The following is a 104,848-nucleotide window of genomic DNA, read 5'->3' on the forward strand; positions in this document are numbered from 1 at the left end:
TGTACATTTGATGTAAATAGAACAAAATCGAACATTCTAGGTTGTCTGAATGCTTTCAGTGCATAAATATTTCTTATTCAAGTTATGTAATCTGTTTTCTAATCATATACAAAATCGATTTAGTCGAATGAATACTGCAAGGATCACATAAGTACAGATCTTTGACCTTTACTTTTGACTACAGACAGAACGGTCCAACGTATGAGTTTATGAATAATTCAAATCCACCTTTCCATTTCTAACAAAGTTGAAAGGAAACCAAAAAAGTGATTCATTGCACATCCATCACATTATTGAACACAAAACTCTGTGAAATAGCATGATAAGTTCTGCCCACTTATTAGCGATAACATACAAATATAAACTTATTTCAAATGTAACGCATGAAAATAATCATCTGTTCAACAATCAATTTTTTAAAAAAACGTACATAGCTCATAACGCTAAGACATAACTATAAGGTTTACTACGTAAGTCAGATTTTTAGAGCGTAGGAATCCATAATCAAGATTTTTTTATAAATCATTAAATCTAAGTTTAGTAGCTCTACAAGACATTCGAACTAATATACTTTGAATACGTTTGTTTTTTAATCACTAGAAGCTTTTAAAGGAGTAATTTTTGTGTGAAACTAAGCACAATGGGCTATCTGTGCTCTGCTCGCCAGCGGTTTTAGCTGTCAGAGTCCGCAGACACTCCGCTGTGCCACTGGGTCTCTTTTAAATGAGAAGTGTGTGTATATGTGTGTGTAATATATATATACACACAAAACATGTTTGATTCATATGTATGCTGTGACTGCTGTTTTAACTATTTACCCTTAAAGAAAATCTCCAGAAGTGCTCGCGTTATCATGTGTCCTTTCTCTGCTTTTAAATACACTGATGCAATTTTAATTTTATATATGTAGATTGACGTGCATATTTAATTCGTTTTTATTTCTATGTTCAAAGTTTTTGGTTAAACCTAGTGTGAATTTTCTTTAGTCTTATTGACGTATTATTTCAGAAGACTGACCAAAGAAGACATGAAACCGATAAAAGCGAGTTAGTATCTTTGCTCTGGATATTCGTGTAAAGTCGCATGAGGATTATTTTCACTAAGCGTTCCTAATTTTGAAATGATGGACGAGAAGAAAGGCAGCTAGACAAAGGAATTCACCGCCAACTCTTGGGCTACTCTTATCAGACAGAGTTACCTGGGCATAAACATCACTTACAATATATTCACTGTCCTAAAAAGCGAAACATGATTTTTCAAGAGTTGGACCCGAACCAGGGATTTTTGGAATAATAGATTATCATTTAAACCAATAGGATTTACCCTACCCAACTAAAAGAAAGAAATTAAAGTTATGAGAAGCAATAATATATGTGTATGCGTGCGTTCGTGTGTATGTATCACCTTTCGTTTCAATTTTTCCGTAAGCATTATTCGAGGCCTACTATGGTCTGAATGTTTAGCGCTCATAATTTGTAAGGAAAGGGATCGAATATTGACACAGAATATCTTCGTCTTTTCAGCTAAGGAGCATTATAATATTATAATGGTGAATCCCACTATTTGTTGAGAAAGAACAGTCCAACAGTTGGCAACAGGTGTTACAAGTCGGTTACCTTTCTGTTGTTTGTTTGTTTTTTTAAATTCGCGCAAAGCTACACGAGGGCTATCTGTGCTAGCTGTCCCTAAGTTAGCAATGTAAGACTAAAGGAAAGTCAGCTAGTAATCACCACCTACCGTCAACTCTTGGACTACTCTTTTACCAACTAATAGTGGGATTGACCATCACTTTATAACGCCCCCGCAGCTGAAAGGGCGAGCATGTTTGGTGTGACGGGGATTCGTACTCGAGACCCTCGGATTACGAGTCGAGTACGTTAACCAACGGGCCATGCCGGGTCCCTTTTCTGTTGTCGACAGCTCAAAATTATAAACTGCAATAAGTTGCTATAACAACTTTGTTATAAACACAAATTAATGTTCTTCCGTTAAATGCTATTAATTTATAAAATTTACCAGTGACTCAGCCCTTTGTCTGCAGACATATAATGATAAAAAACAGACTTTAATACTCGTGGGGAGCGTAGCAAAGATAGTCTGTTCGGTAGCCTTAGGTTTAAATGCAAAAAAAAATAAATCATTTTAAAAGTTAGAATATGATTCCATGAAATATACTTACTGCATTAGTATTTTTTCAACTGAAGTAAAAGCTTAAAAATCTAAACACGAACTGATTTAAATTCAATAATTTCCATAATTAATATTAACAAAGAGATTAAAAGTTTGGTTTTGGATAAAATTGGTTTAAACAAAATGCATTTGTCCCCAAAGATGCAAATGTTAACATTTTTGGTACATCGACCATCTGGTTTAATTTTAACTAAATTCATTTTTCTTTATTTACTTGAATTAAACATAGAGTTAAATATGTTATAGCAAAAAGATTTTGGATATGTATATTAGCAATTCACGTGACAACAAAGTAGATATAAAGTAACAGTGTAACGGCATGCACAAGAACTACATTTTAACACTAATTTGTCGTCTCGTACACTCAGAACACAAAAATGTTCACATGTCCGAGATTTAAACTTTCCCAAACAGAAGTATCCGTTACACTTAGTGTCTTTGGAAAATAAAGGAATATGGATGAAGATGGGGCTCCAAGATCATCCAGAAAGTGACCTACAACAAGTCTCTCGGCACCGATAACTAAGTGTGACGTTTTATAACAGATGAGTATCCATGAACAAAGAATCCAGTGGCAGAAACCTTTCACTTGCCCCAGGCAACGGTACACAACATAATCAAGAAGGGTCTTTCTGTGAAAAAGCAATATAAGTCACGTCTGCGTAAACTGCTTTCAGGATATTCATCCGCTCTGCATACCACAAGATGCTGGAGAATGAATAGGTGATCATGATTTTCCGTATGGATGATGTGCTTTAGACATAACAGCTGTACGATGGTATATTTTGAAATGGAAACCAAACTTCATGGATATTGTCAACGTAAGTGATCGTTAGATAGAGTGTGACAAACATAACAGTGATTATATCTACATTAACATCAAAACTACTAATTAAAGTTTCCATTATAACTACAAATATGGTAATAAATTGTAAATACCAAACAAAAGATTGTATTACATCTATAATCAAATTTTAATAATAATTTTGTATTTACCAACAAATGCTTTGATGAGTTTATTAATAACACTCGCACCCCACCCCCCGATTCCATAACTCTATGTCTGCGGACTTCCAATAATAGAAGCCAGCTTTTGATATCGGTGGCGGGTACCTAACTGTAAACAAATTAATAATAAAAAATTAATTTGAAATGTTGTTATTGAATTTAAAAAGTATAATAGTAGAACACTATGAATACCCAATTTATTCTTATCTTATCTAAGTCTTATAAATAACCACATGAAATTATATTTTAGTATAATACATTTAAAACTAAGTACATTAGCCCATTCTAGCGCTTTGTTTGTTTGGGAATTTCGCACAAAGCTACTCGAGGGCTATCTGTGCTAGCCGTCCCTAATTTAGCAGTGTAAGACTAAAGGGAAGGCAGCTAGTCATCACCACCCACCGCCAACTCTTGGGCTACTCTTTTACCAACGAATAGTGGGATTGACCGTCACATATTACACCCCCACGGCTGGAAGGGCGAGCATGTTTAGCGCGACGCGGGCACGAACCCGCGACCCTCGGATTACGAGTCGCACGCCTTACGCGCTAGGCCATGCCGGGTCCCACCATTCTAGCGCACAAGATTCAATAATAAATTTCATCTTAAAACTCTAAATGTCATAATTAAGTTGCATAAACTTGTTTCAGATATTTATGAATGCACAAATATTTAAGTTTGGTTACTGCTGTTATTTACCTTAGGTTTCATATCCCGGAATAACATTTAAATCCATAATTTTCAAGAATGATTGTTTAATTGTGGTTCGTATCAAATATGTGTACGTTTTAACAAAGTTCTCCCGCTAGTACAGCGATAAGTCTACAAATTTACAACACTAAAATCAGCGGTTCGATTCCCCTCGGAGGACTTGACAGATAGCGAGATGTGGCTTTGCTATATATATATATATATACAGAAACACGTTTTAAAGAGTATTAAAAATAATTAAAAAGTCCCATCTTTCATGAGTTAAAGTGGGGAATTTCATCACTGTGAGCAGCTTGAGGAAGGGTATTTTAACAAGAGGTGAATCGAAAGAGGATATTATATTCATTTTGAATATCTTAAACAGCTTGTCTACTGAATAATTCAAATTAATTAGTAGCATCAATGTATGTATTTTTAAAATCCTATATAAGACTATTTTACATCCTCACAAACATTATTTGGATTGCATTGTTCTAATGATTTCTGTTATTGGATGGCAGTTTTGGGAGATTATTTGGCAAAAGCAAAATACAAGATTCAGGTCACTTAACACTTGCTAAGATGTTTTATTTCCTGATGTTTTCTCAAGCTTTACTACTATTTGATCCCAGATCAAAGGTCGCAGCAGACGACACCATAACACCTTTACTTTCTAACTTCCCTGTATTTGTCGTCAAAACATGAGTTTAACATTCAACGTTTAAAGTTCATGTTCGGTTCTGTTCTTCACATTTTCGCAGTTGAAGACCGTCTTGGTAAGAACTGTTTATAGACCTGGTACCACGTGGTTAGGGCGCTTGACTCGTAATCTGAAGGCCGTAGGTTTGAATCTTCGTCAGGCCAAACATGCTTGCCTCTAAAGCGTCAATCAATTTGTTAGTAAAAGAGGAGACCAAGGGTTAGCGGTGGGTGGTGATGACTAGCTTTCTTTCTTCCTGTCTTACACTACTAAACTATGGACAGTTAGCGTGGTGGTGACTAGATTTCTTTCCTCTAGTCTTACACTACTAAACTATGGACAGTTAGCGTAAATAGTGCTAAAATGATGGACTAGAGATCCCTAGAATTCAGATATAACAATCCCTAGTTTTAAGCTACTGAGTAGTGGGCAGACTAAGGACTTTGTATGGTCATTTTAATGGAATGACAGAACTGAGTGACATTTATAACCCACCCGAAACTGATAGAGTAGAACTTTTATATAATCATTAGCTCTCGATGTCTGTAACCCCAGTTTGTTTAATCTGCATCTAACTACTGGACCAAACCCAACCTAGAAAAGTAGAGCTAATGAACCTTTGTTCGCACTGTAAGCCACATCTCACTCAGAAAGCTGCGATTTATAGAGGAAGATAAGACCAAGTTGTGATAAAAATATTAGCAAACTTAGGATGCGCTCTTGCCATCAAATAAAACAGTATCTAAGCCATATCATATCATGTAATTTACAAATTAAATATACATTTTCTAAGTATTTCTAGCAGTTTAATTTTTAGTCGAAAACAATTAATTTCTATTTTTATTTTGATCACTATGGATATTAATAATGTTTATAACATGTATTTTTATTTTATAAAGAGAAAAACATAGCAACATAAAATCCCTGAGAATAAACAGAAAATCCTTATTTATTTAAAAACTTGATATCACATGATATATATTATGATATGTTTCTAGTGATTTTACTTGAAACTAGTTAAATTTATTTTAATTTTAGTTATTTCAAAACTGTACTCAAAGCAGTTTTAGAGTTTGAGGACCATTCTTTGCAATAATTTATATAAATCAAGGTATGTTCTACTATACGACTTAACTTTATAAACAGTAAGTCCAACCAGAAGTTATTCCATTAAAAATATTAGCAGTTTAGAAACTCTTACCATAACGTACCCCGCTGATACAGCGGTAAGTCTACAGATTTACAATGTTAAAAACAGGGGTTCAATTCCCCTCGGCAAACTCAGCTGATAGCCTGATGTAGCTTTGCTGTAAGAAAACACAACATACAACTACCAAAACTGTTTATTCTACATTAAACCTTTCTTTAGTCAAGTCCCTCTCCAGTGGCATAGCGGTTGTCTGCGGATTCAGACCGCTATGGACAGGTTTCGATACCCGTTGTGAGCAGTCCACAGATAACTTATTGTGTAGGTTTGTGCTTATTTACAAACAATCATATTCTTTAGTCTTCTACTGTCAGAAAGTGGCACAAACATTAAGACACGTTTAGAGTTTTGTGAAGACTAAACTGTGTAAATTAAAACAAAAAAAGTATGTTTAAATATCTTTTTTATAAATACACCACAGAAATAGGAAAATATGTAGACTCATCTATTGATATACTTGTTGAATAATTAAAAATGCATGCAAACGATGGAATTAATAACTATCTGAAAACTACATGTACAGGCACATCACTCAGACTAGTTCGTTTTATATTCAACACTGGATATCATTCGATTTTATCTCAGCCTTCAATATTAATGCGGATATAATTTGACCAGTAGCATGAATCAAGAAGTCTTTATTGCTGTAAGTTTAACGGCCAGCATGGGTTCCGTTCCCGCTGAGTATAATCTCTACACCGTATTGGACAATCGACAAACTTTATTAAGAATCACAACCAGGCTGGCTGGAAACAAGCCATCATTGAATCCCTGGGGAGATAGCTGTGGTCTGGTGGTAATAGCCTGTCAGGTGTGGTGACAAGCAGATATTCAACTTAATAATGGTATTGATCGTAAAGCAGAGTACACTATAACAGTTTGGCCAAGGAAAACCTTATGGGGTTTGACCTGGTCGTGGACTGTATTATGTAGCAACTTTGTCATAACAGTCTTCGGTTCCGAAAAATCTGCTAAGCCTTCTTTCTTTCTTTCAAGAAAATAATACCCACAGAAAGACTAGCATAACATCCAGTATATTATTATTAGAGGATTGGGGTTGTGTTTACAGACATATTTATTTGTCGCCTATTTTCAAGAAATATGTACAAGACACAAATATAGAAAATTAAAAGAAACAGTTTTAAAGTTCATGTATTTCTGAATAATTCTACACTGTGGAAGGAAGGGTCAAATATAAATAGGAAAATGTATAAATTAAGCGACTAAATAAAGGCAGTCAGTGTTTGTGCTATGTGTACATCACCAGAGTTTACTACTGCTTGGTGTATATTATACACATTTCCATATATATGATAAGACCCTATGTGTCTTAGTTTATTCATACTCAACAAAAAACACTCTCATTTGATCATTCAACTGTACATTTTGTTAATCAGCTCATCTTTGTCTTCAATATAAATTATCAGGATTATTTCAACTTTATTCATAATAATGAATCAAAAGTTAATTCCTCAGAAAAAGAAAGTAGCCTAACGAATCATCACTGTGATAGCTTTATACAAAGACCAACATGCGCCATTGCTCTATAAAAGTGTGTTAAATATTCATGTAGCCTTATTATAAATAGTTCCACGTTATGTCAAGGCACTCCAGAGCTCCCAAGAGCACCGACTTTTTCAGTTTGATAATCGTGTCTTCAATACACGTCTCTTTTAAATCGTATATATTTTGTCAAAGTGTCCTCTGGTTTCGGATATTATTTTATAATTTAACTTCCAAGCTTTTAAATAAAATCTTGCAGCGTTCCGATACACTTCTACATTCATTAAACAAGAACTACTGACACTTTATAAAATACAGAGTATGTGTAAGATAACATATAGCAAACACTTCAAATCATGCAAGTACATATTAAAAAGTACACTGTACTTTGCGTCTAACTGATGTTGTGACAATTCAAGCTCTAATCTTTTGAAAAATATTAACTTTTTTATACACGATTTATTATTTACGACAGCAGAAAATTACTTAAACATCTCTCATGAGGTATTAATATAACTCTTAATGTATAATATTTGGATTTACTCTATCTCCTGAACATGTTTTGCTCAAACTTATTCTGTATACATTATAGCTACCACTGCGTCGATACAATGCACATTTTGTGAAAGTGACAATGCTATACATTATGCGGTTTATATTAAAATGTTCTCTTCACTGAACATTTGTCCTGCTCGTAGTTTGTTGTTTATCTTAGTTATCAGCATAGCCCTAATGCACCAGGAAATCGATGGTGTTTCTGTATTGGCTTTGCTACAGATAGTGATAAGCCAATTGTCTTGAAACCCACTATGAGAAAAGTGATCAATAGTAACATTGGTACTGCCTGACATTACGTGAAGGACTAATCCTTGATTGAAATTTAATCCTTCAAAATGAAAATAGAACATATCAATGACAGACTATTCTGCCAATGTTACAATTGTATAATTAAGTATTTAAAATTTAATCTTGTATTATACACTCTGTTAGGTTGATTAAACTGGTATACCATTTTGGAATGGTTATTCACTGTTCCGTGAAAATTCAGAAGATTATTATATCTCATTCAATCGAACGAACCTAAGATTTTGATTCGGCGCAAACACAAAGCTACAGTGTCTAATAAACATCCCATTTCTTTAAAATTGTTTTCAAATTTTATACTTGTCTTAAATACGTTAAAATGCATAATAAGTTTGTAATAACATTTTAATATGTAAACATATGCTCTATAAATATTCTAAATAATTGTTTATTGTGACTTGCTTCAATACAAACTGAAAAAGTTTCTTTCATCCATAACACGAAACAGAAAAGATTAGAAACAGTAAGTATTTACGAATGCATTACCAGTTTAACGATATACGAAATAAGATGAAAATTATTTGATGAAAAACAAAAAATAATAAAATAAAAGTTTCATGTATTAATTCATGGAGAAACATGAAATTTTGGGTTGAGAAATGTGACCTTGAAAGGTATAGCATAATAAATGGAAAAGCTCGTGTCAATGATGAATTTTTGAGATAAAAAATCATTTCTGAGTCCAGTTTTTTATTTTCTTTAGCTACTTACCTGGTGTAATAGAAAATATAGATACGAACAGCCTTTAGATTATACATGATTAATTTCAAATTTTCTTATTTTTGACATTGTTACCAAATGAATAAATTACATGGTTTCGATTGGTTTATTCAAAATTAAAAAAACTTTCTCTCTGAAATTATTACGAAACGTGATTAAATGATGACGAAAGTTTTCAAATGGTTTACAATGAACGTTATACAATTTAACTACTAAACAAGGTAACAATATATGAAATGAAGTTGATCAAAGTTAAAATATATTTCAATTTTGGGAATCAGTACCAAATAGGTAACTAAATAGTGCTGTATTTAAATTTCATGAAATTATATTTTCTTCTGAAAATTATTACAAAATTGTTTAATTTATAGCCATTTTAGTTTGACCTAATTTATTTGAACAGTTACAGTAAGAGATGTTTGAAATGCTATAGATAACTATTTTTGATATCATTTTTTTTCTTTTAATATGACGTAAACCAACCAATGACGTATCAGATAATTTACTTCTTCGCGTGACACGTTCAGCCAACTGGCGTCTTTGTTTTATATGTACAATCTTGCGTTTATTTTTATTTACTTCTTTACAGTTCTTATGAAATAATGTCAAAAGGAACGAAAATGATAATAATGTTTGTAACTATTGAAACATGAATTATTAAATGTAAAATTTGAGACTGTATAGTCAATGAGCTGTTGTTAAATAAGTTTCGTGTCTCCTTACAATATTTAGCAGTAATTATCTGCAAGGTTTAAATTTCGTGTAGAATTTTAATGATAACCAGTAAATTATAGTATTTCCTCTCGGTGGACTCAACAGACAGCCCGATGTGGCTTTGCTAAAGGGAAAACACACACACACAAATTTTAGCAAAAGCTGAAGTAATAGAGCTGCTATCTAGTGACTGTTATGAGAAAGAAACTCATGTCCGACGTTTATACATATAAACAATTATAATCTACCGTTGGTAATCATTTAAGAACGAAACTTTCAGATGTTATCAGTAACTCATAAAGACTAAACAACAATCACCCATTGTAAGTATGTATCAAATATACATTATTTATAATAATATTTTATTAGAATTTTCGTTCATTCAATAAAAAAGTATGCAATTTCAGAGGTTACGTTAAATCTAGCCTATATTATCGAACATAAGCCGTGAGGTTAATAGTATATGGTAAAATGGGTCGACAAAATTACATTTAAATACTTTTTCAACCTCACTACGTCCTTACAGACTATGTCACCATAACCAGCCACGTTCTTTCTGTTCATCGTGCATTTCGATAATAGCCGTAAAGCGTAATTTTTATTACAATAACTCTTGTGCAAGGAAAAATATTATGTCCAAGAAACACCACTCTACTCGCTGGCTTGCTTTTATAAATACATCTAGTTTGTGAGGACGTACCAACAATCCGATTACACACAAATTTACAGGCGATTTAACTCGTATCTCTTCGTACTAAATAGCATGAATATTTATTTTGTTAAACAGTTACTTGACGTTTTCGACGGCTGTACAAGAACTGTGGGTAGGAAACTCATCTTGCTAAACCTGTACCCTATTGGATTCATTACCATGTAAAGCCTATATTTTGCTGTAGTACGAAAGATCCAGAACACTGGTTTGATAGTAAGGCCAATGTACCTTGACCTTTCTATTTATTTTTCTGTTCTCTAACTTCCTCTAGCACGGTACTCAGCAATGACCATGAATCCTTTCGAAAGGTATCGCGACATCAGGTGTACCACTCTTGGAATTGTTCTTGTTTCATGCCATTCTCCTCCAGCTGGATACTGCTCTTACGGCTCCGTTCAATTAGTATTACGGCCCGGCATGACCAAGTGATTAAGGCACTCGACTCGTAATTTGAGGGTCGTGGGTTCTAATCCCTGCCCCACCAAACATGCTCGCCCTCTCAGCTGTGGAAACGTTATAAAGTGAAGGTCAATCCCACTATTCGTTGGTAAAAGAGCAGCTCAAGAGTTGGCGGTGGGTGGTAATGATTAGCTGCCTTCCCTCTAGTCTTACACTGCTAAATTAGGGACGGCTAGCGTAGAGTAACTTTGCGCGATTCTCAAGACAAACCAATTAATTATAAGTATTCCTTTTCTGGCTATACTGTAAAAGCAACATATGAACAGGTAAAAAGTACTGTTTTTTTAAGAATAAGATATCACGTGATTATGATGATTTTCTTGGTCACATGGACTGTTTTTGTCACTGATATATATGTTCACGTATTCTTACCTGTTACAAAACGCTGAACTTTGCTTACCAAGGTTGAGTTAACAGATATATTGCATTATCTTTAATTACAAGTGATAATCCCCGTCCTAGAAAATTTAACTTCCAGATCTGAATAAGTCTATATACTCCAAGTGTATGAATATTTTGTGTCGGAAAGGGCTGCCACAGGTCCCTTTCAAACACAAATAATTTTTAATGGCGTAATACTACCTGTGCGACGATATTCAATGTCAAGATGTAATTCTAATACAATCAACTTCACCGTAGTATGTTGATTTGCATGTTCAAAACTGTTTTAACATAACATACTCAGCTATCAGTATTCAAAACAAATTACCAGGAAGTAAACACATACAGAAGTAATAAACACTTCATGACGTTTCAAATAACTTTTCTTTTCGAAAATATGCTCTTATAAAACACGTTGTTACAGTTAAATAGTAACTTAACACGTATTGATAAAACCGAACATTTATTTAAAATTATAGGAAAAGAATATTTGTTCCCGATGAAAGACTTACAATACTGAAATTTATTGTTCTATTCCGCGCAGTACACATAGCAACTATCCTTTTTTTTTTTCTATAATTTCGCGCAAAACTACCTGAGGGCTATCTACGCTAGCCGTCCCTAACTTAGCAGTGTAACATTATAACGCTCCCACGGCTGAAAGGGTGAGCATGTTTGATGTGACGGGAATTCGAACCCTCGACTCTCAGATTACGAGTCGAGTACCTTAAGCACGTGGCTATGTCGGCCCAGCGACTATTCTACCGAGGTTTTTGTATAAAAAGAAAAAAACATACATACAAACCTAACAGAATATTTTCCATCAAGACTAAATACACGACTTAAGACTGAATTTAGATGTTCCGTTTAAGTACGTAAATTCCCTTTTTTATCAACTACAATTTTATGTCTGCAAAAAAAAAAAAAAACTAAGGGAAGGAATGCAAAACATTTTATAACAGTAAGCTTATCTAATGGGTGGACAAAAGTCAAGACCACAAGTGTAATTATGGGCTGAATATTTCCTAACGAACTTCGGGAAAATATTGTATACAATCCGAAATTTAAATAATGATTTTTTAATAATGGATTATTTTAACCTTGAATGAAATATTTCACTATTGCTAATAGTACATACTCTCTTACGTCTATATATAATATTTAATGTCTTTGGCGCGCCATCTATTAACGTTTATGTAAACATATACGGTATTAAAAATTTATTAATGATAAATCAACTAATTTATAGATGACTGTTTAATTTAGACAAAAATGAGATAAATCTTATTTCAAAAATGACAGTTCTGCAAATAAATACTGCACTATTAATATTCACTGAAACAGAATAAGATCTTCGAAACAAAATAAGACAAGTAAATATATCAAATAGTTAATGAAGCCAGTCCTGTTAAACAAACAGACTAAAATAAGAAAACCATTAATAATTTAACAATGAATCATCATTCTCGGTGCAAACAATATTTTCAGTTGTAAATACATTAATGTGTTACGTGTGTTTGTTTGTCGGTAAACATTAATTAGTTTTAAATCTATACGCTAAGTTAACAACACAAAATAATTTTCATTCCTAATATATGTGTGAATGTGTGTCTCTCTCTGAAGGTCTGTTTCTTACGCACGGCCATATCTTTAAAGCTCCAAACGCGAGATACAGATACAAATTTGTGAGCGAAGTTATATAGGAAGGGCAATTATACTCAACTTGGTAATTTGTGATCAAGAGGGCTATTATTTACCTTTTATTCTCTGTGTGAGGACTTCTCTTATTCATTCTATCCATGATCAGTTATGTGATAAAATTACTTAAAGACTTGGTGCAGCCTTCATCTATTTCTCGGTTCTATCTCTTTTTACTCTCTCTCTCTCTCTGTTACTCTGGTCTTTCTTTCATTTCTCTTTCTTCCACACATTCTAAATCGCCTTAACTAAAAAGGTTAGTGCTTTCTCTTGAACATGTGTGCACACTCCCTCAACTAAATAACCTTGCTTCAGCCATATCGTTTGTATTTTATTTGCGTGTACTCGCAAGAATGAACTATGCGATGACTTTACGAAAACGTTTGGTTTCGGCAAATATTCATTTATATAGTGTTGCAACGAGAAGAAACTAAATCAATTTTTCATTAAGTCAAACGACAGAATGCATTGCAAATGACATTTGACAAGTAGCAGAAATCCTGACACCAAGGCTTAGAGGATTTTGTTTTGGAAATTTAAAATATCATGCAAAGTACAGGCAAAAAGCAAGAGAAATGAACCCTATTTTGCTTTAATTAAAATAGCTCTAGCAAATTTTTTTCCAAAATTGATTTTTATTCATTTTAATCAAAATAATTAGTTAGATAAATAAATCATTCTGATTTTCTTTGGCAAAAGAAATGATGATTGATATGATTAAGTTAATCAAAACAATTTAGGATGTTTAAAGACATTTTCATTCGAGCAACTCCGGGCAATCTGCTAGTCACGCGTAAAAGTAATTCAGAAAAAACAAATTAATTTCAAATATCGTAATAGATAACATTAAAATAAAATATTAAAAGAACGGTAGGTAGTTACTTGCAAAGTAAAAGTCCTTAGATCCATCCACACTGCTTTCCTACGTTTAACAAAATAATATGTTTTTAAGTATTCATGTACTTGAGGTAGTACATAATAAACAGCAACTGTTTGCTGGAAGTTACAGAAGAAAAGGGATGGACCTCCAGATAATGGAGAGACACCCATAAAAACCAGTTTCTTAACCCTAACTGTTAGTTGGACAGCAAAGATAAATTGATTCCATAACGAAATAAAGATTTTCAACCTTAACAGTCATATCATAGACTCATAAGTAGACTCCACTAATTTTAAACTAATTTTCAGAAAAAAAATAAAAGCTAGAGAACAGTTCTTGCTGCCACAAGAAAATCATCTGACACTTTGAACAGAACAACAGGATTTTCTGTAGGTGTCCACAGTTGAAAATGTGGATCATGTATCGCACTCTGACCCACACAGCTTCTAACACAAGTTATTGGTTAGAAATAGAGTTACTGGGCACGCAAAAGATTATTATTAGAAATGATTCGAATCTAGTTATGTTAACCACTGTCACTTTCTGAAACATGTAAGCAACTGAAACCTGGACATCATTTGGAAAATTATGGATAGCATTCCTGCTTACCAGATCTCTATTAAAATGTGTTCTTTCGAAGCCAAGATTCTACTAATATTTCATTCCCTCAGTGGTTGTGATGTGACTTTCTTCTTTATGAAAAGGAAAAGAAAAAATGGGTATAACATAAACTTAATGGTGCTCCTTTGGAGATTGCTTCAGTTCCAATGACAATCACAAATGTGATGATTGAACACTTTTTGATCAAACAAGACCCATATTAATATATATTAAAACATTAAGAAAAAAATTTTAAAAAAGAAGCTAATGACTAACATTCCTCCCAACAAAAGATCCTTCACAAAAACCCGTGTATTTAAAAGGCTGTATCTGGGGTTGTGAAAAATTTCATGACACGGAGAGGAATGTGTGAAAGCTGTTCTGTTCTTCACTGTCACAAATATAAAGAGCTCGTCAACTGTGACTGAAAAAAAACTCCTGCTGTAGTAACTGTATGTACAACAATGCACAGTATTATATTATTGTGAAGAGTATTGTTATTAAGCCAGACGAAATACAAGTTCATATAAAAGCAAGTTTCTTTTGAGTGAGTAGGGACTATAGTGTACTACACTTTTTGTTGTCCTGTTCAAAGTGCAAAATATTAATAAGACGCAATGTGAACCTTTTCATTTAATTCGTCGAAGTGTCTTTATGTAGATGTTTTGTAGTTTTACTACAAACTTGTGTCTTTCTTTGGTGTAAAATTTAATAGCGTCCAACGTGAATTTGTTAGTGTAGTCCCTCAAGATGCCTTAGTGTGCATTTTTTTGTGGTACCAGTAAATGTTGTGACTTTTTCTGACGTATTGCAACTAATCCAATTACTGTTTACAATTCTGTTCTCTTGAATGCTAGCATAATGTAACGATATAAATCTGAAACATTATTCATCAGTAGCGAAAGTACCCTGCTTCGTTTAGGTTATTAAATTGATTTATTGTAGATGACTATGTCAGTGTTTGTATTCCAAAACAATTTTAGCATAAAAGTATAACCTATATTTTTGTTGCTAAGCAACGTGACACAGAAGCCATTGTTGGATTGTATTGTTGGCAAAACGCACTTGATTTTCTATATATTAGAAGTTGTATAAAAAACACTTCTTTTCTACATGGTTTTTTACTACTTTGTCTCATTTAAACGACACACACTCACTGGATGAGATAAGTAATACTTAGATGCACACCCTCAAGATCCAATTAGTATGGGTGCAAAACTTCAGGTTTCTAGATTCTTTATTCTTGATGTCATGGCATTCACACTTCTTTTCTATGTATCTTTTCACTTCCTTGCTTCATTAAAAGGATGTACATACGCGCATGCACGTAGATAAGCTAAGTAATATTCAGGTGCACACCCTTAGAGTCCACTTAGTATTGATACAAAATTTCCTGTTTCTATGTTCTTTCCTCAGGGAAGTATGGCAATTACACACACACACACACACAAACTCACAATCACGATCTATTATAATTTTTGTTGCGAATAAAAGTTATTTTAAACTTATTTTCATTGATAAAAAAGTTGGTAAAGTATTAAAAGCTGGGTTAATACACGTAGAGAGTTATATCCTTGTCTTTAAAGTGACCTTATTATGACTTTTTCAGGGATATATGTAAACAATGTTTTACATGCTAATTAAATTTTGTTATTCTGAAGTAATACACGTTTTAATATAGGTGAGTGCAATACACATCTCTGACTTGCAAGCAAAATACAGAAAAGTCACCTATATAAAATTCTGCTATGGTAGATCCACTATAAAGTATATGGTTCTCACCTCAACACCTGTCTTGATTTATCATAGATATTTTGTACTGACTGTTCTGAGTGATCCATGATTAACTTTTGACCATTGAACATAAAATACAATTGATGAAGGTCAGTTATTGTAATATAACTTGCAGCTGTTACTTCGAGAGATATCATACAAAATTAAATTTTCTGTAACATATGGATACATTTTTACTGAGTCTGTCTTTTCTATATAAATGTTAAACATTTCTGTCGTCACCTGAGAATACAGACAATTTTAACTCCATTCCTTAAATATTGTTGTTATTTTTGTTTTTAAATCATTATTTCACATTTTGTTTAATCAGGGATTGCATTGAGTTCCATATAACATGATCTACGAGTATGTAAATCTGGTATAGTCTGTACACCTGAGATCTTCGTACTTTGGCTGTAAAGTGTTATAATTTTGGTGCACATGTCGTTCCATTGATTTCACTTACATTTAGGTACCTGACATTAGATATAATATGCACACATAACCTAAAATGTCCAAAAATTCATTTGCTTCACTTTATGCACTGACTGATCCGATGACTTTGTTTTAACTTTGTTGTGACTTTGTCATTATAACTTTCACCAGATCAGATGGAATGTTAGGCCTAGTCACCTGGATTCGTCGATTAAAATGTAAAATATTCTTTTACATTCTTCAATATTTACAGCAAAAAGGAATGAAAAGATTAAATTTGTTGCGTTTTAGCTTAAACTGGCAAAACAACAGTAAGCTAAACATGTATATACAGGGTGTTCGGAAAGTCACTGTGCACTTATATATTTATTAACAGGCATGTTTCAATATAGAATACAGGAGGTAAATATGAATGACAGTTATAAACAATGTTGAAAGTGACCCCAGTTGGCATCAATACAGGCTTGGATCCTTCTTATTTTGTTTCTAAACACCGCTATCAGTTGCTGGCTTGAAATAGACTGAATGAATGATGTTATCGCTGATTACAAAACTGCACAGTGACTTTTCGAACACCCTGTACAACAAAACTTAATAAAACAGTTGTAAAAATTACAATATCGTAAACCAACCTTAGGATCAACTTTTACATGAATGTTTACATTATATAAACTTTTGTCCTTACATATATATTGATATTCAGACAGTTCAATATTCCAGTTAAAACTTTTGACACACTAGACCAGACTAGGAAAATAGTCATTAAAAATTATAGAGCTGTATAGAGAATATACTAGCAGAGTGTATCGTGTGCAAGGTAATTCAAATAAACAAGCAATAAAAACACGACTTACTAATTGGTAGTAACAGCCTGGAAATATAAAACATAAACAGACAACTGATCAAGTTCATATTAACACAGTAAACAGTTTTCCTATTCTTACATCTTCTCACCCCTAATCTCATTTATTCATTCAAAAAACAAGAGGGATCATCGAAGCGAAAAATTTCACACACAACACGTACATCTGAGCACACCTTTTAATTCAAATTTAATACAATATAGAAATTACTGCTTTATTTTCAAATGAAATACTGAAACAGATTTCAATATTACGTGAAACTTGTCTGTTCACCGTAGAATTGACTGGTTTGGATTTGCGCAAACCTACGCGAGGGTTTTCTATAGCATTTGTCCCTAACATAGTAATGAAATAGTAGAAGAATGGAAGTTAGGTATCAACATTCACCGCCAACTACTGAGCTACTCTTTTACTAACGAATAGTGGAATTGACCTTCATATCATAACGCCCCACAGTTGAAATGGCGAGAATGTTTTGTGAACAGGCATTCGAATCAACAACCTTCAGATTGCGAGTCAAGCGCCCCAGCCATCTGGTCACCTTAAAGTTAATTTCTACCCTGTATGGTCTTCAGAGAAGTTTTTGGACATAAAGAAGTCTACATATGCATCATTGTTGAAGAATGGGTGATAACCACTCTTGGGACACCAAGAACTAAGTAATCTCATAATAAACATAGAGATTTTAAAACATTTTGAAGTAATATTGATAAATAAATGTATAAAGTCGTTCCATATTAGCCCCCCTCCACTTGTGCAGTCGTAAGTCTACCTATTTAAAACGATAAAATCAGAGGTTAGATTCCCCTTGGATGTGGCTTTGTTATAAGAAAAATACACACGTTCCATATTAAATTCTGAAAATGTATTTTGATGAATTCCTTCAGTCAGATATTTCCATTAGACCCCACTCTGATTACGGGGCTTATAATGTTAAAATTCTGATCCCCTCACTGATAGCCTGTTATGTATCTTTGCACAAAACAAACATATAAAACTCAGAGATGGAAACGCAAATAGTAAAGTATGTTGTGGAAAACGTTACAATAGTATCATGTAATGATCTAAAATTTACAATTTCGACGTTTTAAGGAGCTAGTTACAAAAACTATACTGAGAACGTTGACAAAATAGATATGATGTTCCTTTTGCCAGTGAAGCTTTATCAACTATGTTATTGTTTATTATCAAATACGACTTCGCCATAACTCAAATAGTGCATTTACTCTCTAACAATAACAATATTAACACCGTCAAAATAACTAACCGAACAAAAACATAAATTTTAATAGAGATGAAAATTAGACCTTATTTTCAGACAAAAGACAAAATGTGAAATCGTAACTTTGCATATATCTCCTCATGGACCCAACAAACCTTCATGCCAAATTTGATGAAGATCCATCAACACGGACTAAGTAACGGTAAAAAAAATCGGAAAAACACTAATAAACACCAAAAAATGCAAATTTGAAAATTTTTATGTATTTCCCTTTGGATCTAATGAATCTCTATACCAATTTGGTTGAGATCCATTCACACTCTGCGAAGTACTCATATGGACATGGCTTGGCATGGCCAGGTGGGTTAAGGCGTTCGACTCGTAATATGAAGGTTGCGGGTTCGAATCCCGGTCGCACCAAACATGCTCGCCCTTTCAGCCGTAGGGGCGTTATAAAGTTGCCGTCAATCTCACTATTCGTTGGTAAAAGAGTAGCCCAAGAGTTGGCGGTGGGTGGTGATGACTAGCTGCCTTCCCTCTAGTCTTACACTGCTAAATTAGGGACGGCTAGCACAGATAGCCCTCGAGTAGCTTCGTGCGAAATTCAAACACAAAAACAAAACAAAACATATGAACATAAAACAGACAGTACTATTATATTTATTTATATAATAGTGTATTAGACCCGCGTGTGAAGTATTCATGACGTGATATCTGCACTCTGAGAATGGAGAAAAATTAAAGTTTTCAGTGACAGGAAATGATGGCGAAATAGAAAAACTTATCTCGTATTGCAAATTTACATGCACACAAGATAAACATTTCGCGAAATTGGGGGTTGCACATCGCGTAATAAAACGTTTTTCCAGTATCATATAAGCAAGAGTTTTATTACAGTATCATTTCCATGTAGTTTTATAAACACTCAAGGCTACATTTAATCACTGTTAAGAATAGTGAAGACAAAAAATAAACAACGAGGTCCACTAAAAATTATACTTTAATCTCAAGATGAAACGTTGTTTATTTTAAAATATCTAAAGGAACAATTGTCATTTACTTATTAGAAGATTTATTTAACTGTTTTCAAACGGAACTGCGCTTAACTCCACAGCAACAAAACCTATAATACATAAAAAGTGCCGCATTCTAGTTATCACCATTGGTATTAATTTCATAATAGAATCTCTTTATTTTCTCTTTCGGCATTGTATACCTTGGTGATTAATACAAGTAACAAACGGTCAGCTACTTTGAACTTCTTCAAATTTGAAACGAACGTAAAAAAACCTCAAACCTTTGCAATGAAAATTGTAATCTCTTCCAAAACATCTCTTAGCTTGTCTTAATAAAGAACTAAGCAAGTAGTTTATTGGTTTAAGAAATGACAGATGACTTTCTGTCAATATTAGTGTACCAAGGCTCTTAACAGAAGCACATGGAAGGAAGCGCTACTAAGTTCCGTACAAGCAGACTCCCATTCATAGAACCTCGTGGGAGGAAGCACTAACTATGCTCCGTACAAGTAGACTCCCACTTCTAAAACGCTGCGTGCAAATGTTCCCTTCCAATAGGCCATATTAAAATTTCATGTTCAACTCCCGCTATGGACACAACACAGCTAGTTTTTCTATAACTTTACACTAGTAACAGAACAACCTCTCCTTACATATATATACATATCTAAACTTTCAATTAGCTTTTTTATAGGCTACAAAGAAAGAGAAAGAGACTGCCACTCTAAATGCATGTCTTCCGTTACAAGTATAGTCAAACGTGTTACCCCTCACCTTGCACCCAAAGCAGCTTTTCACCTTAAACTTAATGTACAATTTCCCCATTTTTTTCATTATTAAAAAGTTCCAAACCAGTCAAGAGAAATAAACAAATTATTTAATATTTTCATAAGCTCCGTCTTTCAATATCTAAAAATAATATACTTACAAAACACTACACACATATATATATAGAGAGAATTTACAAGTTAATCAGAAGACAATGCATTATTAAAGCATAGTTTCTCACTTATTATATCATCATATCATCTCCGTTTTAAACACAATAAATGGTTACTCAATTATATTATGGTAGACGTCTAGTAAAGCTAACGAGTTTACGCCATGATTTGGATTCTCTTAAAAATGATATTTAAATATATGCGTATTATATCTATATATTTAATGAGAAAATAATCGCACACGACCAATATCATTCGTAATTTAATCATACTTTTCCTAATTTACTTTTTTGTTTTGCTATTATGCACAAGGCTACACAAAGGGCTGTCTGTGCTTTGCCCACCACGAGTATCGAAGCTCACTTTTTAGCCATATGTCTGCCACTGGGGAGGGGTTTACTAATACTGATTGATCGTTAAAAATGTGCTTTTCAAGCATTTTTAAAGGCTATAGTTTTAACTTTCTAATAGATGTCACTACTATACCAGTTATCGCAGAAAATATATATTTTTACACACACACATACACCATACAGTAATAATGGAAACAAAAATAAACGTCTAATTAAAAAGTACCAATCGCAGTTAACTTGTTTGACTTACTTACTTCACTATTTTAGCATTAGCAAATAACAGACTTTTCCCTCTTCAAGTCCCATCAGAAAACATTTGTCAGTGTACAGTCCAGAAGTGTGGATGACAAATAAGTTTATTTCTCTAGTGACTATCGTGATATTAAATCGTAAAGTGCACTACCCCTTCTTACGTTTTGTAAATATAAGAATGAATTAACTGTGATAATTATAAAAGATTAATGTAATTTTACAAGAGATTAAACGGACGCTTTCAGAAAGCCGTTTCTTTGTCTTCCTTATATGTATTTATTTTCATCACATTTATACTAATGTATCAGTTACATATATACGTAAAACACTTTACCACAAGTCCAATTAAAATCACCCATTTTTTACAAAATTGAAACGAATGATCAGGTCTCATGTTTCATAAATGTGATTGAAATAATTTCTGAGATTCTGAAACTTAAACAGAGATTTTTAGACTAGAATACAATAATGTGAGTACAGAATACATATCACTATAGATGATAAAATCTGATACGGTTATTTTACTCCTCTCTCTTTTTGCCCCCCAGAGACACAGTGGTAGACCTGCAAAATTACAATGCTGGAAAGCTGATTTCGATACCCGCACATATAGCCCATTCTGTAGCTTTATCTTTACCAAATGGAAGATGGCGTGAAGTAACGTTTCGGGGAACCGGTTCACAGTTTGGAGGCGGAGGTTTAAATCCTCTCACAGAAAATACTTCACCTTTCATTTATTGAAGCTAAATATATTGTTGGTGTGAAAGTGTTTTATAGCCACCATGAGAAAAGGATGTACACTGGATATGTGAAATAAGGAAAAGTGTTATTGACCACTATTCAGTTCTTCACATTATATAACGACACAATAGCTAATATAACCTAGTATCATACGTTCATCAATGTGTAGATTAAACTAGACCTCTCGTGAACAATTAAACAGTTTTTGGACGACTGAGTTTGTTATCCGTGAAGGCGTTATAATGTTATGGTCACTCTCTTTATTTGTTGGTAAAGCGTAGTCCAAGGTTCGGTGTTGTGGGTGTTGTTAACTAGCTGCCTTAAATTCAAAATTAGAGACGGTTTGCACAGATAACGCTTGAGTATGTTATCTCATACTCTTTGTTTTAGCACAAAGCTGCACAATGTGTTCTGTCCATTGCCGGGAATTGAACCTCATATTTTAAGGTTGTAAGTAATTAAACTTACTAAGAATATCCTGAGGATTATGTATATATTGAATATAAGTATTGAAAGCTTAAGACATGCTTTATTTTGGGTATTTGCGTAAAGCTTCACAGAACTGTCTGTACTAGCCACCTATAGTTTTGAACTGACAGATTAGAGCAAAGGAATCTAGCCAACAGCGCCTACTGCCATTTCTTGGACACTACTGAAATCGAATAGTGAGATTTGATGGCATTTGCTCAATGTACCCTCTGTTCTAATGTAGAGAGCGTGAATTTTCTGCAAAGTGACACGAACAATGGCCCCCTCGAGACTACATTCAGGTACATTCGGTGTCCATTGGTTCTCTCTAAACCATCACAGAATTTTATCAATTGTGGTAATTAAAGAAAAACACTCACAATCGCCTGATATGTGCAAAGAAGAGATTAGTTGATCTAATATACAGAGAACAATGTTGTTGGAGACAAAGCACTACCGCAAAAGTCAGAGTAAAAAAAACTTTTTTTATTTACTGAATAATGTCTATAAGTGTCAGCTGATTGAGTATTGGTTAGACTATTGCAAATTAAGAAGGAAATGAGATAACAGAATAAGAAAAAAAATTGAACAATATCCAGTAAATACCATCAAACTATCAGCAACTGGTAATAAGAAGATGCAAAGACACAAGCCCTCCCTTGAATGACACAGTGATATGTCTGCGGACATAAACTGTGTTTTGATAATTGTAGTGAGCATAGCACAATTATCTCTTTTTGCAGTTTTGTGTAAAATACCAACCAAATAAGCAAAGATAGAACTACCACAGAAATCCTTTTCACTCTCAGACGAATTGAACTTCTCTATAGTCAGATCACATCTGAGTCTGAGAGCGTAAAATCTGCATATATGGCACAAATTCTCTTTGTAACTGACCAATCGGAAAATAGATAAAACGAGTTCTAAAATGCGGAAGTACCTCTTATGCTTAAGAAAGTCCTAACGTATGCCTAAAACACGAGGTCAAGCAAGATACAATGCATGTAGTACATGTAACATCAGATAAGCGTCTTGACTGAACAAGTTGCAAAATATGGTACCTCAGGCTGAATTTTATACACGATATTAACCGAGGTTAGTGTATTCCAAAAATATAATTTAAAAAATATATACATTTTGTAGATAAAAATAAATATAATTGGAGAGTCAAATAGGTAATATCTGTAACCCACGCCTGTACACAGTATTCCGAATTGGCGATAGGCGTGGTGTTACAGTTAGGTAATACTTTTCTGATGTCCCAGTATTGTTATTTACAAAGTACTGAATCGTTTAATAAAAAAAAATCACTTATTTATTAAATAAGTATATGAATCCAACAAAGCATTGTGATAACGCTTTATAGCACGATTCCCTCAAGTGCATAACACAGTGTAACACAAATTTTGTTCCTGGATAGTATGTGTTATTTCTTAATTGCTTATGTTGTAAAAGGACAGAAAATGGCCATTATTCCCTTCAAACCTTGCTTTTGTGACCCGGATAATAAAATCTAGAAATTAACCTATTTTCTATGTAGAAACGGGCAAATTGCACATTTTCATTTACATAAAGTCTGAATAAAACAACATATCAATCAAGATTTACATGTATTTATACTAACGTTATACAAATATGTTTAGAAGTGAGTAGTTTTTTCGAGATTTGCGACTGTAATGTAAATCACTTTCACGTATCACTCCCCAAGTATAGTCTCGGCATTCGACTTTGTTAGACCAATATTTCTGATCAAGTCATTGTGGTCTCTTTGGTTGAGGTAGTATGGGCTTCTCGCACCAGCTGCACCTGTGAAATTGTAACTTAAATATTCAACGTCTACCTCCTCTTCTGCTTTGCTGCTCTCTTCTGAGGATGGCTGCTTTCTCTCTGGCGGAGTGAGTACAAGGAGCTTAGAGCAGTGTGGCACTGGAGCGTTGGATGATGGAATGTCAGGATACATGATACCAGATATATTCTTGCTAGCCCAACGTTTGGAACGGTCCACCATACAGAAGTAGAATTTATTGAGTTGTCAGTGGGTTCATGCCAAATTATTGAAATAACGAACTTCCTGGATCTCTTTTTGCCCTCAGTACCACCCTGCGAAAGAGCAAAATAAATTTTTTATTATAAAGAATAAATTTATTTAATTCATAACTGATGTGTAAGAGGTTTATGCAAATTATTTCATATGTGATATTTTTTCTATACTATTGGAAATTAAAAAAATTAATTAAAAGATATTGAAGTTTTAAAAGGTCTAAAATTTTTATAATATAAAATCTTACTATTCAAGCAAGCAAAAATTGTCCGTCTTACCTTCTTGAGTGACCCGGTATGGCCAAGTGTGTTAAGGCGTTTGATTCGTAATGCGAGGGTCGCGGGTTCGAAGCCTGGTCGTACCATACATGCTCGCCCTTTTAGCCGGGGAGCGTTATAACGTTACGATCAATCCCACTATTCGTTGGTAAAAGAGTAGCCCAAGAGTTGGGGTTGGGTGGTAATGACTAGCTGCCTTCACTTTAGTCTTACACTGCTAAATTAGGAACGGCTAGCGCAGATAGCCCTCGAGTAGTTTTTCTCGAAATTTAAAACAAACACACAATACCTTCTAGAATGTTTTTGCAGTGCTCGCAGGTAAACTGAGGTGCCCATAGTTTGTCTGATCTCCGACAGGCATGCCGAAATATGCCTTGTAAGCTTCATACATTTTAGCAGATGATGTCACAGAGTACTTTTTCGTTCTTGTTTTGATAAATTGGCCACATACATCACAGGATGCGTCTGGAGAATGCTTACAGCTTCTTGACGCCGTCTTTGATAAAATCAGATAGGTCCTTGTGTTCACTTAGGCAGCTAGAGCTAAATTGAAGTGGTGAGTAGTGAACCCCTGCATATATATATGAAAAGTTCTACAACATTATAGAAAATTCTTGTATGTTCGAGAAAATTCTCTTTCAACTACTCAGCACTAAATCTATCTGGAATGTTCTGAAAAATTGGTAAATTTGAAAATTTCATTACCAGGTCACGAAAGCAAAGTTTGAAGAGAAAAACAGATGTTTTCCATTTGCTTTAGGCATAAGCAATTGGAAAATAACACATTATGCCCAGAAACAAAAAAGTAAAAATTTTGTAGCATAATGTAATTGTTACAAATATTCTATTCTGAGGTATCATATAAAAGCATATTTTCTACTATTAGTACAAGAATTCACCAAAACTGTAAAGATTGGATAGCTTACATTTCCAAAGTTTCTTATTTTATATTAAATTGTAAATTTTAAGACATATTTTTAATCCTGTATTATAGCTCTATTATTGTTTCAAATAATATATTGAAAACATATTTCAGTGTTCCCTCAAAAGGCAGTCTGCGGGCCTCATCAGGTCATCGAAATCTTGATTCGTGGCCCTCGCTATGCCAAGATACTGCTCAAAATATGCAAATTTGCACATGAGAAAATACGTATGACCCAAATATTCAGGCGTGGTCCTTTGGTTTTCTGGTTTGTTTTGAATATCGCACGAGGCTACATGAGGATTATCTGCACTAGACATCCCTAATTCAGCAGTGTACGAAGGAAAGGAAGGCACCCATCACCCACTCTTGAGCGACTTGTTTATCAGCGAATAGTTGGAGTGATCATCACTTTATAATTATCCCACGAGCATGTTTGGTGGGACGGGGATTCGAACCCACAACATTTAGATTGCGAGTCGATCGCCCTAACCACCCAGTCATCCACCGATTCCTTTGTTTCATGGTCATCTATTGCAGCGGTTCATGTGGAAAATAACTGGAATCACTGTCATTGTGAATAAAAATATGTACATGTTACTACACAGGTTAAGCATGCTACTACAAAAGTTGAACATGTTACTACAGAGGTTGAACATGTTACAACAATAATAACATTTTGGAGATTTATCATGTCATTAATGTCCATATCGCCACACCCAGTCATGCTCTATCCAACGACAGTGCAATAATTCTGCAGTATAATACTTATGTAATAAAAGGACTCGTAAAGCTGTCGTATCAAAAACGCGTTACCACTCCTCCCTTCATGCTTTCAATAATCCTTCTAGAGTACGAGGCCAATGGTTTTTTGCGCTGCGCCCAAAAACTTGACTAATATGTCTTCATATGGAACAGTATGAATATTTTTTTAATTCTCTAGCTGCTTGAGATATGCGATGGTTGAAATGATATTTAGAGGAAACATCTTGGCTTGTGTTGATGGCGATCATTCTTGGTCCCTTTTACATACTGTTGTTTGGGTACGCCCCGCTGACCTCTGTCTCAGATAAGGTCATCATGCGAAGAAATGGTTTTTGAGCATGATGTTTGTCTTAAGCACAGATCTAGCACTGGGTTATATGTGTTATGCCCACCACAGGTATCGAGACCTGGTGTTTAGTGTTGTAAGTACACAAAGTTACCTCTGAGTCAATTTAGCAGTGTAAGATTAGAGGGAAGGCAGCTAGTCATCACCACCCACCGCCAACTCATGGGCTACACTTTTACCAATGAATAGTGGAATTGACCGTCACATTATAACGCCCCCCGGCTGAAAGGATGAGCATGTTTGTGTGACGTAGATTCGAACCAGCGACCCTCAGATTACTGTTCAATATGAATATTGACTTTTCTTAACAACATACTTTTAGGCTTAAGCGAAACATCAAGCAAATCAAATTTCAGTTTAAAGATTATAAGATATGTAGGAAAATGTTAGTAAAATGTTTATATTTAATCTTTCCTTTTGGTCACGTTCTTTTTCACGTTTTTGCAAAATAAAATATACTAGAAATTTACTTCAACGCTTTTATTAATTTAAAACTAGAAACTGCATTAACAGACACCAAAGAAAAAGAAATCCATACAAAAGAATTTTCTAGCCTACCGCTGAACCACTAGTAGATGGCACAATAACTTGAATTTCCAAATAATACACGTTGATGTTTGCACAGCGTTGACTACCCTTCAGTTGGTGCCTCACTACCCTATTCCTTGAGAACCATATTTCTGATGGGTGCCTTGCAATAGCCACTAGTGTAATGCTGCTTTCATGCTCCTCATTCGTATATTAAATGTAAAATGTTTAAAGTGTACTAAACACATTTATTTTTTCTGTGAAATCTTGACCTACTCAATAGCGTCTTTATCACTTGTTAAACATCTGTTCATTAAGCTACTGCAAGAGTACACCAGTCTATATACAGACGATAATGGAGTAGGTACTGTACTCATGCCTTTCTCACTAGGTGTAAATAGTTTAACGTGTTGCAGAAAAAAAGTCAGTCTGGATTTCAAGAGTCTTTTTGTCACTTTTTTTTCGATTTATAAGTATTAGAAATTGAAATAAAGTACAACTGAATAATATTTCTGTGACAAGTACACGTTTGAGAGGAGTGCATTACAATATTTACGAAAAGTAAACTACACTTTAAAATTCATTATTTTTAATTATAAGTTATAAAGAAAAATATGTTAACTACTAAACCTTGAATCGCTAAACTCAATATAATATTTTCATTTGTTCTTATACTGAAAGTTACAGTTGACTTCAAAGTTTATAAGGGGTCAAGTAATGCCCCTAATGACAAAAAGTATATGTCCCCCAAGAGAGGAAAATTTGTAATTGGTTTTAACATCACCACCATAACTGTCTCTAATTAATCCTTCTAAATGTTTTGAAGACTAATGTCTCGCTTGGATCTGTAAAATGTCTATAAAAAGGTTACAAACAAACTTGAAGGATCAACTCACTAAATAAACTATTATCTTATAAATATATGATAACCATTAACTTGCAGCAGAAGGTGCTACTTTTAATGGCATATTAATTCAAACTTTATTTCTTTGTCATTAAAACAAGAAGGTTGCAACGTACTATGTCAACTGCAGAAACTAGACCATGTATTTCAGCATCATAGTCCTCAAGTTTACTGTTAGGCCAATGAGCTGATTGAGCAAAAATTATGTTCTTTTTTTGTTCTTTTTTCTAAGTCAACTTGCAACCAATAAGAATTAGAAGCCAAAATATAGAATAAAACTAATTATTAATTATTGAAGATGGATAATAAAAAAATAGTAATTAATTAACTATCCGGTTTAATTTACCATACAGGCTATTAACCATGTCAATTAGAAGGCTGTAAGGTTTCCATATTCCTTTTGGATGTCATCTTTATTGTCGGACCTTGACTAACACATGTATGAATATAATCTAAGTCCTTACGAGGAACCACTTTCGCTTTTCTTTATCTGTAGATTCTCTTCTTGTGTTTAATTATTTCTTCATTCTCCAGAAACACATTAAACAATAATTATTGTTGATTACTTCTTATCCCCTATCTAATATTCTACGTACAGCGAAAAATATATTGTTCTAAATTAATCTGCGTTATTCTTAATGTTTCTTTGAATTGACAGTCCATGCAATTATTTGAGTTATAATTCGTACTTACCGAACAATATAATACGACGTTATATTCGTTAAAATACAAAGATGGCAAGCAACACATAATATTTTACCCAAACATCTCAACTTGAAGAAGCTTTCTGAGTTTTTGTGGCCATCACGATTGCCTTATGACACACCCTTTCAAAAAAAAATGTTTTTGTTGTGAATAAACGTCTTTTAACAAACGTTCTAAGACATAAACCGACAGATAGATCCATGGATACCATGAAAGTCTGTTAACTACTTCTACATTCTTTCTTCAGCAGAGTGTTTTAGTTTTAGAACCAAAAGTTCCAATTCTTAAGACTCATTACAAAGTAGTGTTATACACTTCTCATGTGTCTAAGTCAAACAGCCAAGCTATGAACACTGATTACTAGAATTCTAGGTTAACCTTAAAGGTGAAGTCAAAAGTACCAGTTCGCTTGTATTATGACAGCTTTTTTATAATGTCACGGCGATACATCCTTGGTACTCTTATTTTGTGTGTGTGAAAAACTTCCAGGTTTGAAGCGTAGCAGCATCGTCGTGTGCAAAAGTAGCTCCAAACAACAAGGTTATTTGAGAATGTTTAGGCCATTACACGCCTGCCAACGAGCGATGAACTAGATGAATTTTCTAGTCGAATTTTAGGTAAATTTGTACAGGATTTTGCTAAGAATAAAAAACATGGAAAGGAACATCCTGTAAAATCCTATATAACCCATGAAACGAGGATGTTATTCTTGTAATTAAGTAGGTGGAAATCCACTACACTCATTTTTGCAGTTCTGATGTGTCAGTTGAATTTTTCCATATTCAATTATCAAACCTCAATATTAAACATTTAGATATCCAAATTGGAATTTTACTTTATCATACCAGATTAGCAGTTTAGCTGTATGTGAAATTCTCTTTCTATGTCGCAAAAAGATGATAATGTCATCCGAATTGGAAGCAGCTTACACTGAACTTTACTTCCAAATTTCATAACTCCTAAAGATAAAGTTTCTAAAAACATAGCCTTAGAAAGGACTTGAATATTGTCGAGTACACATTTCCCTGGCAGAATGTTTAAGGAGTGGGACATTAAACCTCGATCTTTCGATGTGGATACATGTATAAAGTGAATGAACATCTCAAAAAATGCTCTGTCTATACAGTTTATCTCCTTTGGGATCCAAACATTCATTCACTTGTTTACCATGCGTACCAATCCCTGAAGAGAAACTACGTGATCCTGAGAGGCACTGCAACTCACAAAAATAGCTTTGAATTTCTGTATACGGATGGAAGTGGGGGGTGGCCCCCTTAGGGTTAATTGACTGGTATTATGTGGCTAATCAACTGACTGTCCACACTAGACGTCCTCAATGGTTTTTGTAGACATTATGTTCGATATTGGTGTTTATATATAGTTTCCATGATATCCTATTGTAGCCACACTCTTTTAGTTTGATAGTATAGTGCATATCCCTGTAGAACTCCATAGTGAGGATGTGCTAAGTATTCTTTCATGAATAATCAAAATAAAATACTGGAAAATAGCCATAAATGCAAGACTCTGTTCCGCAGACACTATTTTAAACTGTCCCTGTACCTTACTTTTTTATAATACTTCGTTTGTTGGCTGACAGATATTTAGGATAGACGTTTCCTTTGTTCATTCATAAGTGATTATATATGCTTATTACCAATTTTAAGTTAGAAGCTGCTATCTGAGAACGTACTGATTGAAACATTTCAACAAGAAGATAATGAACTATTCTTAACATTGAAATCCATACTATTTTAAATTCCTTAAGAGGAGAGATCATTGAGAGAGACTTGATATCCTCGGATTGGAGATTCGAAATGGTTTGTTCACTCAAGTTGTTTCAGCTATCCAGCATATCACCACTTAGGAAAATGAAATAAAGTAGTATACAAACATTCTATTTTGACACTTACATTGTTACATCTATCTGCTACTATCGAGACGGGTTTTCTGAACTGTAAGGAACAGCGATGTATTCCTACCCCTTTCGAATGCTTCGAGTGACATCAATTTGGATACTCTAAAGCATCTCGTCATGATACTTTGACGTATACGTGTTGCGGTAGCAATAGTCTCAATAGCTATAGGTGTAAGTTGGACCCATATTGTGTTAACAGCAACAGTTTCCATTCCTCCTACTTTCATTCATGCTCTAAACAGGCTGAGGAGAAAGAAGCATAGCAGTTAAGTATTGTTAACAAAAGTTCTTATTCCAAGTATTGGAAGTTGTTCTCCCATCTTCCATCTTAAACATTAGCAGTTGCATTCCATTCCACTGTTACGACTGTAGAATAAACAAATCCTTCTTTAAATCCAACCGAATCCCTTCCTTCTCACATAAACGGTCTTCTATCTTCCATGAGTAAACTGGTAGTCAAGTCCATTTCTATTCCAATGCTTACCCCTACAGTAGAATCTATGGACCATAATGGCTCGAAACTTGTTTCAATGTAGTGTATTCAACCCCTGTACACTTCTCTGTAAGAAATTATTGTACCTGAGGCTGACACACTTACTGTTTGATATGTCATACATGACATCAAACGTATTCTTCTATGCCAATACTTCATACTTAAATTAAACATCCAGTTCCATGATACATTACGTAAATACAAAGGAACATTTTGTTTAACTTTAATGTTCAACGATTAATGAAAATAAGTGTAAAAATATTAATTGATCTTGTAATGTACACATTTACCACTATTTGGATGTACAACTGTGTGTATTGTAACTTTAATTCTTAAGTTTGAAGTATCATATCTACTTTCAAAGTAATAAATTAATACAGATGACAAATATTAATGTCTTTAAATTCTCATACTGGCAGTCAAAATAAGAACTAATTTTCAAACCAAACAATATATTCAAATAAAAATATTTTTTATTAGTGATTAACATTATTCCTGAAAAAATTAAATCCATGAACAAACGTTTATACGTCTGAACTCAAATTAAGTATCTGCTTCAAGTGTAGAAACTGTTAGCGTCTTTCTTTTAAGTAAAAACAGTAACTTCCTATAATAAGTAGTAAACATTATTTTTTAACCAGCATGTTTTAAGTAACTCGTGGTATTAGTATTGTATAAACATAGTATTTATATTTGACTTACAAGTTATATGACAAAAATCTGTAACTCATGAACTTTAAAAAAATACAACTGATAATTCCTTTTAAACAAACTTCAAGTTCCTATACATGAGACTGTTTTAGATAACGTATATAATTAACAGAGAGGTTACACTCTTTTTTTATGAGCATTTTTATATTATCGATAGTAAAGTTACCTCAAACACGTCTTTTCAGCAGTCATTTCTAATACAAAGATAAAGAAAAATAATTGATAGATTGTTTTCACGTAATTCAAATCGTAATGACGTTTCTTTTCAAATGTTGTTAAAAAACAGTAAACGCTGTTTTTAACCCAGTAAAAATGTGAATTTTTCAAAAGATTTGTATTGAAGTCAACGAATGTTTAATTTTTTTTTTCCTGTTTATAGAAACTTCTAAATTTAACACCTTGCTGAAAAATAATAAAATATCAAAATAATTCCCTTTTAAATGATAAGTAACAACGACAAATCCAACCCTTTCTTTCCTGTGGTGCACTTATCAAGGTGACACATTTGTTTCTTGTTGTTCCATGTACATTGTCTTATCATAACATGTAATGACTTCTTCAAAATCGGAATAGCCTCCCTTCAAATACCTGCAAATAGCAAAGAAGTGTAAAAGCCCTGCAGATACATTCACGTAACAACAAGTGAAGAACGTATACATCAGTTTAGTAACCTTTCAAGTACTTTCGAATAACAAACTTTACAGTAATTATATTTCATGTACCATTAAGTAATAAATAACAAATTATGTAATTAAGAAGTGACAATGTAGGAAAGATTTTTATTGTTTTAAACGTTTTATGAAGTCAAAAAATTACTATCTAAATTAATTTATGCAATGTAAATTCTAACGTTTTGGGGCGAAATCTCCATGATAATAAACTCGAAAAGTTCAGGGAGAAAATTTATAAACTGACCACAGAAAATTGTAGTACAGTCGGACAGCCAACACTGGTTGTTATGTTTTTTTATATCTCATTTTAATAGTTTAATAGGAAACAGACCCGTGTTTGTTATAATTTATAAACTGTTACTATATATTTTTTGTATATCTGTTGGAACAATGGCTGGGTACTGACTTGTGGTTAGTGTGCCGGAATTGTGTTTCTGATGATTCAATGGTTCATGTCCCATTACAATAAAATTAAGCTCCACACTTTGGGACAGTGAATGCATCATAGAAACAATAGTCAAATCCCCTTATTCTATTAAAGTAGCCCAAGTACTGATGGTGAATACCGTCCCCCGATTCTTTTAGAGTAGCACAAGAACTGGTGGTGGATGCTGTTGACCAGTGCATAATTAAGGATGATTAGAACAGACAGCCTTGTGAAGCTTTGCCTGGTTATCTAAAATCAAATTTTTAGAATAGATTGCTATTCCTTTTGCACTGCTTACCCAAGAACAGCAAAAAATTTCACTGATTGTTCTTTCTGCTGATTAGGCAAACTTCAAAAACGTTGTAAAGAGCTTAAGTAGAATTTAGAAAGGTTTGGGATTTTGAAAAGTTTATGGATATGGTATATGTTATGACAGAATTCTTACACATTTCGAGCAATGAATACAGTGCATCATTACCTAAGTAATTATAACATAAATAGGCCCTTATATTCTCCTTACCTATTATCAGAGAGTAAAATTCAAATAAACTAAATTAGACTCACACGAAGATTTTTTAACCTCTACCTCACCCCAGTGGCTAACGGTAAGTTTTTGGCTTACGACACTAAAAGTACAGTTTCAATACCTGTTGTGGGAAAAACACAGATATTTCATTGTGTACCTTTTTGCATAACAACAACTAAGTCATTAGTTCAATATTTTTTACATTAGAATGATATAGTTATATCCAAACATTCTTTGAGCTCTTGTAAGAAATAATAAATAAAACTCGCACATCTCTCAATCGTCCAGTTGAAGTTTTCTTTTCTTTTAAAGCCGAGCTAATTATGCTTTACATTAGTGATTGTAGGTTAAGGAGCTCGAGCCTTTGTGTGCAATATATCAGAATAGAATTCTTTACACACGGTGGATGTATCACCTTGAAATCCTGAAATTCTATTCATAGGTTTAATGGACCTATGATTGATTATTTGTAGCTGAATCGCTGATATCTGACATTAACACATCTCATTTTTCCATTTACTCTGAATTTCATCAATAGTGGATTAGGAATCAAGTAGGTGATTTGAAACGTCTTTATACAATAATAACAGCAGATATTTTCTTTACCATTCTAAATCTTATTTAGCAATGCAAATGGAATGCAACATCCGTAAGACAATCTCATTACAGAGATGTATTTGCAATATGTTATAATGTGATACAAGGATGAATGCTTAGGCCTTTTTGCTTCTTCTTTTACAGTTGACAGTGTTCTGTGTGTGTGAGTGTGTTTTCTTATAGCAAAGCCACATCGGGCTATCTGCTGAGCCCACCGAGGAAATCGAACCCCTGATTTTAGCGTTGTAAAGCGGAGGGCAGTGTTTTGTGTGATGAGCCACGGTATGAATACTATGAGTACAATTAGATTGCAAGAGAATTTTGCATGATACACTATTGTCAACACTTTCTACTCTCTTAACAAGCTTTCAAATTGAATGAACTGTTTGAGCAACCCAAAGGCTTATTAATCCATGGAAGTTATAAGTAAATGGTATAGCATGAATTTCTATAGGTAATTGCATCATGTACAGAATTAACATGTCGATATGGAAGTGTAACTGTGTGCTCTGTCTTGATAGAGACATACCTTACCTGCACACATTCTATACAAAAATAGTATTTTCTTGCGTTTGCAGGTATGCAGAATTGCCTTAGCATATTCCTTGAGTTTCATTGTAGCAAATTTATTTTTATAACTATCACCACAAAGCCCTTGAAAAATATTTTGGCACGTTTTCTACTCATATTTTCAATGTTTTATAGTCTGTAGGACAACACTACTTAGCTTGAATTTTTACAGCCTTGTTATGCTAGAGGGTATTCACACAGCTTTTGACAGCAGTTAATTTTCCAGTTTGAAATATGCTTTAGAAAAAGCTTGTGTATGTGATCTGAATCTCACTTTTGTAGATCTATATCCACATAGATAGTCTTGTTTACTGTACCAGAAGATGCTACCATTTCATATGCAATAGAAAGTTATAATACTGGGCTACTTTCAATAACAAACTGTTTAACTTTCTTCATTATGGTGCACCTAAAACCCTATCGATGAGTAACCTATTTTTCCTTGCTGGAATCACACCTTTCCTTCCTTTACTAATAAAATTCTATGCTAATGTTATTCCTTTCCTTCATTTTCAAAGAGTACCTTTCTTTCCTTGTGTATTTTATAATTGCAGAATAGGAGAATTTTGTGTCATAAAATTCTTTTAGGTAACAGTTTCACATGGTTCATTGAAAGTAGTTTATTGTGGTCAATATTTGGAGAAACATTTTGTAGACATCATGTTTTTCAGTGTCAAACTCAATGAAGTGACCTTCTTCAGTTCCTTTAAACTGTACAACAATATAATTCTTGCCACAACAAATGTTTAGCATAGAACGTTAATAACCGTCAACACTAGTTGAAAACGAATAGTCCTAATGCTTCATGTAACATCGCAAACAAAAAGATGAGTAGATTATATAAGTAGATGAGTGTGCTTGTGTGCATAAGTATGCAGTTACCCATCACCCTGTCATAGAAACAAATATAAAATATATTTGAAACTTAGTTAACTAAAATGTGAAGAGCAGTTAACTAAATCTTTCATATTTACAACTAAATACACAAAAGGTATTTTGCGTGTATGTGTTTTGAATATATAAAGTATTATACGTTTTATCTTTGCTTACTCAATTTTTAAATGCACGCGAGGTCAGGTGCATATTCAATTAGACATTAGGACAACATGAAATTTCTTCTTATCTGTATGTTATATCCATCTTACGTAAAATTCCAACCTAGCTTACCTGTCCACACGAGTGGCATCAAAAGCAGTTCTTCCATGTAACACTCTGTAGTTATTTAAGGCAACATAGTCTCCTTCCGTTAAGTAAAATCTTATCTGGGATTCTGGTTCTGCCATCTTCTTACAGAACAACCTGTTCGTAACAATATCATGAACAAAATTACAAAGAGAGTAACTTACTCTGGCTTTCTTCTTATTACGCTAATATTGTAGGATATCAGCTTGATACTAATGTAGTTTCATTTTCATACCTAAAGAGTATTTTACATAATCATTATATTATGTCTAGACGTTTGGAATATGAGAATAAAGAAAACAGGCTCAAGTGATTCATATGATTTTTTCTATATTTTTACCATATTATCAATTCATAAAAGGCTTAGAACATATCAAAATTCAATCCTAAAAACTCATCTCCACCAACTTAATATTAATGATTTGCAAACTAAATTCTACTGAATATGCGCTTTCTTGGTTGCACTTGAGATATGTTATTTTTGTATTGATTGTTAGTTGCTATATGATATTTTTATAATGTGTAGTTTAATTTTCATGACATAGTTGTAGATGGTCAGATTGTGACAACTGTTGAAATAATCAGTAAATTAAGATAAAAACCTAATGCCTGATGCACTTAAATAACCTACCCAATCATCTTCGTTTTCGGGCTTTCACCAGTTTTTGAATGGTACAGTTTTTCCTGGTGATAAACATGTTACCTTTTAATTAAAACTCTTGAAACTCTGAAAACAGATGAATTTTAATAGTAATTAAAATAAATGATACTTCTTGGTAATAACTACAAAAGGTTGCATAACATGTGCCCTTCTATAACAAGAATAAATATATTTATTAACGTATTTTTACTTTTTCATGTAGATGTATTGCTTTTAACTAATTTCTAATACACAGGATATAGATAGTCGTTAAATCGTTTATATCACTGCCTCATGCCAAGATTGCGTGCAACAACAGTAATACAGAAGAACTTCCTTGTTAATGTGTCAAACCCAATAAAAAGTTGTTGCACAGTGTGGAACCATAAAGGGCAAAGGAACACGAGTTATTTCATACAATGAACTAAATTTAATATGTTTCATAACTGCCATTAAGCAGAGTACGTGGTATCTTGTTACAAGCCAGTATAATAAAAGTAAACCACGAGCCTTCAAGGGTAGCAAAGCTCACTGACAACAACACTACAAAATTATGTCTAAAACCATTACGAGGTGCAACGACAACATTACATATCCTATCATTACAGTAGTAACAATGATACGTGATCTAGTGCACAGAATGATCTTATATAAAACTCAGTCTGAGGATGTTATATTAATCAGGATGCACGCCCCTCTCTTGATTTCATGACATTTTAGCGGAGAGACTGACATTAGGTGCTTGTACGCTGTATTCAGTGATAACACGAAATAAGGTAACATATTAGTGTTTAAAAAGATGGTAAACATGTGTAAGACATAGGAAGCTAAGTTTACCACTTGATTCAAAATTGATAACCTAAAAGGAATGGAGTTCACTACTTTCTGAGCTATAAAGTAGTATTTGGCATAGCCACTCGATTATTTTACACTTATAGTTAGTTCATTGAATATTTTACAAACTGAAGTGTATTTCAATCATTAATTTGTGAGGTATCAAGTAATTTTTATTTCAGAACTTTGGTTGACGTTTAGTCAGTCATATTCAAGTAAGTATTCTGAAATTACATGCACGTAATTACTTACATACACGTCGAGCATATAGTACAAAGTTGCAAACTTGTACCGACCCTTTTACTGCAAACGTTGTTCTTAAGCCTCAAGCTATGCTATTTTCTATGGACTTCTTGGAATTTAACCTAGTCGAAAAATAATGTAGAACCTGTACAGATTTATTTAATGCACCAACGCTTTACCTAAGTATAAAGGCGGAATATTCCCATGATTTTATAAAATGTTTTGATTTCTTATCTAGCTTTTGTTTTTGTCTTCGAGCACAGGAACTAGACAGTGTTCATATAGACTAAAAGCTGGTCAGTTCCATTACACAAAAAGATGTGAATGAAAAATATTTCATATTACATGCGTTTGCTTAGTTTTCCTTTGATGTTTCTTCCTATTCTGTTCATAAAAGATGGAAAATAATTCACTTTATAGAGTTTATTTTCCCATAATTTTAAACCGGAGTAGCAGAAGTCACAGGTGTCGAGTAGTGTGCCTGGTAGCGTGCCAGTTGGCATTTCTACTTGTACGGTAGTTTTCAGAGATAGGAGATAGAAATATTCTTGAAGATTTGGCATTACTTCTCATACGTTGGACATCATCATGACTTAACACCATTAAAGGCCACCGCTATTAGCGGTTTGAACCCATTTGTTATCTGTGTCTGTCACCAGAAGATAATGAAAAACGGATCTTGATTATTTCATTGCTTAACTACTATATTCTGTTGGTATTCTCAAGTAGTTCAGTACAGACATTCTGGTTATGTGGTGAGATATGCATATGAGAAAGGTAAATTCCGACTCAGTCTAACCTTACCCTTGTATTCCGAAACAGTCATCACCACGTGCCTGTCTTTTAGTGTGATTTATTTATCCGTCTGTTTGCCTAATTTTTCCATTTTTTCCTTAAAACATGGAAATAATCCACATGACAGTAAAGTTTTCCCAAAAGTTTGAACAGAAAAGGCAGAAACAAGTACATCCTGATTCGTGTGTCTGGTAGAATGCGAGTGAGCCTGTGAGAATCAGGATGAACCTTGGAGAATATGCTATAAATTCTTCAATCAAATATGTATAATTATTTTATAAAAAAACAACAACTAATTTCTGACATATTAGTTCGCATAATCAAAGGAGCATTAACATCTACCCTTCCCACAGTTTTAGAATTTATAGAACAGACGGTAAATGGGGCATATATTTATCCTCTTTCGATCTTGTGGCCCAATAGACATATAACGTTTAACATGCAGAGGATTAACAAAATTATCAGAGAATCATTGTTCTTACCAAGATAATTTGGTAATTTGTTTTCCTTAATTCTTGACCATTATAACACCATTTGAAAGAACCACTTTTAATTTTCTGCCTAGAAGATTATAACAGAAGCATATTACATTACAACAGATTTTCAGACCAGATAATAACCTGTATCTCTACCACTCCTGACTCAATCTCTGTTATACATATTCGTTTTAACCATACTTAGCAGGAGGAACTATTTCATCTTTTGTTTTATTTAGCTATTTCAATCAAATCAAATGTCCAAAAGAATTCTGCTATCTCCTATAATTATATACAGTTTAATTTGACTAGCTGTACTATAAAACCTTAGAGAGAGCATGATTTTTGCGAGCAGAGATTTATCATGGATTACGTTCATTAGAGACTCGAAATGTCTAACAAGGAAGCTTTACTTAAAAGGGAGTTTCTGGATGTTATATTTTTAACGTAGGAAAAGTGAAACACATTATAAGTAAATGTGGTATTTTAAAATACCTTATTGTTTAAACATTTTATGACTATTTACTAACTTTCATCAGAAGCCTTTTAGTAAATACATCTTTTTTCACCTGTACTGAACATTTGCTTTCATGTTCCTTCACACAGACCCTAAGCAAGTTTTTGTATTTTAGTTGTTACGCTATTTTTACATAATAACTATTTCCATCATGAAACAGTTTCCTCCACCAAATAATAATGCTGATATGTTGATGCCTTTCGGACTAGGCCTGGCATGGCCAAGCGCGTAAGGCGTGAGACTCGTAATCCGAGGGTCGCGGGTTTGCGCCCGCGTCGCGCTAAACATGCTCGCCCTCTTAGCCGTGGGGGCGTATGATGTGACGGTCAATCCCACTATTCGTTGGTAAAAGAGTAGCCCAAGAGTTGGCGGTGGGTGGTGATGACTAGCTGCCTTCCCTCTAGTCTTACACTGCTAAATTAGGGACGGCTAGCACAGATTGCCCTCGAGTAGCTTTGTGCGAAATTCCAAAATAAACAAACCTTTCGGACTTTCTATTCTTCATTGAAAAAGAGGTTTGTTGAGATAAGTTATCCCAAACTGTGAGGGAATTACTTTAAAATGGTTTCAATTTTCACCATCCAAATTATAAGTAATGATTTTTTGCATCCAATCCAAAACTCCATCTATAACGTGAAATTATTTATCGGATTCAAAAAATGAAATTAACAGGATTAATGTTTGCTGATATGCTTACTTTAATTCCTTATATAAGCCGATCTAGGGTTAACTTAATACCAAATGGATTCTCTCTTCCGTGTCCTTTATGATTGATAGGTGTTCTTTGCCGTGGATCTATCGTGCTCTAATCCATATAAACTGGACTACATTTCTATTTTCACCACGTGTTATCCAGTAAAGTTGCATAAACTTTCGTCTAGATACTAAAGCACTTCACACTTATCCGCTACAAAGTTTCTACTTATATTCTACACTGATTTATGTTTTCACTGTTAGGCTACATACAATCTTATTTGCAGCATATTGAAACCAACCAGTACTGCAGTCACAGTATAATTTATATAGATGTGTTAACATAATAAAAATCTCAGATTCACTCCCTGTATGACCAAATTCTCTTTTATGTCATTTCCATAAAATTCGTTTTAAGAATATTAAGAATACTTAGGAAGATACTTGAAGGATGTTGACAAAAGCCTTGAGATGAACAACGGACTAAAACGTTTTTCAGGTAAAGTCGTTTAGTAGGATGCATATTATCTTAGAATAAGTTGTTTAATAACATTGTGCATGTTTTTCATGTCCTATTAGACCTCAGTTGTATTTTACCAGAAATTAATATCTGTAAGAGTTGAGTGGCACTCATTTCACTGTTGCCCGCTGTCACTTTAACGTTCTACAGCAGGTGTTTTCAGACTTTCTTATCCAAGTAATGAACGTTTTGTACGACCAATCACGGCATTGTCATCCTGAAAGTGTTTTATAAATAGATCATTGGCCTGTATTCCCTGTTTTACAATTTAATTTGATTATCAATATAGTGATTTTATAAACACTAGTTTTTCGTTTATTGCTAGCACAATTTTTAACACAGTTGCTTTATAAACATTTTTATAAAAAAATATATTTTTATATAAACTATACATTCATATTTATTATGAAGTCCTTTTATTTTTACCAGTTAATGGTTTTATTACTTTTCGTATCTTAAGCATTTGTATTTTGTTAATGCTTATAATTCGACATTTCGTTTTCGTTTCCTATTAAAATATTTTAGATTCGTTGTTGAATATATTTGTCTCAGTCTTTAGTGCATATAGGTTTTGTCACCATGCACCAGCCAGCCGTAAATCCTAATTACAACTTTCACAATTCTGTTTATTCGAAACCTAAAGTACAAAATAAGCAGATACTGTAGCAAGATCCAAATTTAGTTGAATTTTATATTTACCAAACCGCATAAAGAAATTATCAAGACTGAAATGCCTAACTAGCAAAAGTCCCAATAAAATATTGTATAAAAAGTTGTTTGAAGGTACAGCAACTGTAACACAAAACTTGATATCACTGACCGATAAATTTGTCATAAGAGGACACAAAGTTGCTATAAACAACGAACCATAAATCTTTTTCCAAAAGTAACGAAACTGAGAGCATAAACAGGAGTTTTACAAAATCTTAAAAAAGACAATACTAGCACTGAAAACTTAAGAATTAAACATTGGTAATATTTGACACTCCTAATAAACAGTTCTAAAGACCTCTGTCAGATATATTAGCTCTATATGGTATATGCATATTTGATTTAGTTTTACTGTATGTAACCCTGAATATTAAAGGTTTATTAAGTTAATTATGAACAAAATCAGCGGTGTCAAATTTACTATTAGCGTGTTTTTTTGTTTCTTTTTTATATACTTAAGCTAATATACTTAGATATCAACTACGTTTTTCTGATATATCACGTACATATTACTGAACTCACTGATATGCTTCGTAAAACGTTGTAACTTTATCTCCGGGAATTTCTGGAGGTGACATTGAACGGTTGTTGACGTGGATTTTCTTGATATTTCTCTCGTGGTCTGTTTCAATCACTTTATCAATACTAGTATACCACCGCTGAAAAATTGGGAAAAAACAACAACTTATGTATCACAAATCACATTCAAGTTAAAAAATGAAAAATTCCATAAATAATAATATAAAAGGAAGCTTTAATACTTAGACTAAACTTCGATCATGTACATCTGTAGGTTTAATATTATTCTGTACTCCGATGGAACAGCTGTGGAGTTGTAATCTTACAACACTAAGATCTGGGGTACGATTTCCACCCTATAAACACAGCTGATACCCCAATGTGTGTTTCTCTAAAAAACACATTATCTTATAATATTGACAAGTAAACTGATGAAATAAGAATTACATTTATCAACTAGGTAACAAAGTAATATATTACTTTACTAGAATCAGACTGTGCCAAATTCTAACAAAATATAAATTATAATTTCAAAATTTTATTTATTGTTCTATGTGCAAGCACTCTTTTTGACTTTAATACACCGTTACAATGAGCGTACTACAATTTTTTTCACTGTAGTAAAGTTGAAACAAAGTAAATATTAATGACATCAAAAACTGTGAGTATGATATTCACATAACGTTAACATTTTAATGTGAATTATTATTATTTCATTAACAGAAAAAAGATAGCTCATTAATAGAACAGGCACTGTTAATTTACTAAAGAATAACATTAATTAATTAAACATTGTTCTCTTTATTAGGGTGATTACTAGGATTTGAAGGATTGAGCCCAAACCAAAACTATTATAACTTACTATGTCAGAGCCATATAAATTTCTTGATAATTCAAAAGGAAAAATTAATTATTTACCTCTAGAATAGTCAATTGTAGTTTCATGATGAACTTTATGTTCATAAGGAGAAAAATTAGGTGAAAAGACACCTTTCAGTAAAAGTAGTCACAAGTATGACCAGTAGCCAGCAAGATGTACTTTTTGTGTTATTATTATTCACGTGACCCCTTGTATAAATACAAAAGCAGCGGGACGCGAATGATGAAAACATGATTTCAATATCCAAGTAAAAGAAGCACAGTTTGAGTTGAATGATTTTTTACAAACAAAAGGTTTATTTACGATGAATAGCTCAGAGTAACACATGCACGTACAGACACCCACTGGTCCATTTTACTCTGAGCAAATGACATATTTTTACCAAAGACTTGAATTACAGTGTATGTTACTGCCAATACTAATACTAATGATATTTTGCACCATTGTTTTAGATGTCTGCTGGAAATATGTAATTGATTTACAGTAAGCGAATGCCTCTTATTTTAACTGTCAGTTACCAAGAGTTAGATAGCAGCCATTTAACTTTATCACAGAAATCCGTTACATCAAATCTCATAGGTAAGACGGTCGCTATCCACAAAAAACATGCATGTTTTCAGTATCTCAAAATGTTTTGTCACTTTTTAAGTTCTAAGTTCCTTTTATCATAAAACAGGATTTTTGTAATGTTCATTTTAATGGGTTAAAAATAAATTGAAAATCGAAGTGGCGATCTTCACTTAAGATTTCCCTATATGTAATGTGAAATGTTCTAGAATTACACCATGAGCTAAGGTTTTCATGACTTGCTTAACTAATATTAAACGACTAATTCAATTATATACACTGCTAAGAATAAATCAAGCATGGAAAGCAAAGGGGGGACTTAAACATAAATGTAATAACAAGAATATTTTTATTTAGCACATAAGTCTTATAATTAAGCAACTTCATTATTGTTTACAACCAAATGGCTGCTGAGGCAGAAAATGAATCAAAATACATTATCAACAAAACTGACAGATAAACAGATAAAATAATTATGCCTGCTCTTCACTTTCAGGTCACATCGATATATTCTAGAGTGGTATTCAAAAATCGTAGATTAGATTTGTTTTGTTGATCATTGTTATTCATATTAAAGGGGTATTAATTCCCCTAATAACATACAGAAATATTCTATTAGGTGTGATCCATATTGCAAGGGAGAAACTATATCAAACTTAACTGTGCTAGTGTAACTTCTGTAAAATATCCAATATGTCGTACAACCTTAATTCTAAACGAGTATTAAAATAATTTTATGATTACTGATATCCGAAATACAGATCACCAGTTCAATACATTTTAAAATATATTCCTACATATTTTTGAATAAATGTATATTTTTTGTTATAAAAGATCAAGAATTGACATCATTTAAATATCATAACTGTAACTTGTAAAATGTCAACAAGAAAATGTTAAGCCTCGAAAAACATATTCCATGTTAAGCTCCTTCCACGTTCTTTTCATTATGAAAAACATGCTTACGTTCACAGCTGTATCAAAGAGAGTGAAAGTGATCGGAATGGTAGAGAGAATGTCAAAATGTTCTGGATGGTTCTTCTTCAGCCAATTGGCAGCGTAGTAACCGTCATTAAAAATAGACATTCCTCCTGCTTCGTGTGTTCCTCCTACTAGCGAGGATTGTATACAGTGAAGTATTTGAATCCCTGAAAGTGCGTGAGGTGTAAGTAACTCATTTGTATTAATAAGTAAATTTACAAACAAAACTTGTAAATTAAGAGACATATTACGTCTCTAGTTTGTCTTTTTTACCATCTTTTTGAATATGAAATCTTGGAGATTTTAATTATCATATTTAAACTCTTAATTTAAGACACTAACTTGCAAACGACAGGAAAAACAACCACTGATGAATAGCTTAGTTGTTCTAAATAAAATTATGATATTGCAAACACTGACCAGGTGTTGTTTCCTTGTACGGAAGGTCTGTATGTTGTTCCAGAGCTAATCCAGTGTAAGCAAGATGAAGACGTGGGTTAGTAGGTATAAATCTGACGTTGTAGGTTTTTCCATACATTGTGGATCTTATAAAACTAAAACGTTCTGTCGTTTGTATTATCCCTTCTTCCGTCGCAGGTGTTCCTAAAAAAATAAAAAAAGAGAGTTACGTCATTCTTTTAAACTTTACAGATGCGATTTAGTAACATTTATTTTGGTGAACATTTTTAAGCATCGGTTGTAATCACCAACAATGTTTGTCTCACAAAGGCTGATTGGTCATTTGAATGTTTACAATATACTTAGTCAATTATTGTGAATTAATAGCATATCTCCATGTCAAATGATTAATTTAAACATTGTAAATAACCAAGCTTAGAAGTTTTGAAAAAAATGTTCTTCAAACATATACAAATATATTGAATAAATTTCACCATCTTTTAAACATACATGGTTTAAGCATTATGATATTTGCAGTTTTAAATGTTTGTTTTATTTAAAAGTACGTATGCCATCTTGACATACAAATACGGAGTGCTAGTTTTTCTTGTTTGTTTTCCACATACGAGGGCTGTTCAAAAAATACGCGGACTGTTTGAATTGCGCGGCTCCAGTTGGTTCCAGGGGAATCCGCTTGGTGTTGCTATGTTCACACAGATCAGCTGATTACGACGCCATTTCCCGATTGCAGATATCTTCATTTGTGTATTAGCTACGCGGTTTTAAGTGAAGTGCAATTTTTCGTTTGGCGGATTTCAGAATGAATGACCTGAATGAGCAACGACTTGCTGTGAAATTTTGTGTTAAACTTGGAAAATCTGCGACTGAAACTTTTGCTATGGTTAACACGGCTTACGGTGATGTTGCTATGAATCGTACGGCATGTTTCAAGTAGCATGAAAGTTTTAAGGATGGTCGACAGTCCATTGAAGATGATGAGCGTCCTGGACGTCCTTCCACGTCAACTGACGACCCACACGTCGACAAACTCAACACACTGGTGCGAGCAAATCGACGTCTGACTGTCAGGGAGCTTGCTGAAGAGTGTGGGATATCAGTTGGATCTTGTTACGAGATTTTGACCGAAAAATTGAAGATGCACCGCGTTGCTGCGAAATTCGGCCCTCAGAACTCGTGAGTTTTTGGCCAAACACTCGATCACTGTTCTTCCCTCCCCCCCTACTCACCTGACCTTGCTCCTTGCGATTTTCTCTTGTTCCCAAAACTCAAAAGACCCTTGAAAGGAAGAAGATTTGAGACGATTCCCGAGATTAAGGCAAATGCGACGAAGGAGCTGGAGGACATTACAAAAGAAGCGTACCAGGACTGTTTCAACAAGTGGAAACACCGTTGGGATAAGTGTGTGCGTTGAGGAGGAGAGTACTTTGAAGGAATCCAAGACCTGTAACTTCTAAATAAAGTACATTTTGTTTTATGACGTCAGTCCGCGTATTTTTTGAACAGACCTCGTACATGTTAATGTTTTCTTAACCTAATGTGTACACGTTATTTGAACATACCTCTAACCAAAGCTATGCCGTATTTAATCATTCCTTCCAGAAAAGTCTTCAAACCTTCGCGAGTTTCCATAAAATCTTCAAATTGGATGGTAGGTGGTTTTCCAGTAGGAAATGTGTTAGCATTCCAATATTCTACTGGAGGATGAATGAAGCGTTTAATGTTGGTCGAATTGCGGAAACATGTGGAATAGTTATATAACCTGCAAAATATATTTAACATCAGCTTATAATTCTGTGAGAAAAAGCAGCTATTGTATGTAACTTTTAAAAATAAACATGTTTTCGGAGCAAGAAGCTCAACTTTTATTAATATATTCGTTCGATTTATTTAATTGCAAACTAAGTTTGTTTGTTTGTACTTAAGCACAAAGCTACACAATGAGCTATCTGTACTTTGCCCATCATGGGTTTTTTGAAATCCGACTTTTAGCGTTGTTAGTCCACAGACATACTGTTGTGCCACTAGGGGGCTACGATTTTTTTAATTATGTATGAAATATTTTTAAAACCTTTCAGCTTTCACAACACCACTTAGCGATTACTTTGAATTTCCACTTAGAATCACAGACTTAAGATATCCATATCTATTTGGTTTTGTGACATAAGTAATAAATTCATAACGTTTAAAAATCACTAAAGATTGCATTTTAGCTAACAAGACATAACACTTAGAAGTCATAAAGAGCACTATAAGAGTTATTTATCTAATAGTAGCTAAATTAGTATTTATTATAATTCTTACTGAAGTGTTGAGTGTTTCTACAGCAAATCGTATTTGGTTTACCGTTTTAATCTTTTATTTTAAGTTATAGTTAACAATACATTGTAATAATAATCGATTTGTAGTTTGTATATCTAGAATAAACATGCATATTTTTAGGTTTAAAATACAGTATTTTTTTCTCACCTAAATTTATGGTAGTAATGCAGATATTCCTTAGAAATAAATTATTTGCATTTATGTTGTACCTTGCAATATAAACCAAGACTTAATAGATATTACGAAATGTGTACGAGATTTAGCCAACGACATTCTCATAATTAAAATGCATCAAAAACCTGGTGTTTATTAAATTTGCGAGTACAATAACTGAGTATACCAACCAGCCTGTAAAGTACGAAATTACTCATTGATTTCTTTAATTGTATGTTCGTACCATTTGGCATCATAAGCACTTTTGTGAGCTGCACTTTCATCAGAAGATATCCATTCTACCTCCACTTCTCCCGTTTTGTTTACCCTAACATTTTTTGCTTGGATTCTAAGATCCAAGTTCATAGTTTCAACAGTCTTCTGAAGCGTGTTAGGGTGAATGCATTCCGGACAACGACAGTTGTCTCGTAGCTGTGAAAGAAAAATTAATTTAAAATAAATCATGAGTTTATAAAGATGCACTGTAGTATCACTAGCATATTTGAATCTCAATATTCAGAAAAAATCCGAACATAGTAAAGTGACTTGACTTTTTCAAAACAAAAAGAGACAAACTCTAATACAACTACGATTTATGGATAAAATTTGACTTATAGTTTAATATTTTTTTTAAAGTAAGACAATTAGAACTATCGTACATTTAATTACATATGTATTTTTACATTACACGCTCAAATGTAGAATATTTTTATATGTAATAAGTTGATATCAACATGTATGCAACACTTCACTATATTACGTAAAGTCCTTACGTTTTCATTAAAAATATTTACCCATATATTTTTAAAACACCAAGACACATTGTCATTGAATTCCACATAGACGGCATCAGGCTGTTTCACTTTAGCTGCAGACACTACCACCGGTTGATCTTGTATTTCCTTTGCTATGGTGGTTGCTGCCCAGCTGTAAGCTAAAGTTAAATTAATATATTACACTGTAGCTAATTAATGTATAAATGTAAACAATAAATTTATTGGATTAAGTAAGCTTCTTATCAAATTATAGAGAAGGATAGTACATTTAAGTTAGATTTACTGGAATATTCAACTCTGTATTGTATTGGTGAAAGATGACTGGGTATAATACCTGATCTACATTATAAAGTCGACAAGCAGTCAGGTGTATTTAAACACACTGATCTTGCTCCGTTTTCTTATTGCTTTCAGTTGCTTTCAAAATCGTTTTTGTTTTTTTAAATCTGCAGTTTAAAAGTTGATTTGTTGATGAAACAGGTCATCTTTAAAGCATTTAGGATTATATTTCCCATTTATCTTCCTTCAACTTTATATCTTTCGAAGCTGCTCCGTAACTAGTTTAAAAAAATCCCCCTTTTATTAGTAAGCGATTGGAAGACATTTACGATTAACCATATTTTAAGAAAGTGTTTATCAATACAGTTTGTTTCCTTGTCTCAAAACTCTAAGCTTAAGCTCTTATAATGCCAAAATTAATGGTTTAATCCATGAAGGAAACAGTACTGATAGTCTACTGTCCAGCTGTATTTATCAAATGTTTTCCTAAAATAAAAGCATATTTTTTTTCACGTCATAGTGGCTTAGAGAATGGTTTCGAGTTTGTTTGTTTTCGTAGTACAAATATTTAGCTCAGAGCTCCATCATCTCTCGACCGATTTTAGATATAATTACAGTTTTGGACTCACTAATTCTACCTGACGGAATCTCAATTTGAAAACTGACTGGCTGGTAAAGCAATAAAACCGAATCAAATATTCGCACTTCCTACGCTAAATATCACTGGCGCACATAAATGTAGCTAATAAAAAGATTATTAATTTACTCTAATTCTGCCTAAAATAGTTACAAGTACCGCTGCTATTGAAGATTCCTCTTGTTTCATTATGAAGTACTATTAGTACATTTTAACAAAAATGTATCACATCATGTCCTGTATGCAACACCAAACATTTCAGTAACCATTGTAAATGTATCATGGACACTCAACAACCTCAAGTTATTAACACTGAATTTTTTTATGCTCATGTTACTGCAAGATGGATTTTAAAATCATCCTTCTTGGAACGTAGAGACTTACACTTAAATAATCTAATTTTATATCATTATCGTACTCATCTTCATTTAGCGTTTCATATTTTCATAAACTGTTTGACGTCTGTATGCTATAAATAGATTTATTGTGAGCAATGGGCTTCCACGTATCTGAGCATTATGATATAAGTTATATGTGGAGTTTGCAAAAACCGCAAATTTTAAACTCCCATAATGTTTCCTTCGTATATAAAAACGTTTTCTAACGACCAAATTAAAAACTTACTAAAGCCGTTTTACATCACTTAATAAATTCAGACTTATGTTTTACGTTCTGAAGTAAGACCCGATCACGGAAATATGTAATTTTTATTGGAGTGATTATTCTGTATCGCATCATTTTCAGACATCTTTGATCCAATTTTCTGATTGGCCAGGGAGAGGCTGTGCTATAAACACAGATTAGAATTCCCCAACAGACTCGTTTTTGTATTGTAAGAGCTACTACATGTTGTGGCTTCTGATCTTTATTGTCTATAGCCTGCTTATCACATGATTTTAGTTAAGCAGTCTAGCCACTGCAGTTTATTTCCATATTCTTCCGTTAAACACAGTTTAATTTGTTCATTATCTTCACACTGTTTCTTTTTAGTTTTATATGTTTATTTTCACTTAATACAACGCATCAGTTCAACTGTACAGCTGGTATTTTATTCTTCTAATATTTATTAGTAAGCCTTTACGATAAGCTTGGTCTCTTTCATTTCGAAAACAAATACGTAAACCTGGCCTTCCTTGTATGAGGTCTGAAGTAAAACCTATTTCCTCTAAAAGTGCGCTGTTTGTTTTGAATTTCGCGTAAAGCTAGAGGAGGGCTTATCTGCACTTGTCGTTCCTAATTTAGCAGAGAAATACTTGAAGCAATGCAGCTAGTCATCAGTGCCAGTTCTTGGGATACTCTTTTTATCGACAAATAGTAAGATTGACCATTGCATAATAACACCTCCTCGGCTGAAAGGCTGAGTATGTTTGATGGAACGCAGTTTCGAACCAGGGGCCTGAAAGTATAAATATAGTCCAGAAAATAAGTGGATTTGTCAACTGATATATTTTATCTCGAATTAATTGTGTACTTCTGGTTAAATAGTTTCATAATATATAAAGAGACCGAATACGAGTGTTCAATCACAATAATCAACTTTACTATTTTCTTAAACAGTTAAAACAATGAAAAGCAAGATTCAAATCCGTTTCTATTTTAAGGTTGGTTCTAGACTGAATAAACATCATGCTACTTGATTAAACTGGGAAAGTGAAACTACCCAAAACAAATTGGGATGATCCACGTGAAACATCATTTATATTGAAACATAATGGGGATAATAACCTCAAGATATTAACTGACTCTCAATGAAATGCAGCTGTACAGTATCGTTTAAGTTACAGCTCTTTCCCGTAGGTAGATAAAAGGTTCTATCTCGAGTGTAAGGCATACGAGGTAGGTAGGGAAAAACAACTTAACAACCTATTTCAGTGATGTATTATGTGAAAAAGACATACATCTTTACAACTGAAAACGTTTGAAAGATATTTTATGAATACAGAGAGGTATAAAACATATGGCATCTTATATATCACACTTTTACTCTAGGCTTGTCTTCAAACTGATATGAATCTTTACTTTAAAGCCAACTTAATATATGAAAGCACGTTGGTCAAAAAATGAGAATTTTCTCTAGCCCCAGTAAAAACACTCACTCGCAACATAGATGACAAAGAAACTCAATAATTACATCAGCATACCCCATGTATTCATATACACGTTTATTACATCTAATAACAACTCTAAAAAATATTAAATCATATATGTTATGTTCATACAATACGCTTAAACATAGTTGAATCCAGAAGTAGTTGTACAAAATACGCACTTCACTTAAATAATATGATTTCTTTTACATACAGAAAACTTCCACTATAAAGCAATTTACCAACACACAACCAAATGCACAGAGTGACCCCTTAACACTAAAAAAATAAATGCTAAAAATAAATATTTTAGAACTGATTTAATATACAATAATTTCTACATGTAAATACATCTACCAAAGCAACTACCAAAAAACTACAATAACAACTAGTAATAATAGGTCCTGACTATGAGTAACAAGCAAACCACAAGAAAGGCTCTGTGACCTTTTTTGCCTTACGTCAGCAGCTGGGCATCATCAATATTAAAGGTTTTTGCAGCATTTAACTCAAGAATATCTGACAAGGCCAGTTCAGTGAAATGCTGAGCACTGAAACAGACTTATCACATATAAAGAGTTTTTAACGGGTTTATCACATTAGGTCAATGCGAGTAATATTATTTAGAAAATTTAATGTTCTATAACAAAACTTATTTACCCTGTTGACTGCCAAGTATTTTCATTTGCTACAATATAACTCTAATGCTTCTTCATTTTGTAGGTTTTTCGTGACGCCATTTTGGATCGAAAGTGAAACAATTTGTAAGTAAGTCAAATTCATGTATGGTGCTGACATCTGTCGTTGAAGTTAGATATTATTGAGAACGAATTAACTCGTCCGTGGCACTGTGTTACCGATCGGCTTGGACGAGTTATCTCGTCTACGGCAATGAACAGGTTATCGCTGTAAACAACTAAATCGCACATTGTTTAATTAGCTTTTTTACTGTGAATTACTATAAATTTAATAAACTTACATACATTTAGTATGTGGCAAAGTATGGTTAGATCACAACAAAAATTCCAAAACCTTGATGTATGTGGCCTGTCGGGCATCTGATTAAGTTTAGTTTGTTTTAATCTGCTAGGTGACCTTGTTATAGTGGGTCTTCCCAACAACCAGATTTTAAGGGATAGAAGCTTATGTAGGTATACGTAAGGTGAACAATTCTTAACAGGGGAAAGATATATAAAGTTAGCATTGAATTTAAGGAAACTTAGAGACAGATAGTTTATATTTGTATGATGTAGTAAATGCTTCTATTTGTATTTTATTGGAATATATAAATAAAATAATTTATATCTAGTCTAGTCACACTTTCACGTAAAAAAAATTAAAAAGTTTCTCTTACATATTACACTTTACATTGTCTACAGCTAATTACGTAGACTGTATGTTTGTTTTACAATGTAATATTAATACATTTTGATTGTGGACACGAAAAGCTTTAGTTTTTATGCAATTAGTGAATATATTTTTGTAAACGATGTTACAACATGCGAGGTAATGTCTGTGGTTACACTGTTCAGCTAAAGTGTCGCTGTTATGATATTGCTTCTAGTAAAGACCTGAAAATATTCAGAGTCAATAACATTAAGAGTATGAGATTCCATATTATCAGACTAAGTATCAGGGAAACTTTAATATTGATATTCCAATCACAAATCAAAATAACAGAGAAAATAAATAAACCTTTTACCAAAGAAATACTCCACAATGACATTACATACCACTCTCAAAACTAGATAACTAAAAACCCTTTAATACTCGTGATCGATAAGCATAAACTTTATGACTATATCGAAACCCTTAGCAATAATGCAACTGATAAATAAATCATTAAAGTGATCAACATAAAAAACAACTTCATACAAAACAGGAATTTACACACTATTACACGTTTGCTAAAAAAGAACATAGTATAACATAGTGAAATATATTAGAATATTCCTTAAGTTAACAAAAATAAAAGAAGCTCTTTGTTGCAATGGTTATATAGTGAAAGAAACACAGAAGTTAAGAAAAACGTTTTAGCTTCATGTTGGTTACATCCATTTGAAACCTAGGTCAAAGGGTAAACAAAACCCTTTAAACACGAAAACACAAAACTAGTCGTATAAACTCTAAAAATTAAAAGAAAATACACTGAAAATATCTCACAAATAAAATATACATATGCACATAAATGAAAAAGAAATGTATATCACTCTTTGGATGTCTGCATAACTAATCCCCATTATTGTTATATGTGTATCAGGCCTCTGTGCGTTAAGACACTTTCTCCTGACATTGCTCTTTGAACAGTGTTGGTCTAATGCTGGTTTGTTAATCGTTACTACGGGTAGTATGGTGAATTACAAGACAACTTTGTTAGTGGTGGTTACTTTGTTGCTGCAGATGTCAAAACACCCTCGTTCACAGATGGAACCCTTACCACAGTTGGTTTGATAGTCACTGGCTATCGAGCTTCTAATTCCAGTTTGGCAAAGCCTGTCAAGTGGTAGGTCAATATTTAGAATGACCTCAACTTTGTAAAGAAACTTTTGTTTATAAATGTAATGATACCATCGTACTGGATGATGTTTTATTATAATACATTCCCCAGTAAGGTATATGCTGAACATGATGCCCCATGGTTACCTCTTCCTTTATCTGTACTGGTGTCGCCTACGGAATGATGACATGAAGCTGAACTATTTCATGGTTGGACATTGATATTGTTTTGTTTTGTTTTTGTGATGTAATTTGCTTTTGAAAGACTCGAGAGCCACTTGATACGGTCGGGGAGATCCTGAGAATTCAATGCATTGCCTTCAAGATTTCTTCATCAAGAGCTTTGTTAATCCGAGAATTAGCTTTTCCCTGGACGTCTTAAAAATAACCATAAAATCCAGGTCTTCAACGTTTCTAAAGACAAAATTAATTCATAAATAGACCAAGCAGCCTTAAAGGTTCAGACAAATATATGAAGTACAATCGGCTAGTTGAAAAAATAATAAACAGAAGGGTTAAAAGTACGATCTTAGAATAAAATTCAAAAATTGGAAATGTAAACTCAAATAAATTCTACTTGGTCACAACTTCAGCCAGGTATGTAGGTTGTATGAATTGTTGTAGTTGCACGTTTACAGCGATGCTCTGCTCTAAAATTAAATTTACACACAGTACTAAAACTGTGATATTACAACAGACGTTCCATTATGCTCACACTCCATGTGATCTGTACCCATGCTCTATCAGATTTTAACTTGATCAATATCTATATTTATGCTGTTCACTCTTGCCATTCCCATAGCAACAAATAACAAAGCCTATCCTTTGATTCAGACCCATTCCTTTGCCTAGTGTCTTGCTATTACACTAACACTATTACACAACAGTACAATAGTTTCCATTCAAGTTTCTTGTGTGCAACTTGTGTTAAAACAATGTTAACAAAATATTCATTGAAACTGTGTTTACAAAATATTTTTGTCTACCATATACAAATCAGAAAAAATAGAAAACCTTATAACAATATACTTTGTGGTGATGCTATAAAAATTTTCTCCTTCCTATCTATTCTGTGATATTCTCAAATCTAAATATCTTCCTTCCTCCAAGAATGTCAAAATATGTCCGCAGAATAACAGGAGGCTCATAAAGACCCTTAGCACAAAGCGTTGATGTATTCTCTGCCTAAATGAGTTTACAAGAAAGAATGCACAATCACAGTAAACACTTTGTTTTACTTTTACAAACACTGTATGTTTATTTACCTATCAAATCGGTGCCCACCATTACTGGAAAGCAACATTTAAAGCTGGTTATGTCATAATTTATTTCAGACTAAATAAGCATTACGTTGCTTAGACAAGTCAATAATATCAAACTTACCCAAAGCAACTTACGATACAAACATAACTAGTGTCACGGATTTACTATTGTATCTTTATTTTAATATCAATATTTGCTTTAATTAAATATATATTTAAAAATGCATGCAACTGGTATTGTTAAATCGATATTGCGAATTTTTTGCGTATTCACTAAAGTTGTAGCGGATTTTCGACTATAATAATCAGTAATGTACTATGTGTGTATGTAAATACAAGTGATTACCAGTATTGTTGCTTTAGATGAAATTTCTAGAAATTCTCCTCTCAATCTTATAAAATTAACCAACACAACGCGCCAAGAAACAGTATATATTGTTGGTTTGGTACAGTTGGTATACTGTAAACCTCAGAAGCTATAACTGTGATTATTGCTTATTAATTGGGAAACTACAATATGTGACCAGGAATATTTATAGATTTCAAACATTGAAAACTGTCTGAAATTGTAATACGTAACATAATAAACTACTGGTTCGTCCAGGATAAAGTGTAATACGTAACACTGGTCATTCCCAATGAAACATCGGGGAAGCTATAACCTAAAGATATTATCTGATTATGAATGTAAACGAATGATGTCTACATTTACATACTATATACGAAATTACAGCTATCAAAAAGTGATGTGTCCGGTGAATGACAGAACAATAGGTAACAAGAGCAAAAGCAACTTAATGACTTTCTTGACAAACGTGTCACAAGAAAAGTGTAAATCTCTACAGATTTTTGTTTTTAAAAGTTATTTTATTAATACAAGGAAGCATAAAACAGGTATTTGGTTATATACTACTCCTTTACGAATCTCCAATTATGCAACTATAGGTACAGTTGTGTGCTTCGTTAATACTGCAATCCTCATACCTAAACTTTATGTATTCGCAGTGTTGACATCAAACTGTTGAAGTTCGATGAAGAACTTCCTGTTGTCTTCGTGAACTTCAAACTGACCATTCAGCACAAACAAAAACAGACGGATCAATGTTGTTACCAATATCAAATTTCAGGAATTGAAAAAAATATTTAACTTTCTTCTATTTATTCCAGAAAATATGCACGTTGATACGATTTTAATTATACATGACAGAGAGAGAGAAAAAATAGACATTTGTCCAACACACACACATATATATACATACACATACATACATTATTCACACACACACATATATATACATACACATACATACATACATTATTCACACACCCATACATAAAAACACACACATCTACAAAATAATATTTTTGATAAAAGAAATAATTTCTCATTTCAAACATATGTACTCCTCTACAAATAGTAATGTTCCAAAAATACGATATAGAATAGTATACATTCACAGCAAATGTGGGGAATGGAAACTATACCAAAATAAAAGATGGGGTTTAGTTTAATAGTACCACAAATCTTGGCTTTTATTCCCAAACACATTTTGGGGGCTGTATTTCTCAGTGACGTATAACACTCCCATTATTTTTCTACATTTTATTTTTTTCTGTTTAATTTTCTTTTGTTTTCAAATATGACACGTGAGCAACCAATCATCTTTCCATTTCTGGCTAAAAACAACAAAAAGCGGTAAAAATGTGGGACATTGTAGGCTTAAGCAACTACATTTGCTCATATCTCTTTCTCTCCTACTATAAGAGACCAATGAAATTAAGGGTAAACCAGATAAATGATATACCCCAACACAATCTGAGTCTTATTCCCCCACTACTTCAAAAACATGAGCATATGACATTTTGATCCAGCTTACGGTTTGTTCCCCAGTGTGTTATGTTTATTCTTTGACACATTTTCTCAAGATAAATAAATTTGAGTATAATTTATCTAAGGTTTGGATATACTGTGTTCACTATCCTTCCTTCTGATGTGTATATACACAAATATATGCGGACGACAACAGAAAGTGGGAGGGACAATGACATTCAGTAATAAAAATACAAAACTACTAGTTAATATTAATTACGTAACGTCAAATAAAGAACAATTCTCATTAACTGATAAGCAAATATTTCTTTAAACAAAATACCATAAGTAAGGTACTTCCATTAATAAGTACTGGGTTGCATGGCATCACTGAAAACATTTATTTTTAGTAGCATAAAGTCATGTATTGAAATAAACCAAAGGTCTGTTATAAAATTAACTTGATCTTTGGCTTTAATCTGTAAATGATCAAGCTCTGTTGATTATTTACCCTTGTTAAGGTTGTAAATCGGTTTAAAAAAACACGTCATATTCGTCAAGGGTATTTTGAAGTACACTCGATTTAGTAGATGTTCTAAAATTCTAAATGTAACTTAACTTTTTTAGTGAGCTAAATACAGCTTTGATGAGAGATGAGGCGTGTAAATTTATAAACTACATTGGAAAGTATAAGTTCTGAAATATGATCTTTAATATTCTTTAAAATGATTGGTATGAAACTAGTGAAATAATGCAAAATTTCAAGTGTTTTTAATTATACTAGTTCAACAAATTTCCATTATTGTTATTGACACAAATGTTAAGAAATGAAATTTTATGCTGCTGATGTTCCACAGTAAAGTTTATGCTATGTTCACATTTTCGAAAATAAGAAACTTGATACGAGTTCTTGATGATACACGTGTTTAACATATTGCGGGCAATTTTCCAAGCATCATATTTTATGATGGTAAAGACGAAGAAAAAATACTGTTAGCCTTGAGCCCATAGAGATATCAGAATTTTTCCACAGAGGATGCTATTTAATAGAAAGTGACTTTTGTTTTGGTAGCAAGGATCATTAATTTGGGAAGGGACACACTACCTAAGTTGTTGATATAACTTAAATCAGCAGTATTTAGTTAGAAAATTCGAAACTGTATCAACGTAAGCTCTTTAGAAGTAAAAATCATATACACATACACATACATTCACATGCACACACACACACACACACACAGAAAAGTATAATGTATAAATTTGTTTACGTAAGCTCCTACTTGCAGGGTCCGGCATAGCCAGGTGGTTAAAGCACTCGACTTGTAACGCAAGAGTCACGGGTTCGAATCTCCGTTACACCAAACATGCTCGCCCTTTCAGCCGTCAGGGCGTTATAATGTCACAGTCAATCCCCTATTCGGTGGTAAAAGAGTAGCCCAAGAGTTGGCGGCGGGTGGAGATGACTAGCTGCCTTTCCTCTAGTGTTACACTACTACATTAGGGACGGCTCGTGTAGCTTTTTGCGAACTTCAAAAACAAACAAACTACGAAAATTAACTTGTATGCCACCGTTATATGAGATGATTTAATTCACTGTATTTCATACAAAAGCAAGTATATAAAACTAAAACCATAATTATCTTCAAGCATTATGAAAGTGCTGCGTTTATCATGATTAGTTTTTAGCTTTAAATGTTGTAAAAGTGTGGCGTTTTAGTTTTTCAATTAAGCGTTATGTTGATTATTTTTCATTAGTTTATAGCTTTGAACATTTAGAAAGTGTTACGTGTAATTATAATCTAGATCTAAAACGTACCATTTCAGTGTTAGGTAGAGACGTTTTGGAAATGTTTTATTTGTTTCAAACGATTAAACAATCTAAAAAGAACTAATTAACTATTTATTTACGTCCCAGTTTATATTATAATCAAGTTTAGTCACTGTTGATCGTAACAGATGAGGTCCGTGGACAAGTTGCAGCGTATATAGTCACATACCAATACTGTCGTAAAGTATTTCATTACTTTATAACTTTTGCAAATCCTATTGTGCCATAGTTTGCGAATGAAATAAAGCAGCCTGATTTATGATCTTTTTTTATTCATTGGAAATCTGTTTTATTAAAGATTCTAGGCTTTAGTTACAAATAAGTCTGTACTATTGAAATTTTGTATATATTTTTGTTGTCCATGATCTGTACAACCAGGAAATGTTTGTAAACGTTCACAAACATTATAATCTTCCTATAGTTTGTGTCGTTTGATAATCATTCAAGCTGGAAAGTTACCAGAGAATATAAAGTTTACGTGATGGTTAGCAGGTAAACCCTCTGAAGAACGTCGTGATAGAAATGGGGAAAAAACTGAGGATATCATTGGAGTCATGTGATTAAAACATGTTACATAATCATGTATATAGCACATGCATTTAAGTAAAAAAAGATTAATATTTATGCAAAAAAAAATGTTTTGCTGGTGAGCTCACGTTTTATGTTCAGACCAACAAACAATATCTTGATATGATTGTAGTTTGATATTCTCAAGACTAATCTAGCAACTTTGTTAAACCCTCATATAGCGCACAAGTTCCCATTTCACTTACTTTCAAGATATTTTACGGTTTACTTAAATGTACTTATTTATACACACAATTAAGTTATTATTATTGGTTCATAATAAACATCTTTATACCTCTCGTCTTTGTCAGGAGTTTAGACAAATTTCTTGCTTGACTGTTCAACAGTTGTCGACTACAAATCCAAAGTCCTCTGGAACAAAAATACGACATTCTTCCGGCTACACTTGTACGACTCTTTTCACACTGGAAAGAGAAATAAAGGAATAAGTGAACTACTTTTTATCCTAAATTACAATCAGAACTCAGAGATATCAAGTTTTATTTTACACTATCATTAAATTGTTGATATGAATTCTTGAAGACGACTTTTTTGTTAAAATGAGTGTGTTCGTATGTTCATAATAAACAATACTGTGTTGTTAATCCTTACTGTAATTTATGTAGTAAATGGCTTAAATAAAAACTCATATTGATTATAATTCACCTACTTAGTATAGTTCTCAAACTATTCTTGTTCATGCTAGTGATGAGGAAATTAAAGAATAGGCCATTATTATGTACTTTGTATTCCAACGAGGCTGTCCCCCAGTGTGTTAACAGTCAGCATACAGAGTTAGAACGCGAAAATCATAATGAAGATAGTGTAGATAGCCTATTGTGTAACTTTGCGCTAAAACTTAAACTCGCCAAAACAGTCTGATGAGACCTGGTACTGGACGAAAGGACCTCCTTTTCTCTCGATATAATTTCATATGTTTTGCTTTATATTTACTAGCTCTTATTTACTAGTTGCGTGTGAAAAAAAACAAAAAACTCTATGATGTTATATGATGTTGCGTGTGAAAAAAAGCTCTATGATGCTAGAAAGCAAAAATAAAATGCATATTTTTGTAGAAGTTAAACAAGTATCTGGTCAAGATGAAACCTAAGTATAACTTAAGGAATTAAAATTATAATCTTGTAAGATAATTCATATCCTTTCTCTTAAGACAGCACCATATGTAACTGGTCATTCTCTCACAATATTCATGAGCTGTAACATACAGATCATGAAGAAACATTACAGTCTGTGAGTCTTTCAACATGGACAAGTGACCTAATTTCAGTATTTAATTAGGCAAAGTATACGTTGTCTGCTATAAAGAACAAAGAAACAAAGGGAACTAGAATGAAATACTTTCAAACGTTTTCTGAACTGTCTTTGTGTTAAGTGCATAAAAACTAACAAAACGAAGTTTAAAAATTAAGTTAATAAAAGCAGATAGTAAACATATGATACTTCTGTATGTTACACGCTTTCTTCCTCCACTGTTTCAGACTTGTTTTCAAGTCTACAATTAAATTTAACTTTTAAACCAATAAACTTTAAACTAGTGACATGATCAAGAAACAAAGATTTTCATGGTTCCTAAGAACACGTACATACCATGTAGACAACAAAACCGTTTAACAAATTATAATTCAACTACATGTAGGATTTAGTGATTTGCTATACGACAATGTTACAATAAGACTCTTTGGCTATGATTTTAAGGGTGAATTACATCAAAGGAAAGTAGTTATATTTTGAAAGTGAATATATTTAATAGTAAGAAAATACCAACATTTTATTCAAGATGTAAAAAAAAATTACATTACAAAATAAACAAAGCGTTACATAAAATGGCCCTTTAATATTAAACATATTAAATTATTACCCATCCCTTTAAAAGAAGTAACCTAACAGTCTGTTAAAAAATCAATGATTCTCTAAGTATCATAATACAACGTACTAAAACCTTATTATTAAAAAATGTGCAGAATAGAAATGCAACACTTTGCAGTAATGAAGCAAATAAAACATTTCATGGAAAACTAATCTTTACAAAAAAATCCTTTGAAGTAGGTGGAAGTATATATTTAACAACACTAACCTGAGATACATATACTTAAATCAAACTTTATATCACTCACAATAAAATTACCTGAATACGAAACATTCATAAGAATATTAACTCCTTTCCATATGAAGGACAAAATCAAAGAATCGTAAAATAGAACTTTTACACGTAAAACACATATCGTAATAAAATTAGCTATATCCATAAGTACATTTAAATGCCCTAATAATATCTATCTACATATGTAAAAAAATCATATAAAATGAAATGAATAAGCAAGATTAATTTACAATACGTATTCACATAATTGTCACAAGAAAGTAGTAACGAGCTTCTTCTGGTGAAGATTTCAAGTAGACACTAGCTGTAATCATCCCAATGTTGGTGGAATTTGATTTTAATAATTCTTTAACAGTTAGATAGCAGAAAAGCTTGTCATCAGCGGGTATGATTTAACAACATCTTCATCCAAGTTAGGGTCTTCTCACTATGGTTTTGAGTCATTCAGGTGGTCAACTAAAAGTTCTTTAAGAATATTCAACAGCGAAGAATGAAAAATATACTGATAATCGAAAACCAGGATGGCCAGAAGCATTCAGAATATGATATATTATAAAACAGTCTAAATTCGAATGTAATGTCAGACAAATTTCATTGATCAAAAGCTCTAGTGTATAGGTTAGCATGGCTCATAATCCATGGTTACAAGCACGGACTTTTCAGCAGGCATTGGCTAGGAGACATGTTTATAGGCTATTTTTATATGCATGCACTATATGACTCATAAAATATGTATCCCAAGAACATAAGACCATCCCCAAACACAGGCTTCTGTAAGTCTCACCTAGCCAACATTCTGCTCTGTTTTACCTCTATTTCATTCTTTTTACTCTCTAGATGTCCTATAGATATTATCCACTTCCAGTAGGAAGGAACAGAAATCGAGACTGCAACAGGTTTATACATTTTCAAGCTGACAAAGATGATGTTAACATCATCTTCAACTGTTAGTTCTCCTGCTCTAATGCTTGTATTCACTCTCTGGAATTGACTTCCTTTCATTTAATTTTATAGTAATTTTAGTGCATGTTATTTTTTTATCTCCTGAGTGTTACTTTGTACTTCACTATACTGCACTTGCAGAATGCATTTTAATTCTTCAATACTGTATCTTGTAATGAAATAACGTTAAGAAAATATTCAGTAAAAGTGTTTTCTTATTAAAATATTTCAATCTGCATGACTAAAATATAACTATCACAATCAAATAAAAACATTTGGAGGAATCAGTTTTTATTTCTTATTATATTTAAGCCACTGTCTGCGAATTTCATTTTATTCATAGTTTCAGCTACATATAAATTTGAAAATTTTGTACAAAATACGAATTTTATCTCAAAGACTAATTAGCGAGGATTATAATTCGCGCTACTATTATAGCACTTCAGTAAATATACACAGGGGAGATATCAGTCCCTCACGACCTGTAAATTTGTTATACTTCTCAGTATAATAATCGAAAATCTATATGAGATAAGGTGACATGCTCCATTTCTCACTTAAATAATAGAAATAGTTCTCCTGAAACTCAATGGCTTGGAATGTAATACATACACTTTTAGTCTTTTAATTATTTATTTTTTAGTTATACAACTATTCTAACTTTTAGAGTAAACCGAGTGGTAATCCATACATTGTTGTATTATTCATCTCATACGAGAAATACCACTTTATAGCTCAAAAGGTAGGGACTGCATAGCTTTTAAAAGAAAGTTTGAACTCGTAGTTACCATTTTCACTTGATAAACCAGATATAACATGGAAGAATGTTTTGCGTCCCAAGGATAAGTATGTTAAGTAAACAACCTGTAGCTCGATGTTGCATTGCACTGTATACCGTACTCATAATGTATGAGCAAATGCTAATGTTATTTTGTTATGCTGGGATTAACAGACTTTACAACTATCCACATGGTAGTCTGTAATACCCATTTCACCAAACCATCAAACTGGAAGTGATAAAGAGAAGACCACATCTACAACTTTTTCACAACTTCACATACAACTGACAGTTGAAATTAGATTTTTGGTCCCAATGGATTTCTTCTAAAGCTCAGAACCTATCTACTAAGTTATCCACCAATAGTAAGCTATGTTTGTACTACTGTATCTATCAGTGTAAAAGCCTCGACCCATTTTAAGAAACAGCCAATAACGATGATTGTGTATCAAAGACCTCTTGTAATCTTTAGAAGTAGACCACTCATAACTATCCACAGCAGAAGACACAACAATTCGCTGGAGGTTTGCTGGCTCTTTCCCTGGGTGGTACACATCTTGAGTCAGTTGTGGCCAGAAGAACTGCCATTGAATGCTAGAACAAGTACAGGTAATATCTTCTTACCTTTTAGTCTTTATTTGGTACAAAGTCTGGAGAATTTTTGGCAAAGAGCATTAGTGAACTATGGCTTATTGGTTGAAACAGTATGCATTTGATACATTGAATGAAGTATTCTCATTATCAATTCAAGCCGTTTCCAAACTTTAAGTCATCATTCTGTACCTATTCAGCCATCTGATCATATAAATGTATTTTTATACGTTTAAATAACAAGTCATTAATTTGCTTTCACTGCATTTCGGTCTTGCTTGCTTGCACAATCCTCAACCAATAACATCAGGTTTATTGGTAGCTGCATAATCGCCTTCAACCATGGTGTGATAGAAACATTTCTATTACCATTGGCTATTTCCATCCTGCCTACCACCTCTATAACCATACCAGCATACAACTGAACAGCGAAACATCCATACTTATTAATATTAAGCAGATGATTGTCTTAGCTAATGCTGCGTACCTTCTCGACTTAAAACAGTTTATTTCATGCATGACTTCTATAACTGCATACAGGAGTGCAAGGCCTTGCTCATAGTAAATAATGAAATGCTACGTGTATAAGAGAATACTGTTACTTCCTGTGCTTCATATGCTCATGTACTTTAATGGTCCTAGGTTCCAACTGGTTGCTTTGAACCACTTTCTCAGAGACTATCAACTCATATATTTCACAGGCAAAACTGATGGACAAATTTTAAAATACAACTATTCTGAAAATACCAGCACTGGATCCTAGGTCGAAAAAATGACTGCCTTTATTCTGAGTGATATTTTCTTGATAGAACTAAAGACGTTGTTGCCATATGCCATGATAAAGTTTGAAAGGGCAAGCATGTTTGGTGCGACGGGGCTTCGAACCCGCGACCCTCAGATTACGAGTCAAATGCCTTAACCCACCTGGCCATGCCGGACCTCTTTGAAAAATGACAGATGAAATTTTCTCTTCAAATTCGAAAAACAGAAATATAAAACCTGTACAATTATTACTTTAATCATAATATTAGGTACACGGTCAATTTAATGAATGATCTTCAACCCAAGTGTTCTATTTAAAACGCAATAATTAGTTATCAAAGGTAATTATTAGATAAAAGTGTTTATTATTTATAAAACAGTTTTAACGATTTTATATAAAACCTCTCTGTTATTAAATATGTATCTGAATGACACTGTATAATGTTTGTTGTAAATTTAAAAATAATATTTTTGTTTTCATCTCAGTGCAAATCTACATAAGAGGCTATCTTCGCTGTGTCCAGTGCGATTAACTGAACTCCTCAGTTTGAAGTTATAAAGTCATAAACGTACCGTTAACCTGCTAAGGAACATTGTTTTAGTGAATAAACAAAGTTCCCAACAATCTGAATTCTTACAACTAGTGATTTTACATCAGAAAGAAAATATCCTAATTTAATAAATATTCTGGAAAACTTAAGTATCTGAGAAAAGTATATATTAAGATAAAACAACGCTACTATTAAGTAAATAAACTACATAATTTGGAAAGAAAATTGTTGATAGATAAATATTTATCAAAAATATTTCAAACAGTTCATTTCTTACTTACTTACCTAATTATAAGTAACATTTTGCGCATTCGATTTTATAGTAATTTCTATTCACATTTCAACATAACATATAATAGTAATGAAATTATTAGTACTCTAATTTTCCAAGGTAATTAAATCATTGATATATCTGTACTTAAGTATAAACCAATTGCAATCTTTACAAAACTAAAGATAGCAGCACTACCCATTCTGAAATTATATTTAAGAATAAAGTTATAAATACAGATTCTAATACAATACTTTCCATTTTGAAAATTAAAAGTTTCGTAATTAGGTATTTAAATCTATACATTGATAAATGAAAGGTTTTTCTTTGTTGCTTTGAGTTTAAGTACAAAACAATGTAGTGTGACCACCGCGAATTTCGAAGTCTGAATCTTAGCGTTATGTCTCTCAAACTCACCACTCAGCAGCTATGGGAGCATAAATTAATGGGCCAATAGATTTAAAACAGGGGTTGCATTATATGTCTATTAAAATAACAAGACAAATTATAATTAGAAGGTATATTGATCAATTTTATTTCGTGGCATTTGTAGTGTACTTAATTTATACATAGGCTGTATAGTATGTTTTTATATTTAGAAAGTATATGTACTTAATTTAGATTAGTTATGTTTAGTTGAAAAGCGGCATTTGTTTTAGGTTCTCAGTGGAACTATTTCCTGAAAGACGGCTTTTGAAATCATAAACCCGATAGTTTATTTTGTTATTGAATTTCGCGCAAAGCTACTCGAAGGCTATCTGAGCTAGCCGTCCCTAATTTAGCAGTGTAAGACTCTAGAGGGAAAGTAGTTAGTCATCACCGCTCATCCCCAACTCTTTGGCTTCTCTCTCACCAACGAATAGTGGGATTGACCATCATATTATAATGCCCCCAATGTTGAAGAAGCGAACATGTGGTATAATATTTAATTCACCAATAATATGCATAAGTAAAATTTGAGATATTTGTAATCGTACACTAAAAAATGCCTATAAATCAGCTGTAAGTTATTTTAAAAAGTTGTATTATTTTTAGTAATTTTATTATTTATAATTATTAATTATACATTGTTTCAGAAGTTTCGCGCAAAGCTACACAAATGAATACGTGTTCATAGCTGTTTCTAATTTGAAGTGATAAGCTGGAGAGAAAACAGAAAACCAACTGCATCTACACCTCATTCTGTACCTACTTTTACCTGACCAAAGAGTGGGATTTGAAAGCTACGCTTAAAGGGTGGAGCGTGTTTCTTACGAAAATAGGTCAGAAGCATGAATCTTTAAAATCTGAGTACATTAACCAGTGAGCCATCTCGTGCGAAAGGCAAAAACTTACGTTTTTTAACAATTAAAATGAGAGAACTTTCCCACATTGTCTTGATGAACTAACATAACTAGTTTCCTTTCATAAACTAGTATGTAGTAATAAAACTGACAAATAATTATGAGTAGGTTTCAACTATTTCTTGAGCAACAAGTAGTATGATGGATCGTAATATCATAACGCCTTCATGGATAAGAGAGTGAACGTGTTTGTAGAACGGGGATTCGAGCTCACACTGCCCACCTTGCGACTCAAGCGCCCTAACCCCTTGGCCATCACATGCCCAACTAAATTTACCATTATAAGTGTAAAAAAATACTTTTTTTTTATTCTCAAAAACTACGAATACGATTTTGTTTGCGTTACCCACTTACTACTAGTTCAAGTTGTCCAAACTGTTTGTGTTACCCACTTACAGCTAGTTCAAGTTGTCCTAAGAATGCGTATCTCTTCATTCTTGTCATTTAGAAATTAGAAGCTTTGACGCTGATAAAAATAAAAGATTCTACATGTTTAGTTTTCTTTTTCAAATATTTTAGTCTTACTCAAGCTGAAACCTGAAACTATCTGAAAATCTTATAGCAAGGCTTAATATGGAAAGCGATAAATCATAACTTTATTGGTATCTTGCCAGTGATGGTCATCGCACTCTTTAATAGGTTTAATAAAACATTAGTTTCCCTGATAATTAATTGCAAGCATGAATTGCGATCAGATTTTACTGCAAGTTACTCATTAAGTCATAGGGCAGCCAAAATCTATAAAAGGAAAACATGTATTTTTGTTTTGTTTGCGCAATCTTTCCTTCTTCTAAACCAGCTTGATCTAAAGTTACGCTTTTTAATATTGAATAACGCCTTTCAATTAAACTTCGTTTTCAACTAGTGCACAAAGCTAATTAGAACTATAAACATCTTTTTTTCGCGTTCCACGAATTAATTTGGTGTCCTTTAGATTTAACCTTGTCTAGTAAAAACGCATTTCATTCGGAAAATTAAAACTTTAAAGGCATATTTACGCAATTCGGATATCAAATATTGATTATTTATTCTTCTACAGTCAAAATGAGGATAAATAATAAAAAAGTGTTATGTCTGGGAACTCATAACTCTAGAAACCAAAATTTGATGCCCATGGTGGACAGATAGCCCATTGTGTATCTTTGAGCTTAACTATGAAAACAAACAAATATAATGTTTTGATAAAACCTATTATCTAAGAAAAACACAATTTAAAAAGTATTGATTAGAAAAACATAATGTTTTACCGCTTACTAAAATAAAACACTATATTATATTTTCTTTTAGTCTGCAGATTTACAACGCTAAAAACCGGGTTTCGATACCCGTGGTGGGCAGAGCACAGATAGCCCATTAAGTATCTTTGTACTTAATTCAAAACAACAACAACAACATTTTCTTTTAATTTTCAGGCTTTGACGAATATTGGAATATGACATGTTGTTAAACCAAAACACGTCTAAAAAATAAGCGTATTTTCTTGATACATTGACTTAGATATCATCGGGTCGATGATATCTTGATTTCTCACGAGCTTCATTACTAAAACAATATTTCTCAATACCTGTTTATGGAAAATAAAATTTAAATAGTAATAATATCCAAATTAGCAATAGCGCTAATAATGTACTAGATTACGGATAGAAATTGTATTCATATCCACATGTTCTCTAGTGGAGTAACTTACCAGAACAAAAGTACTTTTTCTCTTTGAATTATAACGATACCAACTGCATGGACAGGAAGAAAGAGAACCAGACCAACGTTTGTCAACTTTATAAATTCATTTCTCACGGACATATACTCAACTATGATTGGTTGGATCAGTTTCTTGTCTTGCAACACTACCGTCCTCTAGTGTTAGTCAGGTGATTTAGTAAGCAGCCTTCAACTGTTCTTCCTATACTAAAAGTGAATTTCTCTGTATCTTATATATACAGGCCTAGTCACAAATTATCCACAAAATGAAGAATATTCTAGTAAATACATTTATTTGTCAACTCTGGAATGGAGTTTTATAACCTTAAGTATATTTGTTTATTTTAAAATACTAATCCACCTCAACTTACTTATATAGGAGAAATTTTCAATTGTACAAATATTTTTATAGGTGCACAATTTGGGACCAACTGTACGCTGGTTAAACCCTTGATTAAACCAGATGGCGTTAGTAGTTGGAGGGATGTTATCTCAAATCGTGTTTTTAGAAACTTAGGTCATTATAGCAAAGTATAATTTGTTACATCTGTATATCCTAGTTATATACATTGTAGTTGTTGAAGTCAAAATTCTAACTAATTTAGACAAGGATTTGTGAAGGGTACTGTATAGAAGATAACGGATATGCAACGTTGCATGACCAGATAACGAACGCAATTGAAACAATTACTCCAAAGACAGCTGGCAACTGCAGTGAGGGGATCAATTACAGAGGCCTGCGATGGTTTTATTGTTTCGATATTTTCCAATATTCTGCTATAATTCCTATAAACCCTAGGGCTCCAAATACCCTCGACAGGTTAGTTACAGCTCACGATGTGTGCGATGATACAAACTGTTTTATATTCTCTTTAGATCTTAATGTGATGTCAATCCTATCAGATTCGATATGTTTCGAAACATGCAAGTTGCAAGTATATATTTAGCATTTACTGCAATGAAATTTCTATTCGCGTAGACGATTTTATTTCATCGACTTATTGATAGTTATATATATATATATATATATATATATATGTATATGTACAACTACCAAGCACGAGAAGGTTAGTTTGTTGAATCTGTCAACAAACATATCTGTTTGTATCCGAATAAAACTTACATCATATACTTTACTGTTTTGTCTTTCTTCTTGGAAACGCTCGTCACATAAAATATGACCTTGATCTCCATGTGTTAGAAGAAAAAACATGAATCATTTGAGATATTACATTTATCTACGTGAATAAAAATGTGTTGTTGTTTTTATTTAACTAGAAGTGTTAACATTGATAGTGTCTTATCATTCTGGATCTAATGATATCCTTGGGTTTCGGAGTATAATGCTCGTGCACACAACCCGAGTACAGAGACAGATGAAACCATTTTTTTATGATAAAACAGAACTATTGTAGATTTACAACGCTAAAATTAGGGGTTCGATTCCTTTCGATGGGCTCAGCAGATAGCCTGATGTGGCTTTGCTATAAGAAAACACACACACACCTTTAGTTACTGAATTGTGTTCACTATTACTTAATTCAAATTTAGTTCTGTTTCATTTGGTCACTGTTTGGTGGCGTGACCTGGGAAAATAAAATATACCTCGATCTCTACCTCCCTCTCTGACTAATGATTTGGTTCTTAAGTCTTATATGAAACCCACATTAATTTCTCTGTAGAATAAAATCTGGTAGGTAGGAAAACCCGTTTTTACATCATGCAGTCATTGCGTGCACATAGCAACAGTTTATTCGCACACGCGACTAACCTTTTTCAGGCCAATTCTCTGAGTTTTCTGATATAAACGCATTTTTTTATTTGTCAACATTAAGTGTTGTTCAAATAAAAGTACCTTAAATATTAATTGAAAGGATATTGCATAACCCTATTTTCACATCAATATTTGTTTGATCGCGCAAAGCTACTCGAGGGCTATCTGCGCTAGCCGTCCCTAATTTAGCAGTGTAAAACTAGAGGGAAGGCAGCTAGTCATCACGACCAACCGCCAACTCTTGGGCTACTTTTTTTACCAACGAATAGTGGGATTGACCGTCACATTATAACGCCCCAACGGCTGAAAGGGCAAGCATGTTTGATGCGACGGGGATTTGAACCCGCGACCCTCAGATTACGAGTCGAACGCCTTAACCCACCTGGCCATGCCGGGCCAGCACATAAATATACACTTTTAAAATGAAATTAACACTGTAGGTAGCTACCGGTTTATCTAGTAGTAGATGGCCATAGTTCACTGATACTCTTTTTGATTAGTGCTAAGGTCTTATAGATCGGGAGCGTCAGGTGCAAACGGCCTCTTACTTGGTATATGAGGGAAACCTTTCAGGTGAGCATGAATTCAAACACTACGTGAGGGTCAGAATATCCAACCCCTTTCAGTAAATAAAATCTGTTCGTTACAACTGTATAAAACACTACATAAGTGTGCGAAAGTGTTAATCATGTACGTTTCCTTTATAAAATTTGCATACGTGTCATTTTAAGCAATATATATTAAGTTAAATATAAAGGTTATCTGTTTATAATATAAATATTTTCATAAGCTGTAAAGGAGCAACTATGATATGAAATAAATATAATGAAGTTGTTGTGAACAGTAATTCTATCCCATTAGACCTATGTCAACAGCATAGTACATATCTAGCTCAAAATATCCGACTTAATATTTATTATTTTAATTTATTGAAAATAGAGAACAGTTATTACAGCTCTATTCAGGAGAAAGACACTCATATAAAAATATTCCCATCTTGAAACGTTGACTAGAAACTTGTGGTTTTTGTATTGTTTTGAATTTCCAGGGCTATCTGCTCTATCCGTCTCTGATTTAGCACTGTGAGACTAAAGGAAAGGCAGCTAGTCATCACCACCCACCGTCATCTCTTGAGCTACTCTTTTACCAACGAATAAGGGAATTGACCGTCACATTATAGCACCCCCACCGCTGAAAGGGCGAGCATGTTTGGTATGACAGGGATTCGAACTCGCTACCCTCAGATTATGATTCGAGCATCCTAACCACCAGGTCTTACCGGCCCTGTGATTTTCTAGGCTGAAACAACCAACACAAGAAGCCCAATGTTTTGTCATAAGTACAACACTTCTGACTTGACCACTTGGGAACAAAAAATTGAAACTTTCAAAACAAAGCAAGAGCAGTCACAATTCATATGCATAATGTGAGATAAATCTTTTAATGCTTTTAATTCTTGAAAGACAAAAACGAAAATTACGGTTTAAACGCCAAAACATGTGCAGCTTTGTGCTGAAAAGCAAACAACAGGCTAAAATTTGTAATTAAAATTTCGTGAATTTCAGAAATATTTTTCTACATACTTCCCAATTTCTTCATTTCAGGTTCAAAATCAGAGGTAGTTAAAATCAACATTTAAATTCTATCTTTTGTCTCCAACAAGTCATTCCCAAAAGCTCTTACGTCAATTCTGGAAATCGTCAGTTAAACTGAAAATGATAAAGAAAGAACTCTCCTTTTATTATGTGTCATTTCATTCTAGTCCTGGAAAGGAAACTAACAGAATAACAGGTGGCTACGCCCTCTCTTCAGTCAAAAGAAATATCCAATTAGATGAGTCTTTGAAAGAACAAAAAATATTTTCAAACATTGTTGATACACTGGTCACAACACGAAATATATTTGCGGCAGTTTAAGTCCTTCACTTGAATTTTCTTTACGCTATCATTTTCAAATACGCTATTTAAGCTACTATTTATTGCAGGAATAATGTGTTTTATCGATAAATCTTGATTAATCCAAAAACAAACAATGTAGTCAGGCAAACAAACTCACTTGGATGTGACCTCATTTAATAAAACTACACATAAAGAAAACAATGAAATAAAGTAATAGTATTTATGATAGCGCACAGATTATGAAACGTTTGTAAGCATTTAGTATATTACATTGTTTCACGAACTGAAATAATCTCGCAAAAAACGATGAATAAAACACTTACTAAAAAAATCCCATCTACAAGATGTTTATATGAAACGAACAGACACTAAATTGTTACAAACTAAACTAGATTCAAAGTTACAATGAAAGATTCCTCAAATATTCCAATTTTCAGATGCTTGTTACATGACAGTTTTAGAGCTCTCTGTAACCACCAAATGCAAAACTTAAATATTAGAAAGGTTCAATTTACAGAAATATTTTAATGGAATAGTGGCTTTTCTCTAGGTTGAAAAAGCAAAACTAAAATATTTATTTCAACAAATCTATACAAAATTATTTGCCATTCTGATAATAAGCAAAAACAAGTAATTAAGCTCAATTTCAATTTTCATTCAAAAACTCATTATCATTTTCATTTTCATTGAGTTTTATTCAATATTTACATACATGCAATTTTTTCGTGTTTTTGAAAATGACTATAACAAACGGGCCCCGCATGGCCAGCTGTTTAAGGCATTCGACTCGTAAGCTGAGGGTCGCAGGTTCAAATCTCCGTCACACCAAACATGCTCGCCCTTTCAGCCGTGGTGGGGCATTATAATATTACGGTCAATCCAACTAATTGGTGGTAAAAGAGTAGCCCAAGAATTGGCGGTTGAAGATGATGACTAGGTGCCTTCCCTGTAGTATATTAAACTGCTAAATTAGGGACGACTAGCGCAGATAGCCCTCGTGTAGCTTTTCGCGAAATTCAAAACAAATCAAACCAGCTACAACAAACATCAAGCACAATAAGCAACATGTCCCCTTTCCCAGTGAGAGCTTATAACGCTAAAATCCAATTATCAAAACTGGTGGTGAGTAGTACAACAGAGATAGCTCAATATGTAGCCTTACGTTTAACAGCAAACAAACAAAAATAATCAGAAAAAAATAGAGTATGTAGACCGTCCCATCGATTATAATGAATTGTAAAAATAAAAAAGTTCGAAGCCAGGTAGTCTTCCAAATATCTATCAAGTCTTCCCTTAAGTTCCTCGAAATTAACTTATCACTACACCTGAAAAAAGTGTATTTCGAAGGTCAACCATCCTGTAAATAAAATATATTTTTTTTAGCTGAAGATGGATTACACCGTGCCAAAATTGATATTTTTGTTTTATAATCCTACAATTATAAAAGTTAAGTACAAAAAAGATGAATTGACAACGTCCTTTTCATTGACAATTTTAAACACATCAATTAGGTTCACTCTAACTCTTTTTTTGATTCAGAAATCTTAATCTTTATATCCATGGTAACATTTTAGTAGCTCTCCTCTGAATCATTTCCAACAATTCAATGTCTTTTCTAAAGTAAACAGCAAGATACAAAAGAGTACTTTAGATGGGGCCTAACTAGAGTCTGTACAAAGAAATTACTATCAATTTAGACTTATAAACAGTATTTCTATACACTTGATCTAAAATCATATTTGCCCTACAAATAGTAACAGTACACTGCTTGAATTGCTTAAGAGATAGATCATGAAGGATATCAAGATCATTTTCTTCTATAAAACAGTTAAGGGTAATCACAAAATTGTGGTTACTCGTATTTCAAATTATAACAAACTGCATACATTACTTTGCACTTATTAAAACTAAATGTTATCGGCTGTTCATTCGATAAACTCACCAAATAATCTAAATCATTTCGTAAACTACTAGCATCTTCTTCACAGTTAGAAACATCCAAGACCTTAACATCGCCTGAAAATTTAAATAATTTATTGACCATTCCATGACCTATGTTGTTAATATAAATCAAAAAAGGACAAAGATCATAACATTGAGTTATATGGTATTCTACTTGTAGCATTGGTCCATTTTTAATATACAGTCCTCTCCTTTCTTCCATCTAGTCACTCATCTATCCAATGAGTCGACTTATTTTCCACGCCTACAGAGAAAGTGGTTAAAGAGCATTTTTATATGGTACCTTGTAAAATGCTTTCTGAAAATCAGAAACTTTCTCCCTCATTTACTGGCCTGGCATGGCCAGTTGGTTTGAGCGATCTACACGTAATCTGAGTCTAAAATCAAGTAAAATCATAAGTAATATTTTTAATAATGTAACCGGTTGTTTGATAATTGTTTTTATTGAACTGAAAATAAATCTAAATTTATTTGGAGAGTCATGTAATTTTTGAATAGCATAAAGAAACGGAAAATCTACATAAGAATTATGTTTAAAAGAAAGTTTACAAGTTTTAACGAAATTATTCTTTACTGTACCTTTGGATTGGTTGACAGGTTTAAACGTTTGTGTATTATTAATTTCTTTTATTATAATTAATGCATAGATTTTTTTGCAAATTATACCAATATTACAGTTAGCTTTATCAGTAGGAACTATAACATATTTTTCTTGAAGTTCTTTAATCTTATTTTTTAGCTGGTTCAATGATAACTCTTTATGGTATTTTTAAAAATTTATATGAAATAATTTTATTTTTATTTTTTAAGTATATATAATTTCCATTTTATATTATACATTTTATAATCCCACTTTGTAGCTGGTACCCTGGGATCCTTTTTCAACAATATGTAGTGTATTTTACTTCATGTTAATGTGTTTTGCTTATGTCTTGAAAATTTATGGTCATTATATATATATATTTAGTAATTACAATAATAAATGAATATATAAATAAAAGTCATCACACAAGTGTATACAATAGTTTGTCATACTCATGATTATCTAACTCACAGAGCTGCATTCACATGGTAGCCTGTACTTGTCAGTGATATCTTAAATCTACTATCTGTTTCAATTTGTGTTGCCCTCTTACCTTGATCAGTGACCTGGTGGAAGGTTCTATCTTCTCCTTCTTTGTTTTTTGAGCACTAGAAGAAACTTATGCCAATGATGTAAATATTCTGGCGCTGATGGGGAAGGTCGTTAGATCAGTGTGATATATGGAGAGATCTTTCTGCTTTGTGGATTCGCATTCATGATACAACTTCCTGAATTTCATGTCAAGACCATGTATATATAATGATCCATCCGGAGGTGAACAAATAGTATGATATTTTATCTTAAAGAACCACACTTTAACAGGGCATTTTAATGTTATTTTCCTAGTGCTTTGATTTCGCTTTAGCTTTGTAAGTGGACATAATACTCTGTTTTATGCTCTAAGGGTGCGATCCAGCATAGAAATAGTGATTGGACGGTTGGCACACTAAACTTTGAGTATTCGCTAGAACCATTACTCCTAATCTTCATTACCTAAATCACTGCAGATGATACATCCGATGGCAATTTATAATGACCAAAGTCCATAGGACTAGTCTTCTGTTATCTCTCTCCAGAACTTGCATTGTGGATGCATCGTATAGAAATGAGTTTTCATCCATATCCTCTGAAAACATAAAAGTGAGTCCAGCTCCTAAACTTTCAAGAGCCCTGAAAACTTTGAAACATTTTTACAGTTCTTATCATTGTTTCTCAGCTTGCAGCAAAATAGAGAATACTGGGATCTATTTGAAAGGTGGCAATTAAAATAGCCAAAAGGATTAAGAATTTAATCTTCAATAGCAAAACTCGGAACTGAAAATACATGATCAAATGAACTCTTATCGGTTAGGGAAACTCAATCAAGTGTGTGAATTAAAGTTGTAACATCCAAGTTGAAAAATACTATGCCTTAAAATTTCTTATAAAAATACCTTGGTGGTCAAATTCACTTTGTGTTCACACTTAATCTGCCTGCAGAAACAATCTGTATTAGACGTGGAAAACTCGATCAATATAGGCATCATTACGTCTCGATCTTGACTTCAATCTATATCTGTGCTCTCCAAGATCACTTTAGTCATGAAGATTGCCCAAAACTACTCTGGACCCCTACTACAATACCTCTACAACCACTTATTTGTTATATAAATCGAAGCCTAAGTCTGGCAGGACAGAAATTATGAGTAAGACTGCAAAGATAGGTATCTACAACAAAGGGGCAATATTAAAACAGCCATCTTTCTTCCTTTTTGACTTTCTACACATAAACAATTAAAACAGAAGAAAGAAACCAGAAAGTCTCGGCATGAAAGTACCACTGTATCTGTGTGCACGTTTGCAATTTCATGTATCACAGCTAACCTTGTAGTCGAAAAATTTAGGAAATGCCCAGAAAACTGCGTATTTTTTAAATACTTCTGTTTCTATGATCGAAAACATTCAAATACATAATCAAATATAACAGTTGGCGCACCATATTTGCACGTTTCTTATGCCATTTGGTACTGTTTGTAAAGTTTACTTTATACCTTACTGACTGCAATGTATATGGTCTCCATTCATGAAACACACGTCCATCTGTGGTTTCTTGCAATTGTCCAGACGTGTATTTTTTCAAATAATGTTTCACAGGCCAGTAACCACATTTGGTTTCAAAATTTTATATCGTAGTCGTCTAGTTAATTTTAAAATTTTTATTCAAAACTTTTGTACCAGTTATATTCTCAGAAATTGATTTATTTTGTATTATACTGCACTCATGAGTGGCCGTGTAAAGCTTCATATATGTGTGTTAATCCTCGCTTGCACAAATTCACAAATGTTTATTACCACACATGTCTCCAAGTTTTATATATGTTTACATATACTAGTAGCTTTTACAAGACAGAAATGGGCTCACATACTATTGCTACAGTAACACACACTGGCTACTTCCTTAACCCTCAATCATTAGTTACAGTTTTGTATTTACCTCTGTAAGTAATGAGCTTCAAAACTCGTTTTATAAACTTCATTAAATAAATTACTGCCACAGTTAGCCAAATTTAGACTATAAAACAAACATCAGAAATTTTTCTTGTCCTTTTTTTTCTTTTACACATCAGTATATTCAAAGTAACCTTAGCAAAAAATTGTTTATAACAAGTAGTCGTTTATTGTCAAGGAATGGTTGCCAACTGTACAACACTCTGACACTGTATTTTTCTTGCACAGTTTGATACTCTCGAACAAATTAGCAGAAAAGTATATAGAAGTAACCTAAATGAAATAAGACCTATACCATTGTGAGAGAGCTCAACTCCCTCACAGTATTCGCGCCCGCGTCGCGCTAAACATGCTCGCTCTCCCAGCCGTGGGGGGCGTATAATGTGACCGTCAATCCCACTATTCGTTGGTAAAAGAGTAGCCCAAGAGTTGGCGGTGGGTGGTGATGACTAGCTGCCTTCCCTCTAGTCTTACACTGCTAAATTATGGACGGCTAGCACAGACAGCCCTCGAGTAGCTTTGTGCGAAATTCAAAAACAAACAAACAAACCCTCACAGTATAAAGAGAAATCACGTACAGTACAAGTAAGAGCTCTTAAACACCTAACAGTTATCTACTGTTAACTAGATAAGAGAGATAGTTTCACAGAATATGGGAAACCATTTGACAATTGAAAGTCATCCAACATCTCAAAAATCAAGGGTTATTCAATTGTTTTAGTCATTGATTATTTGATCAAGCATCTAGCTAAGGAAGCATGGGTCACAACACCCTACCACCCAATACTTACTTGACTTAATATCATATAATGCAGTGGTTACATTGCAAGTTGAATATCAATTAATAGCTCAGAAAAGAATAAATGTTACTGCCTTTTAGTCATTTTTATTTTAAATAAATATATGTCCAAGCTGCTAATCCGGTAATTAATTCCAACCATAACGATCAAGAGATCACAGGCAAAACTTGAGCTTTCCTGCACCTCTTGAAATGCATTCTCATCTGACTCATTGACCGCAACTAGACAAGTACTTGCAGTTTTTATCATCCTCATAAACTAAACTAAAATACTTCATAATAATATCTTCATCTTTCTCAGACTCAGTTCCAATTTCTGGTAATCAAGGCATTAGTACTTCACCTGCAACATACAACTACAGTTTATTCAAATGCTGGATGTACTTACACGTGTTCCATAATGGAGCATCTCATATGTAAAAGGTCAAACTTGTCTTAGTAATAGACGTAACCCTGTACAACGAGGGCCAAGCTACCTCTGTGCCGCATGCACATATAACAACGATGTCCAGTCTCTTCAGTAGAAAGTAGCTTCCTTGATTGCTGTATTGTAGTATCTCTTCTTCTAAATGGACATTGAGCATTTGCTAGAGCCCTTACTCCTGGCTTTAGTTGGCTGGACCACTGCAGATTAAACTGTTGATAGCAATTGCTGATGTTCCAGAGCCCAACTGTTATATTCTTCCAGAAGTTGCAAATATATTATTTTACTGACTAACTGATCAGTCACTAACCAAATAAATTACTAGATGACTGAAACGAATAAACTAACTCAAACTGTCTGATTATCAAAAAAACTTTGAAATGATTCATTAATATTTATTCACTCATTCTGGCGTTTGTATATTGTACAATATTTCAGGAACATTCAAGATGCATCATCGCCTAAATCTTTATGGAATGTTTATGCTTTGCATAATAATTAGATCATATACAAAAACTCCCTCTACAGAATAAAACATTCAGATATTAAAAGTATCCTATAATAATAAGTTTACTGGACTTCTTTACTCTCTACAAGACTACTAAGCCTACTACATTTTTGATGAGAAAAGTAAATGTTACCAAAAGACATTTTCAAACATCTTTTAATATAAAATTAACAGACGTACAACCATTAAAATATAGTTTTTAAATATCACTAGCTTTGGTCATAGGTCTATACCAAGTGTTAGTTATTGAATAAGTTTTTTTTTTCATTTCTCGAAATAAATTTATTTTTCAAAACACTTAAAATATTTATCTCGCAGAAAAAGTGAAATAAAATATGTTTCATGGCACTGGTTATAAATCCGTAAAATACTAAATATAACAGTGGCTGGTGAGATTACTATTAGATACAGGATAACATACTTCAAAGCAAGGAAAACTAATAATAAAAATCAAATCAAAGCTTCTACGGCAAAACTTGAACAAAATGGTAATAATAAAAACGAAAACTTTGCTAAGCCTAAGCTTTCAGGCTGATAACAGCTCTTCTTTAGAGCTATATATCAAAAAAAAATACAAGAAGGGTGAGTCACAGATCAAGCAATACAAAAAAAATTTATTTCTATTTCGAAGTTGTTTATAAAACCGTGATATTATAACAAACAAAAAAAGATGTATTAGCACTCTTAAAGTCATTTTTTTTCATTTATGGATCTAAATAAGATCTTCTGTTAGATTGAAAGCTCAGATTTAATAATGTTGTTATTCTTTAATAAGTTGTGCATGTTTAGTACTTGTTATTGAGTTTACCATTTTATATGAACACCGCTATATCGAGGCAATCAACCACTTGGTATTTAACATAATGTACACACCTACATTTAGACACATTTAGCATGAGAATACTTCAGGCATGTATTCACTATACAAAGGAACAATAGATAAATTTAAAAGCACACATCTTCACGCGTTAGAGATACAGGATAAGAATATTATTATGAGTACAAAATTATTTATTTTGCGCACAACAGCATATTATTGCGAATTAAGCCCACAAATTATTATTTTGTTTGAATGAACAAAGTACAGATTTATACATCTAAATTCTTACAACATGTATTTTTCTCATTGTACATTAGCCATAGAGTTAATCCTCTGTTTATGATAAGATTGCCTGATACATCTGGATAGATAAATAGGCTTTTTATATTATCACACAAAGCTTTATTAGACCACTACAAGAGTATAAAATATTTACTATGTGTGTGTGTGTGTTTTTCTTATAGCAAAGCCACAGGAGGCTATCTGCTGAAGCCACCGAGGGGAATCGAACCTCTGATTTTAGCGTTATAATCCGTAGACTTACCACTGTACAAGCGTGGAGTGTTTTTTATGCATTCTACCAACTCAAGTATTAAGCTATTTTCGTACTTGTTTTAGTTCATGTTAATCAGATATGCTATGTTTTTCTTTTATAACATTTTTATTAGCCAAGTGGTTAGGGCGTTCGACTCGTAATCTGGCAGTCGCAATTTCAAATCCTTGTCATACCGAACTTGCTTGCCCTTTCAGCCGTAATTTTGTGACGCCTCTACGGTGGGTGGTTTCCCATATTCTGTGAAAATATCTCTCTTATAATGCATTTCAAGAGGTGCAGGAAAGCTCAAGTTTTGCCTGTGATCTCTTGATCGTTATGGTTGGAATTAATTACCGGATTAGCAGCTTGGACATATAGTTATTTAAAATAAAAATGACTAAAAGGCAGTAACATTTATTCTTTTCTGAGCTATTAATTGATATTCAACTTGCAATGTAACCACTGCATTATATGATATTAAGTCAAGTAAGTATTGGGTGGTAGGGTGTTGTGACCCATGGTTCCTTAGCTAGATGTTTGATCAAATAACCAATGACTAAAACAATTGAATAACCCTTGATTTTTGAGATGTTGGATGACTTTCAATTGTCAAATGGTTTCCCATATTCTGTGAAAATATCTCTCTTATCTAGTTAGCAGTAGTTCTTCAAAAAAGCTTGTTAGGTGTTTAAGAGCTTTTACTTGTACTGTACGTGATTTCTCTACGCCCAAGAGCGGTGGGTGGCTATGACCTAGCTGCCTTCCCTCTAGTTTTACACCATTAATTTAGTAACGACTAACACAGGTAGCTCTCGCTTAGCTTTGCGCAATGTTCAAAACGAACAAAACATGTTTACTTTCCATAAAGTGCTCAGCTGTTAATCTTTCTGCTGGGTTTATAACTTTCAAGCGTACATAATGGGCTATCTGTGCTCTACATAGCACAGGTATCGAAACCCAATTTTAACATTGCAAGCTCTCAGATTTATCGTTGATCCACGGGGACCACACTGGAGAAATAGTAACTGCAGTTGTTTGATATGCATCTCTCTAAATCCACTTCTTAATGAAGTTTTAACAGATCTTTATAGAATTATCTTATATTTATACATATATATATAAATATAAACTGTTGTCAGAATTAAAATTAATAATATTTTTATATAACTTCTCTGTATTAATAATGTGAAGATTTTAATATGTTGAATTTTTTGTTTTATATCTACGTGTGGTAGTAGTGAAAGAAAAGTATTTCTTGGAATTTCATACTTATGTATATGATCATTTAAATTTAATACGTTAATACAATCCGTAATATAAAATAAACTTCAACTACGTAAAATTAGTTTTACTTAAGCAACAAATTTTAAAAGCTAATATTATCTGTGAAGTTAAATAAACTCATAGTCTATGCAAACAGCATGTTGTTTCCGGGTGTGGTGCCATCTGTATGTCGCCGCCAACGGCACAGAGTTGGTTATGAGGGCTTAACGCTAAAACCCAGGTTGCAGCTTTGTGCTTAACTATAAACACACAAAAAAACTATCCGCATAACATAATGAGCCTTTTAAATACTTGTTTGAGCAACGTCAAGTGTGCACCCTCCAAAAGAGTGAAGGGAAAGTTTTACAATTTGTAAGCATTTTTCGAAAGGAACAAGAGAAAACTTACTCATGTGAATAAGAAGTGAAAATATTGCCAACTGATAAACATAGCTACATTTTCCGGACATTAAAAAAAAAAAAAAGCCTAGAGTTATTAGAGACTAAGCCTTTTTTTTGTGGTCAGTTGAATTATTTCAAACATTGTTTTCTTCTTGTGTCATATGAAAACAATACTCCAGTCACAGCCTATTTATACATAATCGATCGTGGATTATGTTTTTATATTATTTTTAGGACGTAAAATATAACGTAAAAGATAATTTATAAGGTTATGTTAACGTCACTCGGTGGTGGAATGGTAAATTGTGTGATACACACCGTGCTTTTCTCTTACACAAAAATTCCTTTGTTCCTTGAATGAAGGATGCATATTTTAATGCTACATTATTGCTTTTGTTTTCTTTATTAAAAATTGATTAGAGAACTTAAAGTTGTACGTTTTTTTCGTGGTTAAAAATCTGACATAGCATTTGCCTTGCAATCAGAGGGTTGCTGGTTCGAAACATGCCAATTTCTGTCACAACTTTCCGTAACTTAAAACTTACTCGATGTAGAAAAAGTAAATTTATGGTTTATTTAACACTAAAGAATACAGTTACGGAAGTTATAAGTTACAAAGTGAAACTACACAAAAACAGCAAATTTTCAAGTATATATTCACAGTAAAATACTGTACTTCTGTTGTTTCTTTTTCCTTTAAACACCTCATTCTCAGAAAATTGACTTGGAACCTGACAAGGTTATAACTTGGTCTAATAAGTTTGGACACCGTCCGTTCGATTTAGACCTTTTAAAGGATTTTATGGTATAGAGGTCAAACAATCCAAAAATGTGTATTTTGGACAGCTGTAGGGTCATATTTACAGAAATCAAGAACCAATTGGCACAAATAGAAATTCACATGAGCCAAACACATTATCATACAAAAACATTTAGATTACCCATTTTACGTCCTTTTATACGGTCAGAGATAAGAAAAATCTAAATTTTGGGAGTTTATATCAATTACTGGCTACACATTGACCAATTTACATGGGATTTAGCATAAGGATACTATTCTACAGGCCCACACATTGACGAACAAAATGTTGGACTTGCCTATTTTCAGTAGTAGCTATTAAGGAGTCAAAATGCCGCAAATTCATAATTTCAGGGTTTTTGACAATTATTTCGTTATATTTCAGTCAACAGTCATGAGATTTGGTAAAAAGAAACTTTTTACAGATTCTAAACAAAGATATACACAATTTTGGAAGTTTATATTTTGCTTAGTTTTTCAGAAAGCTAACCACAACTTGGGAATTTTGTGAACTGTTTGTGTTTATATCAATCAACTTACAGAAGATTTGGTATAAAAATACTTTTCTAGGTTCCAAACAGTGATATATACGTTTTATAATGTTTTGGTGTTTTGCAAGATTCTTCTGGTGTCCAGATTGGACATGTTGGGATTGTGTGACGGAAACTTGTTACAATCGCCCGCAAATGTTGGCTTTTTAATTTAATGCTAAAGTAGCCTAAAATTGGCAGTAGTGCTGCCTGCCAGTTGACTTTCCTCTAATTAACAATTAAATTAGGTCAGTAGTAGGTAGCTTCAGTCGCACTGCCATAACGTAAAGATACAACTGGCACTTCCTGTGGCTAAAAGAGCAGGTTTATTAGCAGCAAGAAAAAGGCTCGATATTTTCAAACCATAAGGAAAACCGGCTAATTACCGGACCATTCTGAACCAAGTCTTAAAACTTGAATTAATAAAAAATACTAAGGAGTATTTTAGAAAAAATAATGATAATATTTGATTATACTTGAATGTCTGAAATAACGAAAAATCATGAGTACAATATTTTAATTACTTCTGTAGTTAGAATGGCCGTATATATATATATATTTTTTTTACTATTTTATTTTATTATTTTTATTATTTTTTACAGCATATCGTATTATAACTAGCTACATTTATGATATTATAAGTTGTTTAACTTAGGTGCTGGCTAGCTGGTGCCTGACGTTAAGACCACGCAAGTCCCAGCAATATCTAGAAAATCAACTTCCTTTAAAGCATCGAGAAGTTACTAAGAAATTTAATTTTAAGAGAACAGTATAGTAAGTTGATTTAATTTTACAATAGTCCTTGTATTTTTAAGAGACTTAAGCATCATTTATAACACAGGTCCACAAAAATGTACCATTTGTCAAGCCATAAGAAACATTAAATGAGGAAATAAACTTATTTGTGATTGCTGTATGGTCTGAAGTTTGAGTTATTTTCACCATATAATTTAAAAGAACCCGTTAAAAACACCATTACAACATTTGTTGCTAATAGTGAGACATTCGTATCAGGAGTTAATTGTAATAATTCTATATCTAATAACCTTGACATAGTGGAACTAAATATTTTAGTATGTCATGAAGGATTAGTAGTTAGAAGAATTCACCTGATTGAGAAGAATAGAGATATCATACATTATTTTATTTAGGAAGGTCTTAAATTGGCTTTTAACAAAAAAAAATCATTGCTGAAAGTGTTGATATTTTGTCTGACATAATGTAGTTGAGTAGTTCCATAGCTCCCTTCGTGAAAGAAGACAAACTCTAATGTTAAGTAGGTTTTAAGAGGTGAAGTAATCCAAGCCAAAGAAAGGTCATTCACTGTGATATTTTTGAAGGTACATTATTAGTATGAATATACTAACTGAGTATCTCAGCAGAGCCTCAACGTGCAGAGAATCTTGGAGTTCCTGAAGATACCACTCCTAGAAAATCACCAAGGATGAAGCCTCCAGTAGATTTACCTGGTCATCTACCCAGAAAGGTCTCCCGAAGCAAGAGAATGGTAAGTGACAACAAGTGACAAGATGCTATCACATTTGTTTATCGTAGACTTCAGAATATAATGTGTCCAGAAAGACTTGATAAATGGCATTTTAGTGTAGTATTTTACTATTATTATTTGTGTTAGAATTGTTCAAGGAATTTTATAATACAGGTAATAGTGCTATAAGTTATGTTTATAATGTTGTAATTTGCTCACTTTAAACGTTAGCTACAACGTGCATGACATAAAGATTAAGCACATCTTAGAGATAACTAGAAAAGCTGTAGAATGTAAATACAACATTTTCAAGGACTAAAAGACTGGTTAGAAAGTGAATGGATGTTTCAAATATAGTACATTAAGTTTCAAATATCATTCTTAACGTAGGCTTACAATAAGTTACGATAGTGTACAGATGTTTAAGCTTGTGCAATCATTAAAGGGAGAAATAAACTAATTTTTGATTGCTAAGTGTACTGAACTTTGAGTTATTTTAACCAGATAGCTTTAAAAAACTCGGCAATAAAAGTAGTACTTAAATTTAGAGTGTTTAAATTTGACTGATAATTTACAATTATGTGTTGAATTAAATCATAATGATATAACACACAACGTTTTATAATTTGTTTGTTTAAAATTAAGCACAAAGTTACACAATGGAATATCTATAGTCTACCCAGAACGGGAATCACAACCCGAGCTCGAATGCTGTAAGTCCGCACACATACCGCTATGTTAGTGGGAAGTATGTCTTAAAATAAGTAGAAAAAAAGTCTAACCTTAATGCTAACTGATAATAATACAGTACTTCTTAACACATCTACAGTGTTGTATTAAACAAAATTAGCACTTAAAGTGAGCCCAAGTCTCCAGTTAATTTTACAATCTAAAAACACAACTTACAGGCTGAAGCACCACGGCGAAATATAACATTTTTATCAATCCACAAACTTTCCAGTTCTAGAGCTTTCTTTCATATGGATGTACATCACTAACTGAAAAATTACATATTTTGCTGAAAAGACAATACTGTATAGACCTGATTGCGTCTACTTACGATTTGTAACTTTACATTAAGCATATTGACTATAATTAAAACACATTAATTTTGTACAGTGTAAAACGAACTAAAGGAAAGAACAAGTAGGCGTCAAACTTCAAAGTAACGTGAAGTTCCTTATAATATGCTGTAATATTAACATCCAGAGCAGTAGAACGAAGGGGTCATCACAACCTTGACAAATCATGATAACTTTTCTTGTGTGCTAAAAAACGTAATGTTAAATAAAACAGATACGTGTTACTTGAATTTTGGAGTACAGATCCTACTCCACAATCAAACAAACATTTGTATAAAAAAATATATGACGTCAGATGTTTCAGCATACAACTACAGACATCTATGGAGTAAAATAAGAACTAGATGGTAGAGACGTTGAAAACAAACGTTTAATTGTCCTAAACCAGTGAAATGAAACGCCAGTGACTAAACAACTTTGATTCTGATACAAAGAAGAATTCACTATTAAAAGAGAAATGATTGATACTTTATAAACAGGAACAAGCAGTCAATTTAAGTCTATCTTTGAACTATAATATTGACTTAAAAAACAACTTTAAAACAACGACTACAATTACTACAATAAATAACTTTTCTATCATCTTTGTTGTTTCTTGCTTGTTTTGCTTGCAGAAAGCCATCCAATTTGTTTATCTTATTAATACGTTTTTTCAATATTTAAGTCCGAAAAAAAATATTTGTCAACACAGGTACTGCATGTTTAGCATTATAAATAAACTGGAACATTATGTTCTACAAATGTGCTGCCAAGTTTATTTCAGCTAATATAACATTCTACCCATGTGTTTGCGCTTTATTTACGCGTTCTATTTTTTACTCTTGAGTTCTGATACACTTCTTGAAGTATCTTTACAGTTTCCATTTGGTTCTTGTCATTTATATATGTTTCCCAAATTTCACTTTTACCCCCTGATAATTTTGCAACTACATTCTGTGCATTTGCTTCGTAGAGAATTGTTGAGGACAAGAAATCACTCCTAATCACTTTTTCCAACAACTAATTTACCTATGAAACTTCCTATCTTCGTACTTGGATTATTATTCACGCCTTTATGTTTTAGCTTTTGTCGTTTGTTTGTTTTTTACTTTCGTGCAAAGCTACATGAAGGCTATCTGCGCTAGCCGTCACTCATTTAGCAAGGTAAGACTAGAGGGAAAGCAGCTAGTTATCACCACCCACCACCAACTCTTGGGCTACTCTTTTACCAACGCCCCCACAACTGAAAGGGCGAGTATGATTGATGTAACCGGGATTCGAACCGCAACCCTCAGATTACTAGTCGAACGCTTTAACCCACCTTGCCATGCTGGGCTAAAGCTTTTGTCGTATTTCGACATATTGGACAATGAGCATGCGAGGACAGAAGAAAAAATATATATTGCAACATTTATCACTAGTTTTCTCAATTCCTTATCGCAGCTAACTCCAAAACAACGATTTCGTAGGTTTCAGTAATGTAGAAATATGAATCAAATTATTCTTATCAATTTTTTGTAATTACCTATTACTGCCACCTGGCGGTAGACAATAAATGTTTTAAATAGACCTACACTAAATTACAAATATTTACCTTCCAAATATAAATCAACTTTTTCCGTGTCTTAAATATATCGTCGTTTATAGAATACATATTAAGATATTTTTTTGCGTATTTGCGTTTCTATACTATTGTGACATCTAAACCATAACTTGTGAATTTCATGTGTTACTGATAATTTCATCTGCTCGTTCATATTTCACCCTGATTAACTCGAAATATTTTCTTTACTCTACTTATAAGAAATGTCAAGTAAATCTCGCGTTAATATTTAGCATATGGTAAAATTGTGTTCTTCTGAACAACAGGCCCGGAATGGCCAAGCGCGTTAAGGCGTGCAACTCGTAATCCGAGGGTCGCGGGTTCGCATCACCGTGGTGCCAAACATGCTCGCCTTTTCAGCGGTGGGTGCGTTATAATGTGACAGTCAATCCCACTATTCGTTGGTAAAAGAGTAGCCCAAGAGTTGGCGGTGGGTGGTGATGACTAGCTGCCTTCCCTCTATTCTTACACTGCAAAATTAGGGACGGCTAGCACAGATAGCCCTCGAGTAGCTTTGTGCAAAATTAAAAAAACAAAACTTCTGAACAACAAAGAAAATTGCATTTTTCTCTTTCTAGCCACAACGTGAGTTTTTTCTATGAAAAATGTACGACCTGGTGTCTGTTTTAGTTTTAAAATCAAATGTTATCTTGTTAATATTCATGAAAATAACAGGTACAGTACATTTTCCAATAATACTTTCTGTGTCAGTTACTACAGTTAATCATATAATCAACATTTTAATGGGTAAATCCAATGATTTATCTGTATGTCTTTGTTGTCTCCTTTTTATCTTCTTCTTACATGTTAATGTATTCTGTGTGATTGATTTATTTGTCTAAACATTTGTTTTGAAAACATTCATAAGTGATTTCAAGTAACTTTTAACCATTTGTGATCATACACCGTTTTCTGGTTACAAATATATTTGTTATGTACTTTGACAAGTCCTGTAGTAGTTTACAAAGATTCCTTGTGGCTTTCTAGAGAACCACGTCAGTAGTGTTCAGTTACATACCGAATATATAGCTGGTGGTGAAGACAGTGTCATCCAAAAGCCATCAGACTTGGTTTACGTATACATAATATAGGATTCTCAAAATAAAGAATCATTATAATTCAGATGACTTTTTAACTACAAGTATATTTACCAACTTCCTGAAAAATCCAATGCAATAAGGGCTCTTCTTTGGCACATGGAAGCAGTTAACTGATACGCTATGCACACTTTTCCACACTTTGCGTATATTGTAATTTATACATTAGATGGCCGACTTGTTAGAGTATCAGCTATGCATCAACACAGGTGGATCCAAGTTGCTTTCACGTTTCTAGTATCTATCACAGTTGCACCCAAATGGTGCGTTGAAACATCCATTATTTCAATGACCAGTCTTAGCACTTATTCCTTTATAGTGCCACCTTCTCTAGTTGTTGTCAGGCAAACTCGTGTGCATTGACCATCATCAATCTTAGCCACTCTACATAATCTTGCAGACGCTGAAGAATTGCTTATGATGGAGAATCATATACCTGTCCAAATATGAACATGTTTTCAGTGAACACCGTTTAGATCCCCATTCCATTACTCTGTATGCCATTTTTACACATGACGCGTGTTTGTTTATTTGGTTCTGTAAAATAATCAAATTTTGCACACATCAGTTTCGTAGTTTGTATTACTCATTCCGTCAAACACCACAGTATGAATGGTAAGGTAAAGTACGAATCTTAACCACACCTAATACTTTATAAAACCAAGTTGACTATTGAAGTCAACTTCTCGACCTATGTGGATTTCTTATAATATTCTATTTTTTGACAACCAGCTCCTGTTAACACATCATTTACTTTCCATACTAGAGAACAGACTAATGAGTAAGTTAGTTTCAGTCCGTTTTTTGAAGTGATTAACGGGAATGGGTACGTACTTATGAATTCTCACATTATCCAAGTCTTAACCAGTGATATTAAGAGCTGCTATATAGAAAGAGAAAAGAACAAAAATTATCTCTTGGTGTTTATCTTTTTTACTGGTTTTGTATCTGTATGGCACAAGTCTCATATCAGTGATCAAGGAATTATATTTCCTGGTGTATAGAAACAGAATGGAACGTGTTCATACAGTTGCTACTGCCTGTACAGGTATAATAGGTTGCGTGTATCCTTACTGTAGTCTTCTACCAGTGCTGGTTAGACTTTACCTTGCTGGATAGCAAGAAGTGTTCATGCTAATCTGGATTATTCATCCTTGATCACGAGAAACCCACTTGAAATAAAATGTTTCTCAGAACGGCTGGTATGGGTATTAAAGTTTTTATTAATAAGAAGAGAACAACGTTTCGACCTTCCTAGGTCATCTTCAGGTTAAGAAAAAGAGTTTGCAAGTGACTTAACATTAATTTTACTGCTGAGTAGCATGATTTCAACTCTCACATGGTTTTCATGATCAAAACATTTCATAAACTGATGACATCTCACCATGTAGCTAGACAATCTAGTTTGATTAAGTTGGTCATAAATCATCACCAATATCATATAAAACCAGAGAAACTGTGAACTTTTCGCTTTTTCGTCGGTAAAAACAATCTTTCACAACGTCTATCTTAGCTGAGTTCTACAATACTCACAATGTAACCAAAAACTCCACCTCAAAAAAGAATTTTGTTGTTCCAGTTTTAAAGCCTGCTTTTTATTTGCAATGGAATACTATCTTCAGCTTCTCAGATGCAAACTCGATAATATTTCCAAATATCATAAAATTTAATTACGTAAGTTCTTTGATTTTAAGCTCCATCAGCTCCTAAGTTATTGATGTATTACACAGGTTGAATGTGTTTAAATTTGTCATAGAATTGTTTATGTCATCCAGTTCGGCTTTCCAGTATCTGGATGTCAAATCCAAGGAATACAATTGACATAAAACCTTTCACTGTATCCGGGCATTCATTTGTTCATGTAAAGGAAAGGTACCAACATGATTTATTGTTTTTATTTTTTTCCTGACAATTACTGTTAGAGACTATCAAGAACACTTCAAAGGTTCCATGGTTCCATCATGCAGCATCCACTGTAGTTCAGTGCTTTCCATTTCTTTAGTGCTCTATAAAAGCCTGTGTGGCAGTTGCTTTATCAGATGCGTCACTTACACACACACACACACATATACGGTATTGAATCATCAGTTATGTAGGCTTAAAAATACAATAGGATATTCATGACAGAAGTAGCTGAGTTACTTTTATTTTCAATGGGGCTAGACTGTTAGCGCAGTTTTCAACTAATGCCATAAGATGTGTTGGTAACTAACATGTGCTTTGGGCCAAAGTGTTACAAATGTAACCCTAGAATCACTGCTAGAATCAGTTACTCCTACTTTGATTATTGTGTCTACGACGATTCCAGCATTCAACTATATAAACAATTATCCATAATTACAAAGTGATACTGGGGTTCCATCCCTTATGGGACAAATAACTGGACAGAAAACAATTCATGTCATTTATGGCTTATATAACTGTATTACATGGCACCAATACTATGAACTTCATCTACTTTAAGCCATATAATACTAATTGTGCATATAAGGTACTATTATTTCCTGTTATCTAGTGGGACAGTGGAAAATCTATGAATTTACAATACTGAAATCAGGAGCTCGTTTCCCATTAGTATACACAGCAGATAGTTCAGTGTAGCTTTGTTATACAGAAAACACAGTATTATTCCCTCTACTGCATACATTCATGCAGTCTAATTTTCATTGGCTATTTGTGTTGTGCTCACTATGGGTACCAAAATCCGACTTTTAATGTTATAAATTTTTAGACTTAATGTTGAGCCACTGGGAGGCTCCTGGGTTCCATCAGTTCAGTGATAGATTACTTTCCATGGGATTTCACTACAGATGTTGTGCAAGCAAAATTGATGAACAAGCACCACTATATGCATACCACAAGGATATGAAATCCAGATCAAAGGTTAAAAATTACTGCTGCCATTTTGTAGATGACACACCCTAAGCTAATCCAGAGATTGACATCTACTCTAATTTCTGATATATTGTCATTTGCTAGAAAACATCTCCTGGCCATAGCATTGGTCTAACTTGGAGGAAATGAGAAATTGCAAGGTGAACTGAGGATATTGTCACCCTAGTATCTACTAATGATCTAAACTCTCATTCTTTACCATAATTGACACATATAAAGCTTCACCCACTTATATCAGGACTGGATTGACACCTAAACTATTTGTTGCAAACAGTTTGCTGTGCTCCTTCAAGCCAATTCCCAAGCATGTTTTGGGCTCTATCAAACTTATGGAACATCCACTGTAGTGCCCGCTACATGTTGCTATTCATCCTGGGCCTGCTCATCAGATGGTTAGTTCTGATAATCTTGCCTAATTTTCTGATTAGCAAATTATTGACATCGTATTTTGACTGGCTGGTTGGCATCTGCCAAGCATTTAGCTGATTCTTATTGTTAGTTAACTCTGCATCTTTGATGTTCAGCAAAGAACTGATAATTTCTTCACCACTGTCGGATCAGTCCACAAATAAAGCTAACATCATGGATGTTGTTCAGGCAAAAGCATTAGTATTTACTGCAATATGTGTTTCCTGACCAAACTAGGTGGTGACCATTCACTGGAAATAAGTGTGGCTGCAAGATAATACTAGGATTTGTTGTTAGATGGATAACATTTTGTAAAGGTCTAACCAAAAATGATAGAAATGTCTCGTCAGACTATCTGAAAGTAGTCATAAGTGTCGCAGTGAGGATTTTCTCTCTAGTAACCGGCCCAAAATTACCACTTAAATTATGTCACCATGAAAACTACACCCATTAGGGTGAAAATGTTTCTCATACCCAGGTGTTGTCACCTGGGTTCATTTTGAATTAATTCATTAACTAGATTATCCCCTCCATCTGTAGTAGCTATTGTCGGGTAAGCATTCCTGTTCAACTAGAACAAATCAATAACATAAGTGGCCAATATTTATCATGATAACCCTGATGCCAAACGATGATGCCTCAAGTGTAGAATCACTATGAAAGAGATTAAAAGGATGATACCTGAGAGTTACATAGCTATTAAATAATATGCAAATTATGCAGACATCAGAGAGCTACATACCTACTAGGTGATATAAAAAGGGAATATACTGAGGGGGAAGGGCACATGCAAATAACATCATAATGCCACCTACTAGAAAGAATTATGATAGTTCCTTTAAGTGACACCATGGGGTACAACTGTATAAATAGATAACATCATATTTCCACAAAGTAACAACAGAGTACGCTACTGTAATAGAGAAGTCTGACACCATAATTTGATACCAAAGGGCCAATTACTATAAGTGAAGGCTTTTACTAAGGGTCCATAGGCAGACAGTTTTACTTAAGTTTTATAAGAGGTTTATACTGCTGAGGATAATATTTATATTGGAAGATTATGTTATCAAGATTTTATAAGCTCATGGTTTTGATAAGGTTTTATAAGTGGATTGTATTACTAATGGTAATAATTGTATAAATAGATGGTTTTACTAAACACGTAAAGATTCATTTCATCTCAACTTACGTTTATATTAGGTTGTCCAGAAATTAATGTCGGAATTCTCACGATGACATTGAATATTTAGTAACTTATCGTTGGTTGGTTGGTTTAATCTAACGTTTGTCGCTTACAAGGAGTATCAATTGTCTGCTGTTTTAACTCTTTTCAGAGTAAGTTTTGCAACCTCCAAGGCAGCACAGACAAGAAGGCTTTTCGTCTGATATTTCTCTACGACTTCAAACTTGGATGTAAAGCTACTGAAATTATATAGAACATCAACCAGGCATTCGGCCATGGATCTGTTACTGAACGCACAGTTTAGCATTGGTTACAAAGGTTTCGACATAGAGATGAAACTCTTGAAGACCACGAAGGTCGTGGAAGGAAGCCATTCTTAGATGAAACACATTAAGAGAAGCAGTTGATACAGACCATCGCACAACAATACGTGAGCTTACAGAAAAGTTGGCACAATCAAATCAAGCATTACCAAATGCCTGAGTGCGATTGGAAAGATGAAAAAGTTGGATAAATGGATTCTGCATGAGCTAACTGAAGATCAACAAAATCGACGTTATGAGACCTGTCAAGAGTGACGCTCCAAAAACTGAACGAATTTGGAATCGAGATTCTGTCTCATCCACCTTATTCCTCAGACCCTTCCCCTACATATTTTCATTTTTGGAGCATTTTAACAACATTTTGAACAATAAACGCTTTCAAAACCAGGCAGCTGCAGAAGAAGCTTTCATAAAGCTTATTGACCATAAAAACTCTGATTTCAACAGTAGAAGCATGAACAGCATCGTTACACGTTGGCAAAAGTGTGTTTAAGCAAATTGTGCTTACTTTGATTAAAGCATGTTTTACAACACTAGTTTATACTTTTCCAAACTTCGTAGTTCAAAAATGACATTTATTTCTGGACAACCTAATTGTTTCACTTATATAGTTAACTGTATTGCATATGATTTACAAATCCAGTTGGTGTTACTAGGTGGATTGTCTTGCTCAGGTTCCATAGGAAGATGGTATTACTTATCAAGACTATTAAGACTATTTATTAAGACTAGCGCTGCTAAGATGGATGGTTTTTCTATAAATAAATAGCTCAATAGGATGACGAATTTAACACATGTGTGATTACATTATCAACATTGTTGTTTTCATTTCTAGATATATTTATGTATCTGAAAAAGCTACAAATAAGACTATTAATTTAATGAGAGAACTGTTATAATATAATGTATAATGTGTGTCAATTTTCATCACACATGCCATTTTAATTTATCCATTATTTGACCGAGGCAAGTATTTTAGTAAAGCTAATATGTTACCTTACATACTTTTACAATTACCTCTCCAGAAATGATTTCATCATACCTAATATTTCGTTTTTACAAATATCGAAGAAGATACTCATGTGATTATTCTACAGACGATTGTGCTTTTGTGGTGGCTAGGCATGGCCAAGCGTGTTAAGGCGTGCGACTCGTAATCTGAGGATCGCGGGTTCGCATCCCCGTCGCGCCAAACATGCTCGCCCTTTCAGCCATGGGGGCGTTATAATGTACGGTCAATCCCACTATTCGTTGGTAAAAGAGTAGCCCAAGAGTTTGCAGTGGGTGGTGATGACTAGCTGCCTTCCCTCTAGTCTTACACTGCTAAATTAGGGACGGCTAGCACAGATAGCCCTGGAGTAGCTTTGTGCGAAATTCCAACAAACAAACAAGCTTTTGTGGTACAAGTATTGATGTATTACATGTTTAATGTGCTATAGTATAATTTTCACTTTGTGGTTTAAGTATCGATTTAGTGCACATTTAACACAGTGTAGTATAGTTTTACTTCTATATTTAATTTGCAAAACATACTTTTTACAATTATCGCTCTGAAAAGAAAAATTTTTATGATAACATGATTACCTAAATCTTTAAATAATATACAACAATTTAATTTTAAAGATCTGTATGCTGTTTGTTTATTGCTCGAATTTATCGTCGACAATCCGCAAAAACAGATTGAAAAAGAATCTCGGCCCCTATTCATAATTTGTAACAGTTTATTTCTTCCTGTTTTGAGACTAACAAAAGAGTTGGTCTACATATTGTAATTTTAATTTTACTTTAGTAGAATGTTATTACTAGTTGATACGATATTATAATCTCGTGAAGCAAGAACAACTTCCTTCATAGGCCCTTAAAATATTCTTGCTTTAGTTTAATTTCGTCAAACGTGTCTGATGTCATGCATACGTATAAGGATTTTCATTGATGGATTGAAAGAAGAAAATATGTAGCATTTGTTTTTATTAATCGTGGAAAGGTGTGCTTCTAAAAAACTGCAGAGAAGGTAATGAAGCTTGAATTAAACGGTTTAATATTAGAATCCGTAAACAACATTATGTATAACACCAAACTTTACATATAACTATAAGTAAATTATTTCTCAATGTAGTAATTTTAGTTAGTATGTCTTTCGTGAATTCTGCTTTACACACGATAAAACATTTATTTTATAGTTCAGTAAAATGACGTTCAGAAAGTAGAAATGACATACGTTGATATTGTTCATAACAGCTGTATTACTGAACCTTACTTTTCATGCTGACCTTAACATTAAAATAACAAAAAGTTGGATTCAAAATAACAGAAGAAATATTAAAAGACAATTTTAACTTTCGCCTACTTGTTTATGTTATTCTTCTGATCAAAGTGTTTAATACTCAACACGTTCATAGTCCGTGTTAACGTAAGTTGGTTTTGCTAAGCTTCTTTCCTTTCTAGTGCTTTAACTCTTCCCATTTGGTGGCAGTTCCTCTCTTATCTCAGTAGAGTAAAAACTGGTATCATTTTCAGCCGCTTGTCCTTCTGTAATGCTAGTTATTGTTACTCATACTAAACTTCAATCAGAGGAAGCTACTTACTTAAATCGAAGCTGAAAATCAACTCTATAATTGATATACCTAATTAAATATATTTTCTCTTATAAAGATTAAAATGGATTGTTTTTGGGTATTCTCACTGTTAACTATAATTTCCACCGTATTTCAAGCTATGTTGTGTTGTTTTACTTAGGAATGTGGTAGCTATCTACGTCTTCGTGACAACCACATATATCAGGTCAGACTTAGACATAATGACTGTCAATCTCAAGGATATGGAGAAGATAATGTCCCAATCTAAGAGTCGCGGGTTTGAATTCCCATCCTTCAAACATGCTCGTTCCTTCAGCCGTGTGGATATTGTAATGTGATGGCCAATCCCACTATCTGTTGATAAAAGAGTGGTTCAAGAATTTTCGGTAGGTCGTGATGTCTCGCTACTACATTAGTGACGGCTGGCTCAGATAACTCTCTTGTAATTTTGCGCGAAGTTTAAAACCCAACAAACCAAAAAAGCTTGCAACTTTGTTTTTCAGATGTATGGAAAGCTGAGTTCTTTATTCTGATATGTGTTCTATCTGTCAGTGATCTTGATCATGTATGATCGCTATGTCATAGTAAAACAGTTTAATACTTCTCCCTTAAGTCAATGTAAGGCAGCTCTGATGAAAAGTTTAGTAGTTTATTACCTTGTAGCACCATTTTCTGCAATGTTTTAGGGATGATTTTTGCCAACCTATTTGTATTAAATGAAATAGATAATTGAATATCAACAATAGTTTCATACAGGTTATAGTATGGTTGAAGAGAATTAATTAATTTAGTTCCAATACATTTTCTATTGCGCCCAACATAGTCAAGTAATTAAGGCGCTCGACTCGTAATCCGAGGGTCGTGGGTTCGAATCCCCGTCACATTAACATGCTCGCCCTTTCAGCTGTGGGAGTGTTACTAAGTAATGGCCAATCCCACTATTCGTTGGTAAAAGAGTAGCCCAAGAGTTGGCGGTGGTATCTAGCTGATTTTCCTCTAGTCTTGCAATGTTAAATTAGGGAAGACTAGCACCGAAAGCCTTCTTGTAGCTTTGCGCAAAATTTTAAAACAAACAAACATTTCCTATTGATGAATTTTAAAGTCACATATACCATAAAAATAAAGTATCAAATTATCTCGTTATTATGATTACCTTTATGCAAAATAATATATAAGTAGTTTGCTTGTTTTATCTAATCAGAGCCAGGTTTATTCAAATGAACATTTTTATGTTGAGCTTATACATGCCATTTTGCAGCATGTCATTTTTTATAGGAATGTGTGTTCTTAACGATGATTAATTACAAGAGTGTTTCCTTAAGATTCCTATCTTATTATCGTAGTGAAAATACAATAGAGAAAAAAAACACTCATGGAACCAACAAGGATATCCGTTGTGAAACGTGCCAGAAATCTAGATGATGCTGTTTGAAGTATTTTTATATATGTAATAAAGTCATAAGTAACATGAACTAGGGATTGTTTGTTCTTTTATTTAATATTTAAAAATGTTTATATCCTACTATATCCTACTATATCCAATACGAGCTATAATCACCTTTCGATATCCAACTTTAAACAATTGACGAAAGACACTTCCGTCAAAAATGGTTAATATGCGTATATTTTTTCTTTACGGAATCCGGTAAAAATGAAGACACTTGAACTAAACTTTGAAAGTACATGGCATTTTTTTTAAGTCTACTGAATTTCATGAACAAGAACTATACTTAGTTCTTAAAGGAACATTACATTATCGATTCTTCTGAATATAGAAATAATAAAACAATAAAATCTGTCATGTTATAAACAAGTAAAGTATCATGAAAGCTTCTAATGTTTTAAACTACGTGTCTCTTATTTACTACAGTGTTTTCTGCACTTCAAATTAACAATCATGAAACCATAATATATATTTCTAATTTCGCTTAAATATTTTACTACTGACAGTAAGAACGAACTTAAGTTACGTTCAAGATTACGTGGCCTTCCTACATGTAAAATTATTGTATCTATATGATCACCACATCTTCGAACTCTTTAAGTAAAAAACGTTCATCCGTGTCTATGAATTTCACATATAAATATATCTGATTATTGATCTGTTCGAAGAAACTTAAAATCTGGCTTACCTCTAATATCTCATTAAATATTCTCTAGAAAGATTGGCAGAGTCATGATTCCTTTTAAATTTGTTTCTAATACTGTTGTTAGCTTCTGATAATTTTAAGATAAGTTAAGCTATTTATACTGTGAAAAGAAATAAATATCTACAAACTATTGTCTTAACTATATGTTATTTAATGGTTTATGTTTGTAAAGAGATATTGAAACCATTTTACAATTACTGAGATTTGTTATTAGAAAGAACTGAGTTTCCATAACATATACTTTTATTCCGTAGTAAGTACTTTTCTAATTTTAAGTAATACAAATAAAGGTACACTTGCGATTAGAAGTACTTGAAGTTTATATGAAAACTGTTGACATAGTTTCATGGAATATGCTGTGAATTATCGGCATACAAATATGCCGTGTTTTTATATATTCTTAGTACTCTCTCAGTCAAACTGATAGCCTGGTAACATATTCAATGAAAGCGGCATATTTATCCATCAACTTCAATATATATTTTTTCAGAATTGTAAGAGCTCTTGCCTGTCAGATTACCAGAGTGCAGTCAGGACCAAGAATTTGCATGTTGAATTGGAATAATGACTTTAAAATTCACTGGCTTGACCAGTTCGTCATGCTGACTTTATCTTGTTTATTATTATTAGTCATTCTGTTAAGTAATAAGATAATAAAATATTTTGAGAAGATAAAACATTTACTTGATTTCAGGTTTTCTTACAGAGTGTTCTTCATAATCTCATCAAATGCTTTAAGATTTTCTTTACAATCTCACATAAAGAAGAGCCCTAAGATGGTATGTATGTATGATATTTCCTACGTCACCAGGAGCCATCCGTAACAGGACATACTAAATCATGTGCAGATGCTTGCTTATCCTACCTTGACTGGTTACATTCCTCGGACTGATGTTTTTTGGACAAATTAAAAGAGTAGACGAGATCTACTGGCCAATACTGCTAACCATTAAAGTGGACAACAGCCAAAAGTGTAAGGAATAATTAACGTTGACAGATGTAGCTTTTCTTTTGTACTTCACTGCCATGCACGAATGAATATCACGATTGAAGTTGGCCTGGCATTTTTAGTGTTACGATACGACTGTAATAAAACAGCATTCTGAGACCTAGATGCAAACCTTGCGTCTATTCAAAAGTACAGACATTAACAGTTAGCCACCTTGTTACATGGCAAGATGCAGACGCCTGAAGACGTGAGAAGAACTGTCTCTCAGGATATCACGTGATGGCAAAGTTTCACGAAGTGGCACCAGAGAGCGTGTTACTAAGATCGATGAATGTGAGTGAATAATTCCTGACCTCACAATTTCAGATTGTGTCCAAAATTGGATTAGAAAATTCCATTGTGTATTACCAGAGGGCGTGATGCTCTACACACATAGCACGTGTTTCGATAGTTGTAAGGTAGTACAGTTTAACTTTATGTACTACATGTATTATTATATGATAACTCTGCACTTACGGTAATATAGCTATATTTTATATTCCTATGTTTGATTTTACCTTCAAATTATTATTCTCTATATGTTTATTTTCATTATCGTAGTAACTCTTGTAATTTTCTAAAACGTTAAACTTCCAGAGAACAAAATTTTGTTCACTTGAGTACATTTTTCAGGATTTTCTAATATAACAAATTAGATTATCAACATTTACCGACAAGTTGAGACAGTTCACATTATTAGAGCTGATGAGGTATCGGTAATTATGACTTTTTTTAACACACCACACAACTGAAAATAACAATTTTGTTTACACGTACGTATTTAAAGTACAATTTCTCTGTAAATAAACACATACTAAGAAAACAGACTTTTTTCAACAAGTAGTTCTAAAACATATACAACAGCTCAGATTGATTAGCTATTTACGATGGAAAGTTAACCTTAGTGTAATGAATGAGTTTGCTGACCTAGACTGAAAACAGACACAAGGATCATAATTCCAAGGACCTGTGTAACGTTTGTTTGTATTTCAGTGCAAAGCTACAAAATGGGTTATGTGTGCTTTGCCCACTACAGGTATCGAAACCCGGTTTCTAGTAGTGTGAGTCCGTAGACATACAGCTATGTTAATGAGGGGCGGCCCGGCATGGCCAAGCGTGTTAAGGCGTGCGACTCGTAATCTGAGGGTCGAGGTTCGCATCCCCGTCGCGCCAAACATGCTCGCCCTTTCAGCCATGGGGGCGTTATAATGTGACAGTAAATCCCACTATTCGTTGGTAAAAGAGTAGCCCAAGAGTTGACGGTGGGTGGTGATGATTAGCTGCCTTCCCTCTAGTCTTACACTGCCAAATTAAGGACGGCTAGCACAGATAGCCCTCGAGTAGCTTTGTGCGAAATTCAAAACAAACAAACAAACTAATGAGGGGCAGCAACGTTTGTAATAACCATGTTAAGTTTATTTATGTATGTTATCTTATAATTACAACAAGATTACTTATGCGTACTTATATGATAATTACAAAATTTACGTAAGAATTAAATACATTTGTAAGATTTAAATAGAGGTTATATTTTTGCTGTTTAGAATAAACGTTGTAGTCAATTTTTTACCGATATGTAGAAGTTAGTCTTGCATTTATCACAAGTCAGTGATATTACAATACAGGGTGCATGTCGTTCAATCGCTCCATTGTTCGTACAATCTATTCAATCCTGAAACTCAACAATTTATTTCTATTATTTTAACACAAAATGTTCAAACTATGCATAAATGTTATGTCATATTAACAGATTTGTTTTAAATTTCTTGCAAAGCTACACGAGGGTCATCTGCATTAGCTATCCCTAATTTAGCAAGTGTAAGACTAGAGGGAAGGCAGCTAGTCATCATCACCCACCGCCAACTCTTAGAATATTCATTTTACAAACGAACTGTGAGATTGACTGTCATTTAGAAAGTCTCCATAGCTGAAAGGGAGAGCATGTGTGGTGTGACGGAGATTCAAAACCGCGACCCTCAAATTTCGAGTCAAGCGCCCTAACCACCTGGCCATGCTGGACCCTTATTAACCTTATAGTGCAGTTCGTCTTTTAGACACATTCACAATAGGTTATCTGACAGATACTGTTTCAATTAACCTAAGCACTTAAACTCTACGATTGGAACTTTGTAATCTAAGCGAAACACCTACTTTCGAAAAAAAATATTTAAATAAACTTTACTATTGTAGAAATTAAACAATATAGCAACGTTTACTCTTTCAGTCACAATGATTTTCTGTAGTACAATTACATTGAAGTACAAGACACTGAGGCATTGGTAAGTATCATGTTTTAGACGTAAGGAACACACAATACATGATGAAAATTGGCAAAACGTAGTTACTTTACAATGCAGCCTCTTGGATATGAACTCTGAAAAGAAGTACAACATGGCTAAAGCACACAATGAATAAATACAGTTAATGGACATGTACTGAAATATCAGTTCAAGTTAATTTTCCATTCCAGAAAGTAGTGATTACACAGGTAATATATTTTTTGATAAGACAAAACACAAACGTAATGAACGGAAGCATCTTTTGTATTTTTATATAACAATGAATACAAACAATGGTAAATTGTAGTTTTTTAATATTTATGTTATAAATGTTTTACTCGTATAAACTTTAATTTTGTTGAAGTATAATATTTAATTAATTTTTAAATGTTTGACTAAATATGCTACGGCTAATTATAATTACGTTTTTGAAATTCAGACAGTATACCTTTGGCTTGATTGTTATCTAACAATAAATACTGTAGTTCTTTTGTGTAACGTTATGTCAAAAAGTTGTTGATTTTATCACGAGTCATTTGCATTATAATATAATTTACTGTGTTATGCATATATTATTATTATTTCACAATTGTTTGTGTTTAATATCAGATGTTTTGAAGTTTAAATTTTGATGTTCCGTTTTTAGTATTATATTAGTTTTAAATATTGATTTCGTACATGATTACTGCAATCATATTGAACGTACACTGTTTCCTTATAAAACATGCTTTTACAACCAAAATATTTTACTTCACTAGACATTTAGAATTATGTGAAGCCTAACTAGCTGACGAATTGTGTTTCACGTCACTGAACTTCGGCTTCAATACTCAGAAAATATATATTTATTGACTCTATCACTTTGTACAGTGATACAAAAATAAATCAGGGTATCAATAACAAAATGCTATAATAATTGGAGAACATCGACGTATTTAATAATATGTTTGGTTAGATTCAGTAACCTGCTAAAGTGTTAGGATAAAGTCAAAAATTGGATTTCAGGCCTCTTTCAAAGAACAATAACACGTAAATCGCAGTTGAAACATCAAAATTTTATTAATCTTCCACTTAGAACAAAAGAAGCTCAGTAGAACTGTTTCACTTCAGCAAACTGTTAATATTTTGTGTCTCCCTTTTGCTTGAAACTCCCAATAATCTTTCATGAATTTTTGTAACAATTTTACTCCAAATGTTTCTAATACATTCCTATAAATGTTCTTTGGATGTAACTTTTTATTTTACAAGTTCATTGATTTATCATATCCCGTATCTCCTCAACTGGGTTGAGGTTGGGGTTCTGTGGGGACCATTGCACCATTGGATGACTTCAGCAGCTTCTTTCTTAGTTAAATTGGACGAATGTTTGGGGTCATTATCTTCTTAGTTGTAGAATCTTTTTACCAATAATACGTAAACCACTGGGTATACCATGACGAGTTAATATCTGATGGTACTTGTATTGTCAGTTATTCCATCTATTTTGCAAATATCTCCTGTCGTGTTAGCAGAAACACATCCACAAACCATCACACTGCTCACCATGCTTCATGGTAGGTGTAATGCATTGAGGTAAGTATATTTCATCTTTCTTTCGCCGGACATACAACCTACGATTTGAAACAAATATTTTAAATTTGGATTCATCCGTCCAATAATAAACAATCCAGTTTTTGTACTTTTTAGCAAATTTCTCATTTGCGCCATTACTTCTAAATCGAATGAAAAGGCGTTTTAACTAATACACGACCAAACATTCCATTTTTTATGAGTCTTCTTGATACTATAGGTGTGGATACTTTTCTGTCATTTGGTACATGGACATTTATCTCTTGCTTGAGATCAGTGGCAGTCTCCCTTCTGTCTTGAGAGCTGCATAAATAAACAAAGATACTTATCATCAGTATCACTGAGTTTAGGTATTCTGCTTCTTTCTTTCCTAGTTTCAAATTTACCTGTCTTCGAGAGCATTTCAAGTTCGCAGCAATTTGTCAAATATTCCAATCAGCATCTCTCAAGTTTTTATGCGAACTCTTTGCTCTACTAACATTTCCCTACATTTCCTGTTTTTATCGAGGTTTATTTCTGGAATGCTATTAAATTTATCTCTTATAGTATATATCGGTACCATATGCTCTTTCCTTGCTACCTTCTTTCTATATAGTTAAGACAACTATAAGGGTTATCATAACAGTTATTTGAGGTCCCAAATATGATCATTATCTTAATTCAAGCAGAACACTTATGATGTGCCTTTCATATCAGTATGTGGAAATTCTAAAGAATGATAAGATTTCTCACCCTGATTCATTCAACTGTCGACAGGGACCAGTGAAGCATTACCATAGTGTTAAAATTTAAATGACATAAAAGAATTAGCCTCATAAAATGCAAAGAATAACAATCTATTCTCTTGTTCTGATACTTTTGCACAGTAAATAAATACATATTTCTACTTATGAAAGCCCCTAGTGTCACAGCAGTATGTCTGCGGACTCACACCTTTAAAAATCGGTTTTCGATACCCGTGGTGAGCAGAGTACAGATAGCCCATTATTATTTATAAAACAAACATATAAAATACTCACCAAGATTATTGGAACTAAGATTTTCTTTGATCGCCTCTTCATTTAAAAGCCTCCAAAACATACATCATACTTGAAATCCATGATTAAAAGTATTTATTCTTATCATAATATAAAAAAGGACCTTTCAGTGTAATTGAACAGAATGACAGCACATTCATGACCTTCATTCTATTTATTTGTCCAATGAGTAGTTATGCATAGTGACTCACAAAGTTTATAATTTATTGAGCACGAATATTGACATATTCAATGTATCCTGTGGCGTATATGTTTTGACACCATGATTAGTACTTTATAATAAACTTGAGAGACAGGAAACTGAAGCAGTAGTGTCATTATTAACAAAGTTGTCAGAGATAAGAGAGGCAGATATTTGTATAACTAACTAGACGTACTTGAGAAAACAAATATATATACATACGTGTGCGTGTGTGTGATATAAAGAACAATCAGTTATAATTATAACTGTTATTTTTTTATTTAAATTCTTACTTTGGATTTTCAAAAATCCAAAGATCAGTTGAGTCATGGATTCATTTGAACAAGTCCTTTTGTGTGACTGTATAATAGGTTTTGACGATTTGTATTGACTTGTTTGTTGTGTTAGATGTTATCTTTGAAACTACTGCACTAAAGAGTTTTACATTTAACAGTATAATTGTACGTTCAGTGTTTCTAAGAGCGCCTCTTGCACCATATACTCGAGAACCCTTTAACTTTCTGTTCAGTGTGATGTTGTGTCAGTTCTGTAACGTGAGAACTGTGTTTGGGTAGTTGACATTTTCAACACCAACGGCGGAGAAAGAGTAAGTTACAACTAAGCTAAGTGTACAAGAAAAGTCCTACTGCTAGATGACGTTAGATGCTATTCAGTCGTTCAGAATGTATATGTGATATCTATCTTAGAATCATAAGTTTGCAGTTTAAAAGTTATGGTTGGCGTTCGAGTTAATTTAAATGAGACATTGGTGAGGAGCCCAGCATGGCCAGGTGATCAGGGCTCTCGACTCGCAGTCTAAGGTTCGTGGGATCGAATTCTCATCATAAGAAGCGTGCGCGCTCTTTCAACCGTGGAGACGTTATAACGTGACGGTCAATCCCACTATTTGATGCTAAAAGAGTAAAGAGTAGCCCAAGAGTTTGGCAGTGGATGGTGATGACTAGCTAGATGTCTTTCCTCTAGTATCACACTGCTAAATTAGGAACAGCTAGCACAGGTAGTCCTTGTGTAGCTTTGCGCGAAATTTAGCAATAAACAAACAATCGTAAGTGTGAGATAGCTAAAGGAAGGTATCTGTAGTACATCGCGAAACCTAAGAACCTATAATTTCACAACTGTTACATAACTGCTAGGAAGAAACGTGTTTTAGCGACCAGTGGTAA

At 33.2% G+C, this 104,848-nt stretch overlaps 2 protein-coding genes across 8 annotated transcripts; one reads left to right on the forward strand and one right to left on the reverse strand.

Moving 5' to 3' along the window:
- Nucleotides 1-31,745: 31,745 nt before the first annotated feature.
- LOC143232377 (gamma-butyrobetaine dioxygenase-like) lies at nucleotides 31,746-68,188 on the reverse strand. 5 transcript variants are annotated; one of them, XR_013017512.1, is made up of 10 exons: nucleotides 68,032-68,188; nucleotides 59,280-59,409; nucleotides 48,037-48,176; nucleotides 47,487-47,674; nucleotides 46,330-46,529; nucleotides 44,771-44,953; nucleotides 44,336-44,517; nucleotides 41,910-42,062; nucleotides 35,960-36,091; nucleotides 31,746-32,589 (listed from the first exon to the last, which is right to left on the reverse strand). XR_013017512.1 is itself a non-coding variant. In XM_076467719.1 (10 exons), exons 2-10 carry the CDS (start codon nucleotides 59,374-59,376, stop codon nucleotides 32,493-32,495), a joined length of 1,356 nt encoding a protein of 451 aa, XP_076323834.1. In that variant the 5' UTR covers nucleotides 59,377-59,409; nucleotides 68,032-68,188; the 3' UTR covers nucleotides 31,746-32,492. The 5 variants fall into 5 exon arrangements, 3 of the variants coding, with proteins under 3 accessions (XP_076323834.1, XP_076323835.1, XP_076323836.1); XM_076467719.1 differs by having other exon boundaries at nucleotides 41,926-42,062; XR_013017511.1 differs by lacking the exon at nucleotides 31,746-32,589 and adding an exon at nucleotides 40,770-40,909 and having other exon boundaries at nucleotides 35,957-36,091; nucleotides 41,926-42,062.
- On the forward strand, nucleotides 62,928-99,908 carry LOC143232378 (uncharacterized). Of its 3 annotated transcripts, none has more exons than XM_076467724.1 (3): nucleotides 62,928-63,435; nucleotides 84,208-84,332; nucleotides 98,305-99,908. In XM_076467724.1, the coding sequence occupies exons 1-3, from the start codon at nucleotides 63,264-63,266 to the stop codon at nucleotides 98,383-98,385; spliced, it is 378 nt and encodes a 125-aa protein (XP_076323839.1). In that variant the 5' UTR covers nucleotides 62,928-63,263; the 3' UTR covers nucleotides 98,386-99,908. The 3 variants fall into 3 exon arrangements, with proteins under 3 accessions (XP_076323839.1, XP_076323838.1, XP_076323840.1); XM_076467723.1 differs by lacking the exon at nucleotides 98,305-99,908 and adding an exon at nucleotides 95,621-95,827 and having other exon boundaries at nucleotides 62,929-63,435; XM_076467725.1 differs by lacking the exon at nucleotides 98,305-99,908 and adding an exon at nucleotides 96,804-96,910 and having other exon boundaries at nucleotides 62,934-63,435.
- The last annotated feature ends 4,940 nt before the right edge of the window (nucleotides 99,909-104,848 follow it).

The sequence above is a fragment of the Tachypleus tridentatus genome, chromosome 11 (assembly GCF_004210375.1).
Source record: "Tachypleus tridentatus isolate NWPU-2018 chromosome 11, ASM421037v1, whole genome shotgun sequence".
Classification (NCBI taxonomy): Eukaryota; Metazoa; Arthropoda; class Merostomata; order Xiphosura; family Limulidae; genus Tachypleus; species Tachypleus tridentatus.

What these genes read in the sequence shown, in the direction of transcription:
- LOC143232377 (XM_076467719.1), bottom strand. Translation starts at nt 59,376, where the DNA reads ATGTCGTATTTTTGTTCCAGAGGACTTTGGATTTGTAGTCGACAACTG. An exon ending in ACTCCTGACAAAGACGAGAG is followed by an intron (nt 48,177 to 59,279) that starts GTATAAAGATGT and finishes ATTTAACTTTAG; the next exon opens with CTTACAGCTGGGCAGCAACC. An exon ending in TCTTTGATACAGCTGTGAAC is followed by an intron (nt 42,063 to 44,335) that starts GTAAGCATGTTT and finishes CCAATTTTTCAG; the next exon opens with CGGTGGTATACTAGTATTGA.
- LOC143232378 (XM_076467723.1), top strand. Translation starts at nt 63,264, where the DNA reads ATGATTGTGTATCAAAGACCTCTTGTAATCTTTAGAAGTAGACCACTC. An exon ending in GAATGCTAGAACAAGTACAG is followed by an intron (nt 63,436 to 84,207) that starts GTAATATCTTCT and finishes GTATCTCAGCAG; the next exon opens with AGCCTCAACGTGCAGAGAAT. An exon ending in TCTCCCGAAGCAAGAGAATG is followed by an intron (nt 84,333 to 95,620) that starts GTAAGTGACAAC and finishes TGTTTTACTTAG; the next exon opens with GAATGTGGTAGCTATCTACG.